General features: G+C 42.7%; 2 protein-coding genes across 5 annotated transcripts; one reads left to right on the forward strand and one right to left on the reverse strand.

Moving 5' to 3' along the window:
* The first annotated feature begins 54,857 nt into the window (after window positions 1-54,857).
* Window positions 54,858-56,104, forward strand: LOC121144581 (translation initiation factor IF-2-like). The gene is made up of 2 exons (XM_040962867.1): window positions 54,858-54,916; window positions 55,036-56,104. The coding sequence occupies exons 1-2, from the start codon at window positions 54,858-54,860 to the stop codon at window positions 56,102-56,104; spliced, it is 1,128 nt and encodes a 375-aa protein (XP_040818801.1).
* A 6,649-nt stretch (window positions 56,105-62,753) lies between these two features.
* Window positions 62,754-104,519, reverse strand: HSDL2 (hydroxysteroid dehydrogenase like 2). Of its 4 annotated transcripts, none has more exons than XM_040962978.1 (11): window positions 104,408-104,519; window positions 97,133-97,296; window positions 94,828-94,926; window positions 94,175-94,289; window positions 88,851-88,954; window positions 86,448-86,546; window positions 81,981-82,175; window positions 80,061-80,132; window positions 76,530-76,682; window positions 71,797-71,925; window positions 62,754-63,371 (listed from the first exon to the last, which is right to left on the reverse strand). In XM_040962978.1, exons 1-11 carry the CDS (start codon window positions 104,422-104,424, stop codon window positions 63,259-63,261), a joined length of 1,260 nt encoding a protein of 419 aa, XP_040818912.1. In that variant the 5' UTR covers window positions 104,425-104,519; the 3' UTR covers window positions 62,754-63,258. The 4 variants fall into 4 exon arrangements, with proteins under 4 accessions (XP_040818912.1, XP_040818910.1, XP_040818913.1 ...); XM_040962976.1 differs by having other exon boundaries at window positions 80,061-80,127; window positions 81,976-82,175; window positions 104,408-104,512; XM_040962979.1 differs by lacking the exons at window positions 88,851-88,954; window positions 94,175-94,289 and having other exon boundaries at window positions 104,408-104,512.
* Between the last annotated feature and the right edge of the window lie 5,087 nt (window positions 104,520-109,606).

Consider the following 109,606-nt stretch of genomic DNA (forward strand, 5'->3'; position numbering starts at 1 on the left):
TCAAAACCATCCCTTCGCCATACCAGTTTCCTGAAAGGGAATCCAACACTTACAGGACAGACAGGCGCCTGAAGCAGAAGTGCGCGTCTGCCCACCCACCCTGGCACTGGGCTCAGGAACTTGTGCACTTCGCTGTCTGAATGAGGAGCAGCAGCACCCTGCCACCTGGCAGGTAACATCTTCCCTTTAGAGTTACTCATCTGCCTTCTCGGTGTCCTCTGCCCGGCTGCTGTCAGCATCTCCCTCTTTCTGCCTTGACTCTCCCACAGCAGATGCTGTAATGAATAATGGCTCCTCTCACGCAGAGCCAGAGACCCTGAATTAATGTGCCAGGAACTATTTGCTAGGAGCCAGTTCATAAACAGATCAACTGATGCAACATCCAAAATTCATACTCTTTCAGTTTTTGAAGATGTCAGTGAAATTTTGGGACATCGATTTTCACTTTGTTTCACAGCAGCATTTTAAGAACTATTTCTTTTGAAAAACAAAAAATCAGAGTTACATCGTGATTTAGTCTTCCTTTGAATATATTCTTCTTGAATATCTTCAATAAATGTGAATATATTCTTCATAATGATTATATTCATGAATACATTCATGAATATATTCTTCTTTGCCCTGTTGGGAAAAATTTTAATGCAGTTGAAAATTAATGAACATGAATATATTCATGACCATTTTCATAAGTTCATATTCATATTCATGAACTAGGTGCTTGACCATATTGGGGCATTTTTGAACCTGGTTTAAAATTTAATGAATATAAATATATTCACTAAGACTATATTCACATTTTCATCAGCATATATTCATATTCATGGCCTGGTTTTTTTGACCATATTGGGAATTCTGAATTCAAATTAAAATGTGATGAATATCAATAGATCTCATTAGGAATATATTAATTTAGTCATATTCATTATATATATTCAAGAATATACTACAGGCAACTCACTCATCCAATAATTGTAAGCTTCAAGAAAACATTCCTTAAAGTGTGGTAAGAAGAATGAATTTGCTTACTCTGGGTAAACTGGTGTACTTCACAGAAAGGCTTGTATCTGAAGCTCACGTCTGCCCCAGGACTGTTGGGTGTCACTTAGCACACATCAGTGGGATCCTTGTGTCTGTCAGCTCTCACAGGCCCGGTAACATTCTGTTCCTTCTGATTTGAGTTTTATGCAGGATTATCACTGGTTTTTTGTTTTGATTTTTCTTTGCCTGAATGCAGGACCTTCCGGCCGTCTCTCCAGCTGTCACCTTGACCTTTGGGTATCATTTCTGATCGTCCTTTTTACAATTACTTTCTACCAGATTTTTTTTCACTTAATTTTGTGATTTGACTTTAAGTACTTTAACATTAGAAGAAAACAGGTTCAACTCAATCTTTTTTATTAAAAACCACAAAACTTCAAAACTGAAGCCACAGATTCTCATTAAAAATTAATACTAAGGATGCCTATTTTCAACCACTATTCAGAATTATTCTAGCTACTCTAGCCTATGCAATAAGCCAAGGGCATAGACAAAAAACACTATGACATAATTGTAAAAGCAGCATTACTTCCAGATGATATAACTGTGGACCTAGTAACAAGGGTAATAGAATTTTAAAAATAATCAGAAATAATAAACAGAAAATAAAATGCTAAATAGCTTATAATTTTAATTCAAACAAAACCCAAAAGGATCAGAAAAGCAATTTCTTAATTTTAAAATACTGAAGACATTTTTCTGTTTATGTGAGCTCTAAAATTTCAAAAATGGACGGAGCCATGAGTTAAGCCCCAATTGGTACAGTCACATCCCATATCGGTGCCTGTTGCTTCTTGTCTAACCCAGCTTCCTACTAATGAACCTGGGAGAGAGCAGATGATGCCCCGACATACCCAAGTACCTGGGTCATCCAATACTGTCTTTCTAGGTGCATTAGCAGGGAGCTCTTTCAAAAGTGGAGCAGCCAGGTCCTGAACTGGCACCCATATGAGATACCAGTTTCTCAACCTGCTTCACCACAATGCTGGTCCTACAAGCAATTTTTAAGGGATGCTTTGTGGCCATTATTAAGAAGAGAGGTAATAGTATCCCACAGTTCTTGATTATCATCTGAGCATGCTGACAGATCCCATTATAAAGAACTCACGAGCATTCTGCTGAATAGCACACTAGCTTATCAAGGCACAAGTTTCCATGACATGCAGTGCCACACTGCCTGAATGGAGGGACTAATCCCACTAACACCATGAAATGAGACTGTTGGAATGATGAGCCAGGTTTTATCATTGCAGACCCTCTTCCAGTGTAGCCACAAAATGATGTGGCAATCCATGAATACAACACAACCTCCCATTAAAACAGATCACCCCCAGAAAGCAGTCAAGGAGGTGATCACTCCACTTCCCACAACACCTACCAGGGTTGGGAAGGATAAGAGAGAGATAGGATGCTGGTCATTAGGGATAGGGTGAAATCACACACACACACACACACACACACACACACACACACACACACACACACAAAAGATTTTTTTTCCTGGCTTCAGAATTTTAAAATGTCCTCTTTAGAATGCATCTCTAAATGTTACGCTGGAGGAAAAAAAAAAAGATACAGTTGACTTTATTTAAAGTTTTTGGGGCTGGTGTTGTTGCATGGCAGGTAGAGTTGCATCTACAATGCCGGCATCCCATAAGGACACTGACTCAAGTCCCAAGTGCTCCACTTCTTATCCAGAATCCTGTTAATGGACTGGGAAGGCACCACAGAATAGGCCAAGTCTGGGCTTCTGTCACCCACATGGGAAACTCAGAAGAAGTTCCTGCGTCCTGACTTCGGCCTGGTCCAGCCCTGGCCATTAAGGCTGTCTCAGCAGTGAACCAACGGATGGAAGATCTTGCTCTTTTTGTCCCTCGCTTTCTCTGGAATTCTTCTGAATAAATAAATCCTTAAAACTAAAGGAGAAATAAAAAAAGATCTACTAAGCAATTCAAAGGTCTTTTCTGACATCTGCCCTGAATTACACTACCTTTGGAGACCAGAACAAACACATCTTTGCTAAACTACAGTCTTCCATATATAACTCAGCTGGAGGACATCAGAGGCAGCAGCTCGCAAAAGCTAATCTGCAACTCTCAACTGTGAGTCATGAACTCAGCTCACCTCGCCTGTATCACCAGAATCCAAAAAAAAGAGGAGATGCAGTTAGGCCACATGAGGTATTTTTAATCCAAACAGACTCCCGAAGGTATCTAATGAGGCCATCAGTCTCCTGCGAGAGGAGTGTGAGGCTGTTCCTAACACAGGTCCTGAGAGCAGCAGCAGCCCCGGGCTCTGTGCTGGGACCTCAGGCTCCTGCACGTCCAACTCCGCTCCTGCCCAGCACGCTGGTCACGTTTGCACCACATCAGCACTGAGTGTTACAACATTCTGAACAGATTCACCAGTTTTTGAACAAAGAAAATCAATCAAAATTATAAACTATTTTTTCAATAGGACTTTTACATTTTAGTATCTAGAATGGAATAAACAAATTAGTTTCTGATAGAAACTCATATAGAACATGCTTCTTTAAATTAAAATGCCTCCACTTTCCTCATTAAGCAAGTAATACACGCCAACTTATCTTTAACTGAAAAATAACAGAAAAGTAGTGTTATACCACCTAACAAATATTTACTATTCAAATTTTGGCAGTTTTTCTCTTATATGGATTTGGGATCAGTTAGTTCCTTTTCAAACTAAAGCTAAATATTACTATTCACATCTCACTCTCTTAAGTATTTTTTATGTTGCACAATCACATTGTGATCTATTATTTCATCATCTGTAACTTAAAATAAGATAAATACAAAATACCAAATGGAATTGACAGTTTCATAACAGTCTCTGAAATATTTAGTTAGAGACAAACATATTAAGAATTCCAGGCTTCAAAAAGCTAAACTTAATTTCTGGCAAGCATGACTGGTAATTACAACCAAAAGCCAAATATTATGGAGTCCTTTTTTTAGATGATGCAATTTTACCACTCAGCATATATAATCACTGAAACACTTCCAGCATAATGATATGTATTCAGCTACTGGCAACCATCAACGTCCCTGAAAGCCAGTGAAATGTAAAAATCTCTAATATGATCTGCAAAGTAAAAATTGTATCTGAACAAGCTTATGGTATAAAACTGGAGTTATAAACAACCTATTTCTCACTTATTCAGAGAAGATTCATAATCATATATACTTTGCTATGAGAAGCAGCTCTATAAATGATCACAAAAAGTTAAATTAATCTAATATTTATAAAACTTAAACTTGTCCAATAGTTCAAGTTCACAGACACATGGAAGTATTCTCAAATTCTTTATAACTTCATAAAAAAATCATGTAAATTTTCATAACTAGATACTTGAGCATTTCACAACATGAGAAAAAAAGTTCAGAATTCAAAAAACAAACCAGCAGAATATGCCAGAAGAACCTTGGTGCCAACTCAAAGAGAGCTCAATGACTAATGATAAAATAATTTGAGTAACAAAAGTAGCACAAGATTCTAACTCAAAGTATAAAATAAATATCCCTACTTTCATGGGATCTTTCTGAACTATCTTACTAAATTTTCTGTGACTTTAAAAATATCATAAAATTCGAAATCTACATAAGAGATATATATTAGATTAAGACACACATTTAAATTCCAAGAGAGCAGAGCCTTTAAAAAATTGTATTTACTTATTTGAAAGGCAAAGGGATAGCGTTGGAGGGGAAACAAACTAATCTTTCATCCCCAAATGGTAGCCACCCCAGGACTGGTCCAGCAGGGAGCTTCCGTTCACTACTCCATACTCCATTGCAGAATACTTCTTGGCACTCAGTAACTACGTTTGGAATCAACAATTGAACATATACAAATTTCATGATACCAGTTTTGCTTATTTAACTCACCTCCAACACACTGTTATAAAGGAAAAGTACTACCTAATGCCAGTCAAGAAGCTAGCAAATACTTATTCATTAGTGGACTCATTCAGCAAACATTTATTTCATTATCATCACCTAAAAACTATACTGGATGCCAAAAATAAAACGTATGAAACAGAGCCTAATTTTGTGAATGGAAACTGAATGGGCTGGGCCTAGCTCATAAGTAGACAATAATGATGAAGTCTGATTGAACTACTCGCTCTGAGTAAAACGGAAGAGAATACCAGAGCACACAACTCCACATGGGAAAGAAGTAACAGAGGGCGTGCGCAAAGAAGTGGTTCTTTATACAGAAGGAGCCTGTGTGCATATCCAATTAAACTTGAAATAATAACTAGATTAGTATTTCAACAGTTATTGAAATAATAATAACTGTTGAAACAATATTGATGGGGAGAGGGTGAGAGAGGGAGAGGAGAGAGAAGAAAGGAAAAGGAAAAGGAAAGGCAGGCAAACAGAAGACACCAAACAACTTCTGTGCAAGGAAATCAAGCAAGTTTCTGTTCCATAGGACACTAAGTGTAAGACAAAGCATGATGATGGAAAGAGCTTGAGAGACAGGAAGGCACCAGACCACCAAGAGGCCTGGGGGGAGACCGGGCAGGTTTGTTAAGGTGAACAGTGCCACATAAGATCCATTACTTCACTAGCTCATGACTCCTAGAGACATGGTGAGCAGGGATAGAGCAGAGTGATTGGTATGTACCAGGAGTACAGCCCATGCAAAGATGTGAAAAGCAACAATGAAGAAGCAGAGTCTGAGAACTACTTCAGGGGTAATCTAGGAAGATTTGGCAATTGCCAAACGTTTCTTCACTCTCTGCTTCACTCCTTATCCTCCCAAACCATTCCCCCACAGCAGAGAGAACGATGGCTTGAAATCGTAAAGCACCTCATCGTACACAAAGCTTCTGATTACAGATTCCTAAATTTAACTCCCAAGTGAGCCACAAGGACAACAAAGTCAAGTTACAACTTCTTTCCACCTTCATTTTCTGCTAGTCTTGTACAGTCACCATTACTTTCCTTTCGATGCCTTAGTTCCTTCTTGTTTTAGAGCCCTTCCTTATTCCTAAAATGTTATTTCTTAAATGTCATGCATACAACTCAACTTACATATGACCTTCCATGACGTCCAAACTAAGAGAGGTTCTTTCTCCTACCTTTATCAAAGTATACTTTCTTTCTCTGTACTTAAGATAATTTGCCAGTGCAGTTCAGTCTTATTTGCAGTAGTTATCTCTCTACAGTCACTTCAAACACTTCACCATTTTTCCTAAGGAACATTAGCAAATACTTTACCATTAGCAAATTAAGCAAATACTTCATCACTGCTCTTAGGGAAAACACAGGATTAGTTTCTTGTAACCCTCTGGTCATATCATACAGTGCTATTAATATATAACCTTATTTGATGTATTTTTTTCTTTAAAGATAACTTCTCTGATGTACTGCGTATTGTTGATTTATTAACACAGAACTCACAGCCAGTGGCACTATAACTTACACCTCAACAACCTTATCTAACACAAACATTTTCCCTCAAAGGCACAGCATAGTCATCTTACGCTCAGAAACACTAGAACACTTCAATTCTGCGCTTGAAGGTACTCTCTAAACAGCAAAATCATCAACAAAAAAGTAAAGGAGTACAAAACCCATGGCACTACATAGACCATGAGAACAAAACTCCTAGTATGAGAACTAAAACAAGAAAACAGAACACCTTGTTCAAGCTGAGGCAGGTGCATCAGTTCAATTTTTCATCACTCTGCTCACGTCTAAAAAATCGCTGGCAATAGTAATTTCAGGGTTAAAAATTCCTTAGTGGATAAGGGGATTCTATAATCTGAAGGCACTGCTTGTCTTATAATTTATAAAACCACATGGTAGGCAAGTGTAGATCGTAAGACACTAGTTGGAATCCCTGTGTCCCACTTTGCAGTTCCTGGAGTCGAGTCCCCACTCAGCTCCTAATTCCAGTCTTTCTCAGATGTGCACCCTGGAAGGCAGCAGTTGACGGCTCTAACAGCTCTTTGCCTGCCCCTTGGGAGGAAGGTCTGCACTGGATGTCTAGATCCAGCTTCGGTGCGGCCCAGACCTAGCCATTATGGGTATTTGGAGTGGGCCAGCAGATGGAAGAGAATGTGTTATCTTACTGTTTTTCTACCTTTTTCTCAAATAAATAATAATAAACCATTAAAAAAGTTATAAGGATGGGAGACATCAGGACTGTCCCCTTTGCATCTGACACTCAGTAGACATTTAGTAAATATTTTAAAATACATAAACATACGAATGTTCAACAAGTGGATATAGAAACCTAAAGGTCCATCATGGGAGAAACTTAAAGACATTCTAAAATCAAGCAGGTAGTAACTGCTGGAAAAGGATGTAAACAAATATTATAAAGGAGCCTTAATTAGAACAGTCAGAAAAGGCCTTTCCGAAAAAGCAACTCTTTCTCTCCCAATTTCAATCAAAAGGCAGCCAGAGAGAGATAGAGAGAGATATCTTCCATTTAATGGTTCACTCCCTACATGCCCACATCAGGCAATGCTGCTCAAGTCAACGGCAGGGCCCAGGAATTCCATCCAATTCTCCCTGTGGGTGGTAGAAACCATTTTTTGAGCAATCATTTAAGCAACCATTTGCTAACTCCTAAGATGTGCATTGACAGGAAGCTGGCATGGAAGCAGAGCGAGGACTGGAATGCAGCACTCTTGATACAAAATGTAGACATCCCAAGCAAGCACTAAACCACTAAGCCAGATGCTTAAATTGAGAACTGAGAAATGCAAAGGGGCAACATATTTGGAAAAGAGTGTAGAAAATTCCAGACAAACAGAACAGCACACATGAAGGTGCTGAAGTAGCAAAGCGTGTTAATGCCTAAACGACAGGGGAGACTTGAAGTAAAGATGAAAGCTTGATACATAACTCGGTGCCCAGACTGAGGTTATCTCATACACCTCCCAGGCTTGCAGAAGCAGTAACTTCAACTAATTTAGCAGCTTCCAGAGCTTTCCAAAGAGGATTCCTTTCTTGAAACTGTAAAACAACTTTAAAAATATACATACATTTATGACCATTGCTATGGTTTTACCAGGTGTTTCCTCCCAAAGTCAGGTTGAAATACAACTGTCACTGTAACAGTATTAGGAGGTGGGCTCTTTAACAAGAGTTTAGATTAGAAGAGTTCCACCCTCAGGGATGGGACTTGTCATTAAGAAAAAAACAAACCTAGGCCCTCTGGCTCTCTCACCTTTCACCACGTACTCATACAACATGAAGGGCTTCACCAAATGATGACATTTTGATAGTGGATTTTTTTTCTTGCTTTTTTTTTTTAAGATGTATTTGCTTTTCACTTGAAAGAGTTACAGACAGAGAGAGAAGGAGAGAGAGGAAAGAGAGAGAAAGAGCTCTTTCATCCACTGGTTCACTGCCCAAATAACACCAGAGCTGGGCTAGTTGGAAGCTGGGAGCCAGGAACTTCTTCCAGGTCTCCCACATGGGTGCAGGGTCCCAAGGCTGTGGGCCATCCTTGACAGCTTTCCCAGGCGATAAGCATGGAGCTGGATGGGAAGCAGAGCTGCTGGGACTCAAACCAGCGCCCATATGGGATGCCGGCACTGCAGGCAGGGGATTAGTTTGCTATTGCACTGGACCCGTTTGTGGATCTTCTAGCACTCAGAACTGTGAGTGAATAAATTTCTGTTCATTTTAAATTACTCAATACCAAGTAATATCATAGCAGTATAAAATGAACTAAGACACATGCCACTAACATCTCACAAAAGAATTTGTAGGTGGGGATATATCAGTAAAAAGCAAATAAAAGAAGCTTTCCAACTTTGCCATGCCCTAGAATACTGAAAGTCCTCTGAACATCTCTTTCCTACTCCTTCTCAATGTGCTCACCCAGATTCAGTAAAATGAGGCTCAGTTTGTATTTTGACCATGTAAAAACATAAGTTTACAAAATAGTTAACCAAGGATACACTGTGACTTTTCTCATTCATATGAAGCCAAACTGGAACCCTACGAGCACCCGAAAATCATAGAAAATGGAATTATATCATAAATTCCCTTCATATAATAGGTGTTAGGCAAAATTACTTTTATATATAATTGCAGTAATAAAACAGGAATAATGGCATCATTAAGACTATCAAAATTATTCAGTCAATGAACAAACCATGGTGGTCCCAGAATCAGTCCACTTCATATTACTGGGAAGAGATCATTATGAAATAAATGAAAGCCACAGGAAATGCTCATTTTCTCAAGATATACATGCTTCTAGGGAAGTCAAGTGCTGTGAATTCCAGGAGAGAAGGTATTTCTAATGCTTATGGGCATGAGAAGATGTGTAAATGAGTGACTGCTGAGAAATTGGGATAAAAAGGAAATATGTTCAATGTCAACAGAGTGAAAATGTTCTCAGGTAGTGAGTCCACAGAAAATCCACACACACACACATACACACCCGCCTTGGGTGAAATCATCTCTAACACACTCAGTGTTAACATGTACTCAGTCTCATAGATAATTCCCCTGGGGAGGGAAGTCTGGGGAAATAAAACACATGGCAAGGCTATTCAAGAAGCTTGAGGCACAAAGACAGTAAATCAGACAATTAAAAAATAAAAATAATAGGCTGGGCTTCCATGTGTAGCTCCAGCACCCTATATGGGTACTGGTTTGTGTCCCGACTGCTTCACTTCTAACCCTGCTGACCACTTGTGGTCTGAGAATAGAATGGAGAATTACTCAAGTCTTGGGCCCTTGCACCCTTAGGGGAGACCAAGAGGAAGCTCCTGGTCTTGGCTTTGGATTGGCTCAGTTCCAGACACTGAAGCCATTTATTGAAAAAACCAGCAGATGAAAGGTCTATCTCTCCCTTTCAAATAGTAACAGGGGCTGGCACAATGGCTCAGTGGTTAGATCCTTGCCTTGCAAACACCGAGATCCCATATGGGTGCCAGTTCGTTTCCCAGCTGCTCCATTTCCCTTCCAGTGCTCTGCTTGTGGCCTGGGAAAGCAGTAGAGGACAGCCCAAAGCCTTGGGACCCTGCACCCACGCAGAAAACCTGGAAGAAACTCCTGGTTCCTGGCTTAGGATCGGCTCAGCTCCAGCCACTGCAGCTACTTGGGGAGTAAACCAGGGTTGGAACATCTTTCTCTCTCTCCTTCTCTTTATCTGACTTTCCAATAAAAATTAACAAATCCTTAAATAATAATAAATCTTTCAAAAAATTTTAAACCAGAATACTATCAGAAAAGCATTGTTATATTAGTGCGATTAGGTTCTTCGGGTATCTCCCTTAAACCTCATTTTGTCCTTTCTGCTGATTAGAAGGACAGAACATTACTCCATAACACCGCCAACTAGAATTTATTATTTCTCTGAGAAAATGTAACCCAAGATATCAAACAGCAGGCCCTAAACCCTTTGATAGCATCAGAGCACTACCCAATAGCAGTTCTAGAGCGCCAGGGTTATTAAAGACTTATAAATTCTCCTCCACCATGGCTGTTAAATATAAAAGTGCCAAAATGAGATACAATTGAAAATTCAGTGTCTACTCAGATATGATCATTACATAGTATGCTACCAAATTGTACTGTATCTTACATATATGTACAATCATGTCAGTTCCTTAAGATAAATTCCCCACGCTCAAGAGCCACTTGGCTAGTGGCTATTGTACCAGACAGAGCAGAAAGAGAACAACTGCATCACTCTAGAAATTTCTACTGGGTAGGATTGCTGCATTCATAAAGGAAGGCTTCTCACTTTTCCACAGCGAGTGTGTTGTGCTGACAATGGCAGCTAAGTTACACTGTGTAAGTTACACTCCCTCCATACACTCCAAAGCATGTCACTAACTGTAGCCAGTCTCTGAGTTCAGCAATATACAAAAGTTGAGAATCTGTAAGTGGTTATAAACGTACCAAAGCAAGAGTCCAGTTCTCCCACTCTGGCTTTGTTTTTCTGAGTTTTTCACATGTCCTTGATTGGGTCTTGTATCCATAACACATTTTATTTCAAGAGCATTGTAACCACAACTCTTTCTTAAATTCCACCCACTCCCTGCTGCCACACACAAACGCTCTCCTTCAGAACTCCAGTGCATGGCATCCTGCTGGCTTTGGGTATACAGAAATAATGACTGGAAACAGTCAATCAACACAAACGGCAAGTAAAATGAACAGTGGAGATAAGATGAAGTGGGGCTAAGGAGTGTACACATACACGTGCTCACACCTACCATTCTTTAAAAATTGAATTTAAAAAGGGGCAAATCAATTTGCTAGAATAGCAGTAAAAACCTTACATGCAGATTAAGGAGAGAGAGGGCAGTGAGAAGATGGAATATTGGCCCCGAAGTACAATTTACCAGAAATTTCTCCGATGCAATCTGTAATTATGCACCTACAAAACTCAATGTTCTCCCTATTATGAAATTACTCAAGAGCCCTGTCTTAACCCTATTATGGAGTGTTCATATTATGCACACTCTCCACTTGAGACATTATTTGATACATGCAGTAACTGTGGGAACACAGACTAAAAGCCAGCCAGTTGAGCCCAAGCCAGGAATATCTTCCCCAGGACTTTCAAATGCAGACCAGATCTAATGAAAGACTTAAATTTCATTTTTATCTAGGATAAAGCTTGTAAAACTACATGTCAAATGGTTGATGCCTTAAAAATTAACACATCCAATTATGCAGGTTTTTAAAAATCTCAGAACCCTAACAGAACCATCCTTTACTTTTAGCATCTAAATCTAGGGTAGGGGTCAAAACAACAACAAAAAAATAATTTCTGGTGAGTGGCTGTAATGATGGGCAGTTATGATGGCAGACAGCTATGCTGTGGGTAGAAAAGACGCTGCCTACTTGTCATCACAAAGACCTATAAATCTTTTTAATTCAGGGCATTAATATCTGTTAAACTAAGTACTTTTAGCATCTACTCTAAAAAAAAAACTCCTTCTGAATTAGAGTTGCATTTTTAAAAGAATTTACTTAGGCAAAAGGGAGAATGACAAAAAAAGGATAAAGAGATACTCTGCCCACTGGTTCACTCCCCAAATCCTCAAAACAGCCTGATGAAGGCAGCCTGGTACTCCACCTCGGCAGCAGGAACCCAAATACTTGAGTCATCACGTAAAGTTTTCCCAGGCTCATTAGCAAGCAGCTGAACTGAAGGAAGAATAGTACAAATTCAAAGTGGCACTTTGAAATGAGATGTGGGTCTCCCAAGCAGTGGCTAACTCACTGTGCCTCAGCACTTGCCCCTGAATTACAGCTAGGGCTTTAATACATTCATCTGGCCCAACTCTAATTTCAGAGCTGCTAAATGAGGCTGAGCTTCATGGCTGATACCAAGGGTCAAGCTGTAAGAAGCAGATACGATAACTAGAAATAAGGAAAATTACTCCAATTGAGCAAAGAGGAGTTAGACTTCATGGTCACAGGAAACAATGAGAACAACTGCTTACATCAAGTCAATCATATTTCTGGCATGGAACCAACGAGAAGGGGATTACAGACCCTTCAACAGCACCAGGTGTGTGCAGAGTATAAAGAACAGGAACTGAACAGATCCAAATGTGTCTCAAGCCAAGGAAAGTAGGCTCAGAGGCACTCAAAGACAGGAGATAAAAAAAAATGAGCAACCTTGGGTGGCTGTTGTTGTAAAACATCAACAAAAACAAAACCTGTAAGATTCCTTATCTGCAGAAGGATACACTAGATGATATGGAGCAGGATAACAAGCGCAGTCTAGTTTTGTAGGGAAAGGTTCTTAAAAGTAGAATTTTGTGCTCACCAGCAACCATTCAAGTACATAAAGAAAAATAAATGCATTCCATTTAAGGGTATATAAGGGCATAAAGTAATCAGCCCTTAAGTGAGGAAAGAGAACATATTCTAATGATATGAAAACTAAGAAGAAAAACAATTCAGATAGACATTAAAAATCAGAATAAAGGAACTGGTATCGTAGCCTAAGCCTCTGCTTGTGGTACCAATATTGTATATAGGCACCAATTCAAATCCTGACTGTTCCACACTTCTAATCCAACTCCCTGCTAATGGCCTGGGAAAGCAACAGAGCATGACTCAATTCCCTGGGCTGCTGTGGTTCCTGACTTCAGATAAGCCCAGCTCTGGTTGCTGCAGCCATTTGTGGAGTGAATTCCAAATGGAAGGTCTTTCTTTTTTTTTCTCTCTCTCTCTTTCTCTCTTCCTCCCTCCTTCCCTCACTCTCTTCTCTCTGTAATTCTGCCTTTCAAATGAAAAAAATAATAAATTTTTAAAAATCATAATAAAGTAATTAAACATCAATTACTATATAATTTTTTTGCAAATACAGGATATTCTTTTCCAATGCTCACACAATCTTTCATGCAATGACAATATGATCTCAAAACTAGAGAAAAAAAATCACATAGGCCATATTCATGAACAAAACCCAGTGCGACTAAAATAAATATTATCAAAATAAGAAATCTTTTTAAGGGGCTAGTCTTGTGATACAATGAGATAAGCTGCTATCTGCAATGCTTGCATACATATGAGTAACAAATGGCATCCCTGCTGCTCCATTTCTGATCCAGCTCTTAGGAAAGCAGTGGAAGAGGGCCCGAGATCTTGGGCCCCTGCCACCCAGAAAGGGAACCCAGAGGAAGTTTTGGCACCTGCTTCTACCTGGTCCAGATCCAGCCACTATAGGAACAACCAGATGGAAGATATTGCTGTCTCTCCTTCTCCCTATAACTCCCATATCTGAAATAATTTTTTAAACAAAAACCCTTTTAAAATATTTTAAATGGTATAAACTATTTAGAAATACAAGACACTGAAACATTAAAACTCAAGGATAGGAGGCTCAAGATCTTGGATTTCTGCCCTGCTGACCGCCTAGCTGAGGCTGGCGTGAGCTTGGGTCAGGGGGACAGGCCCCCAATGGTGCTCGGCCAAGCCCTCAGACCACCTGGCAGCACACTCTGGGAATGTGGAGGTATGGGCCTGTAGGGTAGCTTGGGGATGGCACAAGTGGGGGCGAGCAGGGACCTGAGGTTTCATGTACAGGTGAGGAATGATTTCTGAGCGACTTGGACAGACAGGACCACCGTACTTGCAGGTAAACAAGGAGGCTGTGACTGAGCGGTTTGGAGTGGGGAACAGGAGGAACTTTAAAGGTCTGACTGAAGTATCAGCACACACGAAAGGCCTGAGCTAGACACATAATGTCCACTGGCAGATCTGAGAACTAGGACAAGGTGCAGCAGTGGCAGGGTTGGGCCATGACACAAGCTAATTCACACTGGGGCCATGACTGGGGGCTACTCAGGCCAGGCTAGGCTGTAGCACTGATCAGCAGGAGCTGGAACTGAGAGCACACTGGACTGAGCCAGGCTGAAGCACCTGCTGGTGGATGTCAAAGTGAGGCAAGCCAGTCCAGTCTGGGGGTGGTAGAGGCCAGGTTCATGAGCCCTGAGTCCAGTGGGAGGATCTGAGCCATCATGTCTGGGTTCTTGGGCCCACCTATGTAATGAGCCGTAGGGGTAGGGGATTCAGAGGGACTCGGGTCACCTGTCCTGGGTCCTTGGGAACATCTGCATGGTGGGAGCTGGGTCCATAAGCTCCCAGGGCGGAGGCTTTGGTGGGGCTGAGGTCACCTGGCCCAGGTTCTTGTCCACCTGTGCAATGGCGCCAGGTCCACAAGCCCTGAGGGTAGGGGGCTCAGCAAAGCCTGAGTAGCCTGGCCCAGGTCCTTGGGCCTTCCTGTGCAGTGGCTGATGGGTCTCTGAGCCCTGGGGACAAAGGTCTGGTGGGGTCCAGGTCACCTGGCCCGCGTCGTTGGGTTCACCCATGAGAACTGGTCCTCCTCAGTGAACAGCTGGCCCAGACCCACATAGAGGATATGGCAGCCCATTTGGGGCCTGTAGAGAACATATGGTACCATAGCAAAGGAAGGAGAACAGAACAAATTGGACGCCTAACCAAGCCAAACAATGACAGCAAATATCTGGGTGAATGGAGACTCTTCTAAGGCCCACTAGGACAGCCAATGGTCATTGAAAGGGTTCCCTTATCCTTGGATCAGTTGAGACTGACAACATTTCAGAACTATTAAAACCACCTGGGCAGAACCCTCAGAGCATGTGCCACATCAGGACCCTGGCTTGATATCGGGTAGCCTTACCCCATTCCCAGGCACTGCAGTGGTTGAGAGGCTGGGTATGGCTTTTCCCCTTTACCCCAGAAACAGGAAGAAGAAATAGAAAATTTGGCAACAATGACTTTTTCCCTAACCCTTGATCCTTCCCATCCTTATCAAGTATGCAAAAATCATCTAAAACAAAACAAAAAACTCAAGCACAAGCAAAATGAGACAGGAAACTAGACTGCCTTATATACTCTCTGTAAAGACTATTTTAACATATTGAAAAGTAAATTGATTAAATTAAATTTGAAACCTGAAACTAACACAGAGGGCTTATAAGGTAGAGAAATTAATGAATAGAAAACAAAACAAAGGAAATGGCATAGATTACATGGAAAAGAAAAAAAGAACAAATATAAACACCATTTACTTAACACCTCCCAACTCCAAGCACCATACACCAGGTGCTAGGGACAGAATGTTGAAAAGGAGCAACATATGCTGTCATGATCCAAACCACAGATGGTCTAGAAAGGATTCCTAGGAGGAAAAATCAGGACCTCAGTGTTTCTAACTTCCACTTTTATTCCTTATATTTTGTCTTGGTGCTTATTTAACACTTGCTTGCATTCAGCATTTTCTTGGTGGCCTAGATACTCTTTTACAATTACTTATGGTCCATAGCCGCAGTGCAGAAACCCATGGATTTCTTTATTTTTCAAATCCCTGCTCATTCATAACAGTGACTATTAGTGTCTGCTTCTGTCACTCTTAGGTCGATGAATATTAATTTACACAGAATACTAAGCTTTTACTATAAAAAAGTGAACCTGGGACTGATATACTTCCTCGGTATAGCATATTGTGTAAATAGTAAAAGCATCAGGCATATAATGTTGCCTTAACAGATATGATAAATAATGTGCAACTTTCGTAAGATATCAATTTCATTCTATCTCTAGTTATTTAATACCACACCACATTCATTATCTTATCTAAACTGAATACAACTTCTACTCAAAGTCATGCTAAAGATTACATTAGATCTCCTTGGCAGTAACATGCATACAGTATGTTTATCTATTTGTCTTGTATTTTCCATCTTAACTGTCTAGAAATGTAAAAGCAATTTAATTTGGCGCCATTTTTGTGCTAATCAATATAATCAATCAAGCCAAGTATAAAAAAGAACCTGTTCCCACTTTATCATTTTCCTAAACACATTAAAGAATCCCTTGATCTTAAAAAAATAAAAATTTAAATTTTACCTGAAAGACTTACAAAGAAACCTTGCATCCACTGATTCACGCCCCAAACGGCCACAACAGTCAGGGCTGGGCCAGGCTAAAGCCAGAAGAACTCCGCCCAAGTCTCCCATGCAGGAGACAGGGATCCAACTACTTCCTAGTGTGTGCGGTAACAGGAAGCAGGAATCAGAAACAGAACAGTGGCTCAATCCTAGACACTCCACGTAAGATACAGGCAACCCAGGAAGCTTCTCAATCACTATGACCAACAAAGAAGCTTATTCGTAAGGTGACTGAATCCCTCCTTTTCTATTCTACTTTCGACTATTTGCAATACTGAGCAGTAAGAGACAAGGTGCTATGTTTAAATTAGCACTTACTGAAGTAGTAATTAAGTGCTATCGTAATATAATTATTACATGAATGTAATACAATGGGGTTGATTATTATACAGTTGTTCGCTTGATTAGAAAAAAGTACAAAAATGTATTTGATCTCCAAAAGGTAGAACAGCACTTCTCACCATTCTGGTTGGCAGTAATGATTTATGCCTCAAAGGACTGAGGGACCTGGAGTTTATTTTCATGATCATCATGCCTATTCTGTTTCTCTTACATAATCTTCATTTATTTAACAACCACTGAACACTTTTGTACCAGGCACTGAAGAAAGCAAATTTACGTAATGTTCAGACAAAACACACAATGTAAAACAACAAACTCTTAAAAACCTAAAAGCCATCTAAGTATTTGATGCTGATAAGCCTTTTGTTATTGTGAAATTTTATTTAAGTACTGGAACATGTTTTGTCCTGGTGACAACCAACATGTAAAAACTAGGTCGTAAAGCTTTCAAGTGGATCCAGAAAACAGTTTGAGAAGCAATGGGCACAAATTCATGCTATTTTTTCCACAAACCCAAGATGCCAGGCACCACGAACAAGCGACACGAGAGGTTCTTTATTCCAGTGGCAGAGGCAGCTGTGGGGCAGCAAGTGGGAGCAGGGAGAGAGGAAGAGAATGAGAGGGAGTGCATGGGGTGGGGAAGGGAAGAGAGAGACAGAGCAAAGAGCAGAAGAGAGCAAGCAGAAGGGGCAGCACACACACAGCAGCATGCCTTTCTGGCCGGAGGCAGGCACCATGGGGCCATGAGGGATTGGCAGATGCAGTGGGAGGCAGGTACTGGGGGGAGAGGTTACAAGGGGTTGGTGGATGGGGCTGTTGGGTATGGTGCCATGGGGTAACAAAGGACTGGCAGGAACAAGGTTATGAAGTTACAGCAGATTGGTGAAGAAGGTTGCAAGGAAAGTGGCAGAGTCCAGAATGGTGGGGGTCTTATCAATCTCCAGGACTGATGTTTGAGTTACTCCTCACAGTTCAGATACCAGAAAAAACATCCAGCTTGTGTTAAGTCTCAAGTTAGTAAGAATACAGTATCTATTAGGAAAAGCCAGATGATGTTTTGCAGGGAAATCGTGAACTAGAAGCAGTAAGGAATGAAGATTGTTGCAAAAGTCACTCAGCAATATTTTTCGTTGTTGTTACCAAGTAATATTTCATTCCTACTACCTGCTTAGTCATTTATTTGTACAACATATGGGCACTTTTTGTCATATTTCTCTTATCTAGTTTACTTTAAAAAAAAAAAAAGACCAGCTTTGCGGGACTGGTTTTGTGCCGTAACGGGTAAGGCTGCTGCCTGCAGGGCCAGTGTTGTGGTACACTGGAATAAGCCACCCTGTGCAACACCACCATACCACATGGACGTTGGTTCAAGTTCCTAGTCTCAGCCGTCCCACTTCCAATCCAGCTCCCTGCTAATGTGCCTGAAACAGCAGCAGAAGATGGTGCAAACACTAAGGACTCTGCACGTACTTCAGAGCCTAGAAAAAGTTCCTGGCTTCAACACGGCCCAGTCCCAGCCACTGTGGGATAAACACATCCCACACTAGAGTGCCAGATCAAGTCCTGGTCACTCTGCTCCCAATCCAGCGCTCTGCTAATGCATCTGAGAAACATCAGATGATGTACACCGAAAGCACCTGAGTCCCTGACACCCATGTAGGAGACGCAGATGGAGTTCTTACTGCTAGCTTCAGTCTGGCAGTCCCAGATCTTGCGGCCGCAAGATTTGGATAGTGAACCAGCAAACCGAAGACAACTCTTGTTTTGTGTCTATGTATGTCTCTGACACTGCCTTTCACATAAATGGTTTTTGTGGAAAGTGGTTTTACTGGAACATAACTGAAATACAGTGAATTGCCTATATTTTAAATGTACAATAAATGTTGACCTATGTAAAAAGCAGCCATGAACCCATCACTACGATGAAAACATAAACATATACATCACTCCCAAGTTTCCTTAAAATCTTTTGCAGTTCTCTGCACTTTCTCTTCCCAGACTTATACTCCCTTCCCATGGAAACCACCTACAAATTAGTTTCCACTTTTCACAGTTTTAAATAAATAGATTCATTTAATACACACTTTTGCGCTCAACAAAAACACTAGGAGATTCATTCATATTTTTCATCTACCAATAATTTATTCTTTTTAATTGCTGACAATATGTTACTATATGCACACACAATTATTCTATTTATTTAATTCTTGAAGACATTTAGATGGTATCCAGTTATGACAAATAAAGCTTCTGTGAACATTCATGTAGACACACATATATACATGCATTCCTTTCTTCTAGGTAAATAAATGCCTGTGGTCATATGGTTATGGCAAGTTTCTAAATTTTTCTTAAAGTGGAAAACTGTTTGCAAAACAGTTGTACCATTCTACTTTCCACCAGTTTATGAATACTGTAGTTACTCAATATACAAATCAATAGCTAATATTAAAAAAAAAAACTTTAATTTTAGCCATTAGGTGCATCTTGGTAATTCACTGTGATTCACATAGCATTTCCCTTATGATACTGAGCAACTTCCAGGCTTACCTAGCATCTGACTATTTTGTTGAAGTGTCTGTAAAAATTTTTGGTTGTCTTTTAAATGTCTGGGACATTTGTTTTCTAGTGCTGTCTCTGCTTGGTATCTCGGCTGGGTTGGTTCCAAGACTCCGCAAAGACCAAAATCTTTGGATGCGGTTGCACTTTTTGCAGATTATTTGGTTACTCAAAATGGCATGAATTCAAGATTCTAATTTAGATGTAAGATTCTATACAAATAGGGCCAGACGTGGTGGCGCAAGTGGTTAATGTCCTCGCCTTGCACGCCCGGAATCCCATATGGGCGCCGGTTCTATCCCGGCGGCCCTGCTTCCCTTCCAGCTCCCTGCCTGTGGCCCAGGAAAGCAGTCGAGGACGGCCCAAAGCTTTGGGACCCTGCACCCATGTGGGAGACCCGGAAGAGTCTCCTGGCTTCGGACTGGCATAGCATCGGCCGTTGCGCTCACTTGGGGAGTGAATCATTGGACGAAGATCTTCCTCTCTGTCTCTCCTCTCTGTATGTCCTCCTTTCCAATAAAAAATAATAAAAATAAATCTTTAAAAAGATTCTATACAAATAAAAAACTGTTGCAATTTTAATAGAATTTTAATTTCAGAGGCAAAGTGATGATCTATTTGACTAGGCAGAGACGTAGATTTATATTGGGGCTAGTAATGGGAACAGCACATGCTGTTCTGACAAACATATCCCCAAAGGCATGGAAGGTGAGCGACTGTGGGTGACATGTGCTAATCTCACCCTCACCTTCCTCCTGTCCCCATGGGCTTTACTGCGCGTCTGGACATCACAGGCTGGCTGTAGGAGTCTCGAGATACATCTCAAATTCAGGAGAGATAGGAACTGAGGGATGTTTCTGTTTCTGTCCTCTCATTTTAGTACTCCTTGCACACGCTGTTCTGAAAATTCGAGACAAAGACCCAGTCATAGCATGCTGCTGGTAAAGGGAACTGGACAGAGACACCCCTTTGGGGTGTAACCTTAGACACTGCAATTCCTCTGACCATCAGAGCTTAAGAATGATGCCTGATTTTTTTCCTACATCACTGCTTGGTCTGTTTATGAGCCAGAAGATGGAGCGGGTTAGTCTAAACGCATCTTCTTTACAAAGCTTCTTTGGATTGACTTAGCTGCTGCACCAGCTCTACCTCTATGAGAACCACACAACTGGCTTTCTGAATTCACTTTGGCCCTTCCCTGTACAAAATTTGATGCTCTAATGTCAATGTTTATACCCTATAGCTGTGTTATAAAGAGCATGCAAACTTGTATATGCCACCAAAGTGAGTATTCCACATGGGTATATGCGTCTTTGATAAAGTTCTAAGAGTTGCTAATGTATATCAGTGCCTATGTTTACCGGTCAAGATATCTTCCAACTGTAAAAGCATTCAAGTTGTGGGATAATCACATGTATTCCTCTCTGCAAGAAGAGTGTTATTTGTAAGATATTTTGTTCTACAGGAGAATAGCTAATCTTTTAGTATTTATTTTTATTGGAAAGGCAGATATACAGAGAGAGGAGAGACAGAAACGAAGATCTCCCGTCCGATGATTAATTCCCCAAGTGACCGCAATAGCCAGTCTGCGCCAATCCGAAGCCAGGAACCTCTTCCAAGTCTCCCATGCAGGAACAGGATCCCATGGCTTTAGGCCATCCTCAACTGCTTTCCCAGGCCATAAGCAGGGAGCTGGATGGGAAGTAGGGCAGCCAGGATTAGAACTGGCGCTCATATGGGATCCTGGTGTATTCAAGACAAGGACTTTAGCCACTAGGTCACTGTGCCAGGCCCGAATGACTAATTCTTAATGGATGTGGTATAAGTGATCATATTGATTGCAGCTTTTTCTGATATTTATCATCGTGACATGAAATTAAACTCTGGTACTGTGCTAAAGCCACACAGTTTTAACCTCTCCTTATAAGTGGTTTTCATCTTATGGGTGACTACATCTTCTAGCTAGTTCCAGTAAGTTGTAATTTTGCCCTGCCATGTGATTGTGTTGTGTGTGTGTTGTTGCCTATGTAATTGTCTTGTTGGTGCGGCCTTTAGTTTGGAGACCTTCTTATTTGCCAACTTTGTTTGTGATTTGCCTCCTTTTTGTCCGGGACTAGCGCATTTCTAAGGAGACTTTGCAGAGCTGGTTTTGTGTAGACATATTCTTCTAGTTTTTCTTTGCTATTGAAGTATCTGATTTCGTTCTCATATACAAATGAGATCTTTGCTGGGTAGATTATTTTTGGTTGACAGTTGTTTTGTTTCAGGACTTGGAAGATCTTTGTCCATTCTCTCCTTGCTTGTAGGGTCTCTTCGGAGAAGTCAGCAGTGATTCTGATGGGTTTTCCCCTGTATGTGATCTTTTCTCTACTTCGTACTTGTCTCAGGATTCCTTCTTTGTCTTCATTGGAGTAGAACTTGAGCACCGTGTGTCTGGGTGAAGATCTCTTTGGATCATGTCTGTTGGGAGTTCTCTGTCCATCCTGTATGCGGGGTGGGTTCGCGTTCCAAGTGTTTTGGAAGTTTTCCTGTATAATTTCATCGAGCACTGCTTGCATCCCAGATTCTCTTTCTACTCCCTCGGGGAGGCCGATGATCCGAATATTCAATTTTCTAAGGTAATCCTTCATCTCTTGCATCATTTTATTAGTTTTGCTGAGGTTTGTCTCCAGCTGTTTAATTCGCTGGGCACTTTCATTTTGTGTGTCTTCTGTTTCAGAGATCCTTTCCTCTGCCGCATTTATTCTGTTGATGAGGCTTTCAATCTTATTATCTTGGGCATCCAGTTTGGTTTTGATTTGTTGTATTTCGGTGATTATGCGGTTCTGGAGGTCTTCCAGCTTTATGTCCACGTCTCTGAGAGATTTTAGCATTATTTTCATCAATTCCTTTGTTGGTAACACTTCCATGTCTTCATCTCGTATCGTCGATATTGATAATGGCTTTTGGCCCTTGTTTGGTGGGGTGCTGGCTCTTTCATCTGGAGCACAACTCTTTCTGGTGGTTTTTCCCATTGCGTTGGTGTATTCTGGTGAGGCAAATGGGCCCGTGTGTTGAGGGGCTGTCAGGTGCTTTCCTGTAGAGATTGGAGCCTGTAGGCGTGGTGTTGCCGGGCGTGGTAATTTTCAAGGCACCGTTGGTGCGTTCTCAGGGCCCGGGGCTGTAGAGCACCACCTTGGGGGCCCAGTGGATTCCAGGCACACTCTGGGCACCTCTTCTACAGGTGTGACACCCCAGGGCGTGGCGGGATGGAGGCGCTCTCTGGGTGTGCTCCCTTCACGGGAATCCGCAGGGCGTAGAAGGTTTTATGTGCTTTCTCCCTGCGTTCTCCGTGTCAGGGACTGCAGGGTTTTTCAGAGCCCACCTGGTGCGTCTCCCACACACGGGACTGTGGGTGAGGCACTTTCCAGGCGTGGCTCTTATGCAGTGAATCCACCACTCGTGGTGTGTGGGTGTTCAGAGCCCCTGCTCCCGTGTGGCTCCCCCACACAGGCCCTTAGCGGAGGAGTGGCCCAGGCGCCCTGTTATAATGACTTCACGGCGGCAGGTTCGCACCGTGTCAGTTTGGTGCAGGAGTTCTGTCACCTGACACCTGCGCTACGGAGGTGCTGCTGCTGTAGGCGGGGCGCCCAGCCCGCTCGGTGCGGCGTTCAGAGTCCTGGTGGTTTCAAGCACTCACCAGGCAGGATGTGGGGGACTCCAGACCCTCGCCAGCTACCTCTGCGCACCGAGCCGCACTGGTCCCCTCAGCGCAAGAACATCCGATGCGCCTTCCCGGGGCCCCCTCAGCCACCAACACAACACCACTGTACGTAGTTCCACACAGACCCAACAGTTTCGGCCGTCTGCTCCGCGTTCTGAGGCTGTAGCCTCAGCAGGGGGCAAGAAATGCGGAGGCTGCCACGTCAACCCCCAGCTCACCAAACGTCCGGCCGCTGCAGTCTGCCTCCACCGCTGCCGAAGGCCTCCCGCCGGTGACGATCCCCCTGATCTCCCCGCCTCCGAGCTGGCCGCGTCTCCCGTCAGGCCGTTTTCAAGAGTGACTCAGCAGGTCTGGAGTGGGATGTCGGTTTCTCTGCCTTTGCCCTGCTCCGTTCTCGTTGTTCTTCCGAGTTGTGTGGATCTTTTTGGCTCCACACTGTCCCAGGGAGCTTCACGGACCTCTCCCTGCGGTTCCCTGCTGTTCCTCTTTGCTGCTTCTGTAGCGTTCTATCCCTCTCTCACTAGCTGCTCCCTCACAGTCTTCCTCCTACGTCGGCCATCTTCCTCTCAAAAATCTCCAGTAAGTTGTAGTTCTGACTCTGTTAAGTTGCTTCAGGGTGTGAGTCAAACCAATGTGTTGGCTCTTGTCTGAGGTTTTTTTTTTTTTTTTTCCATTTTGATGACAAATCAGATACATAGTTTTTGCGTGCCATTGAGGCAATCTTTATGTTTTCTTTCATTGAGTTCTCTTTGCTTAAAAACAGCAAAAGTTGTATAGTTGTTGAAAGTAATTGAGTAATCACTTTGCTAATAATTTACCGAATTCCCTGCAACAGTGTTTCATGTTCTGAATAATTATGAGGTTAAACTGTTGAAGCACTGTTAGTTTTACACACTGATACTGAAACTGGCTCAAAAAAGTTAAATAACTTTCCCAAGGCCAGACAAAAATAAATGCAGGACTTGAACTCAAAGTTTTTAGCCAAAATTACCTACTCTGGTATGACAAAACTAAAGTTAAAAACACATGGCTATGAAGACATGTGACCATGTCACCATAACTTTCACTGACCTATTCTTTGACCCAACTGATCCATCTTTTCACTGTACCGAATGTATTGTCCTCGTTTTCTTCTTCACACACACAACCTTGATTATTAATTTTTGTAAAAAGAAAATTCATTTTATTTTTATTTGAAAGGCAGAGTTACAAAAAGAAAAAAAAAATGAGACTTTTTATTGTTAGTTCACTCCCCAAGGGGCTGCATCAGCTGGATCAGCTGCATCAGCCAGGAACCAGGAGCCCTCTGTCATGTCTCCCATGAGGGTGTAGGAGCTGAGCCATCCTCTGCTGCTTTCTAGGGCCATGAGCAGAGAGCTGGGTCACAAGTGGAACAGCAGGGACATGAACTGGCACCCACAGGAGATGCCAGTGTTGCAGCAGCTCAGCCTTCTACACCTTGGCACAAATGCCTAGCCTAGATTTTTTAGAACACCATTTAAAATGGTCCCTTGTACATAGCAATTCCTTCACCCCTACTTGTCTAAAGACCATTTTCACATTAAAATTAAGGCGACTGAATTCAAATATGTTTTCAGTACTATCTAATAATTATACTTATCTCTCTAGTCCAAGCGTTCTCAAACTTACTTTATACATCAAAATAATCCAGAGGGCTTATTAAGCCACAGATTGTTTGGGGTGGACACTGTGGCACAGCCATCTTGAGTCACCACTGTGAGGAGATAGATGAGCTAAGAGGTAGTTAGGGTCTCCGGTCCCTAGTGTAATTCTGACAGTTGATCAATTGCTTATTTTTGTATCATCCATGTTTAGCTAAGTGGAAACACTTAGCAGAAGGAAAACAGAAAAAGCATATTCTCTGGAATTAGAGAGTTAATGAGAACAGAGTGCACTTGTAATCCATTATCTGAGAAAGCTCTGTGAAAGAAAAGAGAAACAGTAAGAGACAGCAGCCAGCTGGAGCAGAGACTTCTTGAGGTAGAGAAGGCCTGGGGCCTGGGTCAGTAAACAGAGAGAGTAAGAAGATCTTGAATACCAAAAGGATGTTCAGGAGACAAGGCCACTTCAGTATGTGGAAGAAATTACAGGAGATTTATTTTTGCTTTCAGGTAAATACTAGAAGTTTCCTGGGTTAGCAAGTCATGCCTGTGGTGACATCTGACTTAATCTTCATTTTGTACAAAATCAGACATCTACTGATGGATTGGCCACTGCAGAACCACAAAAACATCACACTGGCTTCTCCTCCCAGGCACTTTCAACCTTCTTTCCCTCTTAGTTTTAATCGATCCTAAGATCTCTAACTTCAAGGTCTCCTGTGGTTAAAAATCAGACCACAGGAGCACACTGCTGCCACAGGCTGAGCCACTTCCTTAACCCCCCACGGCCGTATCAATGGTTTCTGCTAGGTTTCAGAAGCCATCCTGACTCCCGGGAGCCAACCTGCTCTGGACTCCACGGCATCTCTCTGTTAGCTCACCTACAGTTGAGCTTTTGCAGCAAGCACAAGTAATTTCTCATCACAGCAGCTGCTCCAAGTCCTTTGCGTCCATTTTTCTTTGTTTCCAAATTCACCATGAGTCCCTCCACTCTTAACACCAAAGCCCTCATTCACCAGAATAACAGAGGGCACCGAAATGGAAAAGGTTTTAACCTTCTTGTCCTTACTTTAAACTCTTCTTCTTAGGAATATTCTTTTTCTCTGCCCACCCTCTCTGCCACTACTCCTGCAAATGTTGGTCAGTGCCTGGTTTTCTTTACAACAGCACTAAGGAATGCCAGTCATGGTAACACACATCCTCCTCTTGTTCCTCACTTGACTTGCAGGTCTTCAGTATTTCTCCATTGGCATATCTTTCAGTATTTCCTCATTAAGAATGGGCCTGGGGGGCACAGCAATACCCTAGTGGCTAAAGTCATCCCTTTGCATGTGCCAGGATCCCATATGGGCACTGCTTCATACCCCAGTGGCCCCACTTCCCATCCAACTCCCTGCTGGTGGCTTGAGAAGGCAGTAGAGATGGCCCGAAGCCTTGGGACTGGGACCCTGCACCTGCGTGGAAGACCCGGAAGCAGCTCCGGACTCCTGGTTTTAGACTGGCTTAACTTTAGCCATTGTGACCCCTTAGGAAGTGAATCAATGGACGGAAGATCTTCCTGTATCTCCTCCTCTCCGTATCCTGGACTTTCCAATAAACATTAATCTTAAAAAAAGAAAAAAGAATGGGTCTGGGGCAGCCAGCACAGAGGTACAGTAGTATATGGAAGATTCTCTCTCTCTCTCTCCTCTCTCTCTCTGTAATTCTGACTTTCATGTAAAAATCTTAAAAATATTTTTTTAAAAAACGGCCTGCTCAGTGGATTGGGACTCCCACATCCCATATATCCCCTGGCTCAAGTCCTGCCTGCTGCACACGTTCAATCCTATTTCCTGGCATTGCACCTGAGGGGCAGCAGACTACTTGGGTTCCTGGCATGCACAGGGCAGGTGAGCATGGAATTTCTGACTCGTGACTTCAGCCTGGCCCAGCCCTAGCTGCTGCATACCTTTGGAGAATAAACCAGTAAACAGAAGATCCTTCTGTCCCCGTCTTTCCCTCTCTATATCATTCAAATAACCAGCGAGCAAGCTAGTTAGCTACCTAGATCTAGAAAGGAAGGAAGAAAGGTAGAGACAAAGGGAAGGAGGGAGGGAAAAAGAATGGGGCCAAGGGACAACTGATCAAGTTTGAACCAGTCATCTAGTTAAGATGCCAGCTGTCTGTGTCCCACACCTGCAGGCTTGGGTTCCACACCCAAGTCCAGCTCCCCACTCCTGCCTGCTGCCAATGCTAGGCCTCCAAGACAGCAGTGATAACCAGTGGGATTGGGTTCCAGATATATTGCGAGAGTACCAGGATTTTTGTTCAACGATTCTTGGCTCTAGAAGTGGCCCAGGCCAGGGCCGATGCAAGGATGTGAGGAGTCAAGCAGATACAGAGTGTCTGTCTCTGCCTGTCTGTGTCTCACTGTCTCTCAAATAACATTTTGTGTATGTGAAGACAAAGGCCTGGCCACTGACTTCTCATGGTAATGCTCACTACAAATGCCTCAGAAATGGAGCAGCTACACCGAGTCAGTTCCAGCATTATCCCAAACCTCTTCTCTGCAGTAAAGGTCCTCCAGACACTATTTTGTTGACATTGACAAAGAAGACAGGAAACTCTATTACTATTTTTTTACATTTTTTTTTTTACTATACATGATCTTTCTAGGCATTTTCATCATAAGTTATTTGCTTGAAATATTTATCTTATTATCTTTTTTATCGACAAATAATTCTCTTTCTGTGGTAACTATAAATCCAGGCTATGTTTGCTCATTTTGCAAAGGTAAATATAAATGGATAGCCTTTAAAAGTGAAACACATCTAAATTAAACCATATAATTTAACTAGTGACCAGCAGGGCCAAATAATATTATAAAAATCTTATTAGAAAAAAAAAGAGATTAGACAATCAGCTTTATGGTACAAACCAGCCTAGAGAAAACCAATTTCAAAACCAATCCTTAGATGTTAATAATGTATATTTTTACAACAGGACTTTCGGCTGTTGTTTCACCTTCCAGCTAGACCAATTCAGATTTTAACCACCCTTATGGCATTGTACATGTGCAGGGAGCAAACACAATCTATTGCAGCGAAGCAGTATGTGTAAAAGGGCTCAATTAAACGGTGGAATGTTTCCTGTAAATTAAAGCCCTACTGAACAATCATCTTCCTTGTAAATTATCTTTCCTGGGGTGTTCCAACCACGCACCATCATCATATGTAGCTGCTTTAAGAAGTGCTTATTTGTAATGCTTGGCATAATGAATTCTCCCTCTTTTCTCCCGTAGCAATGAGAGTGAAAATTTAAGCTTTTTAATTTTTCCTTGCAAGACTGCCTCTGGGAATAAACCAGTAGTGAGACATGATTTTTTTTCATAACCTATAGTGCAGAATGATTTCACCAGATGTACATGACTAGTGCACGCACACACAATTTCTGCTGTAAATATACATGTTAATCTCTCCTCCCTCAAAAGCACATCTGCCCTGAATGCCTAGCAGCTTACTCTTATAATCCTACCGCAAACCCTAAAAATTTCTATTTTTAGACAAAGTCATAGTTAAAATTCAAAATAGACAGTTAGTACAATGCGTCACAAATGTCCACATATTTCCTAATATTTACACAAATTGTATGTTGTATGTGCAGAGATGTACATTTAATGAATGTCAATATTGCTTCTCCAATCCTCAAAGCAGTAATAAAAAAAAAAAAGACATACAGAGGCTGGTACACAGGCTAAAACTTTATTTACAACTCAGACATTCCGCACCAGAGTGCCAGTTCAAGTCTTAGCTTTTTGTTTCTGATCCAGCTGGTTGGCAACGTGCCACAGAAGGCAGTAGGCAACAGCCCAAGTCCTTGAGCTATCCATGAATAACTCACATGGAGATCCTACCTCCTGGCTTTAGCCTGAGCCGGCTTTGGATATGCAGTTATTTGGGGAGTGCACCAGTGGATGGAAGATCAACTTTTTTTTAAAGATTTTATCTTTATTGCAAAGTCAGATATACAGAGAGGAGGAGAGACAAAGAGAAAGATCTTCCATCTGATGATTCACTCCCCAAGGGACCGCAATGACCAGTGTTGCACCAGTCTGAAGCCAGGAACCCAGATCCTCTTCCAGGTCTCCCACACAGGTACAGGGTCCCAAGGCCTTAGGCCATCCTTGACTGCTTTCCCTGGCCACAAGCAGGGAGCTGGATGGGAAACGGGCTGCTGGGATTAGAATCAGTGCCCATATGGGATTTCTACATGGTCAAGGTGAGGACTTTAGCCACGAGGCCACACAGCCACACAGTCGTACTTAAATTTTTTTTCATGGAGTCATTTTGATTCCCTTTCCAGTAGATACCATACTTAGTCTCCTCGGTGCTAATGTTGCATTTTTATCACATGGAAACAAAAATTCCCATTTAAAATAGCCAAAACTCAAATGTTCATTCATAATCTTTTCTTAACATATTCCACACAGTTTTCCTGCACATGTTCACACCAGCTTAAGATATGAAACCTACAGAGGAAAAGAGTAGTTGGCACAGGGCTGAGGGGACTCAAGGCAGATGTGGTCCTCCAGCCTCAGAGAAAGGCTAACTCAGCACCAATGTCAAGAGTCCTGAGCATCTCCAGACTGTATCATTTCCTTCCCTATGCCTCCGAGCACTTCAAAAAAGTCCTTAGCTAACTATTAACTAAGTAATAAATACTGAATTACCTTTAGAAGAATATTTCAGGGGTTTAACATAATCGAATAGCATAGGGTGACCTTCAGGATCAATTAAATACCACAATTGCCCTCACATAACCCCCACATATGTAAGCACCGGGCTCTGGTGCACCACCCAGAGCACCATGCTTCTAGGTAAGTGCCGTCTCGGGTCCAGCTCAGGTTTAACGTGCCCACACAATACATTACAAGGAAGGTAAGAACCATCTCATTAAGCTGGAGTGGCAGAAACACTGCACACTAGGTTTGCATTTAGCCAGTTACATTTCAAAACAAAGAAAAATGCAGTTCGATCAAGTAAAATTTCCAAAGGTTTGATACAAAAAGGAAGAAAAAACCAACACTGCAAAAAGATTTTTTTTCCAGTACTAAAGTAATAAATGTGTGTAATTCTCAACTTGACACAAATACACAATAGATTATGGCTGCATTACACATTCACAATTATCCTGAACTGTCACACACAGAAATATCCAACATTTGTCTCAATTAATTTTAATTTTTCCCCAAATTTTGAAAGCTAACAACAGCTTTACCACGTATCTTTAAAAAAAATTTTTTTTTAATTTCTTTTTTATTGGAAAGGCAGATTTACAGAGAGCGAGTAATAGCTAGAGCTTCCATCTGCTGGTTCAACTCTCCAAGTGGCCACAATGGCTAGAGTTGAGCTGAGCCAATCTGAAGCCAGGAGCCCAGAGCCTCTTCCTGGTCTTCCACATGGATGCTGGGTCCTAACGTCCTGGGCCATCCTCTGCTGCTCTCCCAGGCCACAAGCAGGGACTTGGATGGGAAGTAGAGCAGCCAGGATACGAACTGGTATGGTGCCCATAATGGGATCGTGGCAATGCAACGTGAGGATTTAGCCACTAGGCTATTGCAGCGGGCCCAACTATGTATCTTAAAATGTAATTTTAGAAAAAACAAAATAAAAACATATTCATTCTGAAGTACATCCACTATGTAAGTCATGAGACTTCAGCTTCTCTGAGGCTGAGGAACAAACATTCCAATACCAGAATTTCAGTGGCACATTACCCTATACATGAGTCCCCTACATCACCCACCATGTGTCTTTTCAAATCAAGGTCTTTACTGGTTTGACCTAAATACAAAGCAAAGTTCTCTCATGCTCCAGTAAACAAGCACTCCAGCTGGCCCTGTTTGTACACGTGACCACTCAAGCCATTCACCTAAAGCACAGTGTGTCTCCCACCCAAATACAAAAAAGGACCCTTTTCTCCAAAATTCAGTAACTGTTTAGAAAGGTCTAAAAATCAGGCCCGGTGTGATAGTGTTGTGGCTAAAGTCCTCGCCTTGCACGCGCCAGGATCCCATGTCGGGGCCTGGTTTGTGTTCCTGCTGCTCCACTTCCCTTCCAGCTCCCTGCTTGTGGCCTGGGAAGCAGTCAAGAATGGCCCAAGACATCGGGACCCACCTGCGAGTCCCAGAAGAGGCTCTAGGCTTCTGGCTTCAGATCCGCCCAACTCCAGCCATTGCAGAGTGAATCAGCAGAAGAAAGATCTTCCTTTCTGTCTCCTCCTCTCTGTATATCTGACTTTCCAATAAAAACAAATAAAACTTTATTTAAAAAAAAAAGTGGTTAAAATCCACACCATATGAGTTGAACCACAATGAAATGATCAGTGTGAAAGTGATCTTAGAAAGTAATATGTTGGGCCCAGCATGGTGGCGCAGTGGTTAAGGTCCTCGCCTTGCACGCCCGGGATCCCATATGGGCGCCGGTTCTAATCCCGGCAGCCCTGCTTCCTTTCCAGCTCCCTGCCTGTGGCCTGGGAAAGCAGTCGAGGACAGCCCAAAGCTTTGGGACCCTGCACCCGCATGGGAGACCCAGAAGAGGCTCCTGGCTTCGGATTGGCATAGCATCGGCCCGTTGTGCTCACTTGGGGAGTGAATCATCGGACGGAAGATCTTCCTCTCTGTCTCTCCTCTCTGTATATCTGACTTTCCAATAAAAAAAAATAAAATAAATCTTAAAAAAAAAAGAAAGTAAGATGTTATCTGTAAAACCAAAGTAGTAACTTGTAAGTCGAGATGTTAAATCTTGAGTTCAAGGGTTTAAAATCCATTTTCTCTGTTATCCTGGGTTCAAATATCTTCTAGATATTTAAACCTCAACACAAATTTAACCTACATGCACTTAGTATTACATACAGTTTTTAAATGCAAGAGACTAAAATGCAGAGGCAGTACACACTAACTCTTAAAACTCTTTTTATACAAAGTTTAATAAGGACCAGAAATAAAAATTAAACCCAAGCAGTCTGGGTTCAAAGTTTGCTCTTAATCAACAGAATCCATTATTAGCATTATATGTGCTAGAGCTTCCTAGGCACTAAGAAGATATTAGTAAAACAAATTTAGATTTCATTATTTTGAAAGATTTTATTCTTACGATAAAGGTTATAAACACTGTGATTCACAAAAATCACAGGTGCTATACAAGCTCAGACTGCATGTCAAAGGAACACAGAAACACACCTATGACAAGACTAGACGCCAGAGTTCCTTCACTTAGGGCAAAACAGACAAGCCCTCCAGTCCCCGCTGGTTCAAATACAGACAGATCTACAAGGAAAAACCCAAATGTTCCTTTTATGACTTAAGAGAACTAGTACTCACCAGTATGAAGCTAGGTTACAAAATCAACTTGAGAAGAATCTAAAATACTTGACTTCTAAAGTATTTCAAGGCAAAAATTATGCAAAACCTTCCAGCCTCTTAAATAAGCTTGTCATTATAATATATTGCCAAATTATAGAAAATATGGCAAAAAAGAAAATATAAAATTCATAACCCTAGCACATTAACACAATTAACATTTTACGGTATTTTCTTCCAAATATGTCATTATGCATAGCTTTAAACAGTTGTCAAGACCAAGGAAGGGGGGAGGGAAAGGAGAAGGAAAAATGGAGAAGGACAAAGATCATTCTTGTCCCTACTTGAAAAATTTATGATAGAGATTTTTCATCTGTCACAAGTTTCAACAGGATCGACCCTCCTCTCTCCCACCACCAACTAATCACCTGCCCAACCTCTGCTGCAGCCCTTGACCTTGGTATTGTTCCAAACATGTCAGGCTTGTTTCCAGCTGGCCGTTTAGGCTTCCTATTCCCTTTGCCTCAAACGTTCCTCCTCTAAACATACATACATCCTCTCTCACTTATTTTAGTACCACTCAAAAAGTAACTTTCTCAGTAAGATCCTTCTTGGCAATCCTACTGAAAATGTCAAGCCCTTGCCCTTTAATATATTCCCCTTCTCTGCTTCATCTTCCCTTTTTATCACTTATCCATCGTATGTTATTTTACTTGTGAAACTTCTTTTTCCCCTACTTTCCTGTTAAAAGTTCTGAAAGGACAGGAATTTATGTCTATTTTCTAAGACCTAGAAGAATACCTAATATGTGGCAACTGCCCAAAAGTGCTTCCTGGTTAAGTGGTTCAATTATCATTGAATTCCATCAGGAATTTTATCAGATAATTCCACTACTGACAGACACACTTATTATCACCAGATCTTCCGCTATTTTTAAGTAGTGCCCAGCTGCAGGGTTCAGAGAACTGTCTTGGGAGAGGGTACCTGTTCTGCAAGTACTCTATCAGAACTACTCAATTCTACCACTCTAGCACAAAGCAGGCACAGACAGCACACAGCAAATGGTTTTGGGTCACGGCAGGTCAGACCGAGCCTGTTTCACTGGATGTTTCCGTGCATGTATTTCTTTCACCCTTCAATCAGAATTACAAGATAAACTGACAGGAATACATGACTCTATACATCCTGCCAAAGAGCTTTTCAAAATGTTAACTATGAGGAAGTGGCACAGTTGGAACACATGCCCATTAGTGGTGGGAGTACAAGTAGATGCAACCACTTTTTTTTTTTTTAATTTCATTTTATGGCACAGCTCCATAGGCCTGGGATTCCCCCAACCCCTCCCTAAACGCTCCCCCATACTGATTTCCTCCATATTATTACAGCAGAACAGCTCATAACCAGTCATAATTCCATCATTGCGGGTATGGCCCATGCAGAGAGTCCAGCATCTTAAAATCCAGATAAATGCAACAGTTTCATTGGGAGACCATCCTTGATCCGATAGCAGAGCTGGCAGAATATAATTTCCTCCAATGAAAAGCCACTACGCAACTTCAACAACAAGAAGAAACGTGGAAATTTACAACATCATGAAGTCAATTGACATGCTACTGAGTGACCAATGTGTTAGAAAATGCAAGTTCTTAACCACATCCTATAACTACTTCATTGACATCTCAATTTTAGTTTATATATAACCGACTGCTATAAACCTTACAATGGTTATAGGGTACTATTCAGCTGTCTCGTGTCTTTTTTTTTTCCTTCATATTTATATTTAGCAGCTTATAGTATTCAAGCGTGATTTTTACTGAGCTTAATGAATTTTGGGATAGTCCAAGCAGGCTTATAACTCTAACAAGCCATATGTTAACAACTGAGGAGCAGAGCAGTTTTAGGAGGGATGTGCAGAGAAATCTTCAATACCTTAGTGAGAAGTAACTGATCTTTGTGTCCTACCTAGTAAGGTATATGGGAGTCCAAGCTGACTCTTGTCTATTCTAAGCTTTCCTTATTTGTCTCTGTCTATCTGATAATTTTGGAGGCTCCAGAATGACCCGGATGGTCATTACAACAGAGGGTAGGGAGCCAAAGTTGGAGCTAAGTAAGAACCAGAGAAGGCTTCCCTCCCAAGTCCTGAAGGAAGCTGACTGTTCTTCTGTTTCTGAGGACCACTCAGGGATCCTGGCTGTTGTTCCAATGTCACTAGACCCCATGAGGAGGGTTCTGGGCTTCTTCCATCCCATGTGGGAGATCCGATAGGGAATGGTTGACCTCGGAGTTCTCTGCCTACGAGGGCACTCCAATTCCCTGTGATCTCCTTGGCAGTTGGGTTATAGTCCTTGGTGCCCAGATTAATAATCTTTGGTGAGGATCTGGGAGTCTCCAGGGTTGGGATACAAGCCTCCTCCTGTCCTCCTGTTCCACTCTGGGGTCCCCCTCTGCTCTGTGCATATGACCTCCTGTTAAGAGGCTGTCAGGATCACTCTTGGATCCCACTGTATGTCTTTATAGGTTTTGCTAATGACTACTGCAGATTCGAGTCTGCTGCCTATAAGTTACCTGTTACAATCTTGATAAATTATACTTCACATTTTCCTCACATACTCTAAGGTAGAAGATTTCTCTGCTCTCCCGAGCCACTGCAGAATAACATAAGGTGTTAAAAGCATAACAGGCTTTTCAGCTCTTTGATGTAGATCATAAGCAGTCTGTCTCTCACTGATTATTGGTTCATTGGTTACATCACAATATCTTATTGTGTGTGATACAGGCGATACAACCACTTTCTAAAATTTTTTTGAAAGGTACAGCACAGGGGGAGGAAAAGAGGAAGAGAGGAGAAAGGGAAGAAGAGGAAGAGGATCTTTCATGTGCTAGTTCATCCTCCAAAGGTGCAGCGCTCCAGGCCTGTGCCAGGCAGAAGCCAGGAGCCACAGACTCCCCCTAGATTTGGACTATCATCTGCTGCCTTTCCAGGCACATTAGCAGAAAGCTGGATCAGGAGCGGAGCAGTGAGGACTCAAACAGATGCTCTGATATGGCATGCCAGTTTTGGTGGGGTTTTTGTTTGTTTTGTTTTTTTCCCTGCAAGCAGTGCTTAACCAGCTGTGCCACACATGGGCCCTATATACAACTACTTTAGAAATCTGGCAGCATGGGGTCAACAAGATAAAGTGCATTCTGCCACACCAGCATTCCATACGAGCAGGTTCAAGTCTGCACTGCTCCATGCCCAATCCAGCTCCCTTCACCGCTTGGAAAAGCAATGAAACATGGTCTGAGGTGAGGACCACCCAAGGCCCCTGCCACCCAGGTGAGGACCTGGACGGAATGCCAGGCTCTTAACTTTGGTCAGGCTGTCTCAGGCTACTGCAAACATTTGGACTACAAGTCAACAGATGAAAGGTCTCTTTTTGTAACTCCGCCTTTCAAAGAAATAAATCTTAAAAAAAAAAAAAAAAGCAGGCAGCATCTAGTAGAGCTGAACATTTACACACCTTACTTACGTTACTTACTTACTTTCAGGACGTTTGCATCATGCACAAGGAGAAACACCAACAGGTACTGACGATGTCCTGTTTATTGATCTGAGCGCTAGTCACACACAATTTTTAATGTTAAGGAATTGGCTCTGTGATATAACAGGTAAAGCTGCCGCTTACCATGCCAGCATCCCATACAGGTGCCAGTTCAAGTCCCAGATGCTCCAATTTCGAACCAGCACCTTGCTAATGTGCCTAGGGAAACAGAGGAAGTCGACCCAAGTGCCTGGATTCCTGCACCCAAGTGGGAAATCCAGAGGATGCTTCTGCCTCTTGACTTCCGCCTGCCACAGTCCTGGCCCAGCTCAGCCTGGCCGTTTAATCTCTCTCCTCTCACCTTTCATCCCTTTATCCCTCTCTTGGTAATTCTGCCTTTCAAATAAATCAGTCTTTAAAAATTTAATTGGTTGAACATATTTCTATGTTCATTTTTTATAAGTACAGCAAATATTTCCAAGTTGTTTTTGTTCCCAAAGGTAAAGAGGTAGAATTAGACAGAGGGAAATCTTCCAACTACAGTTCACTTCCCAAACGTCCACAACGGCTGACACTGGGCCAGCCTGAAGCCATGAGTATATACCTCAATCTGGATCTTGGGCATGGGCGGCAGGGACCAACACCTGCTTACTCCACAGAGCATATCTGCAGGAAGCTGCAACTGGAAGCTGACTGTAGCCTCAAACCCACAACTCAGATATGGGATGCAGTAGTATCTAAACTTCTGCACTGACAACCCAAACTCATACTTCAAAGCTTAAAGAGGGTCTGGCACAGTAGCCTAGCAGCTAAAGTTCTTCCTTGCATGCACTGGGATCCCATATAGGCAGCAGTTCTAACCGACAGTCTTACTTCCTATCCAACTCCCTGCTTGTGGCATGAAAAAGCAGTAGAAGATGGCCCAGTTTTGCGACCCTGCACTCACATGGGAGAATGGAAGAGGCTCCTGGCTCCTGGCTTCAGATTGGTGCAGCTCCAGCCATTGAGGCTGCTTGGGGGGTGAATCAATGGACGGAAGATCTTCCTGTCTCTCCTTCTCTCTGTATATATAAGACTTCATGATAAAATTAAATAAATCTTTTTTTAAAAAAAAAAAGCTTGAAAAGAAAACTTTCCTATTCCTATCAGCTGTATAGAGAATAACTTCTACCCTTATCCCTTACTAGCAATGAATATTATTTTATTTTATATTTTTGTTAATTCAATAGGCTAAAGAAAAGTTTCTGGATTGCCAGTGTCTTATATTGAATTATCAGAGGAACTGGATATTAACACAAGCCACTTTATATCTATTATCTATTGGAGTTTTAGCACTTTTAAAAAATGAAAATACAATGACACAATGACATCAATACATCAACTCTCCCTCTGTCATAGTGCTGAAGGTTTTCCTCCAGACTGCCTTCGTTTTTAATCTTGCTTCGTAACAATGATGTGTAAGGGGTAGGCATCTGGCTGCCGGCTGCCTGTTAGATGCCTGCAGCCCGTATCACAGTATCTGGTTCCAGTCCTGCTCTGCTCCCACTTTCAGCTTCCTGTTTATGTGTGCCCCAGGAAGCACCAGGGTCCCCGCCACCACATGGGACAAAAGGACTGAGCTCCTGGCTGCAGCCAGCACCACCCCCCACCTTTTTAAGTATCTAAGGAGTAAATCAATCAATGACAGATCGTTCTCTCTCAAATAAATAAAACTTTAGATGAAATCTAAATTTTCATGTATCAAATTGTCCTATTAATGAATCTCTTTCTCAAAAACATATTATAGAACTACATTACAAAAAACTATTAAAATATTCTTTTTACGGGCCCGGTGTGATAGTGTTGTGGTTAAAGTCCTCGCCTTGCACGTGCCAGGATCCCAGATGGGTACCAGTTCTAATCCCAGTAGCCCCACTTCCCATCCAGCTCCCTGCTTGTGGCCTGGGAGGGCAGTCAAGGACAGCCCAAAGCCTTGGGACCCTGCACCAATGTGGGAGACCTGGAAGAGGTTCCTGGCTTTGGATTGGTGCAGCTCCAGCCTTTGTGTCACTTGGGGAGTGAACCATTGGGGGGGAATATCTTCCTCTCTGTATATCCGCCTTTCCAATAAAAATAAATAAAATCTTAAAAAATATATATTCTTTTTACATGATGTCTGAAGATGAGCTTATTTCTCAGGTCAACAATTTACTCTTAGAAAAATAAGTATGGAGTCAGCATGCCTGTGAAGTCACTGTAACACAACCCATACACGCACTGGCGCGAGTCCTGGCTGCCCCAACTCTACTCCAGCTCTCTGCTAATGTGCCTCGGACCACATCAAAGACCCAGAAGCAGCTCTGAGCCCCAGGCACTGTGGCCATTTGGAGATGTTTCGCTGAGCAGAGCAGGATGCTGGCCAAAGGCAGAGCAAGTCTGAATCCATGGCAGATCATCCAGGCCTGACCTCCTCAGAGACTTCCAGAATGCCCAATAGGAACTACCCAGACCTCGTCTCAGCACACCAGGATCAGTACCCTGAACTACAGGTCCCAGGCACGTGCAAACAGAGAAGCTGCCACTTTCTCCCACCCCCCACAAACAAAATGTACAAAACCCCAGTACTATATACCCAAGGTGGCCATTTCCCTAATGCAGTGGCCCGCCATGTGGAAGCGAGGTGGTCCTGGGCTGCCAGCCACCAAGGAGCAATCCATCACTCTCTTTCCTGACTAATAAAATCCTTTTCCGGAATTAAAAGCTTCTCCCTTTCTTCCTCTGTCTCTCAGTCATCTCCAAACCTAACAGGGAAGTGACCCAGTGAGCAGAAGAGATGTCTCTCTCTTGTGTTCACCCACTCTCACTTTGTAACTCTGACCTTGAAATAAATAAATATTTTTAAAAGAAAAAAATTATTAAAAAATTAAATATCAGGTTGGACAATATAAAGGAAAAAATTAAATAAAAATGTATTAAATCAAAGGATAAATTTCTTACAGCAAATACAATTTTAATAGGAAAACACCTACATTTATGAGGTAATACTTCATTAATACAGTTTTTGCTTTCTCGGTATACAAACATATCATTAAAGAAGCGTACATGGAAATATATTTTCTGAATAAGACTTCTGTCTGCCAGAAACAAGGCAGCCAGCTGGACAAAAAAAAATACTTTAAGAATATATATATATATATATATATATCAAGAATATATTCACATACTAGATACATTCATGAGCAAAATGCATTCATAGGCAGAAGATTATTCATAAGAATATACATTTTTCATTGAATATATTCATATTCATTGGGTATCTTCAAGAGGAAAATATTTATATCATTATACCATCAAAGGATACTTAGCTTTCAAAAGCTAAGCTTTAAAATATTGTTATGAAGGTGGGATGGAAATATCTCCAGCTAAAATGTCACAGAAATCTTCAAAAGCTATTTAAAAGGTTTTAGAAAATTAATCAATTCCAGTCATTTGACAACTGTGTGAAATGATCCTTTCTTGAACTGGTTTTGAAAAACTGGTCAAAGGCTGCAAAACTTCAAGGGTGAGAAATCTGGGAAAATTTTCCAGGGATGGAAAACACATCTTTGAAAATTTCCCTGTATTAGCTTGGGTTCATCCAGATGCCAACACAGAATTACTCTGCAAGATTTCCAAAATCAACTGACTGCCACCTGAAATACACAGGGGGAGCATTTTCAATAAAGATTAATAAAAGCTTAAGTTTTGTCCAAGATATAAACTTTGGTTGTGTGGGAAATCCACTAACGTATATTGCTTTCTTAAGATGCCATTTAAACAACATGAATTAATGAATCAGAACTGCCATAAAATTGTTACAAGTCTGGATAATTGAAAAAAATGACAACTTCACTATGAAATATTGGATTATCAGCGGGTTACACAAAATGCACTAGAAAAGCAGTTCATAAACATATTGCATACCTTAAAGTTTGTGTATCTTATTTTCTTACCTAACTCAACATTTACCCCCTTTATCAATAGAAAAAAAAATCTAACATAATCAAAACAACAACAAAAATCACTTAAGCATGCAGCCAGGAGTTCCAGCTCCACTTCAGTCCAGCTTGCTGCTAATATTCACACCAAAAGCAAGCAGGTGTCAAGGAGGACTGAAGTGTGTGGGCGCCATGGGGGATTTGCCCACTCCTGGCTTCAGTCTTGTTTGGCCTCACCTCTTGAGGACATCTGGGGAGTGAAGCAGCAGACAACAAATCTGACTCTGCCTTTCAAATAAGATGAAAAATATTAAAAAACAAAACATAAACTCCAATTTGGGACCCAGCACAGTAGCCTAGTAGCTAAAGTCTTCACCTTGCATGTGCAGGGATCCTACGTGGGTGCCAATTTGCATCCCAGCTGCTTCACTTCCTTGCCAGCTCCCTCCTTGTGGCCTGAGAAAGCAAGCCCAAAGCCTTGGGACCCTGCACCTGCATGGGAGACCAAGAAGCTCCTGGCTCCTGGTGGATCTGCTCAGCTCTGGCTGTTGCAGCCACTTGGGGAGTGAACAAGAGGATGAAAATCTTTCTTTTTTCCTTCTCTATGTAAATATATCTTTTCAATAAAAACAAACTTAAGAAAAAGAAACTCCAATTAGAAAATGGGCAAAAAACTGTAAAAGGATTCACAGATCGGAATGCAATCACAGATGCCAAATAAGCACATGGAAAGCTATTCATAAGTCATTAAAGAAATGCAAATTAGAACCAAAATGAGGTATCATTAAATGCCAAAATTAAAATACTGACAATTTCAAAAGCCAGGCATTTGGCACAATGATGCAGTTTGGGATGCCTGCATGACAGAGCAGAGTATCTGGGTTTGAGTCCAATCCAGCTTCCAATTCGGCTTCCTATTTAAGCTGTATCTGGAAGGTAGCAGGTCAAGAACTTGCAACCCCAGCATGCATGTGAGAGATTCAGAGTTCCAGCCTCCTGCTTTCAGCCTGGCCCAAGCTAGGATGTTGCAGGCATTCAGGAATGAACCAACTGACAGGAGATCACCTTCTGCACATCTGTCTGGTTTCACCTTTCTGCCCAAAAAGCAGCATAGCTAAGTAGATTTGTTAAGGTACAGGACAGTGGGCCAACAGCATAGCATTTTTTTAAAGATTTTTTTTTTGTAATTGAAAAGTCAGACTTACAAAGAGAAGGACAAACAGAAAGATCTTCCATTCACTGGTTCACCCACCAAGTGGCCACAACGGCAGGAGCTGAGCCAATCCGAAACCAGGAGCCAGGAGCTTCTTCTGGGTTTCCCACATAGGTGCAGGGTCCCAAGACTTTGTGCCGTCCTCCACTGCTTTCCCAGACCACAAGCAGGTAGCTGGAAAGGAAGTGGAACAGCAGGGATACAAACCAGTACCCATAAGGGATCCTGGTGCATGCAAAGCAAGGACTTAGCCACTAGGCTATCGTGTCAGGCCCAGCATAGCATTTAAGACATGCTCAGAGTGCCTAGGTTTGAGTTTAAGCTGCACTTCCAGTTCTACCTTTCTCCTAATGTGGACCCTAGGAGGTAGCAGTCACTGACTCAGGGAGATGGATCCTGACTGGGACTTAGTTTCCAGTGGTTGGCTTCAGCCTGGCCCCAGCTGTTGCAGGCATTTGGAAAATAAACCAGTGAATGGAAGATCTCTATATCTTAAATAATAAAAATTTAAAACTAAATTATAAAGGATAAAGTCACTCTTAAAAAGTCTCACAGTTATTTTAAAAAAGAAAACTAAACATGGATTCACTATTAATCCTGCAATTAACACTCTTGGGATTATATACCCCAAATAAATGAAAACTTGTGTTCACACCAAAACCTGTCCTTAAGTACTCACACCAAAATCTGTCCTTAAGTACCGCAGCAGCCAAATTTTTAAAAATCGAGAATTGAAATAAATCTAGATGTCCTTCAACAGTTGAATGATTAAACAAACTACTATTCAGCAGCAAGAAGGAACAAAAGATTGGGAGATGCAACAAGCTGGATAAATGTTCAGACCATTACGCTGGACAACAGCAACAAAGGAGGTGTTGTGGCCTGGAGTAAAGCTGCTGCCTGCAGCCCCAGCATCACATATGCACCAGTTCCAGTTCCAGTTGCTCTACTTCTGATCCAACTCCCTGCTACTATATGCCTGAGAAGGCACAAGATGGCCCAACACCCAGAGGCAGCTCCTGGTTGCTTGCTTACACCTGGTCCAGCCCTGGCTTCTGCCCAGCCCAACCTTAGCTACTGCATCCATCTGAATCAGCAGATAGAAGGTCTCTCTCTGTCTCCCCCACTCTCTGTAATTCTGCCTTTCAAATCAATAAAAAAAAAAAACTTTAAAAGCAATCATAAAGTTATCCCATTTATATAACATTGTATCAAGTAACAAAATTTCATACACAGAGGATCAATTAACAGTTGCTAGAAGTTAGGGATGGGGAAACAGGAAATGGTAGGTACAGGGACTTAAACATGCTACAACTGCTGAAACAGGCAACACCCAACACACACAGAGGACGTCGATGAACGGAACTGGGAAAGTGACATGCCATCCATGTCAACGAATGAGTCAGCTGGGACTGCCATTATAAAGTACTAGAGGGTTCCTGAAACAACAGAAATTTACTTTCTTACAATTATCTAAGTTAGAAATGCAAGATAAAGGTATCAGCAGGTGTGGATTTCCCTCCGTCCTCAACTTACAGATGGCCAGCTTCTCACTGCATCCTCACCGGTTTCCCTGGTGTGTACATATTCCTGTGCGTCTTCTGTATCCAAATGTCCTCTTCTCAAAGAGACATCTTGCCGGACTGGCTTAGAACTCAAAATAAAGGCCTCAACTTAGTTATCTTTTCAAAAGCTCTGCCTCGAAGCAATCACATTTTGAGGTTGGGGAGTAGGGGTGGTGATCAGGGTTGCAACATATTAATATGCAAGATATTAATTCAGTCCATCAAGAATAGCTTGGTGATTATGTTACAATTTAGCAAAATGTTACCACTGATGGAAACATCTGTGTATCATACCTATATTTATATGTATATATATAAACCATACATATATGTGTGTGTGAAAATGAGGCTATAATAACTGCAATGGAAACACAGACACACAGATAGAGCACCTAGAACAGATGTCTAACAAAATTAGGTGATAAGGTAACACCATGAATACCAGATAAGTAAACAGAGCTCGAATGCCCACAAAAATAGGATCCATGCAGGATCAGCAACTGAGCAGATAAGGGCAGGGAACAAGGGGTTCTGGTGATGGAAAGAGTTGAGATACAAGACATTTTCAAAAACCACTTTCATCACAAAGAGGTCAACCTTGGAGATTATCACATTAAAAAAGGCATAACAATTATTTTTTTTTTAATGTTGAAACATGCTACACAACTAGAAAAGGGCAGAAAAGACATGAGAACATTTTTCTGCTAGTTCACAACTGCACAAACAGAACATGTGCATATAAGCAGTGGCCAGATCAAGACATGGAATTGGAGCACTCGAGACATCTCCACCTGCTCTTCTGTAGCTACTATTCCCTTTACGGCACCAGTATTCTGGCTCCTAATGGACTCAATATATACATGGACACAGCCATTACAAATGTTTCTGTTTCTGTCTTCTCTGGCTCAGTATGTCTGAGATTCACACATACTATGGCATGCACCATAGATTAAGTTCTCACAGTCCCACAGTATCCCACAGTCAATCTACAAAACTCATGTATCCAGTCTGAGTCAGTTTAATACCGGTGTACAACAAACCACCTGACATCAGTGGCTTAAAACAGTTAATTCCTCATTTCTCAGTTTCATGGAATCTCTGGGTAATTTCTTCATCTTGTTCAATGTCTTGCTCACGTGTTTGTTTTTAGCTGTGAAGTTGGTTAAGCCAGACAGCCAAAGGTAGCCTCACAGTGAAGCACTGAGCATCAGCTGGGGTGCCACATGATGGCTCTGATTACAGTACCCCTTCATACACTGATGCCAGGCCAGGAGTACCCCTCCTCCCCAGTACGTAAGCATTTATCAAGCCTTCATTTGCACATGCTTGTTAATATCTTATTGGCCAAAATCTTAACTCACAGAGGAAGGGGACATATCAGGAGATGAGATCTATTGGAGGCCAGTAATGTCACTCTCTACCACACATTATACTGATGATCATCCAGGGATATTCCAGTGTGGGGCTATTAGAAATAGCGGTATGAACATTCTAGTATATTTATTTTGGTGTACTGAGTCATGTTCTGCCTAAGCAGATGCTGCTGAGCAGCATTACAAATCACTCATATTACTTTACATTTCCATATCAACTAATACTTTCAGCAAGCAGAGCAGGAGGGTTCTAATTACCCTACATTCTCAACAACACTGGTATTTTTCATCCTTTTCATTTGTTCTAGTGGGTATATGATGGTACTTCATTTTGATGTTAATTGAGTGACATTCTTCTAAAAACACGAAAGAAACAAAGGAGAACATTCTCAAACCATCAATCTAGGAAAAAATATCTTGTCCTTCTTCCCCGCTCCCACCTCATTCAACAGAATTCTCTTAAACTGAAGGTAAATCTATGGATTTAAATATGAGCAAGAGAAAAGTATTGTGAAAAAAAAATACTAAAAATAAACAAATAGGGGCAGCTGTTGTGGCACGGCAGCTTAAGCTGACACTTCGGACAACCATATCCTAGAGCAAAGTGCTTCTCACCCCAACAGCTGGCACTCCTCGCCAGGCTCCTGCTAACGCATCCTAAGGTAGCAGTTGGCGTCCCAAATTCCTGGGTCCCAACCACCAGACAGCCCAGCCAACTGAAGCTCCTCCTTACCTTGGCCTGCTCTAGCCCTACGTGTTGTGAGCATCTTGCAGTGAACACAAGCTCACAGATGGAAGAGCGATCTCTCTCCCTCTCTGCCTTTCAAATAAATAAAATTTTTTTTGAAAAACAAACTAGCAAATGCTTGCATGGCCAATAAAAACACATCATGAAAATGTGACCATAAAGCAGATAACTTAAGCATAATGCTTCAAAATTAACTTAAAGTAAGAAAATGATAACAGCTATGAGAATTGCATACATTACAAAAAGACAAGCTAGAAATTAAGACTGGCTAGATAACAAAAGGATGTACAAAAAAAAAAAAAACTGACAGAGATCAGAACAGATTTGTAAGGAAAAAAAAAAAAAAACCCAGGGGCTGGCACTTCAGTTTACTGAGTTAAGCCATCTATGCAGTGACCGCGGCCCATAGGGGTCCAGCTGCTCCACTGCTGATAGAGCGCTCTGCTAATGCACCTGGAAAGGCAGGTGCTGCACCGATGCGGGAAGACCTGCAGAAAGCTCCCAGCTCCTGGGTTCGCATGGGATGGGTCTGAACCAGGCCACTGTGGCCTCCAGGGAACGAATCACCTCTCTCTCTGCCTCTCCCTCTTCCTGTGGCTCTGCCATTCAAAAAAAGAACTTTAAAAAAAAGAAAGAAAGAAAGAAAAAGAACAAATTCAGAAAGGAATATTAAAATGAGAAGTAACACTAGACTTAACAGATGTAATGAAAAGGACAGCCAATCCTCATATTACGATACTTTTTTTTTTTACTTTACAATGGTACAAAAGCAATTAAACATTCAGTTGAAACTATATTCTGAATTGTGATTCTTTCTGAACTAATGACACACAGTATAATACTCTCTGGGAATGCTGGCACTGAGCTGCCACCCAAAGTCTGACACCCAGATGACCACAAAGGGTAAACATCTGACACTGTGCAGTGAATATGTTACTAACCATGTCTTGTAAATAGGTATAGTAAATGCATTTTTAACTGACAATACTTCCAGCTTACAATGAACTTGCTGGGACATAATCATGCTGTAAGTCAAGGGGCATCAAATGTAAGAAATAAAATGAAAACAATTTGATGAAAGGTATAGACATAAAGCAAAAACAAAGAGCCAACATCTGTGACTAGGAGACTGCAAGGAAGAAAATGAGAACAGTGAACAGCGTTAATATAGGCTGAGCATTCTTAATCCCCAAATCAATAACCCTCCAAAATCAGAAATGTACCAAATCCCAAAACTTCTTGAGCACCATAATTTGGATTACAGATGTTCAGTCAATAAAGCTTATGAAATATTACAAAATATAAAATATGAGCATTTCTGGACCCAAGCACTGCATACAGAGGATATTCAACTCACTGAAAAACTAGAATTGATGGGGATCAATACTGTGGCACACTGGATGGTGCTGTGGCCTGCAATCCTGGCCTCCCTCAGCAGAGTGCAGGTTCCAATCTGCTGTTTGCTCCTGACCCAGCTGCCTGCCAAGGCATCCAGGGAAGCAACAGAAGGTCTGAGTCTTGGGCCCCCGCACCTAGGGACGAACACCAGGATGCAGCTCCTGTTCAGCCCAGGCTATTGCGACCATTTTAGAAGAGACACAGAAGCTGGAAAATATCCCTCCTCATCAACCACCATGCCAGTCTGTCTTACAAATGAATAAATCTTTAAAAAAAAAAAAAACTAAAATTTAAGCCTGCACAGCAGCATAGTAGTTTGCACTGCTGCCTGGGATACATAAGTGAAAGTTCAAGTCCCAGATCTCCTACTTCTGGTCAACTCACTCTCTACAAATGCACTTGGGAAGGCAGCAGAGGACGGCCCAAGTATCACACCTTGCCACCCACCTGGGAAACCGGTGGAAGTTTCTGGCTCGTGGTTTCTGCCTGGCCCAGCCCAGGCTATTGCAGCCATTTGGGGAGTAAACCAGCAGAGAAAAGATCCCTCATCTATCCATTTAAATAAACAAATCATTTTAAAGGACATATTCTAGTAAAATTATTAACCTTTAATGATAAAGAAAAAGTTATTTAGATATGTAGCTTGAAAGAAATAGTTATTTTAAAAGAATAAAAATTAAATTGGTGTTAAACAACATCACATTTATCCAGAAAACAATGAGGTTAGGGTTAGGATCATGGACCAAATCGAGCACAGTGCCCAGTTCTATAAATGAAGTTTTACTGGCACACAGTCCTGCTGCTGTACTTAGATACTCTCTGACTGCCTCTGCAATGCAATATACACTGTAATAACAGTAACAGAGACTGAGGACCTGCAAAACCTAAAATAATTTCCATCCGGTCTTTTACAGGAAGAGTTCCCAAACTTCTTAACAGGGGGACATTTTTAAAGATACTGAAGGGACCTGGCACAATACCTAGTAGTTAAATCCTTACCTTGTATCCAGTTTATATCCTGGCTGCTCCATTTTCGATGCAGCTCCCTGCGCATGGGCTGGGAAAGCAGTAGACGGGCCAAAACCTAGAGATCCTGTACCCACATGGGAGACCCAGAGGAAGCTCCTAGATCTGGATTGGCTCAGCTCTGGCCATTGCGGCTACCTGGAGAGTGAACCAATGGTTGGAAGATGATCTTCCTTCTGTCGCTCCTTTTCTCTGTAAATCTGCCTTTCCAATAAAAATAAATCTTCAAATATATATATATTTTAAAAATAAAAATAAAATTAAATATACTGAGGGAAAGAAAAAGTTGTCCTTCAAGTAGAAAAGTCAAAGGCAGGAGCCAGCGTGATGGCCCAACAGGCTAATCCTCCGCGTGCCAGCACCAGCACCCCATATGGATGCCAGTTCATGTGTCAGATGCTTCACTTCCTTTCCCAGCTCCCTGCTTGAGGCCTGGGAAAGCAGTAGAGAACAGAACAAGGCCTTGGGACCTGCACCCACATGTTAGACCCAGAAGAAGTTCCTGGCTCCTGGCTTCAGATTGTTTCAGCTCTAGCTGTTGTAGCTGTTCGGAGAGTGAACCAAAGGATAGAAAATCTTTCTGTCTCTCCTTCTCTCTATAAATCTGACTTTCTAGTAAAAATAAACAAATCTTTTAAAACAATATGTTCTTAAAAGTCAAACATAGCTAGCTTTAAATATGAAAGTCAGTATATTCTTTACATGAGCCATTAATGAGGATTTCATGAACGTCAGACTACGGAATAATGATTATAGAAGCTGTGTTGTACACCAAATATATTTAACTACAGAATTAAGACTGTTTAATCAAGGAGTTATGTGATTCACATGGGGCAAAACAAACTGAGAAACCTTAGGGAGTAAAAACTGACTGATCTGGGGGCTTGAGTGTATACAGCCAACAGAACTGAGAATGAGAGTAAGAGATAAATCCTAATTTCCAGAAAAGGAAAACAGATGGCACAGGACCATTCACTGAATTAGGAGATAAGAGAGTATTTCAAAGGTTTGTGGAAAATAGAATTAAAAGATGTGCTGCTTCTTGCACAAACAATTTTGGAATCCATGCATAGTTTTTTTTCCCTAAAATATAAATTTTCCATGATCTTTTTTAACCCACCTGAAACGCAGGGAGATGGATGGCAAGCAGGAGACAGGCCTCTCTCACCTGGGTCACTCCCCTAACTATGGCCTGTCACAGGAAGCAAAGAGCCAGGAGCCGCATCCAAACCTCGCCTGAGGGTGGCAGGGACCTGACCAGGCGCCACTTGCCGCTTCCCAGGGCGCATGCCAGAAAGCAGCAGAACCAGGACTCAAACCCAAACGCTCCGATGTGGAAGCAGATATCCCAAGTGGTGTACTGTCTTTCTTTTTTTTTAACATATTTTTTAAAGATTTTTTTTTTGGAAAGTCAGATTTACAGGGAGAATGAGACAGAAAAAAGAATCCTCTGTGCCCTGGTTCACTCTCCAAGTGGCTGTAATGGCTAAAGCTGAGCTGATCCGAAGCCAACAGCCAGGAGCTTCTTCCAGGTCTCCCACATGGCTGCAGGGGCCTAAGGCTTTGGGCTGTCCTCTATTGCTTTCCCAGGACGCAGAGAGCTGGATGGGAAACGGAGCAGCTGGAATATGAACCAGCGCCCATGTGGGATTCCCATGCATACAAGGTGAGGATTTAGCTACTATGCTATCGTGGCAGGCCCCAAGTGGTATCTTTTTTCTAACTAAATTTTGTATTTATTTGATGGTAATTACAGGATTGACCAGGGTGTGAAGGATCAAGATCAGGGAAAGGTGGGTGAAATCACTGTTTCCTAATTCTCCATTTCTTCTTGTTTGGGGGAAGGGAGGGAAGAAAAATCAGGAAACCACATCTGCCCTCCCAAATGTCCCAGTAACCAGGAATGGGGAACCACCACCCGATTTCAACCCAGGGTTCTGCTACAACGCATGTTCTGAGGGTTCTGATCAAGTGGTTTGGATGGGTCTGCACTGCTGTCAATTTCGCTGATCGAAGGGTAAGGCAGTCCTCCCAGTGCCCACTGGCTGACATAGTCGACCTCAAGTCTCCATTCACCCAAATTTTTGCTGCCATTGTTTGCTGGGGTAGTTGTCCAATTTGCTCTGTTCTCCTTCCTCTGTGATGGTACCAAATGGACTGCCATAGTCTCCATATACATCAGGATCAGCATCCACAGCTCTGCCTTTTTGACTCATGGGCGGGACCAAGCACCAGGGCCAGCTGACCTGAGTCTGGTTGGATTCCCTGCCGCTGGGGCTCACAAAACCCGCACCCACTGCTCAGGTGGGCCAAGGGACCATGGCCAGGTGAACTGAGCCCCGCTGAATCCCCCACCCTCAGGGCTCACAAACCCAGCACCCACCTTGCAGGTGAGCTCCAGGACCCAGGGCCAGGCGACCCAAGCCCCACTGGATCCCCTGACCCCAGAGCACACAACCCAGCATCCACCACTCAGATGAACCAAGGGACCCAGGCCAAGTGACCCGAGTCCCGCCAGATCCCCCACCCCTGGGATTCACAAACCCAACACCCACATTGCAGACAGGCCAAGGGACCGGAGCCAGACGACCGAAGCCCCACCAAGTGGTATCTTAATCACTATACCAAACACCCACTCTTCCCTGTACTTACTAAAGATCCCTTGTAGAGAAGTCGCAGATTTCAAGGAGGAGATAATAAGGGAAATTTGGAGCAAACATGTCAAACCTGAAACATCTAGAGACTATCAAGAGAACATGTGTGGTTGCTAATTGGGCACTAAGACCTAGCTATCAGAAAAGTAGTTCTGGCCAGAGATCAGCTTCAGAGGGCACCAGACAAGGAGTGTATGAAATGGTGAAACCACCACCATGGTACCTAATTTGGCATGGAAGCAACAAGTCTGATACCCGAAGCAAATAACCAAAAGGAACGCGTCCTCAGAAACCACAAGAAAGCAACGTCACTTGCACTTCCACTTAATTTGGCCACCCTAATATTCTCTAGTTTTCCAAATCAATGACAGTACTAAGAACTTTTGACTTTAAATCATTCAAACTTTTAAAAAATGAATTTCAAGAGCAAAAATCAAAACAAAACAAAGTCCTTAAAGAGCTACATTAGTTATTTTCAATAGCATATGCAGTCAGTCACAGGGTATACGGGGCCTGGCACTCAACAACAGAGTTAAGAAAAATATGAGAGGTTGCCATTGTGACACAGCAAATACGCCCATGTAGACACTCGTTCATCTCCAGTCCAGCTCCCTCATGATGTGCCCTGAAGAGCAGATGAAGATCCCAAGTAATTAGGGTCACGCCACTCACACTGGAGACCCGGATGGAGTTCCCAGCTCCAGGTTTTAGTCTCACCGGGCCCCAGTCATTGTGGCCACCTGGAGAGTGAACCAGAGGATAGAAGATCTCTCTCTTTCATTCTCCCTTTCAAATAAATAAATCAATAAATCTTTGAAAAGCAATGTTAGGGGGCTGGCACAATGGTTCACACAGCTAATCTTCTATTTCAAAGCACCAGAATCCCATATGGGCTCCAGTTCATGTCATGCTCCGGCTCTTCGACTTCTGATCCTATGTCCTGCTTGTGGCCTGGGAAATCAGTAGAAGATGGTCCTTTGGACCCTGCACCCATATGCGAGACAAAGAAGAAGCTCCTAGCTTCTGGCTTTGGAATAGCTTAGCTGTTGCCATTGTGGTCACACTGGGGAGTGAACTAGCAGATGTTAGATCATTCTCACCATCTTTGTCTCTCTGTAAAACTACCTTTTCAATGAAAACAAAAAGTTGTAATAACTTTTTTTTAAGATTTATTTACGCCTCCACTATTGAGCCATTGCACCTGGTACAACTGGGTTCATTCAATATTTCAGTTCACAGATTCCTTGACAATTAACAAGCATAACAGGGTATAAAGTGAAAGCCTTTGAATGGAATTCTGGTTTTTTGCAGGCTTGCATTTTTTCTTAAACAAATAGATATCACTAGTAACTTCACAATTGTCCCTTTTACCCTGCATGTGTAACTACAGATTCAAGGAAAAAGTAGTTCTAGAGAGTGAATCTGTTCCTGGGTGTTAATACCAGCCAAAGTTCAGGCAAATGAGAAGGAAAAAAAAAATCTGAGCAAATACACAGCACTTCACAATACTGTTAATGTGTTTAGTTTCTTAAATGAAGAGAAAAATTTTTTCAGCGACAAAGACAAAGCGTGAGGGGAGGGTCCAGCACAGTAGCACAGTGGCTAAGTCCTTGCCTTGCATATGCCAGGACCCCACATGGACACCAGTTCGTGCCCTGGTTGCTCTACTTCCCATGCAACTGCCTACATGTGGCCTGGGAAAGCAGCAGAAGATGGCCCAAAGCCTTGAGAGCCTGCACCTGCATGGGAGACCCAGAAGGCGGCTCCTGGCTCCTGGCTTCAGATCAGCTCAGCTCCAGCCAGTTGAGGAGTAAATAAGGACAAAAGATTTCTCTATCTCTCCTTATGTGCTTTTCCAATAAAATAAATGAATGGATGGATGGATGGATGGAAGGAAGGAAGAAAAAAAAAAAAAAAAGACCACTCCATGCCTGAATGCCAGCAACAGGAGGCTAGGCTGAGCCAGGAGCTGAGACCTCAATCTGGAGTCCCAGATGGGTGGCAGGGACCCAAGAACTCGAGCCAATCACCTGCACATCACAAAGCCAGGACTGCAATCCAAGCACTCCCCTAGGAGATGCAGACAACTTAAACACTATGCCAAATGCCCACTCCAGTTTCCTAAATACTTTAGCGTCCTATTTTGTAGTAGTCAGAAATGATATTTCACATGGAAGTTGTATAATTTGTTGCGGACATATTCCTACATATTACTTCCCCTTTTGGTACAAAAATATTAGATAACTCAGACTACAGCCCTCTGCCTCCCGTATTACTTGCAAGTGTGATCTTGTGTTTCTGAAACACATCTTCCTTGTCAGTAGAGCCACTAGTATGATCAGCTTGAAAATATGAAAAATTCTCCAACTGTTTAAGACTTTGCAAAATAAACTTGAACACTGCTGCCTAACCTGCCTCTCTCCAGACAAGCGTATTATACTTTGTTGGCACTGGATACAGAATAAAACTCAAAAATTTACATTTTTAGTACTTTTAGTTTTTTGACCTTTATTTGAATTTGAGACTAAGCTTTACCAAACAACAGAATTTACACAGTAACTAGCCAACCACAGTCCTCATTATGGAATCTATGCCGTGCATTTGTTACCTAGGAAACGGACCAGAGCACAGGCAGAGTGCAATTTCAGCCGGGCAAAAGAATTCTCCAATCACGCTGGTAAATAAAGTCCATAAATCAACTAATCAGAAGCGAAGTCAAGAGTTAAGCTCTATGGAAAGTTTTCTAAAGGAGAAAAGGGAACCTGCGGGGTGTCTCTGAGTAACCGCGCAGATCTCTTAAGTAAACAGTATGAGCAGGTTTCTTTACAAACACAAACTGTCATAAAATAAACTGTTCCAAATAAATGGCTTCTCTCCAATCTTCAGCTTCTCTATTTTTGACAGTATTGAAGAGAAAAAGCTTCTTCAGAGCCAGCCTCATACATCTGGTACCAGAAAATTAATCCAAAAATGAACTCCGCTCTCCGGGAGAGCATGTGTGTTAGGGGCTGGATGAGCGGGGCCTGTCTACACCGCTCCAGTCAGTCAGCCTGGCTTCCCCACCAGGCCACCAAGCACTGCGGGGAAGTCACAGAGCTGTCATCAAAGTCCAACTGTTCATTTTCAGCTTCCTGTCTGATCATTACTTATGCTCATACCAGTCATTTGAAGGTTCCAGTTAGCACAAAGTGGCCACTTTGAATTTCTTCTAATGATATCACACTGATAATTAACAAACAGGAAAACACTGGTATGTCTGTGGATTTTAAAGTCTACCTATCAAGTTTAACTGGGAAGAGCATAGTGGCGTTTAAAAAAGGAAAGCTGGTAAACATCAGCTGTATTTACAAATCCAACTTTATACAAATTCATATTTTATACAAGGAACATTTGCTGTACTATAAAAAGCAGCAGAAAACATTTTCCAACATGAGAAGTGATTCATAAGCCTTCCTGAATACCAACTTAACCAAAACGGGCATCGACTGGAAATACTAAAGTTCTCTGCGAGTTCCCAATTGGGCTATCACTGTTAATTACAGAAGAGGCAGAAAAGTAACACCTACATCAATCACAATAAAGAAAACAAAAGCTACCAGGCACATCTCCTACCAGCCCACACAAAGACGCGACACTGAAGAGCCAAGGAAACTGCTCAGCACAAGTACAACTTTGCCAAAGTAATTTTCAACACAGGCCACATTCTGTTCATGGTAGTGCACACAGTGACTCTTTGTTAAATCTTATCACTACCACTGACAGCCTTGTTAATACATAAACAAGCTATTCAATTTGTTGGTTGATCGTTTGTAATTCCAAGAGCTGATGAAGAATTCGCGCATCTAAGAGCTGGAATTCTCAGAATGGTCTAGAACTCCCCTCCCACCACTCGTGACAAAGCCTGACCAAATTTTAATACCTCTCCTGTCTCTGGGCTTTTAATAATGGAAAAAGAAGAGTAACTGGGGCAAAGGGCCTACCTGAGCCACACACTGAGCTCTGAGCCTTTGGGCAGTTTCAATTCATTTACCTAATGGGGACCAGAAGTCCTAGCAGGAACTCACAAAATGGAATCGATCAAAGGGGTGTTGGACAGATCACTGTTAGATGCAGCCTGCTCCAGGAAAATACGCATAAACTTGACATTTAGAAAATTCTGCATGCAATAATATTAACGTGTTACTATAAGAGGCACAAGACTGTTGGTTCGTTTCTTCTCCTGGACAAAAATCACTATTTTAAGCTTATTAAACTCTACAATGGCAAAAATCAACTTGCTTAAACAAAAATTGTATGTTTTGTTGCTTGATGGAAAATTAATACCTGTTTTTCCACCACAATGTCTTTTCCTCAAATTCAACTTTTAAAAAAAAAAGAAAGCCACCAATTTTCTACATTTCCACTGTCCATACAAGTAGAACTAAGCGCCCCCAAATTACTTAAAAATCAAGCCTTACTTAAATTATGTGAATGTCAGATGCTGACACAGTGGGGCGGAAAAGTGTCTCCAGAAGTAGATCAAGATTAATGTAAAGACGTCTCTGTATCTGCCTGCAGGAGCAAATCTGAATCTGTCAAACCGATTTTGCGGGTGATTTCTCAACTTCGTTCACTATTCAATTATCTACAAATACACTGCAAGTGTCTGTAAGGAAACGGAGCTGCCTAATTAAAAACGACAAGGGAGCCACATCCTCCTCCAACACTTGGCAAAAACACTACTCAAGTAGCCGACTCACACAGGAACACACAGCACCAATGGGAAACACAACCACGGCGGGAACACAGTTCTAGCGCTGCTGTTTTCCTCCTATGTTCATGAAACATTTCGTATCTTCAACTGGCACAAATCAAGGTTTCAGCCGCGATGGAAGGCTAAATCATCGCGCGTATCACCGCCCCAACACAACCCTCACCATGGAAGCTGACTCTACCCGACTCACTTGTTAACTATTAATTCAGTGGGGCAGAAGATTCTGCCAGGCTAACCCTAACGACTCTGGAAAAAAGGAAAAACAAAACTTTACCCCAAAACTTCAAAATATACACGTATAACGGTTTTAAAAAAAACAATCACAACCGTGTTTGTTTTTTCGCCCTTTACGTCCCTATTAAACCTCAAAAAGGCGAGGGGGGGCTGGGAGAAACGGGAGAAAAGAAACAAGCAAACAAGCTACCCTTCTTGGATTCTGATGTGATGTCTCGCGGCCCAACCTCCCACTCCAGGGACAGCTCTTGATCTATTTGATAACAAACACAAACCACTGTGCGCAGCCTCAGAAGGGGATGGGGGCGGAAGAGTCTGCGGCCGGAGAAGCCCTCCTCCGTTAGAAACAATAAATACGGAGCGCGGCGATGCACGTTCCGGCACACTCGCCCCGCACGCCCCCCCGGGCTGCCTCCGGCCCCGGCGGGTGAGCCACACGAAGCCCCGAGCCGCCTCTCGGGTCTCCGAACCCTCACAAGACTTGCAAACTAGGCGGGCGGCTCTTTTCTTCCTCCTTCCCGCCCTCCTCTTGCCCACCTCCGGCAGACCCCCACAGCAAAGCGGCGGGCGAAGCAGCCAGCCAGACCCTCTCAGCGCGGCCACCGGGAAGGCGGGCCGGCGGACCGGCCGGAGGAGCCCGACCCGCCGCCTCACAGCCGCCCCCCAAGCCCGCGCGGCGGCCGCCGAGGGGGTCCCCGCCCCTCACAAGCCCCTCAGCCTGCCGCTGCCGACGTCCGGCCGCGACGCCCCCCGCCCCAAAAAGGAGACAAAAGGAGGGTTCAGCCGGGTCACGTACAAAGCGGCCGTGGCCACCCCGCGCGCGGGCGCTCACCCACCTGCAGGTGTCTGTGCGTCTGTCCATAGGAACGCGGGCGCCGAGGAGGGGGCGGGGGGGGATGCTGCGGGAGCCGGGGCAGCGCGCGCGCTGGACGGGGCGGGAGGAGAGCGACCCGGAGGCCCGGGTCCCGCGGGCAGCGGGGCGGGGAGGGCGCTCGGCGCGGGGCGGGGGCGCCCGCCTGGCTGGGCCGACCGGCGCGCGCCGCTCCGTGCGCCCCGGGCTCCGCGCGCCGGGCTCGGAGCGCGCCGGGCGGGGGGCGGGGCGCGGGCGGGGCCGGCGCGCGGGGCGGGGGCTCGGACCCCGGGCTCCAGCCGGCACCGGAAGCGCGCCGTGGTCGGCGGGACCCACAGGAAGTGTGTAACGACACCTCCTACGACACGCACCGAGCCCGCCGTCGTCGCTGCCCGGAGGGAGCTGCGGACCGAGCTTCCTGCGGCGCCAGCCAACGCGCATCCCGGCGGGACTGCCCGCCGAGGGGCCGAGCCGCGCGCTCGCTCGCCCTCCGTGTGCACTGAGATAATGCCCTCGCTGCCGGGACAGGTGTGCAGCAGCGGACGATGCCAGCGACGTTCCAAGGTGTGCAGCACCGGCTCCTGTACCGCAAGCCCCGGGCCCGCGGCACTGCTGCCTCCCGGAGCGCATCCTAAAAGGAAGGAACGCTCCCGTCATGTGCAACACCTGTTATCGTGCACCGAGCGTGCACCTCTGCACCCACTTGGGCCAGCACACCCCACGCCGCCCCCAATGCCCGCTGCCCTGTGCAGACGCCTGACCTAACTCGGACTGCGGCACGCTGCCTCGGATCCCCACACGCGCCCCGCCAGCCCCCGACACCGGTCTGCTTTCAAACGCCTGAGAGACCCAGCAGACGGAAAGCTGGGACAGGTGGCAGCGCAGTTGGTGTCCTCCCCACTTTCTTTACCTAACATGTGCTTGGCGCTTACTCTGTGCCCAGAGCTGGCATCCAGTGCCCAACCCAGCATTCATTAATCCTAAACATACTCTGAAGTGGGTGCGATGGATGGATTAGGAAACCAAGGCACCAAGAAAGTAAGGAGTCTGCTGAAGAACCCCGGGAAACAGCCCAGATACAACTCGGGGAGTCTGGCTTCAGAGTTCACGTTCTATTCCACTCCCACTCCAGCGCTGAGCATCTTCAGAGCTAAAGTAATGGATATAAATACCATGGCATATCTAATTAGCCGCAGGTGCCCAGGTTTTGACCTCTCCCCACCCGTGAAGGAAACCTCAGGAGAGGAGAAGACAATTACTGTGGCAGAGAAAGATGCTAACTTTTTTTAAAGATATATTTTATTTATTTAATTGAAAGACGGGGGGGGGGGCGGGGAGACAGGCGCAGAGATCTTACTTCTGGTTCGTTCCCCAGCTGGCTGCGATGGCTAGGGCTGACCCAGAAGGAGCTGGGCGCTTCCTCCAGGTCTCCCACCTATGAACAGGGACCCAAGCACTCGGGCCATCCTTTAGTGTTTTCTCAGAAACATTAACCAGGAGCTGGATGGGAAGTGAAACAATCGGGACTTGAACTCACACCCATATGGGATGCTGGCTTCACAGGCAGCGGCTCCCAAGAAGTTAACTTCTAAGTAAAGGAGAAAAAGAATCCAAGGCCACCCAAAACCCAGTCAGGTGACTTTCAATGCCACATCTGGTACGTCCTCTCCTATTGGATAGCCTGTACTGAACCCATTCTGTCTCCAGAGTTGACTGAGGTTAGGATTAACACCTTCTAGTTCAATACTGCTCCTGGTGTACGTTGAATGAAAAAGCTGTGTAAACATTAGTATTTATCAAAAAGAAAACCCACAAAGATATATTCTTCTAAAGGTGCAACTACACTGCTTCTACACTGCTGATCCTTCAAAAATTAAAACTACCAAATATTCCAGCCCTCTCTGAACACAAATCCCCAAAATGAGAGCAGGATCTCAAAGAGGTGTCTGTGCCTCCACACGCATTGCAGCTCGTTGCAGTTAAGAGATGGACACAGCTCAAATGTCCACACACACACAATGGAATATCATCCAGCCTCCCCAAGAAGGAAGTGCTGACACATGCGCACGGTGATGCTTGAGACATCACACTAGGTGGGAAGCAGCAGTTGCAGAGCAGTCACACCAGATCCCACTTAACCAGCCAATCAGCAGTCACAGAAAATTGGTTAATGATGACCTACAGCTGTAGGGCTTCTGTAGCAACTGCTAAAGGACAGTTTATTTGAGGGTGATTAAAATATAAAATCAATTTTGATGATGGTCCTAAAACTCTAAAAGTCAGTGAATTAGACATTTTAACAGCTGAAGTATATGGCATGTAGATGAAACGTCAGTAAAACTGATAGGGAGATATGAAATAGAACCCCAGGAAGCAACAACTGTAATACATAAAACAGAATAATAGTAAAGTGAACATGCCAGAGAACAACAACAACAACAATGGGTATATAACACCCATCATAATTCTAACTTAGGTGTAATATAGCTTGATATCATTGGATCCACCCCGTTTAGCTCCTATCCTCAAACTATGGAGAATTAAGATGCTTATCTCCTAGCAAAGCAGTGAGTGGAAGAAGTGAGAAAGGACTAATACTTGACAAAGCTCGACAGTTTGTATGATTTTAAACTCTCGGAGGGACAGACATTTGGCCTAACATTTAGGATATTGGTTGGAATCCCACCTCTAAGTGCCTGAGTTCAGTGCCTGACCTGGCTGCTAATTCAACCTTCCTGCTAACACAGACCCTGCTGGTTGGGTTCCTGGCACCTACCTAGGAGGCCTGGATTGAGTGCCTGGTTCCCAGCTACACCCACCACACCATGGCTGCAAGCATTTGGAGGTGGACTGGTGGATGCAAAGCCTCTGATGCACACTTATTGACACCCTCTCTTGCTCTGTGTTTATCTAATGAAAAAAAAAAGTGCAGAAGTCTCTCAGAAAGCAAGGAATAATAATCAGCCTGATAATACAAATCTACAATAGAAATTACAACCAAAATCATACTTGGGAAAGAGATGGAGTAGTTTCACCCTAAAACTGGGACAAAGCTGGGATATCTCTTGCCATTCAACATTCACCATTGTATTTGTGAGCCTAACTTTGCAATATGACAAGAGAATTAAAGGTAGACAGAACAGAAAGGAAAAGACAAAATTGTCTTTATTTGCAGATAACTTGATCATATGTGTAAAAAATCCTAAAGGATCTGCAAAACAGATGCTAACACTAAGTTGATTTAACAGTGCTACCAGGCACAAATCCTACAAATTCAGTTGTACTCATGTTAGCAAAGATCAACCAAACATTAGAATTTTAAAAATTACTTGAGATATCAATAATGATTGTGTCGAAATTAAACAAAACTCACACCAGAACAATACACTGAAATGTATTAAACGTTGCTGAGCAAAATCAAAATACTAAGAAGAAAGACACACTATATTCACTGATTAAAGGACACTAGATCTGAAGCAGCATTTGGCACAGCAATTAAAGGTACCACTTGGGATATCCACATCTCACGTCAGAGTGTCTGAGCTCAAGTCCTGGCTCTGCTTCCAAACCAGCCTTCTGCTGATGCCCCATCTGGGAGGCAGGGATGATGAGTCTCATACCTGGATCCCCGCCACCAGTGTGCGGGGTCTAGATTGAGTTCTTGGCTCCTGTTTATAACCTTACCCAGTACTGACTGCTCTGTTGCAGGCACCTAACTAGAAGATGGAAGACAGACTTTCTCTCTCTAGCCCACCATTCCTCCCTCCTTCTCTCGCAAATAAATGAAAATGAATTTAAGATGTTTTAAATATGCTTTATCACTTCTCCCAAAATTATTATGTAGATTTAACTCTAACCAAATCAGATCCCAACAGAATTTATGTTAATAAAACATTATTATACTTAATACAGAAATACAGACTTCAGATGGGTCATAAAACATAGAATTAAGAGACTACTGCTGTGGCACAGTCAGTATAGCCACAGCCTGCAGTGCCAACATCCCATGCAAATGTCAGCTCCTGTTAATATGCCCGGAAAGCAGCAGAAGATAGCCCAAATGCTTGAGCTACTGAATTCATGTGGGAGACCCAAAAGACGCCCTGAACTCCTGGCTCTGGTCTGGCATTTAGGGAATGAATCAGTGGATGATGGAAGCTAATTTAATTTAATTTCTCTTTCATTTCTTTGTGTGCGTGTGTGTGTGTGCATGTGTAACTCTTTAAATATATGTGAAAAATGGAGTTAAAAGTAATTTAATTTGATGCAAAAATATTTTGAAATCCATGCATAACTTTTTCATATGTATTGTCCCTGAACTTTCTGAGTCATCACAGATATAATTTCAAAAATTTTTGTACCAAAACAAGCTTGCCTTTTACTTCCATTTTCCAAGAACACTATGAAGTACATTTGAACAGAAGACACAGAATAGCTAAAACGATACTAAAAAAGACAGATCTAGTTTTAAAACTTACTAAAAAAAAAACCCACTAATCAAGACAATGTGATATTGTAAAACCCATTACATAATTTAATTAGAGAGCTATTAATAGACTCATCTATTTTTGTATCATGGAAATTCAAAGGGGGTTAGATGGACATTTCAGTCATAGGGAATAAAAGACCTTACCCCTAAATTATGTCATATTGAAAAACAGAGGTAGTTTGTAGAGCTTAGACCTAAACATAAAAACAACAAAAAAAATTTTTTTGAAGACAACCTCTACTCTAGGACTGGCAAAGTTGATTTAGAACACAAAAATTACATGTTTGGCAAGACATTAAAAACTGGAAGGCAGAGTCTATGCAATGACTCAACTGGCTAATCCTCCACCTTTAAACCAACATCCCATATGGACACCAGTTTGTATCCCAGGTTTTCTACTTCCTATCCAGCTCCCTGCTTATAGCCCAGGAAAGCAGTGGGGGATTGCTCAAGTCCTTGGGACCCTGCACCCATATGGGAGACCTGAAAGAAGCTCCTGGTTCCGGCTTGGGTTAGTTCAGCTCCAGGTATTGGGACCATTTGGGGAGTGAGTCAGTGGATGGAAAATCTGTTTCTCTCTCCTTCTCTCTGTAAATCTGCCTTTGCAATAATTTTTTTTTTAAGTTAGAAGGCAGAGATTATAATAAGTATACTCTACTTAAGACAATAACGGGGTAATCAAGGAGGCATGGTCCCTTGACTCAACACCCTGCTAGACGGAAACTCTCACCCATACTTCACTCCCTCTTGCTCTGTTTCTAATTGAATAGAAACTTTTTTAAAATGATGGTTTTATGTTTTAAGTGATTAGAACCCAAGTTCCTGCTACATAATTTTTCTCTTTTAAAATCTTTCAATTTTGAAACAAAATTTCAATAAAATTGAATTTTAAAAATCCAATTGGCTTCTTAAATTAGTGATCAGGAATTAAACAGCATCCGATGTATAATAGAGACAATTCTATCGGATGTGGCAGATGGCCTCTGTAAGCCATCGGGGCAAGCATAAGAAACACCACAGTACAGAAGGCAGGCTGGTTCCTCATCGGGTTACATGGGAAGGACATCCTTGGATGGATTAAAGCAGCAGGGGGTTCCTTATCACGCCAGCTCAGGTTGACTATTTCCCTTTCCATTGACTACTGGGCATTACCTGCATTTTGGAAAAGTGGCCTCTTTTTTTAAATGTCCTTTTATAGTTCAATCCAAAACAATGGCTTCCTACAAATTTCAAGAAGACCACTTGAAAAATTGAGAGAAAATGGAAGTGGTTTTAGAAAATTTCAGTAGGAAAAGAGCCTGCTGGCCATATGTGACCAGGACCCTTATGTAGCCAGAATGACTGGAAATGCCAAGGGAGGCATGAGGTTCTCTTACAAATTAATCCAGCCAGGCTTCTTGAAGTTTTGATTATTAAATCTCATTCAAGGTTTCTGTAGAACAAGGTTTGTTACTTAAGGCCTTGAGTTAATCATTCCTGATCTGATTCTAGTTCCTCTTTTCGTAAAACTCAAATGTTCCTAACACTATGATTCCGAGAAATGTTAAGAATTAGATAAATTGCTTAGTAGCACAATATTCTTAGAGATTGTAAAATGAGAAGTAAAGAATTACACAAAGCCAGCATTTGAAAACTAAAGGTAACGACTTTAAAAAGTTTAGTTCTCCCACCCATCAATCACCGTATTACTATACCAAAGCTGCCCTAACAAAATACACACTGGAGGGCTTGGATTACAATTCCAAGATCAATGGGTCAGTGCAGTTTGTGTCTCCTGAGGCTGTCTCCTTTTCTCCTAGATGGCTGCCTTCCTGCTGTGCTCATGCCAGGGCTTTCCTCTCTGCACACATCCCCAGGCGCTTCTTGACAGAGTTTCAGAGCTCCCATCCTCTGATTCACTGCTGAGATGCGTGCGATGTCCAGCGAGGCCCAAGACATGGACATGAAGCCAAGAGTCAAGAGCTTAATCCAGATCTGCCATGTGTGTTGTAGAAATTCAATTACTCCAGTGATCACAGCTGCCTCCTTGGAAGGTGGGAGGTCCGTGGGAGGAAGAGGAGTTAGGTGCCAGAGCCATAGGAACAGGGCTATTTTGATGTGGCGTGGGGGAGTGGCTTAACTACTAGGTCCAATGTCTACCCAAGTGTTCTTATGTCTACATTACAGGGTGCCCTTTAAACTGATCACCTATTAAAAGACCTACTAACCTTTAAAATTCACACAAATGCAGCCTGCAATGTCTTTTTTTTTTTTTTAAGACTGATTTATTTTTTACTGAAAAGGCAGATTTTTACAGAGAGGAGACAAAAAAATCTGCCATCCACTACTTCATTCCCCAAATGGCTGCAATGCCTGGAGCTGAGCCAATCTACAGCCAGGAGCCAGGAGCTTCTTCAGGGTCTCCCATGCAGGTACAGGTTCCAAGGCTTTGGGCCACCCTCCACTGTTTTCCCAGGCCACAAGCAGGGAGCTGGATGGGAAGTGGAGCAGCCAGGACAAGAACTAGTGCTGATATAGGATCCTAGTGTTTGAATGGGGGGGGGGGCGGGAAGGGGAGAGACGACTGAGCTTTTGTGCCAGGATCAATCATTTTTGTTTTTTGTTTCTGGAAAGAAGAATAAAAGACAGATCTTCCATCTACTTGTTCACTCCCTAAACTACTGCAACGGCCGGGGTTGAGTCAGGTCAAAGCCAGGAGCCAGGCACTTCGTCCAGGTCTCCCACACGGTTGCAGGGCCTCACAGGCACTTGCATCATGTTCTGCTGCTTTCCCAGGTACATTAGCAGGGAGCTATATTGGAAGTAGAACAGCTGGACTCAAGCTGGTGCCCATGTGAGATGCTATCATCCCAATACGTATTAGCTTAGATAACTAGAACTGGAAAGAGAGTTAACAAAATGAAAACCTGATTGTGTTTCACTTAGTTTTTACAAATAGTATTTATTAAGCAGATTATGTAACTTCTATAAAATGTACACAGATTTTCCTTAAAATAACCATGTAAAAGTCTAAAACACTATTAATATTTTCATTAGTATTCAGTCAATGACCCCCCCCCCAAAAAAAAAATCCATTGAAACAGTTCAGCTTAATTTCACAAGAGAAGAAACTGAGAAAAGACCAAACTTCACTGCTTGATCCTGACTGGGTCAGGATAACAGGTGCTATTCTGACTATGTGCTTGCTCAGAGGGAAAACCTGGGGAAAAACAAAAACACAATGTCCTGGAATTCTACTTAATGAAACTTCTGTTGGATTAGCTAGCTGTTTAATTATAATTACAAGTCTTATAGAAACAGAAATTCTATTTTTTTCCAGAACACACATGCATAGCTTTATGATACAGTAGGGAAGCAAACAAACATCGAAGTTTACTCTTGAGCTCTTGTACTTTTTGAGCATAGCAATTTACTTTTTGTGTCTGTTCTTTCACAGTCTGGAATTCATCTGGTTCATTAGTTTCTCCAATTTGATTGCTAGAGCCATGTTTCCTTTAATCTTCAATTTTCCTGACATGAATGCCATTGTTGGTTTTAGTTTCCCTAAAATGAGAAAATGAGAGAGGGAAAAGCAACCATTAGTGCCCTAAGGGATACGCGGCTTCAAGGATATGCATTATAACAGAATCTCCCTGAGTTCCACAAGCCTCAGAAGCATAGAAATTTCTATTATTGCATTTTATATCAGTATCTAGGGGATCCTGATTCCTAAACTTAGATGCTAACAATATCCTGTAAAATGAGGGATAATGTAAAAACCAAAAATCAGCAAATGATCACAAAAAGTTGAGGAGGCAGCATCTGTATCAGTTACAGTATACTAAAGGATACTAGAGGGCGCACAAATGAAGTCTGGTAAGTAAATATGATCTATTTTCATTGATTTCCCCATCTATTATGATTCATTAAACATAACATTTCAAGTTCAAATTTAAGAAATCAAGTTATATAAAACACAAAAATATTCTTAAGAAATAATCATTAAGAGTACAGTGTTTGAGTCAGGGCACATTTGGTGCAGCACCGAAGCTGTCACTTGGGGCTGCCTGCATCCTATGCTAGGGGGCCTTGGTTCAAGTCCTGGCTCAGCTCCTCATTCTAGCCTCCTGCTATTAAATACCCTGAGAGGCCACAGGCGATGGCTCGAGTATCGGGTCCCCCCGAGACACCCGGACTGAGTTCTTACTACTGCTTCAGCTTGGTTCAGCGCTGGCTGTTATGGACATTTGGAGAGTTACCCAGTAAATGGAGATCTCTGTCTACTTTTCAGATCAATCATTTTTTTAAAGTATAACACATGAACACAAAACATGTGTTAGCATTCTTTTAATCACAGACATGCCAGACTAGAAAAAAATGTGAGCTTCAAAATAGAAACACAGCTAATAATAACATATAATAAGTATTAGCCTCAAAGGAAAAAAAAAAACCTTTGTTTTTGTTTATCTGAGAGACAAAGATAGATTTTGAGCTTCCATTTGCTTCTTTATTACGACGCTTTACTATGGAGCTGTCCCAAATGGCATCTTAATGTCTCTGCCAAATGCCCACCCAGAGCTTTGCTTTTATTTGTTGTTCTTTTTTCCAGTCAATACAGAGTCTGGCACAGTAGAAGGCATAAGAGAAGCAGACTCAGAAAGGATTTTGACTTGCCCAAGTTCACAAAGCTTGTACGTGACAAGGCTTTAATTCAAAAGCAGATTGCTTGATTCTCATGTATGATTTTCTGTCTTATACTGTGCCAACTTATATGTAACCCATGTCTCCTAGAAAACAAAGTGTGTCTCTGGGGCATTGGTGGTCCACTCTGTTCTTCCTGCTGTCACATCACACATAGGCTCTTTATAGAAAAAGTATGTGGGTTATTGTATTCTACATAGAGATTAAAACTCCCAAGTATTTAAATAAAGGTTGCAGAAAAACCTCACAGGTTGGTTATTGCAAATAAGAAAAATCAAACCCACTACTTTTATTGTAAAGAATAAACACAGCTGCACACAGCTTCTAAAAACTGTGACATTAAAATCCCAAAACTTACAAACTGTAAAGAGGTAACAGAGATTTAAATGGAAGATATTTTAAAATCTCTATTTTAAAACATTTAATTTATTTGAAATGCACAATGAGAGAGAGGTAAAGAAAGGGAGAGAGGAAGAGGGAGTGAAATTGGAAGAGACAGAAAGGAGGGGGAAGGGGGAGAGGAAAGAGGCTGACTGAGATCTTCCACTCTCTGGTTTACTTCCCAGCTGGCCACAACAGCCAGGGCTGGGCCTAGCTGAAGCCGGAGGCTGGAGCTCCATCTTGTCTCAAATAGGCGGCAAGGGTCCAAACACTTGGTCTACTATCTCTGCCACCTTCCCAGCCATTCACAGGGAGCTGGATCGAAAATGGGGCAACTGGGATTTGAGCTGGTGCTCTGACATGGGGTGCCAGCATGGTTAAGTGGTGACTTAATCTGCCGTCCCAAGATCTCTATTCTTTGAGGAACAGTACCGTCCTTCCAAAAACTCAGAAATGCTGACATTAAACCATCGGGCTCACTGCTCTGTCACTCTACAGTGATGCCTCCTGGTCTACAAGCCCCACTCATATCTATACAGCTTCCACTTAGCACCACAGAACACTTCCCAAAGAGACTGATGGACATCTTGTGAGACTAAAAGCAATACAAAAATACAAACAAAAGCCTAGAGCAAAAGCCAGCTCTAAAAAAGGAAAACCAAAACAAAGTAAATGAAGAACACATTAAAAATTATCTGGGGCAGCTAGTTGGCCTAATAGTCAAGACACAAACTAGCACACTCACAACCCAGCTTGGAGTGCCCAAGAGAAACTCCTAGCACCAGCCTTGATGCCAGCTTCCCAATGCACTGGCAGTGGTAGTTGAGTTCCTGTAACTCAGGCAGGAGGCCTGGATTGAGTTCCCAACTTCCAGCTCAGCCCTAAAAGCTGCTTTGGACACCTGCCGAGTGAACTGAACGAACCCACAAATGACCGTGAACTAGCATGTTCTCTCTTTACTTTTCCCCCTCTATAAACATCTCCATATTCAATGTCATCAGGGCAAAGAGAAGATAATACAACAGTGATGTATCAAAGAAAAGATGCAAGAAGAGCACAGACAGGAAGGAGAAAAAGAGGATGCAGAAGGCAATCAGAAAAAGGCAGAAAGAATGGCACAGAGTGAGGAAGACAATGAGGAGAAGACAACTCAAAACAAGAGTCAGTTCTTGGAAGTTAAACAGCACGAAAAGGGCAGACAATATTAAAATGCAATAGAAAGAGCAGAAGAAGGTGAGTTAGCCTCCCAGGAAGAGCAGATATGTTTTTTTTTTCCATAAAGAAATGTGCAATACAAGGGGTATGAATCAGAAAACTTCTTTCCTCAGAATGTGAACACAAAGGAAACTGAGAAAATTAGAAAGGAAATAACTTCCCAAGAAAATGACAGAAAGCAAGACCATCCCACCTTCTATCACCGAAATTTCCAGACACTGCAGACAAAGACAGTTCTGATTTCAAAGGCTTTGAGAAGAGACAAGGAGCATGTGAAAGATAAGTAAAAACAGAAAAAAATTCTCAGTGGTAATCTTAGAAAATGGAGCAACACCTTCAAAATTCAAGGGACAATGGATTTGAACTCACAACTCTAGCCAGCCAAATAAATCTGTTGAAAGAGCTCAGAGATGCACACACGGTGGGTAATGTACCCTTCCCTGTGAAGCTACCAGACAAGGTGTGCCCCTAACAGGAGGAGGTACAGCAAGAAAGAAGTCAGGGGATCCTGGGGAGCAGGTGTTGCAACACAAAAAGAATTGCTACAGCAGCAGCTGGGCAGCAGGCCTGAAGAGCTCCCTGTTCAGGAGGTAACATGAAGACAGAGTGTGCCTGGACCAAAGTGGACTGACAGATCATCTGATACAATGTAGAAAATTGGATCAGGAGGGGGTGGGTGGAGTGTACAATGACTGCTTACTGTTAGGGACTGAAATATTTGTGTTCCCTAAACTTCCAGTAGACAAGCCATAACTCCCTCTCACTCAGTGTGACAGGAGCTGGAGTCTTTGAGAAATCATTAAATTTAAATTAGATAGAGAGCAGAGCCCCATGAAAGGATTAGCACCCTTGTCAGAGATGCGCTTCAGGGGCAATTAAGTGACAATGTTTAAAACCACCACTGGTGCCAAGTCCCGAAACATTCCCATCCTCCAAGAGGACCCTGCAGGGACTTAGCAGGGCAGTTCCTCCTCCCTGCAAACCCCAGCAGTCACCATTAGTTTTCTGTTTCTCCATGTATACATATACACACATACAAGTACACACATACTTATATACTCCATATATTTCATATAAAAGAATTCAGACAATACTCCTATGTGGTATTTTGAGTATGGCTTGCTCAATTAGTGTAATGTTTGTATCACGTTTTCTAGATTCATCCAACCTGGCGTAGGTACCATTATTTTATTCTTTTTTTGTGGCTGAATACTACCTTCAATATATGTATACACCAAAATTTGTATACCCATTCACCTGCTGAAGGGCATCTCTATTGTTTGCACGGAGTGGATCTGCGAGTCCACTTTGGACCAGGCACACTCTGTCTTCATGTTACCTCCTGAGCACATAGCTCCTCAGGCCTGCTGCCTAGCTGCTGCTGTAGCAATTCTTTTTATATTGCAACACCTGCTCCCCAGGATCCCATGTCTTCTTTCTTGCTGTACCTCCTCCTGTTAGGAGCATACACTGTCCACTGGGAGCACACATATGGTGCTGTGATCATGTGTGGACACTTATTTAATGGGTGGCTGTTTTCAATTTCTTTTAAGTTCATTTATTTGTTTATTTTTATTAGAAAGGCAAAGTAACAGAGAAAAAGGGAGGAGACAGAGACAAACAGGCTAGAGACATCTCTTTCATTTGCTGGTTCACTTCTCAAATGTTCCCAACAGTGAGGGCTGGGCTAGGAGGCCAAAGCCAGAAATTCTAAACAGCTCTCCCGTGTCAGTGGCAGGAATCCAAGTACTTGAGCCACCACTTGCTGCCTCCCAGGTACACTAGTCGCAAGCTGCAGTGGAAGTGGAGGTGGCACTTGATCTCAGGCACTATGGTGGGATGCAGGCATCCCAGGCATCGACTTAACCCACTGTATCACAACACCTACCCCTGTTTGCAACTCCACTGAGTATAAACTTAAGAGTAAAATGCTGGGTGAAATGAGAACTCTACAATTATTTTTCTCCCTGAATCCATGTGGGACTGAACCATTATATCCATGGCCAGATAATCCTCAATAAGGCAGGCCCATTCATTAGGGTAAACAATAGTTAATCAATAAACAGTGCTGGGATAATTGGAAATCCATATGTAAAAGAATTAGGTTGGACCCATCCCCCAATCTTATACCCTATACAAAAATTATTTCAGGGACCGGCGGCGTGGCCTAGTGGCTAAAGTCCTCGCCTTGAACACGCTGGGATCCCATGTGGGCGCCAGTTCTAATCCCAGCAGCTCCACTTCCCATCCAGCTCCCTGCTTATGGCCTGGGAGAGTAGTCGAGGACGGCCCAAGGCTTTGGGGCCCTGCACCCGCGTGGGAGACCGGGAGGAAGTTCCTGGATCCTGGCTTTGGATCGGCATAGCATCGGCCGTTGCAGTCACTTGGGGAGTGAATCATCAGGCGGAAGATCTTCCTCTCTGTCTCTCCTCCTTTCTGTATATCTGACTTTCCAATAAATAAATAAATCTTTAAAAAAATTAATTCAAAGTGGATCTGAGACCTAAATGCAAGAAAAAACATGAAAATTCTTAAAAGAAAGTATCGATAACTATTCATATTCTTAGTTTGGCAAAAGGATTCTTAGATATGACACTAAGCAGGAAAAAGCACGGAAGAAAAAAACAAGATATACTGGACTCCATCAAAGTAAAAACGTAGGTGCTTTAAATTTTGTCATCAAGGAGCCAGGGCTGTAGTGCAGTAGATGCACTCACCACCTACATAGCCGGCTTGAATCCTGACTACTATACTTCTGACCCAGCTCTCTGCTAATATGCTAGTATGACTTCTCCCAGGTCATTATCAGGGGGCTGAATCAGAAACACAGCAGCCTAGACACAAACGAGTGCCCATTTGGAATGCTGGTGTTGCAGGCCGTAGCTGTACCCACTATGCTACAATGCCAGCCCCCTGAATCATACACTTTAAATCCTATAGTGTGAATTATATTTCAGTAATGTTCAAAAAATAAAAGGTATTGACATATTACAAGATGTCTTAGAATTAAAAATAATCCCAGGAATCCTAGTTACATTTACTTTGCAAGACACAAGATCAATGCACAAATTATATTTATCATAATTTATAAATTATAAAATTATATTTACATATACTATCAAGAAGTAATTTGGAAATAAGCTCAAGATAATAATAGTTTCACCCACAAAAAAAAAAAAAAAACAAAAAGAAAGCAACCTGCAGTGCAAAAACATGACCTATAATAAGAAAAAAAATAGGTTATACTTTATCAAAACAAATTTTAAAAAATCCTACAAAAAACCTTTAAGAAAATGAAAAACAGGGCCTGGTATGATAGCTCAATTAGCTAATCCTCCCTTTGCAGGTCCTGATATCCCATATGAGTGCTGGTTTGTGTACTGGATGCTTCACTTCCCATCCAGCTCCCTGCTTATAGCCTGGGAAAGCTGCAGATGAGGACCCAAGGCCTTGGCTCCTGGCTTTGCACTGGCTCAGCTCCAACTGTGGTGGCCATTTGAGCGGATGGAAGCTCTTTCTCTCTGTCTCTGTAAATCTGATCTGCCTTTCCAGTAAAAATAAATGTCTCAAAAAAAAAAAAAAAAGAAAAAGAAGAAAGAAAATGCAAACACAAGCACAGACTGAAAGTTTTGTGAATCACATAGTTGATCAAGAACATGCACCAAGAATTTACAGAATCTCAAACTCAACAATAAACAGCCCTCAATTGCTGGCAATTCAATAATAACAAGACAATTCAATTTAAAAATGAATAAAGGCTTTTAACAAACAGTTCAGTTAATATAAACAGCTATGAAATACATGAAAAAAATGCCGCATGTCATTAGTTGTTATGAAATGCAAATTAAAACCACATGACATCCTACCACAATCCACTAGAATGACTGTAATGAGTGTTGGCGAAACCAGTCTTCATTCACTGCTGACTATAAACAGGATGCAACCACTTAAGCAGGAGTTAAATATTAACTTCCCCTATGACCTAGCAATCTCACTGTTAGGATCTGCCCATGAGAAATGAAAATATACCCACATGAATGCATGCATGACAATGTTCAGAGCAACCAGATTCATAGGAGCCAAAATCTGAAACAATTCAAATGTCTACCAGCTGGAAAGTGGACAAACAGTATACAGCAAGCCATACACCAGAATGCTAATGCTGTAAGCCACATACCAGAATGCTATTTGGTAATCAAACGGAACTGAACTATGGAGGAATTTGCATGGAGGAATCTCAAAAGTTTTATGCGAGGTAAGACGCCAAATGCAAAAGACTAAATATTGTTTGGTTCCATCTATCCAAAATGCTAAGAAATACTAAATCTGTAGAGACAGTAAACTTGAGCCTGGCAGGCTCATGGTGGAGGGATTGGCAATAAGGACCAATCGCAAGGAGACAGGAGTGAAATGTGTGGGTGATGGAGATATCCCCAAACAGAATTGTGGTGAGGGTTACTCAGCTGCATTTACTAAAGTAGGTGGATTTTGTACTATGAAAATTATACCTCAATAACACATTTTTACACTTGATCTTAGCCAAAAGGCCAAGAAGCGCTCCATAACATTTCTAAAAAGATTTATTTTATTATCATTTTTTATTGGAAAGGTAGACATACAAAAAGAAGGAGAGACACAGAGATAAAGATCTTCCATCCACTGGTTCACTCCCCAAGCGGTTGTAACGGCCGGAGTTGAGCCAATCTAAAACCAGGAGCCAAGAGGTTCTTCCGGGTCTTCCATGTGGGTGCAGGACCTCAAGGGTTTGGGCCTTTTCCAGGCCATAATCAGGGAGCTAGACAGGAAGTGGAGCAGCCAGGATATGAACTGGTGCTCATATGGGATCCCAGCAGATGCAAGGCAAGGATTTAGCCACTAGGCTGACGTGCTGGCCCTCAAAAACACAGTTTTTAAAATAACTTTTTTTTTGGGGGGGGGACAGGTATTTTGCATGAGATGAAAGTCCCCAACTCCTGTATTGGAGCAGTTGGAGTCCCTGATGCTTCATTTCTTTTCTAACTCTATGTTAACGTGCTTGGGAAAGCAGCAGAAGATGGCTTCAGTCTGTGAGTTCCTGCTCTCTGCATTGGAGAACCAGATGAAGTTCCAGGCTGTTGGCTCCAGCCTGGGACCACTGCAGACATCTGGAGAGTGACTCAGTGGATGAAAGATCTCCATCTCCCTTTCTCTCTGCAACTGTCGTTCAAATAAAGAAAATAAATCTTTTCAAATGTAACTTTTTAAAAAGCTGTCAGTATCTGTGTATGTCCCTCTTTCCATGCACTAATCTTGCATAATTTATTTCACTTTATGATACTGTTTTACCACACAGTGGCTGTTATGGGCCAAAAGGAGAGTTTATTTGGATTACTACTCTCAAGTTCTGATAGTTAGCACAGAGTCATTACATAGAATATCTATGGTTTCGTAAAAGAGCATTCTTAAGACATAAAGTCAAAACTACACATTTGAACGAAACCAACTGGAATAACAGTAGGAATGAGAGGACAGAAAGCGCAGTTACAACTCAACTGTTCTCAACCTAAACCACTGCTCTCTTCAACATAAAGATCTTGTAAGATTTCACTGTTATAAACATTTATGAATCTCAATTATTTGGTAAGGAATAAAATAAATGTCAGAATTAAACTTTCCCTGAACAACAGATAAACTAATAAAACCGGAAACTTACCTGAAAACATTTTTACAAAATCATCAGTAGACATACTCATGACCACATCTGCCCGAACAGAAGGCTCTCCACATCCCACATTCCCGCTCTTGTGTTTCAGGTCAAGAAACCACGTGCCACCATCTTCACCTACATATAGAGAGACAGACAGACAGACAGAAATATGGAGAGGTAAATGCCCAAGAATTTTTGTGCTTCATAAACTTCATAAGTACCGCAAATAGAATAAGCATACAAATGCTGCTTCCTGGGCTAAATTCCTAAGGTCAATTAAACACAACTGATACTTATTAAATATTTAACATGTTCCAAGTACTCTACTAGTTACATTCCAGGTTCTCTAATAATTCCTTCAATGAAGAGGAAAAATACGGTTCTTTTTGCAAAAAGAAAGTGGAGTATAACAGTGGCAACTGGGCAGGGAGGACGGGAAAGGTGACAGTGGAGTTAGCGTTTAACGGATAGGGAATCTCTGCGATGAAGAGAAAGTTCTGGAGACGGATGGTGATGAGCTCCGGACATGGCGTGATGTGGCTGCACGGAACTGAGAGTGCATTTATGCTACCAGATGAACCTGCTCTACACACTTTTTAATTTCTTTTAATGATGGAATCAGGTCATTTAAGATACAGAATAAAGCAAACTGACTCAACCCTATTTATTTTCTCTATGAGAACACTAGTTCCCATTGCCCACTAGCACCGACTCCACACCCAGCTCTACCATGTCTATTTAAAATCGCTACAAGAATCATATCTTCATGGCATGTGAATGTGCTTAGGGTTTGTCAGCAATTATGTTGGGGTTTTTTTTTAGCAATTATGTTTTACATGCTCAGAAAAATACCATATTTCTCATTCTTGTCCCTTCTTTAGTTTATTTCTAAAGTGTAAAACAAGAAACATGAAATATGAAAAAACTTGAGGCTTCCAGCATAGTTTGTGTCCCGTGTTTTTATAAACATGAGTATATTTAAAATTTCAGATGCCTTTACCCCCAATTAAATACATACTTTGGCATATTTGAGAGGTCATTTCGAAGTAGAACCCAAAATGAGATGACCGAGTGTGAAGAAGAAACGGTGGGGAGTGTGCATAGGAATGATTTGCTAGTTTGGGGCCTGATAAATTAGACAATGTTATTTATTATTTGAAAGGCAGAATTTTACAGAGAGAGAACAGAGAGGTCTTCCATCTGCTGTTTCACTCCCAAATGGCTGCAATGGCTACAGTTGAACGGAGCTTCTTCCTGTCCCCCATGTGAGGTACAGGATCCCAAGGGTGTGGGCCATCCTCTGCTGCTTTCCCAGGCCATAAGTAGAGAGCTGGATTGGATGTGGAACACATGGGAGATCAACCAGAGCCCATATGCTGGCACTTGCGGGCAGAGGATTAGCGTGCCATACCACTGCACCAGCTTTGTTATTATTTTTTTTTAACTGACAGGGACTACTGAAGATGAGCAGATTTAATGAGAGATGGTAAAAGCAAAGATTGGGGGACCCGCTGTGATAACATAATGGTTAAAAGTCCTTGCCTTGGGCATGCCGGGATCCCATATGGGTGCCCCGCTTCCCATCCAGCTCCTTGCTTGTGGCCTGGGGCGTTGGGACCCTGCACCCACGTGGGGGACCCAGAAAAGGCTCCTGGCTTTGGATTGGCTCGGTTCTGGACATTGTGGCTGCTTGGGGAGTAAACCATTGGACGGAAGATCTTCCTCTCTGTGTCTCCTCCTCTCTGTATATCTACTTTTCTAATAAAAAATAAACATATCTTAAAAAAAAAAAGCAAGGATTGGGAATGATGAGTTCCAGACACTGACTGAAGCATCTTTGTGATGTGAATTAAAAATGTCAAAGGAAACCTAGCTGAATTAGAAATAAAGAGTAGGGGTCAGCACAATGGCCTTGCCTTGCACACACTGAGATCCCATTTGGGAACTGGTTTGTGTCTCAGTTGCTCCACTTGCCTTCCAGTTCCCTGCTTATGGCCCAGGAAAGCAACGGGGGATGGCTCAAGTCCTTGGCACCCTGCACTCACTGGAAGACCAGGAAGAAACTCCTGGCTTCTGGCTTTGGATCAGCTCAGCTCTGGCCATTATGGCCACGTGGAGAGTGAACCAGCAAATGGAAGATCTTGGTCTCTCATTCTCTCTGTAAATCTACATTTTCAAAAAAATTAAAGTAAATCTTAGAAATAAACAGACTAAATAATTAATGGTTTCTATGTTCATTAAAGCCACATGAATGGTTGGGGTTCACTGCTTAGGGTGTGCACAGTGTAGAGTGCTGAGACAGCAACCTAAACAACAGTGTTAAGACAAAGGACTGAGGAGCAGCATCTAACAAAGAGATTGGGTAGACATGATCACACTACAGAGGAAGCCGAAAAGAAAGGGTGCTCAAAGCATGAAAAGCTACAGAGTGGCCACAGGCAGAAATGACCAGTGTGCACTGGGGAACTGCAAGTCATCCATGGTTGTGGAGAAAGTGAATTGTGTGATGGAGAAAAGTCATATCACAGCAGTGTGCATTCTATCCAGGAGAGCAGGTTGTAGATGGAAATGAATTTAGCTCTGAAATGGAGAAAAAAAGACAGGGTTTATAGTTTATTGTTATCTTCTATTTTAAAGCTAGAATACATCTGAGAACATTAAATACTACCGGGAAGGAGGCTATAGGCTGAATAGGCTTGAAGCATAATTATCAATGCAAAGTTCCTGAGGAAATAAAAATAAATGAGATCCATGAACTGCGGTACTTTCACCACCTGCCTGAAATTCAAGTGTTAGCATCTAGGCCCCCAGCCCAGATCTTCTGATGAGATCCTGCATTTGATCCCAGGCTCTCAGGACAGATTCCAAAGGTGGGAAGCAATGGGCTGGAGCTGAGCTCCCCTCCTCTGGGCAGGAAGGAGCAGAAAGCACCGACAATGGCATGTCTGCTATCTGACAGCAGGAAGCAGAAACAATTTTTGCCTAGAGAGTTCGTAAAAACTATCATTAGGAATTATGGAATTAGGAATCATTATCTCATACAGTGGCTTAGTCCCCAAATACCCACAATAACCAGGGTTGGGCCAGGCCAAAGCCAGGAGCTAGGAACTCAATCCAGGTTTTCCATGTGGGTGACAGTAATCCAATCACCTTTTTTCTTTTAACTGATTATTTGAAAGAGTTAAAGGGAGAGAGAAGAAAAGGCAGAGACAGAGAGACTATTTTTCAACTACAGGTTCACTTCCCAAATGGCTGCAAAAACCAGGACTGAGCCAGGTTTAAGCCAGGAGCCAGGAGCTTCCTCCATGTCTCCCACTTGGGTCGTTATCTGCAGCTTTCCCAGGTGCATCAGCAGAGAGCTGACTCTGAGCTGGAGCAGGCGAGACTCAAAGCAGTGCCCATATGAGATGCAGCACTGCTGGCAGCTTTACCTGCTCTCCGCAATGCCAGCCTTATATCCAACTACTTGAGCCAATGTTACTGCCTCTCAGGGTGTGTGTCAGCAGAAAGGTGGAATCAGTTACAGATCTGTGACTCAAACCCAGAACTCCAAACACTAAGCACTCACCCCATTAAGAGGTTTTATTGTTGTTTGTTTTTAAGATTTCTTTATTTTACTTGAAAGAGTTAACACAGAGAGAATCTTTCATCTGCTAGTTCACTTCCCAAACAACCTGAGCTGGGTCAACCCAAAACTGGGAACTGGGAGCTTCTTCTGGGTTTTGTATGTGAGTATAGAGTCTCAGGCGATCCTCAGCTGTCTTCCAAAGCCATTAGCAGGAAGCTAAACAACAGGTGAAGCAGCTAGGACTTGAACTGGTGCCCATATGGGCTGCTGGCCCATGTTAAGAGGTTTTACAAAGCTGATCTTACAGTGGTACAGCACATTGAGCTATCACTTGCAATGCCAGCATCCCATATCAGAGTGCCAGCTCAAGTCCCAGCTGCTCTGTTTCTGAATCAGCTTCCTGCTAATGTGCCTGAGAAGGCAGGAAAAGGACCATGTGCTTGGGCCCCTGTCATCCATGTAGCAGACCTGAGTGGAGTTCCTAGCTCCTGGCTTCCAATAGGCTCACTTCTGGCTGTTGCAGCCATTTGGGCAGTTAACCAGTGGATGGAAGATCTTTCTCTCTGTCTCTCCTTCTCTCTCCGTAAATCTACCTTTCCAATAATAAAAAAAAAAAAAAGATTTTCAATTAAAAAGATCTGAAACACAAATTTTACAGAGAAAGAAAGACAGAGGGAGGTCCTCCATTTGCTGGCTCACTAACCAAATGGCTGCAGGCCAGAGCTGAGCTAATCCAAAACAAGGAGCCATACGCTTTTTCCGTGTCTCCCATGTGGGTGCAGGGTACAAGAATTTGAGCCATCATTTGCTGCTTTCCTAGGCCCTAAGCAGGGGCTAGATCAGAAATGGAGCAGCCAGGACACAAACTGGTATCCATATGGGATGCTGGCACTACAAGGCAGAGTGCAACTGATCCACCATGGTCCATATGCCTTCTTAACTCATTTACATATGCTGAGCAGTTCTGTATTAGTGAAGTATTCATAATAAAATTGAATTTTGTATCTGTCCAGGACCATTGCTAACTTAAAACTATGTGTATCAATAGTTATTTGCTATTCTTCAATTTCCAAGTTGTAGGGTAAGGTTCCTGGCAACAGTCAGATATTCAATCATTACTAGAAACAGATTTCCTTCTGAAAATCCTCGAATTAGAAGACGCAATCCTCACCTGAGAGTTCAAACTGATAGATGGCCTGAGTGGCTTTGACCACATCGTCGCTCAGGGAGTCCTTAACGATTCTGAAAGTCTCTTCCACAGCTCCAGAACGTTGTGGCTTCGGTTGGGCCCGTGTCTTCTCTTCCTTCACTTCTGGAACAGCCCCTATAAAGCAGTATTCCTGTTAATGCCTTTAAAGCATTGGTGATACAAAGCCACACACAGAATTAACCGGCCAGCAGGAAGGATCTGCTGCCAGCTACACCAATTGATCAAAATGATTTCCAGCACATTCAGTGGTAATTAAGAGCACAAACCAAACTGACAGAATAACAGTCCAACACATCAGTTGTAACCACAAATGGAAATGCCTTACCCTACACCAAGCAAATGCGGGACTCTCCAATCAGCTGACAAAATAAAAACTACTAACCTATGCAAGTGCAAAGTTAAACAAAATCACGAGGGTGTTAGGTCATAATTAACCATTCTTTTATTATTCCCTCTGAGTTCTTTTGTTTTTAAATTTATTTACAAGTGCTAGAATCTGATATAAGTGCTGGTTCACGTCCCGGTTGCTCCACTTCCAATCCAGCTCTCTGCTTAAGGCCTGGAAAACAGTTGAGGACAGCCCAAAGACGTAGGACCCTGCACCTATGTGGGAGACCTGGAAAATCTCCTGGCTCCTGGCTTCAGATTGCCTTAGCTCCAGCCCTTCTGGCCACTTGGGAAGTGAATCAACAGATAGAAGATTTTTCTCTCTGACTCTCCTCTCTGTGTGTCTGCCTTTCCAATAAAAATACATAAGCTAAAAAAAAAAAGTACTTCTCTGAAACGTAGAATAACTCAAGAGACCTTCCATTTGCTGGTTTATCCCTAAAAACATTCAACAGCCAAGGGTAGGCCAGGACAAAGCCGGGAGCCTGCAACTCCATTCAGGCCTACCAAATGGGCAGCACTTGAAGCCATCATCTGCTGCCTCCCAGAATGTTCTAGTAAGAAGTCGGATCAGACACTGAGGAACCAGGATTCAAACCAGACATTCTGACACTGGATGCTGGCAATCTGACTGGCAATTTAACCCCGTGTACTATATAATACCTGCTCCTCGCTCTATCTTTATTTTTATGTTTTTAAGATTTATTCATTTGAAAAGCAGAGTTAGGGGAAAGAGAGGAAGAAAAAAAGAGAGGGAGGGGGAGAGAAAGAAAGAAAGATATCTTCCATACACTGGTTCATTCCCCAGATGGCTTCAATGGCTAGGGTTGTGTCAGCTCAAAGCCAAGAGCCTGGGACTCCATCCAGCTCTCCCCCAGGATGGAAGGGTTCAAGTACTTGGGTCATCTGCTGCTGCTTTCCCAGGCACATTAGCAAGGAGCTGGATTGGAAGTAGAGTAGCCATGACATGAACCAGCACACATGTGGAATGCAGGCATCAGGTCGCTTTACCTGCTATGCTACAATGCCAGCTCCTAACTCTATTTTGAATTCACTTTACCTAGTCCCTTCACTCATGGATTGAACCTGCAAGCAAGATCCCATCAGATGTTAGTAAAGTTCTGTGAGTAGAGATCATGAGGAATCTGAGGATAGTCTGCTCAGAAAGAATGTTCAGGGAAAGCTCAATCGCAAAGCTATTTGCTTCTTCCCTGTCATTTGTCCCTCAGTGGATAAAAAGAGGGGTCATACCTACTAATCTTGTGAAGGTTCTAGGCTGGAGACACTGTGGCAGGGCAATGAAGGTTGCATGAAATGTTTCAGTTAGTTGTGTAAAATATTTCAGTAAGTTGCCATTCACGTAGTCCATTGGCTTATAAAGACAGCAGTTCCCAGAGCTGCTGTTCTCCCACAGCCTGATGCCTTTCCCCACCCCCCACACTAGCCTCTGATCCTTTATCTTCCCACAATCACTTGGGGAGGTTCAGTAGCTACCCTCAGAAATAAGTAAGAAGAGTTCATTAATTAACTGCAAGGCCAATCTGGACTTTAGGATAAAAACTAATTCCCCCATCTATTTTCCATCTCCAATTACACTAAACCATCTTGTCTAGTGCAAATCACCAAAAGTTATTAAATGAAACCTGATGGTACAAAGTAAAAAAATTACTTTAGTCACAACATAAAAATGTAATGTAATGCAAATGACTGCATAATTCTATAAATACACTAAAAATCACTACCCTGTGTATTTCTACATGATAAATTTTTAAGATATGCACATTAGCTCTCATTAAAGTTACTTAAACACTACTCAATTGGGGGCAGTGTTGTGGTACAGTATGTTAAACCACTGATTCTGAAACTTGTATCCCATATCAAAGGGATACCAGCTACACTGCTTCCAATTCAAGTCCCACTATTGTGTCTGGGAAGCAGCAGATGATGGATGAAGTATGTGAGTCCCTCCCACCCACATGCAAGACCTAGAAGGAGTTTTTGGCTACTGACTTTGGCCTGGCCCAGCTCTGGCTATTGTGGCCATTGGGGGAGTGAATCAGCAAATGGAAGATCCTTCTCTTTGTCTCTGCTTCCCTTTGTCACCCTGCCTTCCAAATAAATAACTTTTAAAAAGCCTGTAACTTGATGATAAAAGTTTTTTTTTTTAAAGATTTATTTTTATTATGTTTTATTGGAAAGGCAGATATACAGAGAGGAGAGACAGAGAGGAAGATCTTCTGTCCGATGATTCACTCCCCAAGTGAGCGCAACGGCTGATGCTATGCCGAACCGAAGCCAGGAGCCTCTTCCGGGTCTCCCACATTGGTGCAGGGTCCCAAAACTTTGGGCCGTCCTCAACTGCTTTCCTGGGCCACAGGCAGGGAGCTGGAAGGGAAGCGGGGCTGCCAGGATAGAACCGGCGCCCATATGGGATCCCGGGGGTGCAAGGTGAGGACCTTAACCACTTGCGCCACTGCGCTGGGCCCAATGATAAAAGTTTTAAAAAGAAATTAACTTCTAGAAAAGTCTCACACATTTAGTAGGCAAGATATTTCAAACACTCAAAGAGCATAAGAAAACCAAAATCACCCCACTTGTTTATCATAGACAACATACAAGAAATGAATTACACTTTAAAAAGTAGACTCAAAAGTTTATCTGAACAGTAATACAAAAAAAAAAAAAAAAAAAATCCAGGAGCGGGAGTTCGGCTTAATGGTTAGGCCTCACCCCATGTTAGAATGCCTAGTTCAAGTCCCAGCCGGGGTCCTGGCACCTGCTATCCACTACCGTGTACCTGAGAGGCAGCGAGTGTTGGCTCAGCAGTTAGACCAGCCCCAGTCCTTTCTGGGAAAGCCAATTCTAGGCTCCAAGCCTTGGCCTGGCCAAGGAGAGACTGTTGTGAGCATTTCGGGAGCGAAGAAAATCAATCTCTCCCTGTCATTCCGCTTTTCAAATCAAAACAATTAGTTAATCAAAAAACAACAACAAAAAAATCACTAATCTTTAAAAAAGAAAACTGTCATAAGAGGAATACTATGTTTTAGATAAATACATTAAGTTGATATTTTCACTTTTTGATATAAAATATGATCTAGATCTTACCATGTGATTCCAATTTCGTGATGACTGTATCCGGCTGCTCATCTAAGAAAAAATCTGGTAACAAAGGCTGCCCTGAAAAATGGACCCAAAATCATCAGTTTAACAGCTACAATACGTTTAGATATTATTTAATAGGCATAATATCTGTTTTTATTTTGAGATCTTTCTGGAGTAAAGGAAAGGCCCTCATGAGAACTGTTAAGCCATCTGATTGTTATTAAATTAATATTTCTATAATTGAGTTACCCTCCTCTCCCATGACTAATTACATCTTCAAGATCTAATAAAAAAAAATCACTTGTTACGCAAAGCCTTTCCCTTCTCTCCCAGGAGGCTCCAGCCTCTTCATCCTCCCGGCCTCTCTATCCTCTATTCCTCCGCAAGTGCTCAGGGAAAACTCAGTTCTTTCCTGCCTCCATCATGAAGCAAGGCTTGCTTCTCAGCATCAATGCTTTGAGTCTTTCCTCTCTCACTCACTCTAGCATGAAAATTGAGCTGTTCTATTCCACCAGATCTTATTATCAGCTAGCAGTTGAAATTAGGGTTCTAACACCATACTGATTCTTCCAGGACTTGTGCATACAAGCTGCAAAGGCCACCAAGCCTCCAAAACTGAGTAAACTGAAATGTTATCAATCTCTCCTTGTCCTTCTCTCTCAACATGAAACAACAGGGGGAGGACAGGAAGCAATTGATGTTTGATATCGTCTAATATCCCAGTATCTGGCCATGGTAAATTTTTAATACTTGACAGGATTTAAAGCTGTACCAAATGACAGTGCCTTTAGAACCTCAGAGATAATTACAACGTGCCAGAACCCAGAAGACCTGAGCCTTGTTCAAGCTCAACCACTTATTAGCCATCTGCTCTTCAGCAAAAGCTTAACTTTTCTTAGTCTCCTTTTCCACTTGAAAATATTAACTACTAAGTCTTGTGAGTGCATATATGCCAGGCATGGTACCAAATACATCACATGCATTTATGCTTTTAGTTCCCACAGAAGTTCTCTTTGGAAGAGACTATCCTCTTGATTTTACAACAGGTGACAGCTCAGGGTCACACAACTGGAGAGCAGCAGCTGGAATGCGCAAATGGGCTGTCTTCCCTCACCCGGAGTTCTCAGCCCCTAACACCATCATGTTCCTCCCATGATGGCTGTGAAGGTTAAACAGACAATGACTGTAACAGTACTTTGTAAAACTACCTTACTTTCAAACTGAAAAGACCAGTGGGGTGATGCCAATATCAACCTAGTTCTGTCACCTAGAACTTCAGTTTACTTCATAATACTTCAAATATACTGTGGCATAAATGACTGATATACAACTACAACCTCATTTATGGCTATATCATCTATAATTTAGAATGTATTTCATATATAAAGGGAAAAATCACAACCTCACCATCAGCAGCAATTTCAGAAACAATTATTTTTGAAAACGGGGTCTTTTGGATCTTCTCTAGTCACACCTCTGTTCATGAGATTCGAATGCTCACACAAATTCACCATTTCTCATTAAGCTACACTAAGAGACGACACTCCACACTAGTAAACAATCTATAATCTTAAACTTTTTAAGTGAAAACAAACTTCCCACTAATATACCACTTGTTAAAATATTTTCAAGTGAAATCTTTAATACGTGATTCAAAGATCAACTTTGGAAACTGATTTTCATCTTCACAAATTTAAAAATGGCCAGAGCTAATCCAGCCTTCTGCATGTACAAATCATTACAAAATCCTGCAACTCACTTCTATTTCTCTTTCTCTTTTTTCTGAAATTATGCAGTTTATGTTTTTACCTTCAAACAGGGCAACAGCTTATAAAATAACATAGTCATTTATAATCACACAAACATAAAAAAAAACAGATGTAGAAAATGTACAAAAAGACAAACAAAAAACCTGAGCATTACCTGGCTTAACCGCATAGATATCAAAATTCTTTATTCCTTCTTCTTTCAAGATATTTTCATCAATGATAAAGTTGCCAGTAAAACTTTTTGGCTTGTTGAAAATGGAATATGCAGCATCCGCAATGATATCAACTTTCCTACACTGGCTTTCAATACCAGATCCTCCCAGCATATCCATGGCAGCAGTGTGTATGGCTGTGGAGCAAACACACAGGTAGTCATACACACAGAACTCCACACCAAGCAAGCCTACAGAAGCACCAATGAGGCAGGACCCCTCACATTGGTCATGTTAAATCTCTTTACATCTCAGATGTTGAGAATGTGGTCCAGAGGGTTAAAGGATTTGCTAAATGCTCTAGATCAGAACTGGGTAGAAAACACGCCTTCCTTACTCCACACGACGTGTCCACCTTATACGGAACTCCTTCCTGAGACTCACGGCAGAGTTAAAGAGACTTCTGGTTCAGAATGTTCAACAATCATTTGCATTCCAGTTTTGAGAATCAAGATAAAATCAGGAAACACACAACAAAACACTGAGCTGAAAGTCAGCTGAGTGGGATGTTTCTGTTAACTATATCATCTCTGTTCCCAGTCTCTGCTTCACCATGTGCCTTTCCTATGTTTATTGTCTCTCTTTTCTTTGCTGTAAAAGATATTCTGCTTTTTTTGTTCATCACTGTACCCCCAGTGACTAAAATAATCACAAACCCATGATAAGCAGGCACTACACAGTGGTTGGATATCTGGGGAGTCCTTTTTAAATTCAGATAATGTTTTATAGATAAGGGAGAGAGGTAAAGAATCTTAAAACTATAATTCCCCTCTCTAGGGATGATTGCTGTTAACATTTGTATATAATTTTCCACTATTTTAGATGCATAGACTTTTTTTTTAAAAAATTAAGCGTATTTATTCGTATTCATTTATTTGAAGGCAGAGCAGGAGAGTCACAGACATCTTCCATTCACTGGCTCACTCTCAAAATGGCTAAGCTGTCAGGGCTGGGTCAACAGGAAGCCAGGACCTGGGAACTCCATCTGGCTTTCCCATGTGGGTCAGAGAAGCCCCAAAATTTTAGGTATCATGTGCTGATTGCCAGGATACATGAGCAAGAAGCAGGATCAGAAGTAGAGTATCCAGGAACCAAGCTGGCAACCTGGATATGGAATACAAATATTCCAAGCGCGAGCTTAACCCTTGGTGACACAATGCCTGTTCCTAAGTATAGATTTTAAAATTCCATTTCTTAGGGCTGGTAACATAATAGGTTAATCTTCCGCACGTAAGCACTGGCATCAAATATGGCTGCCAGTTCATGCCCCGGCTGCTCCAGTTCAGATGCAGTTCTCTGCTTATAATCTGGGAAATCTTCAGAGCATGGCTCATTCATGGGCCCCTGAACTCATATGGAAGACCTGGAAGAAGCTCCTGGCTCCTGGCTTCAGCTCAGCTCAGCTCTGGCCACTGCAGCCACTTGGGGAGTGAACAAACAGATGGGAGATCTTTTTCCCTCTGTTTTTTCTTCTCTCTGCAAATCTCCCTTTCAAGTAAAAACGAATAATTTTTAAAAATCTGTTTCTTATATGAAATACTTAAAACAGTATAATGAATAGTAACTTAGACATTGTCAATATCATGAACAATAACATCTCAATTTATAAGCCTATATCTCAGCTTACACATAAAGCAATGAAAGCAAATTAAACACACTTCTGGGTTTCTTTCTTTTTATCTTTTTAAAAATTTTATTTATTTTGGGCCCGGCAGCGTGGCCTAGTGGCTAAAGTCCTCACCTTGAACGCGCCAGGATCCCATATGGGCACCACCGGTTCTAATCCTGGCTGCTCTACTTCCCATCCAGCTCCCTGCTTGTGGCCTGGGAAAGCAGTCGAGAACAGCCCAAAGCTTTGGGACTCTGCACCCGCGTGGGAGACCTGAAAGAAGTTCCTGGCTCCTGGCTTCAGATCGGCATAGCATCGACCGTTGCGCTCACTTGGGGAGTGAATCATCAGACGGAAGATCTTTGTCTTTCTCCCTGTCTCTCCTCTCTGTATATCTGACTTTCCAATAAATAAATAAATAAATCTTTAAAAAAATTATTTATTTTTATTGGAGAGTGAGATATACAGAGAGAAGGAAAGACAGAGAGGAAGATCTTCCGTCTGCTGGTTCACTTCCCAAGTAGCCTCAAGGGCCAGAGCTGTGCCGATCCAAAGCCAGGAGCCAGAAGCTTCTTCCGGGTCTCCCACATAGGTGCAGGGTCCCAAGGTTTTGGGCTGTCCTCGACTGCTTTCCCAGGCCACAATCAGGGAGCTGGATGGGAAATGAGGCTGCCAGGATTAGAACCAGCGCCCATATGGGATGTTGGCGCAAGCAAGGCAAGAATTTCAGCCACTAGATCAACAAGCCAGCTCTAAATAAATAAGTTTTTTAAAAAATTCTTTTTCTCCTCAAAATTAAAGTTTTTTCTTATTAGAAATATAGTTTTGTGTTTAACTAACAGTTAAAGAGCTTCATTTTTATTTGTGGGGGAGGTTGTTTGATTTTGTTTTGTTTTGTTTTGGTTTGTTTAATAAAGACAGCAGCCAACACTGATTCATTAAGTGTAGCCCTGGGCAGGCCCTTTGAAAGCAGCTGACACGCCTCCTCTCTCACCCCAACTTCCATTTTGACAGAAACTACGAAATAAGACTTAAAAAAAAGAAAAAAAAAAAAAAAAGGAATGAAGTTACAGTACTGGAGAGGGCCTGAGATCCTCACGTTAGGAAACTAGATCAGAGGCCTCCCTTCTGGCCCCTCTCCTACAGAGGATGAATCCAACAGAAAGCACGAAATCGCAGAGGGCCGACGTTGCTAGTGTCAAGCACCAAGCCGAGGGAGGCCAAGCGGCAGGCAGCCCCCGTGCTGACGGCAGACAATCTATGTCACACCGCAGCCTTTTCACGAAGAGCAGCCAATCTTTTCTTCTTGAGGCAATCATGTCGGGAGATTAGTTTTGGTTCCAGTTGATTTAAAGATAGTGGCTCTATGCAATCCAGGATGGGGGTGGGGTGTGTGTTTGTGTGTGTGTGTGTGTGTGTGTGTGTTTAAAAAGGGCCCTGTGAAGCAGCCAAAGGCCCAGATAGTCACAAATGCATTTTTTCACCTCACTCATGAATAATGCAGAATTGCAGCTTGCTGCCTCCTCTCTATCCACTCCTCTTTAAATTTTTTTTTTTTTTTTTTTTTTGGTTAGGAGTTGGCCTTGAGACTCTATGGGTTCAGGTGCTGCCTGTGACACCAGCATCCTATCTGGGCAGCCATTCGTGTCCCAGCTGCTCCATTTTTAATCCAGCTTCCAGTTAATGGTTTAAAAACATAGTAGAAGATGCCCCCCAAGAAGCTGGGCCCCTACACTCACATGGGAGACCCAGAAAGAGATCCTGGCTCCTGGCTCTGGCCTGCCTAGCCAGGGCTGTTGCAGCCAGAAGTGCCAGAAGGAAGCTTGTAGTCTCTGTGGTCTCTCTCTTGCTTGCTTGCTCACTCTCTCTTTGTATGTACCTCTGCCTTTCAAATAAATTATCTATTTCAAATTATTATGTGAAGTTATTTCAACTTTCAAATTACTTCAGATTTGAATGTTCTTGATTTACATGATCTCAAGTAAGTTGTTTATTTGAAAGGCAGGGGTAGAGAGAGGGAGAGAGAGGGGGAACCAGAGATTGTAGGTTGAATTTCCCATCTCTGCCTATCATGGGTATCTGGGGATGAACTGGTGTTGCTCCATTTGTTCATATTATTACCACCTTCTTACCAGTTTCATCAACTGGAACACTACATAATAATAATTTTTAATTATCTGTCCTATCTGTCTCAATTAGGCCTTAAGCTCTTCAGCAGCAGAATAATAATAACAGAAAAAGACAAAGATGGAGAAAAAGTTTGGGCAGCGCAGCTTCTCCTATTGACTTCCAGGAGAGTCTTCCTGTGCTCCAGCAGTCAATGTGCCCACTAGAGCCGTGACCTGAAGCAGCACTCACAGAGCCCCAGTCTGAGCTGGAAGATGGCTGTAAACCATCTTAAATCATCCAAAAAAAAATTCAGCTTGTTTGTCACCAGTGACTGACAGCGCAGTCACTCCTATCCTGTCACATACAACACGAATCCCAAAGTGTCAAGGACAACTAATGAAAATCTAATGAATGAAATTTTCGGTGCTTTTTTTTTTTTTTAATTGGAGAGGTTCCAAGTACCCTGGAACTCAATCCATGTCTCCCATGTAGGTGCCAAGGACGCAGCCGCTTGAGCCATCACTGCTGCTTCCCAGGGTCTGCCCCAGCAGCATACTGGAGTCTGCAGCTGGAGTCAGAAATTGAACGAAGGCACTCCAGTACAGGACATGGGCTTCCCAGCCAGAACCCCAACCACTGGGCCAAATGCCTGTCCAAAAAACAAAACAAAAAAAAATGCTTAACTACATACCTGTTTTAGGCCATAATGCATTGACCGCAATTTCACCTTTAAATTCTTCTGCCATTCCAAGAACACACATGGACATACCATACTTAGCAATGGTATAAGCTGAAAAAAAAAAACTTACATTGTAATTAAAAAACAAATTGATTTTTGAATTGAAATAACCAATTTTTCTATTACTGTTTTCTTTTTGATATATTTTTCAATATTACAAAATATGCAAAATATAATTTAATGTAACATTTTGTGAAGAATAATTTTTGTATAAATGAATGAACTAGTTTTATATATTTCCATCTTAATATATAAGAGATCACAATAAGATTTCATTTTTCTGATTATTATGGAGATAAATTACTTGTTTCCTGGTCTGTATTTTTCTTTTTAGACAATAACAGTTATTACTTAAGGGTCTGGCACATTAGCATAGTGGCTAAAGACCTTGCCTAGCACGCATCCGGATCCTAAATGGGCACCAGTTCGTATCCTGGCAGCCCTACTTCCCATCCAGCTCCCTGTTTGTGGCCTGGGAAAGCAGTAAAGGACGGCCCAAAGCTCTGGGACCATGAACCTGTGTGGGAGACCTGGAAGAGGCTCCTGGCTCCTGGCTTCAGATTGACTCAGCTGACAGTTGTGGCCACTTGCAGAATGAACCAGCAGATGGAAGATCTTCCTCTCTGTCTCTCCTCCCCTCTGTGTACCTGATTTTCCAATTAAATATATATATTAATATATATATATTACTGTTATATAGTTATATATATAGTTATATATATATATATATATATATATTTGGGCCCAGTGCAATAGCATAGTGGCTAAAGTCCTTGCCCATATAGGTACCAGTTCTAAATCCCGGCAGCCCCACTTCCCATCCAGCTCATTGTTTGTGGACTGGGAAAGCAGGCAAGAATGGCCCAAAGTCTTGGGACCCTGCATCCGCATGGAGAGACCAGGAAGGGGCTCCTGGCTCCTGGCTTTGAACTGGCTCAGCTCCAGCCTCTGTGGCCACTTGAGGAGTGAATCATTGGATGGAGGATCTTCCTCTCTGTCTTTCCTCTCTGTATATCTGACTTTCTAATAAAGAAATAAATCTTTTAAAGTAAATAAATAATCTTTTTTTAAAAAGTTACTACGTAAAGGGGAGCTACTGCTTCTCAAACAACAAGAGTTTGCAAATTCATTTAGCCACATCAATTAAGGCAGAACTTCCTTCTGTGTTACTCATATGTTTCTACTCCAAGCATCTAAAAAAATGAAAGAACTATAAGTAACCCCTTTTAATTTGTGAAATTCATGGTTTCCTTAAAAAATAGATTTACTTATTTATTTGAAAGGCAGAATGACAGAGAGGGGGAGAGAGAGAGAGCGTCCACACACAGGTTTATTCTCCTAATAGCCTCAACAGTCAGAGCTGGCCCAGCTGAAACCAGGAGCCTTGAACTCCAACCAGTCTCCCATGTGGGTGGCAGAAGTCCGAGCACACAAGTGAACCCTCAGCCTTTGCTTTCCCAGGTACATTATCACGGAGCCAGGTGGAAAGCAGTCGGGAGTCGAACTAGCACTACACTCCGATATAGAATATCAGCCCTACAAGCAGTAATGTCATCTGTTGCACAAATATTGGCCCCTGATATTACGCTTTCAAAAAGAGGCACCCTGGGCCTGGCATGGTAACCTAGTGGCTGGGATGCTTGCCTTGCATGTGCCGGGATCCCATATGGATGCCAGTTTTAGTCCCACTGTCCCCGCTTCCCATCCAGTTCCCTTTCTGTGCCCTGGTAAGCGGTCAAGATGGCCCGGAGCCTTGGGACCACGTGGGGGACCTGGAGAAGCTCCTGGCTTTGGATTGGCACAGCTCTGGCCACTGTGGCCACCTGGAGAATAAATCAATGGATGGAAGATCTTCCTCTCTCGCTCCTCCGCCTTTCTGTATATCTGACTTTACAATAAAAATTAAAAATAATTCTTAAAAAAAAGAAGCACTTCTATATAAACTTTGTTACTTTGGATACTCATCTTAAGTCATCTGATATAAAAAAAAAAGAGAAGGTTTCAATGGTTAGTTTTTAGCCAATTTAATTGAATAAATTACATGCAATAAAATGTACTTGCTAGGACATGAAAGAACTGTCTGGGATGACAGAAACCCATACCTTGATTTGGGTACTGTTTACACAGGTGTATGCAACAGTCATTCATCTGAATCATTTTATTCAATATGAATTAAACTCAAGCCTTGAAATTACAGATAAACAATTAACAATCTACTCCCCAAAAATCTCACTGATTTACCACAGAAAACTCAATGTTAAATGAATTATACAGCTTGTAATTGCATCACAGACATACTGGTTTACCTTAAAACAAATTAACCAAAATCAATCATCCCTTCATCCTGCTACCTACCGCAGTGTTGCTTGAACCACGTGGGGTTTAGATTCAGTGGCGGACTAAGGTTGAGGATATGAGCAATTTTACTCTTCTTCAGGTATGGAATACAGGCTTTGGATCTGAACGCAGAGAGAACGCATGTCAAGTGAAGAGCATTCCAACAGCCTCATCTCTTTTACAGCTATGCTCTAAATCACTCCTACAGCACAACTGAACTTGCTCAATAACCTACAGGGCATTTTTTGTTTGCTTGTAGGATACTATGGTTTGTTTTCTAAAATAAATATTCAAAAAGCAACTAATTTGCATCCTCTGAAAGTTTGCTTAACAGCCTGACAACATGATCCTTGATGAAAATAATCACATCTTTGACATTAGCCTTCCAAAGTTCAGCTGAGGCTATCATCAACTACAACTGTGCCAACACACACGTACCACACACCTAATTGGCAGAAACAGTTACAGAACTTATAGATCACCATAGTTGTAAAGAACATGATTTTCAAGCCAAAAAGACCTGGATTCAAATCCTATTTCTGTCCCTTCACTGTGGGTCTGTGGGAAAAAAAAACCACAAAATTCAAATTCTATTCTATTCTGATGATACCCAATTCCATGCAGAATTGACTAAGGGATTAATATTACCCTAACACAGCACTCAGGAAAGTGCTATACGTGAAAGAAACAATCACTAATTTGATATTAATTTACTGATTATTTCATCCTAGCAGGCATAGTACTCTTACTATACTGGAACTATAATTTAGTAATATAACTCCCAACACATTTCCAAATTTAATTTACATTCAAGATAAAATGCAGTACACCTCTGGGAGCAATTACATAGTTTCATTTTTTAAAAAAGTGCTTATCATAGTAATCAATTTATTAAAAACAATTCAAATCTAACATTTTAAAATGTTCAATTATTAAGTTATAACACTGTATAGCTAAATAACGTAGCTTAATTATTTTATAGCTTTGACTTTTTCCATAGCCAATGAATTTAGAACTATTCCATTCTTATTTCAAGTCAGCTTTTTTCATAATACAAAATGCAAAGCCCCCTTGCTACCTTTTCAAGCTCACAAATCAAATATAATCAATACCACTAAAGCAGATTTGGTATATATTGTTAATCATTTGCAAAGATATCTCCCTTTATGGGAGTGGGGATAAAACTAAAAGAGGCAAACAACATTAAGTGATTTTCATTAAACAGTAAAAACGACACCTCAAAGCAACAATGGGAAACAAACTAAATCTATTTCAGGCAACAAGACTGTAAATTCTCCTTCAAAGACAGAGCTCATTTCATTGACATGAAAAGTATAAGCTTTCCTTTGCTCTGTTTGACACACTTTTCTCCATCTGCACTGTCAGCCTGGCCCTCAGCCTCATCAATCTTACATGAGGAGCATTCCCCACTACATGCCCCATCTCACTTATTAATTCAAAAACTCTTAAGCACTACATCACATCATCCCTCTTTCTCTAATGCTCTGACTTTCAAATACATAAATCTTAACAACAAAAAAAGATGATTATGAAAGTGTTGGTAACTTCCAACACTCTCTGTGCAAGAGCATCTATTTTTAGAGTATCTATTCCTAGATATTTGCGGATGTGTTAGTCAAACCTGCCTGCAGCCTTTAAGTACATCGGTGCTAGACAGCACCAACTGACAAAGGGAACTGTATTCATTGACAAAGGTAACTGAACAATATGAGCTTATTTTTCCTGAAGTTCAAAAATGGAGCTTTTGGTTTGGCTTTGTTTTAATTGAACTGTTAAATGTAGAAATGTGATGCAGGGGGCCTGGCATGATAGCTCAATTGGTTAATTCTCCACCTCCAAGGGCCAGCAACCCATGTGGGTGCCAGTTCATGTCTTGGCTGCTCCACTTCCCTTCCAGCTCCCTGCTTGTGGACTGGGAAAGCAGTAGAGGACGGTCCAAAGTCTTGGGACCCTGCATTCATGTGGGAGACCCAGAGGCAGCTCCTGTGTTCTGCCTTTGGATCAGCTCAGCCCTGGCTGCTGCAGCCATTGGGGGAGTGAACCAGCAGGTGGAAGATATTTCCCTTTTTCTCTCTGTAAGTCTGTCACTCCAATAAAAATAAATAGATTTTAAAAATAAAACAAAGACATTTGATACAAGCCATCACCCTCACTTTTAGATACTGATCCCAGTATAAGAAAGTGAACCAGACTGTTCTTGCTAAACGGGCTTCCAAAGACACAACTTCACGAGGAAGAGTAAAGAGAGTCTACATTTGTGAGCCTGTAAGTCATAATGTCAATGTCAGTGGCCAAGTCTGTAACGATGATTACAGATGTTAATTCGTAATCCAAAGCTTTGTTTGTATTGATCATCACTACCTCTTGGGATAAAAGCGCAGTTTAGATTTTAGTAAACTGGTAGCATTATTTACAGTTATGATGACCAATTTTGCTATTCTACTTTAAAAACCTAAAGACATTTCTCAATATCTGGAGCAAGTCACTTGCTCAGGTCAAGTGTAACTAGTCTAAGAAATATTAATCTCATGAAAATTCTTCTGACACCATAAATGAATGTAACTAGGCTTCCTCATTTACAATATAAACTGTCATCAATGATTTAATGTAGTCATACAACATGCATATTAAGTAGCAATTTAAAATACTGAGAAATAGAGTACCTGGTAGGTTTATATTTTTAAACACCTATTTAAACCATTCAACTGAAATTCTCTCACGAAATTGTAAGCTATAAAACATCTTGATCCAGATAATTTTTTTATGTAATCATAATCATATCACACAGCAACACTGCTGAGTTTATTTGAAAATAAGCACAAATCCTACTGCTAAATGTGTCCTGTTTTAAATAGACCCTTGAATTTTTCATTTTCATCTCTTCTATATACTTACCACAATTCTTACTAAAGTTTCAATAGATATGGCTCCGCGTAGGAGAGATATACATTACACACTGCATTTGAATTTGTAGAAATGCACTACATATTCACAAAGAAACTTATTTTCATCCATTTTACTCAAACCTACGGCCCTGATGAAATATTTCATTTTCCCATTTCAGATAGTGACACAGGTAGGAAAAATAGCTTACTCTCCTCTTTAATGTAAGAAAAACATCAGTGCAAGTACAATAAATGGCAACTTCTTAGCTTTCTCTCAACGTGCAGAAGACAATGGAGGCCATGCCCCATCTAATGAGGCAGTCGATCCACTGCACTCAACTACGGCAGCTGGCGTGACGGTGTGGGAATGCTGTTTCCATGTGACCAGCTTTTCCATAAAAGTTTCAATAAAAGTCAGAGGTAAGGGTGTTTGGCACAGGACTTAGGATGTCTCTTGGTGTGCCCGTGTTCCAGGAGTGTCTGTGCTCAAGTCCTGGCCTCATTTCCAATTCCAGCTTCTGGCTAATGTTCATTCTGGGAGCTAGCAGCTGATAGCTCAAGTACTTGGATCCCTGTCACTCACACAGAAGACCAAGCTTGTACTACTTAATCATCTCCATTTTACAAATGAAGAAACTGAATCTTCAAGAGGTTGACTTAGCTGCCCATGTTCATGAAATAGCAAGCCATAAGGGATGTGTGTTATGACTTGAAAACTGACAGTCTTAACACCAATACCTACGATCAGCCACCTGTTCTATACCCAATAAGATACACACGGGGCTGAGAATTGCTGTTGATGTTTCCTTATATCCACATGGGAAGTGACAGAGTGCAAGGGTACACAAACAAGTAAGTGGATAAATAAAAAGATACACTGTCTAACCCAGAACATATCAGGACTACATGCTCTTTCATTTTATCTTCTGCATTAACCTTAATAATGCCCCAGTAGCATCATTGGGGCTTTGATTTGATTTTATTTATGGAAGACACAGAGAAACAGAAAGGAAGAGTTCCTATCTGTCAGTTCACTCATGAGATGCTTAGGAAGACATGGGTTGGGACAAAGCAAGAAGCCAGGAACTCAATCCTTTTTCCATGTGAGCCACCACCACTGCCTGCTAGCGTCTACACTGGTAGGCAGCTGGAAGCAGCAGCCAGAGCTGGGTACCAAACCAGATACTCCAATGTGAGATGCAGGTACCTCAGCTAGATTTTTTTTTTTAATTAAAGACTTGTTTTTTATTTATTTGAAAGGCAAAGTTACATAGAGAGGAAGAAATAATCTTCCATCAGTTGCTCCCCACATGGCCACAACAGCAGTAGCTGGGCCACGCAAAAAGTCAGGAACTTTTTCTGGATCTCCCAGATGGGTTCAGGGGCCCAAGCACTTGGGCCATCTCTTGCTGCTTTCCCCAGTACATTAGTAGAAAGCTGGATTGGAAGTGGAGCATCCAGGGCTTGAACTAGTGCCCATATGGGATGCCAGCATTGTAGGTGGAGGCTTAACATGCAATGTCACAAGGCTAACCCCTTAATTAGCATTTTAACTGTTAAGCCAAATGCCTATCCCACCATTAGCTATTTTGTCGCATACACTAAAGCTTACTATTGATTACATAAGAAAAATTCAGTCATTTTTTTTAACAAAAGACTTTTGTAGAGAAAAGAGAAACTACTGCTGGCTTGCTTAATCAGAATATGAAGCACAAGGTTGTGGTGTTGCATATCCCCTGCGGGTGCCAGTCTGAGTTCTGGTTTTTCCACTTCTGGTTCAGCTCCCTGCCAGTGTGCCTGAGAGGGCAGTAGAAGATGGCCCAGATGCTTGGGCTCAGGTGAAGTTGCTGGCTGCAGACTTCAGCCTGGCTCAGCCCTGGCTGTCACAGCCATTTGGGAAGTAACCAGCAATAAAGGGTCTCTCTGTGGCTATCTTTTTCTTTTTTAAATTTTATTACATTTGGGATTTCCCCCAAATTTCCATCCCCCGACAGGTTTTCCCACATTGCTACAATAGTACAGTCCTTCATAAGGAGTTATAATTCCATTAGTCTCTTATTTAAGTGTGCCCTGACATTGCTGGTACAGACAGTGTCAGACAGTCCAGCATCCCATTGTCTCTCTGTGGCTATCTTAATAGATGAAACAAATATTTTAAAAAGAAGAAGAATGCAACTATGAAAGGTATGGTATACATGTAAGAATTAGTGCAAATACAGGAAAATAATTGAGCTATACATAGTTGGTCATTTTAGATTCAAAATGAGAAGTGAATAAAGTCATTTAAAGTTTATCTGTTGACTTCAGGGTGCTTCTGAGCCTTTACAAAGAGTGACTGATTAACTTTCCACTGGCACTGCTAACTTGGCCCAGTTTGTTCATAACTAAATTGAGAAAACATTGCAATATCCTCCAGCACAGTTCTTTCAAACTTACGTAAGGTAGGTGCCTCTGGTGTTCACATTCATCATCAAATCCACTTTCTTTGTGGGTGTTTCCAAAGTGTTGGTCAAGCTAATAGCACTGGCATTATTGACCAAAATGTCAATTCCTGTTTTCAAAATAATCAATTTCATGTTAAATGTAAGGCAGACTTTTTAGTTACACAAAAAAAGCATTTACAGTTGAACTTTCATCATTGATACACAAATACTTTTTTCAGACAATAGAACTGACCAATTCATCAATGCAAGACTCAGAGCAGTTTCAAAACAGCACCCATGTGATTTTCATCGGCAAAATGAGATACAGTCAATTACATGAAACTCCAGGGAAGTTCTTGGTGGTCGTGGCTTTCCCCCTTACCTACTCTCTTACCTTGGACTCCCCTATCTCTGTTAACTTTAGCTCAAATTCCTTCCAGTCTCCCCGCCCATCCCTCTCCTCCTCTCCCTTCCTCTTCCCCTTAAAGCCTCTTACTCAAAGGACTGGGCTCCTTTCTGGTGTTGGGAGCTACAGAGTGTCAAAACCAGGATCAACTTTGCTTTAACAATTTATACACAAAGCAAAAAGATAAGACAATTAAAAAAAATTAAAGTACACTGTATTTTAATCAGTACTCAATACTTATTTCAGAATAAAGGAGCTACCTCCAAACTTCTCAACTGCTTTCTCTACAGCGCTGTTGATTTGCTGTTCATCTCTCACATCAACAACACAGGGCAAGGCCCTTCCTCCAGCTGCTTCAACTGCAAAAGAGGAAACATAATGAGGAGAAAACATTCTAACACTCTGTTCTGATACATCAGTCAAGAGAAAAAAGCATCCTATTTTTAGGAAGCCAATATAAATAACTATATCCTATAACCACTAATGACTCCAACACAAACTGGGACAAACCAACCATTCCCAGCTTCAGATCAGATAGGCTAACTTTACTTAAAAAAAAAAAAGAGTCTTTTTTTTTTTTTCATTCCACTTTAAAAACGAAAAATTTTGCATCATGGAAAATTTCAGAGTATAAAATTATATAATTTGAAATTATGAATTCATGCCCATCTGCAAGACTTTTTAAAAAGATTTATTCATTCATTATTGCTTTTCAGTCTTTTGGTTAAGATTAAGTATAAAAAGATTAATTCACTATTATTGGAATAACAGATTTATAGAGAGAAGGAGGGAGAGAAATAACTTCTATCCACTGGTTCACTCTTCAAATGGCTGCAATGGCCAGAGCTGAGCTAATCCAAAGCGAGGAGCCAGGAGCTCTTCTAGGTCTCCTACACAGCCACTCAGGCCCAAGGCTTTGCACTCCTCTCCGCAGCTTTCCCAGGCCATAAACAAGGAACCAGATGGAAAGTGGAGCAACTGGAACATGAACCGGCACTCGTATAGGATCCCAACACTTGTAGCGCAAAAATTAGCCAATGGAGTCACCCCGCCAGGCCTCTATTTTCAATAATTGTTACTGTTTTACCTTCTGTTTTTTCCCTCCCATTCCTGCTTTGTTTGCTTGCATTTTTAAATTACTCCACTCATAAGCATTTCGTATACAGTTCTCTAACATAACCAAAATGTTACTAATATTACTAGCAAAACTGGCAATAGTCATTAAAATTGAATGCTTAAGTCCTTCTTTTTTTAAAGATTTATTATTTATTTTTATTGGAAAGTCAGATACATATATAAAGGAGGAGAGACAGAGAGAAGATCCTCCGTCCAATGATTCACTCCCCAAGTGAGCATAATGGCAGGAGCTGAGCCAATTCGAAGCCAGGAGCCCCTTCCGGGTCTTCCATGCAGGTACAGGGTCCCGAGACTTTGGGCTGACCTCGACTGCTTTCCCTGGCCACAAGCAGGGAGCTGGATGGGAAGTGGGGCTGCTGGGATTAGAATCGGCGCCCATATGGGATCCCGGGCATGTTCAAGATGAGGACTTTAGCTGCAAGGCCTCCATGCCGGGCCCTGCTTAAGTCCTTCTTTCCAGCACTGCTGCCTAGCACAATGGCTTGAACAAGAAGTCATAATAATTACCTGTTAACTTAAAATATCAGTAATTTGAAACTGTATGCAGAATATCCGGGGGAAGTTTTTCAAATTCTCTCCTCTCCATTTCCACTCCTCATCTCTTCCTCCCATCCAAGAACACTGTCCTCATGAAACATGATTTAAAGTAGCCTCTTGCATGACTTAGAAGTGCCAGAGGAAGGAGGTATCCCCTGGATATTAGGGCATCCTCACCAAGCAGAAGGAAGCCTGGGTTTGATCCCAGCTCCAGCTCCTGATTCCAGCTTTCTGTGAATGCATGCCCTGGGAGGCCATTGTCATGGCTCAAGAAACTGGTTTCCTGCCACCCATAAGACCTGGATTAAATGCCCAGCCCAGGTCTGTTGCAGACATTTGGGAGTGAAGCAGCAGATGAGTAACTCTCTTGGTCTGTCTCTTTCTCTCTATTTTACAAATATACACTTTTTCACAAAAGGTGCTGCAGGGGTGGTTGTTGCAGTATAGCAGCTTAAACTACTGTTTGGGATGATACATCCCAAATTAGAGTGTATCCAGGCTCTACTGCTTCCAGTGTAGCTTCCTGCTAATACATCCAGAGAAGCAACAGACGATGATCCAAGTACTGGATCCCTATATCCATACTGGAGAGCATTCCAGACTCCTAGCCCAACAACCATTTTTGCAGGTATTTGGAGGATCAATCAGCAGATAGAAGATCTTGACCTCTCTCCTTTTTTTTTTTTCCTCTCTCTCTCTGTATCATTCTGCCTTTCAAATAAATAAATAAATAAAAAGGGCTAGAGGAGAAAACAGTCCCACTCACTGCTCTAAAGTGACAATGTAAATATTCATAAGATAGCTCTCATATGACTAGCTCAACTCTGCGGCGAGCCCACCATGTGCTGAAGTTACTGAGGACATTTCAGTAAGTGGCACTGCCACACTCACTTTCTTCAGCAGCTGTATAGATCGTGCCTGAAAGCTTGGGGTGTGTCTGTGTGGTCTTCGCAGCAATAACAATGTTTGCTCCATCCTTCGCTGCTTTCAAAGCAATAGCTTTGCCAATGCCACGGCTTGCACCTGTGATAAAAACTGTACATCCTGCCAGCTTCCTACAACAAAACAAATATTACATTATTAGAAGATTCAACATCTTATTTACTGACCAGTATCAGCTGCTCAAACACATTTTCATTGCATACAAACATCCTCCTCTGTGAAATGTTCAATAACCCCTGTCACCCATCTGACAGCTAGAAACTACTCTCCTTACATTTCACAATGACTTTATTATTTATAACAACTGCAATTGGTTGCTCAATGGAAAGTAAATCATACAGAAGCATAAGGGAGTCTAAAGTATTTAAGGCTTTGGAAAAAGAAATAAGGCTTTGCAAAATTTTTAGTTCTGGGGCCAGTTTTGTGGCATAACCAGTTAAGCTACTACTAACACCGGCATCCCATATGGATGCCAATGAGAGCGTCAGCTGCTCCTCTTCAGATCCAGCTGCTTGCTGTGTGCCTGTGAAAGCACCAGCAGATGACCTGAGTGTGTAAGCCCAACACTCAAGGTCAATGTAAAAAAACAGGATGAAGCTCCTGGCACCTAGCTTCGGCCTAGCCCAGCCCCAGCTGTTGTGGCCATTGAGGAATTAACCAGAGGACGAAAGATCAATCTCTCTCTCTCCCTCTCAAACAAATAAGATCAACCCTTTCAAAATAAAATCCTTCGGGGGCCATCATTGTGGCATAGTAGCATCCACTTGTGATGCCAGCAGCTCATAACAGTTTCCAATCCTCTCTGTTCCTCTTCTGATCCTGCCCAAGTAGTTGGGCCCCTGGGCCTATGCAGGAGACAGAAGCAGCTCCTGGCTCCTGGCTCCTGGCTTTAGTCTGGCCTGCCCTAGCCATCGTAGCCATTTAGGGAATGAAACAGGGGATGGGCTCTCACTCTCTGCCTCTCCCTCCTTCTCTGTAATTCTGCCTTTCAAATAAGAATTTTATTTCAAATAAGCAAAATAAATCTAAAAGAAAACCCTTTAAAAATCTTTTTAGTTGTTTATTTTCATTTGGAAAGCAGAGAGCAAGCATTCATTTATTGGTCTACTCCCCCAAAGCTGACAGCGGCCAGGCTGAAGTCAAGAGTTCATGACCTAGTCCAGGTCTCTGTGTGAGTAGCAGGAATCCACCTGCTGCCTCCCAGAATGCACATTAGCAGGAAGGCACGACTGGAAACTGAGCTACAGCTCAAACCAGGCATCCTGCTGGAGGATATAAGTAGCCTAAGCACCATCCTGGACGCTGAGCCAAGGCATATCCCTCAAGGATCATTTCCGAGCAATGGCTTATGCACAGATTTTACGATATTCCTAATATTTTTAAAATACACTTCAATATACTCACTTGAAAGAAATTATCTAAAAGCAGGTAATTGTTAAATGGATGCTCTTAACCGCCAAAGTGGAAGCAACCCAAACGCCCATGAGCCCATGCCTAGACACAGAGAAGGCAATACATCCATACAGCACAGGATTGCTCAGAAATAAAGTACTGATACACACTACATAAATATAAATGACCCAAAAAGATGCTTGCTAAGAGGCCAATCACTAAGAATCATAAATTGCATGATTTTCTTTACATAAAATATTTAAAACAGGCAAATCCAGAGAGACACAGCAATCAGTGGTTGCCTAGAGCTGGGCATGGGAGAGACTGCAGGCTGACAGCTAAAGGATAACGGGTTTACTGGGAGAATGATGAAAAGGTGTTGGAATGGACTGGGGGACAGGTGTTTGGAGTAGCGGACTCCATCACTTGACACACAGCATCCTGTGTAGGAGTGCAAGGCTGCGGTCCCAGCTCTGCTCCATATCCAGCTTCCCGCTAATTCACACAGGTAGGCAGCAGGTCACCCATGTGGCAGATCTTGACTGAGTTCCTTCTTTCATCTTTTCCCAGTCCCAGTGGCTGCAGGCATTTGGGAAGGCAGAAAATAGAAATTTATCTTTCAAATAAACAAATAAGTGAATAAAAATGGATTATGATGAAAGTTGTACAACTTGATGGATAAACTAAAAAAAAGTCAGTGAGCTGGTATATATTTTTTTCTACTTATTTTTATTTTGTTGACACTTTTTACATAGTTGATTAGGGCACAAAGGGTCAGGGACTAGAGGAAGGTGGGTAAGACCATTGTTACCATATTCTGTTTATTCCTTGCATTTGGGGGAAAGGGAGAGATAAGGGGAAAAGCCACATCCAGTTGCCCAACCATCCCAGGGGCCCCAGCGTGGGGCATGCTCTGAGGGATCCGGCTCAAGTGGTTTTGATAGTTCAACAGCTCTGAACTGCTGCCAATCTCACCACTCCAAGCACAATGAAATCTCTCCTGAATCCACTGCCTGACACAGTCCACCTTAGAGTCTCCTTTTGTCCAAATTTTCACTGCCAACACTTGGCTGGAGTAGTTGATTTGTTCTGTCCTCCATCCTCTGTTCTGGTACCAGGTGTCCTCTGCAGGTTCCAGTAGTGTACTGTCATATCCTCCACGTGCACCTGGCCATTCTGTCCACTGCTCCGTCTGAGTCACTGAAGAGGCTCAGCGCTGACGTAAACATTCCATCATTAGACCATAGACCTTGCAGCTCTCTCCAAGGTTGAAGTTCTGAGTCCAGCGGTTCAGTTGGGGGATTTCCAAAGAAATCTCATCTGAGGTGATCCTAGACCTGATTTCTGCATGTGCTTGTTGATACAGAGTCCAGTAAACTGTATATATTTTTTAAAGATTTATTTATTTCTATTGGAAAGGCAGATATACAGAGAGGAGTGGAGAGAGAGAGAGAGAGAGGAAGATCTTCCATCAAATGATTCACTCCCAAAGGGCCGCAACTGTCAGAGCTGTGCCGATCTGAAGCTAGGAGCCTCTTCTGGATCTCTCAAGTGGGAGCAAGGTCCCAAAGTTTTGGGTTGCCCTCGACTGCTTTCCCGGTCCTCAGGGAGCTGGATGGGAAGTAGGGCTGCCGGGATTAGAACTGGCACCCACTTGGGATCCAGGCACGTGCAAGACAAGGACTTTAGCCTCTAGGCTACCACGTCAGGCCCATGAGGGAATCATTAATGAGAATTATATCTCAGTGACAATGACAAAGAGAAAAGAAGAAACAGGAGATAGTGGTAACAGATAAGCAAGTACATTAACAGAAAAATATGAGCCTCTTGCAAGACCCAGAGGATCACCCTCTGGAAGTAAAATATCAGAGAAAGTGCCAAGGGTATTTTTGTAATAGGGAACAATCTGTCTGGTAATTAGAAAAGAGAAATGGAGCAGAGATACAAAAGCGTGTGCATGGAGAGGGTGGCAGATTTTTGGTGAAATACAGGCAATGTACAAAAACTTTGCCCCAAAATGTGTATAATAAAAATGAACAGTCATAAACTCAGTACCCCAGCCTAGAAAACAGGCATCAGCAGAATCCCACAAGCCGCTCACCATTCCTCTCTAGCTCAATCCTCCTTCCTTCCCCAACCCTTACCTTAGTATTGTTATTCATTCCCTTGGTTCCTGTTACTAATACCTATATATTAACGTTTCAACTAGCAATCCAATCCATATACACCATAGGCCAAACCTGAGCCTCTTCGTGTGTGCATGGCCCTAAAGAATGATTTTTACAGATGAACACTTAGGCTCAAGTGTGATGACAGGAAATATTAACTTTGAACCCTAATGAAGCAAAACATTATCTCCTATTATTGATTAAACTGTGTCTCATAAAAAGATATGTTGAAATCTTCTGGTACTTTGGAAGGTGACCCTATTTGGAAACTGGATTACTGCAACCAGCACTGGTGAAGATGAAGTCATGTTAGACTAGAGTAAGGCCCGAAATCCAGTCTGACTGGTGTCTTTACAAGCAAAAAGACTGTATGAACACAGTCACATAGGGAGGACACCAGGGTGTGGCAGAGGCAGGGATCAGAGAGAGGTAACTTCAAGCCAAGGAGCGTGCAGGAGCGCCCAGGATTGCCACAGCCACCAGAAGTGAGGAAGAAACAAAGAAGGATTCCGCCCAGAATTTTGGAAGGCATTCGGGGGCAGTATAGCTTGCTGTAAGACACCACCCCGCTCAACCTTCTACATGTGAATAGTTTTAAAAGTATAGAAAAATTGTAAGGATAAAAATGGTAAAAAGAGGCTCTGGCAACGTGGTATAGTAGGTTAAACCTCTGCCTATAGTGAGCACCAGTTCAAGTCCTGCATGTTCTGCTTCTGATCCAGCGCCCTGCCGACATGCCTGGGCCCTGCACCCTCAAGGGAGACCCAGAAGAGGCTCCAAACTCCTGGCTTCGGAGCAGCCTAGGTGTAGCTGCTGCAGCCATTTGGGGAGTAAAACAACACATGGAAGATCTCTGATTTTCCCTTTCTCTGTATCACTCTGCCTTTCAAATAAACTAACACAAATATTTAACAAATAGAAACAGAATGCATGTCTTCTTACATCTCTTTTAAACCATGTCAGCTCCCTCCCATTCCATTCTTTATTTCATTGATGTACTAAAGAATATACTGTACAACACTTGTTGCATCCCAGATTCAAACTCAGAATTTTGAGCTTCTTATTTTTAATTGACATGTATCACGCTTCTTGTAGATTTTACTCGTGTGGACAGAGAGACAGAGAGAGACAGATAGACAGGAGGAAATCTCTCACCCACTGGCTCATTCTCATTACAACAGCTGGGACCAGGCCAGGCTGGAAGAGAAAATGAGAACCCAAGCAGGTCTCCCATAGGTGCGGCAGGTACCCAAGCACCTAAACCATCATTCATTGCCTCCCAAGCTGTACATCAGCAGAAAGTTAGGATCAGAAGCAGAGCTAGGACCTAAACCCACACACAAACAGCGTCCTAACCACTGCACCAAACACCTGTCCCAGTGTTCAATTTCAGTTTTTCTATCTCTTTATTTTTGGTGAGGAATGCCATAACACATGTGCATGGATTAAAATAATAAAATAATATACAGACAAAGACAATTAGCCTTTCAACCTCTATGTAACCAGCTTCCTTTATTTCTTCTGGTTTGTCCTTTTTGCATTTCTTTTTTTGAAAGCATGCAAATATACAAATATATATAATACACTCCCATGTGTGTAATTTTCCCTTCTTGTAAAAAAAAAAGTCTATATTAAATGTTAGGGTAGTTTAAAAAATTATTTATTTAGGAGGCAGAGAGATGCACAAAGACAAGCAGAAGTAGCACCCACTCACTGGGTCAGTCCCCACAGCCCCGACAGCCCAGGTGGGAGCAGGCCAAAGCCAGGGGCTGGGCCTTCAAGTCCCCCATGGGGGTGGCAGGAACTCAGCTAGACAAGCCATCACCCAGCGTCTATGTTAGCAGGAAGCTGAGTCAGGGACTTGGACCCAGGCACTCTGACACGAGACATGGGATCTTAACTACCAGCCAAATGCCCACTCCTAGGTGATTTTCTAACATAAGCACCTGTAGGAAAATGATGCCAGCATTGCTTTAAAAATCCTTCTCTCTTTACCTTGAGTATAGTTGGACTCAGGCCCAGCAGGACAAAGGGCATTTTCCTCCCTCAAGAGGCTCAGGCCTTGGCAGGCAGGCAAGAATGGGCAGGATTCATCTACTAAGGAACTCATCTGGTTCCAAAGTGCTAGAACCCATACACACAGGTCCACAACACCTCAAAGAATGATTCCAATTAAAAAAAAGATTTTTTATTTGAAAGGCAGAGTTACAGAGAGAGGAGAAAGAGATATGATGTCTACAGCTCTGCCTCCACCTCCTTTTCTCTCTCTCTCTTTTTTTTAATACTTCAGAGAGAAGGGGACAAGAGATCTTTCATCTGCTAGTTCACTCCCCAAATGGCCCCAACAGCAGGGGCTGGGCCAGGCCAAAGCCAGGAGTTTCTTCTGGACCTCTCACATGGGTGTAGGGGCCTAAGTACTTAAACCATCCTCTGCTGCCTCCTGAGGCCATAAGCAAGAGCTGGATCAGAAGTGGAGCAGCCAGGGGGCCCAACGCGGTGGCCTATCGGCTGAAGTCCTCACCTTGAACGTGCCAGGAACCCATATGGGCACTGGTTCTAATTCTGGCAGCCCTGCTTCCCATGCAGCTCCCTGCCTGTGGCCTGGGAAAGCAGATGAGGACGGCCCAAAGCTTTGGGACCCTGCACCTGCGTGGGAGACCTTTGCATCCAGCTCCCCGTTAACAGTCCGGGAATGCAGTGCAAGTCCAAGTGCTTGGGCCCCTGCACTGATTTGGCACAGCTGGATAAAGTTCCTGGATTAAGCCTTCTGTTTTTTTAAAGGAAAAACTTTTACTTACAAATGAAAATCTGTGTACCAAGACATACTAGATAAAGTAAAAGCCAAGAATGGAATATGCTACTATTATTTAAGATGCGTTTTTGGTTCGTTTAGGATACATGTTTATAAACACACAGAACAGACACGCACCAGAAAGTAACTGGAGGACTGGCTCTTACTTCTGTTGCGCTAAAAATGTTTTAAGCAGATTACAAAACGGACAACATGTCGCCTGGCCCAAACTTCACACCAACAGAAAGCAGTGCCTGAGTAGCAGCATTCCATTTTGCAAGATGAAAAAGTTCTGAAGCCCAGTAACACTGCAACGTGACTCTTCTCAACAGTACTACACTGAAAACTTAGAGACAGCCAGACGGTAAACATGTTACCACTATCCCGTTTCTTCTTTTCTGTCATTGTCACCGAGACGTAATTCTCTCATGAAACAATTCCCTCATTTAGACCTTTTCCGCAAAGGTTGCTTTGTACCCCGTTCCTTTCTTGCCCTGGAACCCCTTGGGCAGCCGTGAGGGTCACCTGCTGTCCCAGTGACCTTTCCCCTAGAAGCAGCGGCGCGCAGCCCAGCCTGTCCTGCAGCAGCTCTGGCCACTGCCCGGGCAGGGCGGGCACCGAGCGAGGGCGGCGGGGCAGCCCCCTTCCCACCGCCGCCTGCGTGTGGCACGGTTCTCCGCGCTGCCGCTACCCAGCAACACGCAAGTTCGAGTTACTTGTCACCCGTCACTGCCGTTTCCAAGGCACGCAGTCCGAGGCGAGGCGGGTAGGGCGGGGGTTCTGCAGCAGGCTTCCCGAACGCTCCCGCTGCGGGGCCCTCCGAGCCGCTCACTCCACCCCCCGCCGACTGTCGCCCCCCGAAACGCCCCTTACCCCGTGTTGGGTAACATGACTCGCGCACTTCAGAGGAGGTGATGGCCGGCGGCTGCGGGGCGCTGAGAGTGACGGGTGGGGAGACGGCGGGGCATCGAGCCCCGCCCCCGGCCCCGCCCACCCGAGGTCTCGTCCCAAGGCGTGAGCGGGATCCGGGGCCCGGAAGAAGCCGGAGACGGCCGCGTGCGCCTGCGCACACAACAGGCCTCCCCGGCGGGCCGCTCCGCTCGGCCGGGCGCTCGGCGCTTCTGCCACCCCGGCAGCCTGGACCGTGGAAGCCGGCCCTCTGCGCAGGCGCGTGCGGGGCCCCGGCCGCCCCGCCCTCATGGCCAAGTCTCCCTACGCCGACAATCGGTCGCCGGACGGCCTCTAGTGTAGCCAGAGCGTCAGGCGCTTACGTGCGCCCTGCCGGAGCTCTGGCCGGGAGGATGAGCGTGAGGGGAGTGCGCGAAGGGCCCTGAGCGCCTGGGACTGGCTTCTCCGTGACAGCCCCTGACCCGGGGTGCTGTGGCTCCGAGTCCTCTCCCTCCCTGGACGCCCCAGCCTGGGCGCCCCTCGGGCTGCAGGCGGAGAGTGGCCTTCTGGCCCGCGTCAACTTCCCACCTTCCAGATGCACCTGCCCCGAGGCCCGCCGGACCTCGCGCGTCCTTCCGTACACCGTGAAAGGGGTGTGGGGAGCCGCTGGACCTCAGCTCGTCTGCAAAGGTCACGCTGAAGAGGGCTTAGTAGATTCTGTTATTCTGTTCTCGATCGATACGTTTTGCGATGAAAGCCAGTTTGGAGATTTTTGCTCCTGGAATGAGGTCAGTTCTCCGACTCAGTCAGTTCTGCTTTCTGGAGTGTATCTTGGACTCTACGAAATTGAAGACTGGCGTACCCAAGGGAGACAAGCCGGAGTTTTGCGTTTTCAAATAATGAGGGGGGGGGGGGGACTGTTGGAACAGATTGGTTAAGGAAACTAATTAGGAGATGGGTATAGCTTCACACTTGCACTTACTTCAGGCCCTAAGTAGCTTCCTTTACATGTCTGTCACCTGCCAGTCTCTTGTGGGCATTCTGGTTAGTAATGTACGATACAGAATTTCCTTAGTGTTGGTCGCTTGGGATGAACAGGGCAGAGAATCAGATCTCTGCACCTGCATAGGAGGTAGGGTGAGTGGCCAGTGTGTTCTTTGGACTGCTGGAAATACTGATTTAGCAAGAGTGTGGGAGAGGGACTGTCAGATGACAGATGCTTTCCACTTTGGGGTGTTTTTGCAGAAAGGTGTTTTTCAGTGCCAGAGACACTGAAATTTCGGTTATGGATGATACCTCCCCCCATACCATTTAAAATGTTCTCCTTTCTGAAAGCTCTGAAATCTGTCTGAGCTGCTACTTTTTTGAATCACATACTGATTGTTTCAGAAAAAAAGAGCTTGGCTAAGGTAATACAAACAAAACACCCTAACTAAGTATCCAGACAATGAAACTGATATTTTGCGAGCCTGTACACCTGTACTCACACTGTTTTATACAGTTAGATGGTTTTTGTAGGAGATAAATTTATTCCTGAATTACTAGAGGTAGTTTCATTAAGCAAGCTTAATTGCATTCTATCTGATATGTTGAATAGAGTTAGAATGTGATTTAGAGTTGGCCTTAACCCTCTACTCCATTAGCTTGATTAAGCTAGCGTCAGGTTAATACTAGAGGTAGGGAAATGGTGAGACCAGGGAAGACTTGTGAACACAATTAAAACTGCATTTTAGAAGATTAATATTTTTAGCTTAGGCAGTACACTTGGCAGAAGGCAAACTACTGGCTGCAGCATGGAACAAGCTTGGCAGTAAATGGAGGCACACAAGCTGTTTAGAAGAACATGGCATTGTACTAACCTGGCCAGGGTTGTGGCACAGCGGACAAACCGCTCGTTGTGGTGCCAGCATCCCATGTAGGAAGATCCCAGCTGCTTCTCCTCTAGTCTGCCTCTTTGCTTAAGCGCCTAGGAAAGCAGCAGAATATGCCTCAGTACGTGGTCCTGCAACTTCCGCTTTTCTGTGGACTGGAATATGGATATGCAGGTCAATCTTTTGAGATTTATTTATTTGAGAGGCAGAGTTATGGAAGAGACAGACCACAGACAGACAACTCTTCCATCCACTAGTTAACTCCCCAAATGGCCACAACATCCAGAGCTGGGCTGCACTTAAGCCATCTTCTACTACTTTCCCAGGTGATTAGTAGGGAGCTGGATGGGAAGTGGAGCAGCTGGAACTCGAACCTCATGTGGGATGCTGGTATCGCCTACCGTGCCGCACAGGTCCCATTGTTCAGTCTTTATACTAATTAAGACAATACCTCAGGACAATGGTTCTGAAGCTTTAGCATGCATGAGAATCACCAAGGAAGCATGTTAAAACACACAGTACATAGGCTTAAAAGTAGAGGCAGGTATATAGTATAGTTTTTGACATCCATTAAGATGCAAGGTGCACACGTCCTATATTGCAGTATGCAAGTTTGATTCCCAACTCCCACTCTCAACTCCACTTTCCTACTAATTTACATCTTGGAAAGCATCACTGAGGGCTCAAATATTTGATTCCTTCCACCCATGTAAACATGGAGTTCGCACGTCTCAGCTTCAGTACTGCCCATCCCAGCTGTTGTAAACATTTGTAAGCATTTGGGAAGTAAACTAATGAGAAGGTTCACTCTTGCTCTTTCTCCCTACCTCCAACGCATTGAAAAAACAAAGAGTTAGCATATTATCCAGCAGTTCCACTTCTGAGTATATATATCCCAATGAATCAAAAACATTTGGACACCACTATTTCTTTAATTATATGTGTGTGTGTGTTTGTTTCTTGCTTTATTTTTGGAAAGGCGGATTTACAGAGAGAAGGAGAGACAGAGAAAAAGATCTTCCATCTGCTGGTTCACTCCCCAAATGGCTGCAACAGCTGGAGCAGAGCTGATCTGAGGCCAGGAGCCAGGAACTCTTCCAGGTCTCTTACGTGGTTACAGGGGCCCAAGGACTTGGGTCAACCCTGCCATCTTCCCAAGCCACAAATGGGGAGCTGGATCAGAATTGGAAGTGAAGCAGCAGGAACATGAACCAGTACCCATATGATATGCCAACCTGAAGGTATAGGATCTGCCTGTTCAGCCATGATACCGGCCCAAACACCAATTACTTTTAGCACAATTCTTTGGAGTAGCAAAAGGATGTCTGTCAATAGGTGAACAAGCTAAATATGATATAATGTATGCCATGGAATATTATTCAGCATTACAAAGGAAGAAAAGTTTTTTTAAGATTTGTTTACTTGTCTGGTGGAGCCGGCACTGTGGTGTAATGGTTAAGCTCCTGCCTGCAATGCTAGCATCCCATTTGGGTGCTGATTTGAATCTAGTCACCCTACTTCCTATCCAACCTGTTGTGAATGTGTCTGGGAAAGCAGCAAAAGATGGTCTCAGTATTTGGGCCCCTGCACCCATGTGGGAAAACTGGCTGGTTCCTGGCTTTGGCCTCACCTGGCCCAGCCTGACTGGGGAGTTCACTTCCTGGCTATCTGGATAGAGAATTAGTGGATGGCAGATCTCTGTCAGGCTTTTTATAACTCAGCCTTCCAAATGAATAAAAATAAATATATATATTTTTAAAAAATGGACTTAAAAGTAAGTTACAGATGGTGAGAGATGGAAAGAGATCTTCCATCCGTTGCTTCACTCCCCAGATGCCCACAACAGCTGCAGTTGGCTGAAGCCAGGAGCTTCTTTCAGGTCTCCCATATGGGTGGCAGGGACCCAGCACTTGGCCCATCTTCTTCTGGTGCCTGCCTAGATTATTAGTCAGGGGCTAGATTGGACATGGAGTAGCCCGGAGCTGAACCTGTGTCCAAGGGAGATGCTACCATCGCAGGCAACAGTTGCTATAATGCAGGCCCAAAGGAAGAAAATTCTGGGACCTGGCACAGTGGCCTAGTGGCTAAAGTCCTCGCCTTGCACACACCAGGATCCCATATGGATGCCAGTTCATATCTGAGCTGCCCCACTTCCCATCAAGTTCCCTGCTTGTGGCCTGGACAACCTGAAGCCTTGATCCTGCATCCATGTGAAAGATCCAAAAGAGGCTCCTGGCTCCTGCCTTCAGATCAGCTCAGTTCTGGCTGTTGGGCCTCTTGGGGAATGAATCAGTGGATGGAAGATATCTCTATCTCTCTCTTCTCTGTAAGATCTGCCTTTCCAAGAAAAATAAGTAAATCCTTAAAAATAAAAGAATAAAATTCTAATCTATGTTGTAACATAGATGAACCTTCAAGATATTACGTTAAATAATACAATCACAAAAAACAGCATAATTATATTTGTATGAGGTACACAGAGTACTCAAGTTCACAGAATTTGTACAAAGGTGGTGACCATCCAGAGCATTGGAAATGAGTTCATTTTTAATAGGTACAGAGTTCGAGTCTAGAACATGGAAAAAAAAAGTTCTGGGGGGCAGGCATTGCTCTTATGATTAAGTTACCGTATGGGACACTTACATTCTGTATTGGAGTGCCTCTGTTCAAATTCTAGTTCCACTTCTGATTCACCTTCATGGTAAGACACGCCCTGGGAGGCAGCAGGAGGTGATATCTCGGTTGGTTCTCTGCCACACATACACAGATCTGGAGAGAGTTCCAGGCTCCTGGCATCAGCTACCCGAGCCCTGGCGAGGCAGGCGTTTGAGGAGTGGACCAGAAGATGGAAGAGCTCTGTCTTTTTTTTTCTTTTTGTTTGCTTTTCAAATAAAGTAAAAATCATTTTTATTTTGAAAGGATGGAAGATAACAAATGTTGCTCAGAATGTGGAAAAACTGGAACTTTCATTGTTGCTGGTGGGTCTGTGGAATGGTGCAGCATCTTTGGAAAATAGTGTGGCAGGCTGTCAAACACCATTGCAGGGTCTGGCTTTGGGCGTTGCAGTTACGCCACAACTTGCAACGCCTGCATCCCATGTCTGCTTGTCTGAGTTGAAGTCCTACCTCTGCTTTCGATTCAGCTTCCTGTTGACGCTATTCCTGTTAATGCTATTCTGGATTGAGTCTCCGGGTCCTTTCTATCAACCCCCATGGCTTTCCAGGCTTCTGACTTTGGCTTTCCCAGCCTCAGCTGTTGCAGCAAATTTGAGGCGTGAAGGAACAGATGGAACAAACAGTTACCAGCTACTGCG

The sequence above is a fragment of the Ochotona curzoniae genome, unplaced genomic scaffold (assembly GCF_017591425.1).
Source record: "Ochotona curzoniae isolate NIBS_2020 unplaced genomic scaffold, NIBS_Ocur_1.0 scaffold_3208, whole genome shotgun sequence".
Classification (NCBI taxonomy): domain Eukaryota; kingdom Metazoa; phylum Chordata; class Mammalia; order Lagomorpha; family Ochotonidae; genus Ochotona; species Ochotona curzoniae.

What these genes read in the sequence shown, in the direction of transcription:
- LOC121144581 (XM_040962867.1), top strand. Translation starts at nt 54,858, where the DNA reads ATGCACGTTCCGGCACACTCGCCCCGCACGCCCCCCCGGGCTGCCTCC. An exon ending in GCTGCCTCCGGCCCCGGCGG is followed by an intron (nt 54,917 to 55,035) that starts GTGAGCCACACG and finishes CACCTCCGGCAG; the next exon opens with ACCCCCACAGCAAAGCGGCG.
- HSDL2 (XM_040962978.1), bottom strand. An exon ending in TGCATTATGGCCTAAAACAG is followed by an intron (nt 82,176 to 86,447) that starts GTATGTAGTTAA and finishes TTTGCTCCACAG; the next exon opens with CCATACACACTGCTGCCATG. An exon ending in CACGAAATTGGAATCACATG is followed by an intron (nt 76,683 to 80,060) that starts GTAAGATCTAGA and finishes ACTGCTTTATAG; the next exon opens with GGGCTGTTCCAGAAGTGAAG.